This window comes from Schistocerca americana, chromosome X (genome assembly GCF_021461395.2).
Source record: "Schistocerca americana isolate TAMUIC-IGC-003095 chromosome X, iqSchAmer2.1, whole genome shotgun sequence".
NCBI lineage: Eukaryota > Metazoa > Arthropoda > Insecta > Orthoptera > Acrididae > Schistocerca > Schistocerca americana.
Window position 1 is genome coordinate 80,228,106 of NC_060130.1, and position 144,179 is coordinate 80,372,284.

Below are 144,179 nucleotides of genomic sequence, written 5' to 3' on the forward strand. Positions count from 1 at the left end.
ATGCAATTTCTGTGTTTCATCGTCAATAAGAAGTTCCAAGTTATACAGTAAATCTGAAGAGAAGCATCGGAATCTAAAACTGGACTCACTGGAGCGATTCAAATGATGGAAAGTTACAGTGTCAGTCCTCTTGTACTTAAGTCGGCATTGTGCCTTTTGTATTAAATTCCGATGCAATTTCTGTGTTTCATCGTCAATAAGGAGGTCCAAGGGATACAGTAAACCTGAAGTGAAGCAACGGAATCTAAAACTGGACTCACAGGAGAGGTTCATATCACAGAAAGTGAGAGTGTCAGTCCTGTTGCACTTAAGTCGGCATTGTGAGTTTTGTAATAAATTCGGATGCAATTTCTGTGTTTCATCGTCAATAAGAAGTCCAAGGGATACAGTAAACCTGAAGAAAAGCATAGGATTCTAAAACTGGACTCACAGGAGAGGTTCAAATCATAGAATGTTAGAGTGTCAGTCCTCTTGTACTTAAGTTGGCATTCTGCTTTGTATTAAATTCGGATGCAATTTCTGTGTTTCATCGTCAATAAGAAGGTCCAAGGGATACAGTTAACCTGAAGTGAAGCATCGGAATCTAAAACTGGACTCACAGGAGAGGCTCAAATCATAGTAAGTTTAAGTGTCAGTCCTCTTGTACTTTGGTCGGCATTGTGTCTTTTGTATTAAGTTTGGATGCTATTTCTGTGTTTCATCGTCAATAAGAAGGTCCAAGTTATACAGTAAACCTGAAGAGAAGCATCGGAACCTAAAACTGGACTCACAGGAGAGGTTAAAATCACAGAAAGTTACAGTGTCAGTCCTCTTGTACATAAGTCGGCATTGTGCTTCTGTATTAAATTCGGATGCAATTTCTCTGTTTCTTCGTCAATAGGAAGGTCCAAGGGATACAGTAAACCTGAAGTGAGGCATCGGAATCTAAATCTGGACTCACAGGAGAGGTTCACATCATTGACAGTTAGAGTTTCAGTCCTCTTGTACTTAAGTCGGCATTGTGCCTTTTGTATTAAATTCGGATGCAATTTCTAAGTGTCATCGTCAATAACAAGGTCCAAGGGATACAGTAAACCTGAAGTGAAGCATCGGAATCTAAAACTGGACTCACAGGAGAGGTTCAAATCATAGAAAGTTAGAGTGTCAGTCCTCTTGTACTTAAGTCGGCATTGTGCCCTTTGTATTTAATTCGGATGCAATTTCTGTGTTTCATCGCCAATAAGAAGGTCCAATGGATACAGTAAACCTGAAGTGTAGCAACGGAATCTAAAACTGGACTCACAGGAGTGGTTCAAATAATAGAAAGTGAGAGTGTCTGTCCTCTTGTACTTAAGTCGGCATTGTGCCTTTTGTATTAAATTCGGATGCAATTTCTGTGTTTCATCGTCAATAAGAAGGTCCAAGGGATACAGTAAAACAGAAGTGAAGCATCGGAATCTAAAACTCGACTCACAGGAGAGGTTCAAATCATAGAAAGTTAGAGTGTCAGTCCTCTTGTACTTAGGTCGGCATTGAGTCATTTGTATTATATTCGAATGCAATTTCTGTGTTTCATCGTCAATAAGAAGGTCCAAGGGATATAGTAAACATGACGTGAAGCATCGGAATCTAAACTGGACTCACAGGAGAGGTTCACATCATAGAAAGTGAGAGTGTCAGTCCTCTTGCACTTAAGTCGACATTGTGATTTTTGTATTAAATTCGGATGCAATTTCTGTGTTTCATCGTCAATAAGAAGGTCCAAGGAAAACAGTAAACCTGAAGTGAAGCATCGGAATCTAAAACTGGACTCACAGGAGAGGTTCAAACCATAGAAAGTTAGAGTGTCAGTCCTCTAGTACTTAAGATGGCATTGTGCTTTTTGTATTAAATTCGGATGCAATTTCTGTGCTTCATCGTCAATAAGAAGGTCCAAGGGATACAGTAAACCTGAAGTGTAGCATCGGAATCAAAAACTGGACTCACAGGAGAGGTTCAAATCATAGAAAGTTAGAGTGTCAGTCCTCTTGTACTTAGGTCGGCATTGAGCCTTTTGTAATAAATTCGAATGCAATTTCTGTGTTTCATCGTCAATAAGAAGGTCCAAGGGATACAGTAAACCTGAAGTGAGGCATGGGAATCTAAACTGGACTCAGAGGACAGGTTCACATCATAGAAAGTGAGAGTGTTAGTCCTCTTGAACTTAAGTCGACATTGTGCCTTTTGTATTAAATTCGGATGCAATTTCTGTGTTTCATCGTCAATAAGAAGGTCCAAGGGATACAGTAAACCCGAAGTGAAGCATCGGAATCTAAAACTGGGCACACAGGAGAGGTTCAAATCATAGAAAGTGAGAGTGTCAGTCCTCTTGTACGTTAGTCGGCATTGTGCCGTTAGTATTAAATTCGGATGCAATTTCTGTGTTTCATCGTCAATAGGAAGGTCCAAGGGACACAGTAAACCTGAAACGAAGCATCGGAATCTAAAACTGGACTCACAGGAGAGGTTCAAATCATAGAAAGTGAGAGTGTCAGTCCTCTTCTACTTAAGTCGGCTTTGTGCCTTTTGAATTTATTTCCGATGTAATTTCTGTGTTTCATCGTCAATAAGAAGTTCCAAGGTATACAGTAAACCTGAAGTGAAGCATCAGAATCTAACACTGGACTCACAAGGGAGGTTCAAATCATAGAAAGTGAGAGTGTCAGTCCTCTTGTACTTAAGCCGGCATTGTGCATTTTGTATTAAATTCGGATGCAATTTCTGTGTTTCATCGTCAATAAGAAGGTCCAAGGGATACAGTAAACCTAAAGTGAACCATCGGAATCTAAAACTGGACTCACAGGAGAGGTTCAAATCATAGATAGTGAGAGTGTCAGTCCTCTTGTTCTTAAGTCGTCATTGTGCTTTTGTATTAAATTCGGATGCAATTTCTGTGTTTCATCGTCAATAACAAGGTCCAAGGGATACAGTAAACCTGAAGTGAAGCATCGGAATCTAACACTGGACTCACAAGGGAGGTTCAAATCATAGAAAGTGAGAGTGTCAGTCCTCTTGTACTTAAGCCGGCATTGTGCATTTTGTATTAAATTCGGATGCAATTTCTGTGTTTCATCGTCAATAAGAAGGTCCAAGGGATACAGTAAACCTGAAGTGAAGCATCGGAATCTATACCTGGACTCACAGGAGAGGTTCAAATCATCGAAAGTGAGAGTGTCAGTCCTCTTTTACTTAAGTCGGCATTGTGCATTTTATATTATATTTGAATGCAAATTCTGTGTTACATCGTCAATAAGAAGGTCCAAGGGATACAGTAAACCTGAAGTGAAGCATCGGAATCTAACACTGGACTCACAAGGGAGGTTCAAATCATAGAAAGTGAGGGTGTCAGTCCTCTTGTACTTAAGTCGGCATTGTGCCTTTCGTATTAAATTCGTATGAAATTTCTGTGTTTCATCGTCAATAAAAAGGTCCAAGAGATACAGTAAACCTGAAGTGAAGCATCGGAATCTAAAACTGGACTCACAGGAGAGGTTCAAATCATAGAAAGTTAGAGTGTCAATCCTCTTGTACTTAAGTCGGCTTTGTGCCTTTTGTATAAATTTCGGATAAAAATTTCTGTGTTTCATTGTCAATAAAAGGTCCAAGGGTTACAGTGAACCTGAAACGAAGCATCGTAATCTAAAACTGGACTCCGAGGAGAGGTTCAAATCATAGAAAGTGAGAGTGTCAGTCCTCTTGTACTTAGGTCGGCATTGTGCCTTTTGTATTAAATTCGGATGCAATTTCTGTGTTTCATCGTCAATTAGAAATTCCAAGGGATTCAGTAAACCTGAAGTGAAGCATCGGAATCTAAAACTGGACTCACAGGATAGGTTCAAATCATAGAAAGTGAGAGTGTCAGTCCTCTTGTACTTAGGTCGGCATTGTGCCTTTTGTATTAAATTCGGATGCAATTTCTGTGTATCATCGTCAATAAGAATGTCCAAGGGATACAGTAAACCTGAAGTGAAGCATCGGAATCTAAAACTAGACTCACAGGAGAGGTTCAAATCATAGAAAGTTAGAGTGTCAGTCGTCTTGTACTTAATTCGGCATTGTGCTTTTTGTATTAAATTCGGGTGCAATTTCTGTGTTTCATCGTCAATAAGAAGGTCCAAGGGATACAGTAAACCTGAAGTGAAGCATCGGAATCTAAAACTGGGCTCACAGGAGAGGTTCAAATCATAGAAAGTGAGAGTGTCAGTCTTCTTGTACGTAAGTCTGCATTGTGCCTTTTGTATTAAATTCGGATGCAATTTCTGTGTTACATCGTCAATAAGAAGGTCCAAGGGATAAAGTAAACCTGAAACGAAGCATCGGAATCTAAAACTGGACTCACAGGAGAGGTTCAAATCATAGAAAGTGAGAGTGTCAGTCCTCTTGTTCTTAAGTTGGCATTGTGCCTTTTGTATTAAATCCGGATGCAATTTCTGTGTTCCATCGTCAATACGAAGGTCCAAGGGACACAGTAAACCTGAAACGAAGCATCGGAATCTAAAACTGGACTCACAGGAGAGGTTCAAATCATAGAAAGTGAGAGTGTCAGTCCTCTTGTACTTAAGTCGGCATTGTGCCTTTTGTATTAAATCCAAATGCAATTTCTGTGTTTCGTCGTCAATAAGAAGGTCCAAGGGATACAGTAAACCTGAAGTGAAGCATCGGTATCTAAAATTGGACTCACAGGAGCGGTGCAAATCATGGAAAGTGAGGGTGTCAGTCCTCTCGTACTTAAGTCGGCAATGTGCATTTTGTATCAAATTCGGATGCAATTTCTCTGTTTCATCGTCAATAAGAACGTCCAAATATACAGTAACGTGAAGGGAAGCATCGGAATCTAAAACTGGACTCACACTAGAGGTTCAAATCATAGAAAGTGAGAGTGTCAGTCCTCTTGTACTTATGTCGGCATTCTGCCTTTTGTATTAAATTCGGATGCTATTTCTGTGTTTCATCGTCAATAAGAAGGTCCAAGGGATATAGTAAACATGACGTGAAGCATCGGAATCTAAACTGGACTCACAGGAGAGGTTCACATCATAGAAAGTGAGAGTGTCAGTCCTGTTGTACTTAAGTCGGCATTGTGAATTTTGTAATAATTTCGGATGCAATATCTGTGTTTCATCGTCAATAAAAAGGTCCAAGGGATACAGTAAACCTGAAGTGAAGCATTGGAATCTAAAACTGGACTCACAGGAGAGGTTCAAATCATAGAAAGTTAGAGTGTCAGTCGTCTAGTACTTAAGTCGGCATTGTGCCTTTTGTATTAAATTCGGATGCAATTTCTGTGTTTCATCGTCAATAAGAAGGTCCAAGGGATACAGTAAACCTGAAGAGAAGCTTAGGAATATAAAACTGGACTCACAGGAGAGGTTCTTATCATAGAAAGTGAGAGTGTCAGTCCTCTTGTACTTAAGTCGGCATTGTGAATTTTGTAATAAATTCGGATGCAATTTCTGTGTTTCGTCGTCAATAAATAGGTCCAAGGGATACAGTAAACCTGAAGTGAAGCATAGGAATCTAAAACTGTACTATCAGGAGAGGTTCAAATCATAGAAAGTTAGAGTGTCAGTCCTCTTGTACTTAAGTCGGCATTGTGCCTTTCCGATGTAATTTCTGTGTTTCATCGTGAATAAGAAGTTGCAAGGTATCCAGTAAATCTGAAGTGAAGCATCAGAATCTAACACTGGACTCACAGAAGAGGTTCAAATCATAGAAAGATAGAGTGTCAGTCCTCTTGTACTTAAACCGGCATTGTGCCTTTTGTATTAAATTCGGATGCAATTTCTAGGTTTCATCGTCAATAAGAAGGTCCAAGGGATACAGTAAACCTAAAGTGAAGCATCGGAATCTAAAACTGGACTCACAGGAGAGGTTCAAATCATAGATAGTGAGAGTGTCAGTCCTCTTGTTCTTAAGTCGTCATTGTGCTTTTGTATTAAATTCGGATGCAATTTCTGTGTTTCATCGTCAATAAGAAGGTCCAAGGGATACAGTAAGCCTGAAGAGAAGCATAGGAATCTAAAACTGGACTCACAGGAGAGGTTCTTATCATAGAAAGTGAGAGTGTCAGTCCTCTTCTACTTAAGTCGGCATTGTGAATTTTGTAATAAATTCGGATGCAATTTCTGTGTTTCATCGTCAATAAAAAGGTCCAAGGGATACAGTAAACCTGAAGTGAAGCATAGGAATCTAAAACTGGACTCAGAGGAGAGGTTCAAATCATAGAAAGTTAGAGTGTCAGTCCTCTTGTACTTAAGTCGGCATTGTGCCTTTTGAATTTAAATCCGATGTAATTTCTGTGTTACATCGTCAATAAGAAGTTCCAAGGTACACAGTAAACCTGAAGTGAAGCATCAGAATCTAACACTGGTCTCACAGGAGAGGTTCAAATCATAGAAAGTGAAAGTGTCAGGCCTCTTGTACTTAAGTCGGCATTGTGCATTCTGTATTATATTTGAATGCAAAATCTGTGTTTCATCGTCAATAAGAAGGTCCAAGGGATACAGTAAACCTGAAGTGATGCATCCGTATCTGAAACTGGACTCACAGGAGAGGTTCAAATCATAGAAAGTAAGAGTGTCAGTCCTCCTGTACTTAAGTCGGCATTGTGCCTTTTGTATTAAATTCGGATGCAATTTATGTGTTCCATCGTCATTAAGAAGGTCCAAGGTATACAGTAAACCTGAAGTGATGCATCAATATCTGAAACTGGACTCACAGGAGAGGTTCAAATCATAGAAAGTTAGAGTGTCAGTCCTCTTGTACTTAAGTCGGCATTGTGCCTTTTGAATTTAATTCCGATGTAATTTCTGTAATTCATCGTCAATAAGAAGTTGCAAGGTATACAGTAAAGCTGAAGTGAAGCATCAGAATCTAACACTGGACTCACAGAAGAGGTTCAAATCATAGAAAGTTAGAGTGTCAGTCCTCTTGTACTTAAGTCGGCATTGTGCCTTTTGTATTAAATTCGGATGCAATTTCTGTGTTTCATCGTCAATAAGAAGGTCCAAGGGATACAGTGAACCTAAAGTGAAGCATCGGAATCTAAATCTGGACTCACAGGAGATTTTCAAATCATAGAAAGTGAGAGTGTCAGTCCTTTTGTACTGAAGTCGGCATTGTGCCTTCAGTATTAAATCCGGATGCAATTTCTGTGTTTCATCGTCATTTAGAAGGTCCAAGGGATACAGTAAACCTGAAGTGAAGCATCGGAATCTAAAACTGGAATCACAGGATAGGTTCAAATCATAGAAAGTGAGAGTGTCAGTCCTCTTGTACTTAGGTCGGCATTGTGCCTATTGTATTAAAATCGGATGCAATTTCTGTGTTTCATAGTCAATTAGAAGGTCCAAAGGATACAGTAAACCTGAAGTGATGCATCGGAATCTAAAACTGGACTCACAGGAGAGGTTCAAATCATAGACAGTGAGAGTGTGAGTCCTCTTGTACGTAAGTCTGCATTGTGCCTTTTGTATTAAATTCGGATGCAATTTCTGTGTTTCATCGTCAATAAGAAGGTCCAAGGGATACAGTAAACCTGAAGTGAAGCATTGGAATCTAAAACTGGACTCACAGGAGAGGTTCAAATCATAGAAAGTTAGAGTGTCAGTCGTCTAGTACTTAAGTCGGCATTGTGCCTTTTGTATTAAATTCGGATGCAATTTCTGTGTTTCATCGTCAATAAGAAGGTCCAAGGGATACAGTAAACCTGAAGAGAAGCTTAGGAATATAAAACTGGACTCACAGGAGAGGTTCTTATCATAGAAAGTGAGAGTGTCAGTCCTCTTGTACTTAAGTCGGCATTGTGAATTTTGTAATAAATTCGGATGCAATTTCTGTGTTTCGTCGTCAATAAATAGGTCCAAGGGATACAGTAAACCTGAAGTGAAGCATAGGAATCTAAAACTGTACTATCAGGAGAGGTTCAAATCATAGAAAGTTAGAGTGTCAGTCCTCTTGTACTTAAGTCGGCATTGTGCCTTTCCGATGTAATTTCTGTGTTTCATCGTGAATAAGAAGTTGCAAGGTATCCAGTAAATCTGAAGTGAAGCATCAGAATCTAACACTGGACTCACAGAAGAGGTTCAAATCATAGAAAGATAGAGTGTCAGTCCTCTTGTACTTAAACCGGCATTGTGCCTTTTGTATTAAATTCGGATGCAATTTCTAGGTTTCATCGTCAATAAGAAGGTCCAAGGGATACAGTAAACCTAAAGTGAAGCATCGGAATCTAAAACTGGACTCACAGGAGAGGTTCAAATCATAGATAGTGAGAGTGTCAGTCCTCTTGTTCTTAAGTCGTCATTGTGCTTTTGTATTAAATTCGGATGCAATTTCTGTGTTTCATCGTCAATAAGAAGGTCCAAGGGATACAGTAAGCCTGAAGAGAAGCATAGGAATCTAAAACTGGACTCACAGGAGAGGTTCTTATCATAGAAAGTGAGAGTGTCAGTCCTCTTCTACTTAAGTCGGCATTGTGAATTTTGTAATAAATTCGGATGCAATTTCTGTGTTTCATCGTCAATAAAAAGGTCCAAGGGATACAGTAAACCTGAAGTGAAGCATAGGAATCTAAAACTGGACTCAGAGGAGAGGTTCAAATCATAGAAAGTTAGAGTGTCAGTCCTCTTGTACTTAAGTCGGCATTGTGCCTTTTGAATTTAAATCCGATGTAATTTCTGTGTTACATCGTCAATAAGAAGTTCCAAGGTACACAGTAAACCTGAAGTGAAGCATCAGAATCTAACACTGGACTCACAGGAGAGGTTCAAATCATAGAAAGTGAAAGTGTCAGGCCTCTTGTACTTAAGTCGGCATTGTGCATTCTGTATTATATTTGAATGCAAAATCTGTGTTTCATCGTCAATAAGAAGGTCCAAGGGATACAGTAAACCTGAAGTGATGCATCCGTATCTGAAACTGGACTCACAGGAGAGGTTCAAATCATAGAAAGTAAGAGTGTCAGTCCTCCTGTACTTAAGTCGGCATTGTGCCTTTTGTATTAAATTCGGATGCAATTTATGTGTTCCATCGTCATTAAGAAGGTCCAAGGTATACAGTAAACCTGAAGTGATGCATCAATATCTGAAACTGGACTCACAGGAGAGGTTCAAATCATAGAAAGTTAGAGTGTCAGTCCTCTTGTACTTAAGTCGGCATTGTGCCTTTTGAATTTAATTCCGATGTAATTTCTGTGTTTCATCGTCAATAAGAAGTTGCAAGGTATACAGTAAAGCTGAAGTGAAGCATCAGAATCTAACACTGGACTCACAGAAGAGGTTCAAATCATAGAAAGTTAGAGTGTCAGTCCTCTTGTACTTAAGTCGGCATTGTGCCTTTTGTATTAAATTCGGATGCAATTTCTGTGTTTCATCGTCAATAAGAAGGTCCAAGGGATACAGTGAACCTAAAGTGAAGCATCGGAATCTAAATCTGGACTCACAGGAGATTTTCAAATCATAGAAAGTGAGAGTGTCAGTCCTTTTGTACTGAAGTCGGCATTGTGCCTTCAGTATTAAATCCGGATGCAATTTCTGTGTTTCATCGTCATTTAGAAGGTCCAAGGGATACAGTAAACCTGAAGTGAAGCATCGGAATCTAAAACTGGAATCACAGGATAGGTTCAAATCATAGAAAGTGAGAGTGTCAGTCCTCTTGTACTTAGGTCGGCATTGTGCCTATTGTATTAAAATCGGATGCAATTTCTGTGTTTCATAGTCAATTAGAAGGTCCAAAGGATACAGTAAACCTGAAGTGATGCATCGGAATCTAAAACTGGACTCACAGGAGAGGTTCAAATCATAGACAGTGAGAGTGTGAGTCCTCTTGTACGTAAGTCTGCATTGTGCCTTTTGTATTAAATTCGGATGCAATTTCTGTGTTTCATCGTCAATAAGAAGGTCCAAGGGATAAAGTAAACCTGAAACGAAGTATCGGAATCTAAAACTGGACTCACAGGAGAGGTTCAAATTATAGAAAGTGAGAGTGTCAGTCCTCCTGTACTTAAGTCGGTATTGTGCCTTTTGTATTAAATCCGGATGCAATTTCTGTGTTTCATCGTCAATAACAAGGTCCAAGGGATACAGTAAACCTGAAGTGAAGCATCGGAATCTAAAACTGGGCTCACAGGAGAGGTTCAAATCATAGAAAGTGAGAGTGTCAGTCCTCTTGTACGTAAGTCGGCATTGTGCCTTTAGTATTAAATTCGAATGCAATTTCTGTGTTTCTTCGTCAATAAGAAGGTCCAAGGGACACATTAAACCTGAAACGAAGCATCGGAATCTAAAACTGGACTCACAGGAGAGGTTCAAATCATAGAAAGTGAGAGTGTCAGTCATCTTGTACTTAAGTCGGCATTGGGCCTTTTGTATTAAATCCAGATGCAATTTCTGTGTTTCATCGTCAATAAGAAGGTCCAAGGTATACAGTAAACCTGAAGTGAAGCATCGGAATCTAAAATTGGACTCACAGGAGCGGTACAAATCATAGAAAGTGAGGGTGTCAGTCCTCTCGTACTTAAGTCGGCATTGTGCATTTTGTATTAAATTCGGATGCAATTTCTGTGTTTCATCGTCAATAAGAACGTCCAAGGTATACAGTAACGTGAAGTGAAGCATCGGAATCTAAAACTGGACTCACAGTAGAGGTTCAAATCACAGAAAGTTAGAGTGTCAGTCCTCTTGTACTTAGGTCGGCATTGTGCCTTCTGTATTAAATTCGGATGCAATTTCTGTGTTTCATCTTCAATAAGAAGGTCCAAGGTATACAGTAAACCTGAAGTGAGGCATCGGATTCTGAAACTGGACTCACAGGAGAGGTTCAAATCATAGAAAGTGCGAGTGTCAGTCCTCTTGTACTTAAGTCGGCATTCTGCCTTTTGTATTAAATTCGGATGCAATTTCTGTGTTTCATCAACAATAAGAAGGTCCAAGGGATACAGTAAACCTGAAGTGAAGCATCGGAATCTAAACCTGGACTCACAGGAGAGGTTCAAATCATAGAAAGTGAGAGTGTAGGTCCTCTTGTACTTATGTCAGCATTCTGCCTTTTGTATTAAATTCCGATGCAATTTCTGTGTTTCATCGTCAATAAGAAGGTCCAAGGGATACAGAACTGGACTCACAGGAGAATTTCATATCATAGAAAGTTAGAGTGTCAGTTCCTCTTGTACTTAAGTCGGCATTGTGCCTTTTGTATTAAATTCGGATGCAATTTCGGTGTTTCATCGTTAATAAGAAGGAACGAGGGATAAAGTAAACCTGACGTGAAGCATCGGAATCTAAAACTGGGCTCACAGGAGAGGTTCAAATCATAGAAAGTGAGAGTGTCAGTCCTCTTGTACGTAAGTCGGCAATGTGATTTTTGTATTATATCCGGATGCTATTTCTGTGTTTCATCGTCAATAAGAAGGTCCAAGGGATACAGTAGACCTGAAGTGAAGCATCGGAATCTAAAACTGGACTCGCAGGAGAGGTTCAAATCATAGAAAGTCAGAGTGTCAGTAATCTTGTACTTAAGTCGGCATTGTGCCCTTTGTATTAAATTCGGATGCAATTTCTGTGTTTCATCGTCAATAAGAAGGTCCAAGGGATACAGTGAACCTAAAGTGAAGCTTCGGAATTTAAAACTGGACTCACAGAAGAGGTTCAAATCATAGAAAGTGAGAGTGTCAGTCCTCTTGTACTTAGGTCGGCATTGTGCCTTTTGTATTAAATTCGGATGCAATTTCAGTGTTTCATCGTCAATAAGAAGGTCCAAGGGATACAGTAAACCTGAAGTGAAGCATCGGAATCTAAAACAGGACTCACAGGAGAGGTTCAAATAATAGGAAGTCAGAGTGTCAGTCGTCTTGTACTTAATTCGGCATTGTGCCTTTTGTATTAAATTCGGGTGCAATTTCTGTGTTTCATCGTCAATAAGAAGGTCCAGGGGATACAGTAAACCTGAAGTGAAGCATCGGAATCTAAAACTGGGGTCACAGGAGAGGTTCAAATCATAGGAAGTGAGAGTGTCAGTCCTCTTGTACGTAAGTCTGCATTGTGCCTTTTGTATTAAATTCGGAAGCAATTTCTGTGTTTCATCGCCAATAAGAAGGTCCAAGGGATAAAGTAAACCTGACACGAAGCATCGGAATCTAAAACTGGACTCACAGGAGAGCTTCAAATCATAGAAAGTGAGAGTGTCAGTCCTCTTGTACTTAAGTCGGCATTGTGCCTTTTGTATTAAATCCGGATGCAATTTCTGTGTTTCATCGTCACTAAGAAGGTCCAAGGGATACAATAAACCTGAAGTGAAGCATCGGAATCTAAAACTGGGCTCACAGGAGAGGTTCAAATCATAGAAAGTGAGAGTGTCAGTCCTCTTGTACGTAAGTCGGCATTGTGCCCTTAGTATTAAATTCGGATGCAATTTCTGTGTTTCATCGTCAATAAGAAGGTCCAAGGGACACAGTAAACCTGAAACAAAGCATCGGAATCTAAAACTGGACTCACAGGAGCGGTACAAATCATAGAAAGTGAGGGTGTCAGCTCTCTCGTACTTAAGTCGGCATTGTTATTTTGTATTAAATTCGGATGCAATTTCTGTGTTTCATTGTCAATAAGAACGTCCAAGGTATACAGTAACGTGAAGTGAAGCATCGGAATCTAAAACTGGACTCACAGTAGAGGTTCAAATCACAGAAAGTTAGAGTGTCAGTCCTCTTGTACTTAGGTCGGCATTGTGCCTTCTGTAATAAATTCGGATGCAATTTCTGTGTTTCATCTTCAATAAGAAGGTCCAAGGTATACAGTAAACCTGAAGTGAGGCATCGTATTCTGAAACTGTACTCACAGGAGAGGTTCAAATCATAGAAAGTTAGAGTGTAAGTCCTCTTGTACTTAAGTCGGCATTGTGCCTTTTGTATTAAGTTCGGATGCAATTTCTGTGTTTCATCGTCAATAAGAAGGTCCAAGGGATACAGTAAACCTGAAGTGAAGCATCATAATGTAAAACTGGACTCACAGAAGAATTTCAAATCACAGAAAGATAGAGTGTCAGTCCTCTTGTACGTAAGTCGGCAATGTGATTTTTGTATTAAATCCCGATGCAATTTCTGTGTTTCATCGTCAATAAGAAGGTCCAAGGGATACAGTAAACCTGAAGTGAAGCATCGTAATGTAAAACTGGACTCACAGGAGAATTTCAAATCACAGAAAGATAGAGTGTCAGTCCTTTTGTACTTAAGTCGGCATTGTGGCTTTTGTATTATAGTCGGATGCAATTACTGTGTTTCATCGTCAATAAGATGGTCCAAGGGATACAGTAAACCTGAAGTGAAGCATCGGAATCTAAAATTGGACTCACAGGAGAGGTTCAAATCATAGAAAGTGAGAGTGTCAGTGCTCTTGTACTTAAGTCGGCATTGTGCCTTTTGTATTAATTTCGGATGCAATATCTGTGTTTCATCGTCAATAAGAAGGTCCAAGGGATACAGTAAACCTGAAGTGAATCATCGGAATCTAAAACTGGACTCACAGGAGAGGTTCAAATCATAGAAAGTTAGAGTGTCAGTCGTCTATTACTTAAGTCGGCATTGTGCCTTTTGTATTAAATTCGGATACAATTTCTGTGTTTCATCGTCAATAAGAAGGTTCAAGGGATACAGTAAACCTGAAGAGAAGCATAGGAATCTAAAACTGGACTCACAGGAGAGGTTCTTATCATAGAAAGTGAGAGTGTCAGTCCTCTTGTACTTAAGTCGGCATTGTGAATTTTGTAATAAATTCGGATGCAATTTCTGTGTTTCATCGTCAATAAAAAGGTCCAAGGGATACAGTAAACCTGAAGTGAAGCATAGGAATCTAAAACTGGACTCACAGGAGAGGTTGAAATCGTAGAAAGTTAGAGTGTCAGTCCTCTTGTACGTAAGTCGGCATTGTCCCTTTTGAATTTAAATCCGATGTAATTTCTGTGTTACATCGTCAATAAGAAGTTCCAAGGTATACAGTAAACCTGAAGTGAAGCATCAGAATCTAACACTGGACTCATAGGAGAGGTTCAAATCGTAGAAAGTTACAGTGTCAGTCCTCTTGTACTTAAGTCGGCATTTTGAATTTTGTAACAAATTCGGATGCAATTTCTGTGTTTCATCGTCAATAAAAAGGTCCAAGGGATACAGTAAACATGAAGTGAAGCATCGGAATCTAAAACTGGGCTCACAGGAGAGGTTCAAATCATAGAAATTGAGAGTGTCAGTCCTCTTGTACTTAGGTCGGCATTGTGCCTTCTGTATTAAATTCGGATGCAATTTCTGTGTTTCATCGTCAATAAGAAGGTCCAGGGTATACAGTAAACCTGAAGTGAGGCATCGGATTCTAAAACTGGACTCACAGGAGAGGTTCAAATCATAGAAAGTTAGAGCGTCAGTCCTCTTGTACTTAAGTCGGCATTGCGCCATTTGTATTAAATTCGGTTGCAATTTCTGTGTTTCATCGTCAATAAGAAAGTCCAAGGGAAACAGAAAACCTGAAGTGAAGCATCGGAATCTAAAACTGGACTCACAGGAGAGGTTCAAATCATAGAAAGTTAGAGTGTCAGTCGTCTTGTACTTAATTCGGCATTGTGCCTTTTGTATTAAATTCGTTGCAATTTCTGTGTTTCATCGTCAGTAAGAAGGTCAGTCGTCTTGTACTTAATTCGGCATTGTGCCTTTTGTATTAAATTCGGTGCAATTTCTGCGTTTCATCGTCAGTAAGAAGGTCCAAGGGATACAGTAAACCTGAAGTGAAGCATCGGAAACAAAAACGGGACTCACAGGACAGGTTCACATGATAGAAAGTGAGAGTGTCAGTGCTCTTGTACTTAAGTCGGCATTCTGCCTTTTGTATTAAATTCGGATGCAATTTCTGTGTTTCATCGTCAATAAGAAGGTCCAAGGGATACAGAACTGGACTCACAGGAGAAATTCATATCATAGAAAGTTAGAGTGTCAGTTCCTCTTGTACTTAAGTCGGCATTGTGCCTTTTGTATTAAATTCGGATGCAATTTCGGTGTTTCATCTTTAATAAGAAGGTACAAGGGATACAGTAAACCTGAAGTGAAGCATCGTAATGTAAAACTGGGCTCACAGGAGAATTTCAAATCACAGAAAGATAGAGTGTCAGTCCTCTTGTACTTAAGTCGGCATTGTGGCTTTTGTATTAAAGTCGGATACAATTACTGTGTTTCATCGTCAATAAGACGGTCCAAGGGATACAGTAAACCTGAAGTTAAGCATCGGAATCAAAAACTGGACTCACAGGAGAGGTTCAAATCATAGAAAGTGAGAGTGTCAGTGCTCTTGTACGTAAGTCGGCATTGTGTCTTTTGTATTAATTTCGGATGCAATTTCTGTGTTTCATCGTCAATAAGAAGGTCAAAGGGATACGGTAAACCTAAAGTGAAGCATCGGAATCTAAAACTGGACTCACAGGAGAGGTTCAAATCATAGAAAGTGAGAGTGTCAGTCCTCTTGTACTTATGTCGGCATTCTGCCTTTTGTATTAAATTCGGATGCAATTTCTGTGTTTCATCGTCAATAAGAAGGTCCAAGGGATACAGAACTGGACTCACAGGAGAATTTCATATCATAGAAAGTTAGAGTGTCAGTTCCTCTTGTTCTTAAGTCGGCATTGTGCCTTTTGTATTAAATTCGGATGCAATTTCGGTGTTTCATCATCAATAAGAAGGTCCAAGGGATACAGTAAACCTGAAGTGAAGCATCGGAATCTAAAACTGGACTCACAGGAGAGGTTCAAATCATAGAAAGTGAAAGTGTCAGTCCTCTTGTACGTAAGTCGGCATTGTGCCTTTTGTATTAAATCCGGATGGAATTTCTGTGTTTCATCGTCAATAAGAAGGTCCAAGGGATACAGTAAACCTGAAGTGAAGCATTGGAATCTAAAACTGGGCTCACAGGAGAGGTTCATATCATAGAAAGTGAGAGTTTCAGTCCTCTTGTACTTAAGTCGGCATTGTGAATTTTTTAATAAATTCGGATGCAATTTCTGTGTTTCATCGTCAATAAAAAGGTCCAAGGGATACAGTAAACATGAAGTGAAGCATCGGAATCTAAAACTGGGCTCACAGGAGAGGTTCAAATCATAGAAATTGAGAGTGTCAGTCCTCTTGTACGTAAGTCGACATTGTGCCTTTTGTATTAAAATCGGATGCAATTTCTGTGTTTCATCGTCAATAAGAAGGTCCAAGGGATACAGTAAACCTGAAGTGAAGCATCGGAATCTAAAACTGGACTCACAGGAGAGGTTCAAATCATAGAAAGTCAGAGTGTCAGTCGTCTTGTACTTAATTCGGCATTGTGCCTTTTGTATTAAATTCGGGTGCAATTTCTGTGTTTCATCGTCAATAAGAAGGTCCAGGGGATACAGTAAACCTAAAGTGAAGCATCGGAATCTAAAACTGGGGTCACAGGAGAGGTTCAAATCATAGGAAGTGAGAGTGTCAGTCCTCTTGTACGTAAGTCTGCATTGTGCCTTTTGTATTAAATTCGGAAGCAATTTCTGTGTTTCATCGCCAATAAGAAGGTCCAAGGGATAAAGTAAACCTGACACGAAGCATCGGAATCTAAAACTGGACTCACAGGAGAGCTTCAAATCATAGAAAGTGAGAGTGTCAGTCCTCTTGTACTTAAGTCGGCATTGTGCGTTTTGTATTAAATCCGGATGCAATTTCTGTGTTTCATCGTCACTAAGAAGGTCCAAGGGATACAGTAAACCTGAAGTGAAGCATCGGAATCTAAAACTGGGCTCACAGGAGAGGTTCAAATCATAGAAAGTGAGAGTGTCAGTCCTCTTGTACGTAAGTCGGCATTGTGCCCTTAGTATTAAATTCGGATGCAATTTCTGTATTTCATCGTCAATAAGAAGGTCCAAGGGACACAGTAAACCTGAAACAAAGCATCGGAATCTAAAACTGGACTCACAGGAGCGGTACAAATCATAGAAAGTGAGGGTGTCAGCTCTCTCGTACTTAAGTCGGCATTGTTATTTTGTATTAAATTCGGATGCAATTTCTGTGTTTCATTGTCAATAAGAACGTCCAAGGTATACAGTAACGTGAAGTGAAGCATCGGAATCTAAAACTGGACTCACAGTAGAGGTTCAAATAACAGAAAGTTAGAGTGTCAGTCCTCTTGTACTTAGGTCGGCATTGTGCCTTCTGTAATAAATTCGGATGCAATTTCTGTGTTTCATCTTCAATAAGAAGGTCCAAGGTATACAGTAAACCTGAAGTGAGGCATCGTATTCTGAAACTGTACTCACAGGAGAGGTTCAAATCATAGAAAGTTAGAGTGTAAGTCCTCTTGTACTTAAGTCGGCATTGTGCCTTTTGTATTAAGTTCGGATGCAATTTCTGTGTTTCATCGTCAATAAGAAGGTCCAAGGGATACAGTAAACCTGAAGTGAAGCATCATAATGTAAAACTGGACTCACAGAAGAATTTCAAATCACAGAAAGATAGAGTGTCAGTCCTCTTGTACGTAAGTCGGCAATGTGATTTTTGTATTAAATCCCGATGCAATTTCTGTGTTTCATCGTCAATAAGAAGGTCCAAGGGATACAGTAAACCTGAAGTGAAGCATCGTAATGTAAAACTGGACTCACAGGAGAATTTCAAATCACAGAAAGATAGAGTGTCAGTCCTTTTGTACTTAAGTCGGCATTGTGGCTTTTGTATTATAGTCGGATGCAATTACTGTGTTTCATCGTCAATAAGATGGTCCAAGGGATACAGTAAACCTGAAGTGAAGCATCGGAATCTAAAATTGGACTCACAGGAGAGGTTCAAATCATAGAAAGTGAGAGTGTCAGTGCTCTTGTACTTAAGTCGGCATTGTGCCTTTTGTATTAATTTCGGATGCAATATCTGTGTTTCATCGTCAATAAGAAGGTCCAAGGGATACAGTAAACCTGAAGTGAATCATCGGAATCTAAAACTGGACTCACAGGAGAGGTTCAAATCATAGAAAGTTAGAGTGTCAGTCGTCTATTACTTAAGTCGGCATTGTGCCTTTTGTATTAAATTCGGATACAATTTCTGTGTTTCATCGTCAATAAGAAGGTCCAAGGGATACAGTAAACCTGAAGAGAAGCATAGGAATCTAAAACTGGACTCACAGGAGAGGTTCTTATCATAGAAAGTGAGAGTGTCAGTCCTCTTGTACTTAAGTCGGCATTGTGAATTTTGTAATAAATTCGGATGCAATTTCTGTGTTTCATCGTCAATAAAAAGGTCCAAGGGATACAGTAAACCTGAAGTGAAGCATAGGAATCTAAAACTGGACTCACAGGAGAGGTTGAAATCGTAGAAAGTTAGAGTGTCAGTCCTCTTGTACGTAAGTCGGCATTGTCCCTTTTGAATTTAAATCCGATGTAATTTCTGTGTTACATCGTCAATAAGAAGTTCCAAGGTATACAGTAAACCTGAAGTGAAGCAACAGAATCTAACACTGGACTCATAGGAGAGGTTCAAATCGTAGAAAGTTACAGTGTCAGTCCTCTTGTACTTAAGTCGGCATTTTGAATTTTGTAATAAATTCGGATGCAATTTCTGTGTTTCATCGTCAATAAAAAGGTCCAAGGGATACAGTAAACATGAAATGAAGCATCGGAATCTAAAACTGGGCTCACAGGAGAGGTTCAAATCATAGAAATTGAGAGTGTCAGTCCTCTTGTACGTAAGTCGGCATTGTGCCTTTTGTATTAAAATCGGATGCAATTTCTGTGTTTCATCGTCAATAAGAAGGTCCGAGGTATACAGTAAACATGAAGTGAAGCACCGGATTCTAAAACTGGACTCACAGTAGAGGTTCAAATCACAGAAAGTTAGAGTGTCAGTCCTCTTGTACTTAGGTCGGCATTGTGCCTTCTGTATTAAATTCGGATGCAATTTCTGTGTTTCATCGTCAATAAGAAGGTCCAGGGTATACAGTAAACCTGAAGTGAGGCATCGGATTCTAAAACTGGACTCACAGGAGAGGTTCAAATAATAGAAAGTTAGAGCGTCAGTCCTCTTGTACTTAAGTCGGCATTGCGCCATTTGTATTAAATTCGTTTGCAATTTCTGTGTTTCATCGTCAATAAGAAAGTCCAAGGGAAACAGAAAACCTGAAGTGAAGCATCGGAATCTAAAACTGGACTCACAGGAGAGGTTCAAATCATAGAAAGTTAGAGTGTCAGTCGTCTTGTACTTAATTCGGCATTGTGCCTTTTGTATTAAATTCGTTGCAATTTCTGTGTTTCATCGTCAGTAAGAAGGTCAGTCGTCTTGTCCTTAATTCGGCATTGTGCCTTTTGTATTAAATTCGGTGCAATTTCTGTGTTTCATCGTCAGTAAGAAGGTCCAAGGGATACAGTAAACCTGAAGTGAAGCATCGGAAACAAAAACGGGACTCACAGGAACGGTTCACATGATAGAAAGTGAGAGTGTCAGTGCTCTTGTACTTAAGTCGGCATTCTGCCTTTTGTATTAAATTCGGATGCAATTTCTGTGTTTCATCGTCAATAAGAAGGTCCAAGGGATACAGAACTGGACTCACAGGAGAAATTCATATCATAGAAAGTTAGAGTGTCAGTTCCTCTTGTACTTAAGTCGGCATTGCGCCATTTGTATTAAATTCGTTTGCAATTTCTGTGTTTCATCGTCAATAAGAAAGTCCAAGGGAAACAGAAAACCTGAAGGGAAGCATCGGAATCTAAAACTGGGCTCACAGGAGAGGTTCAAATCATAGAAAGTGAGAGTATCAGTCCTCTTGTACGTAAGTCGGCATTGTGATTTTTGTATTAAATCCGGATGCAATTTTTGTGTTTCATCGTCAATAAGAAGGTCCAAGGGATACAGTAAACCTGAAGTGAAGCATCGGAATCTAAAACTTGACTCGCAGGAGACGTTCAAATCATAGAAAGTCAGAGTGTAAGTCCTCGTGTGCTTGTCGGCATTGTGCTTTTTGAATTTAATTCCGATGCAATTTCTGTGTTTCATTGTCAATAAGAAGGTCCAAGGGATACAGTAAACCTGAAGTGAAGCATCGTAATGTAAAACTGGGCTCACAGGAGAATTTCAAATCACAGAAAGATAGAGTGTCAGTCCTCTTGTACTTAAGTCGGCATTGTGGCTTTTGTATTAAAGTCGGATACAATTACTGTGTTTCATCGTCAATAAGACGGTCCAAGGGATACAGTAAACCTGAAGTTAAGCATCGGAATCAAAAACTGGACTCACAGGAGAGGTTCAAATCATAGAAAGTGAGAGTGTCAGTGCTCTTGTACGTAAGTCGGCATTGTGTCTTTTGTATTAATTTCGGATGCAATTTCTGTGTTTCATCGTCAATAAGAAGGTCAAAGGGATACGGTAAACCTAAAGTGAAGCATCGGAATCTAAAACTGGACTCACAGGAGAGGTTCAAATCATAGAAAGTGAGAGTGTCAGTCCTCTTGTACTTATGTCGGCATTCTGCCTTTTGTATTAAATTCGGATGCAATTTCTGTGTTTCATCGTCAATAAGAAGGTCCAAGGGATACAGAACTGGACTCACAGGAGAATTTCATATCATAGAAAGTTAGAGTGTCAGTTCCTCTTGTTCTTAAGTCGGCATTGTGCCTTTTGTATTAAATTCGGATGCAATTTCGGTGTTTCATCATCAATAAGAAGGTCCAAGGGATACAGTAAACCTGAAGTGAAGCATCGGAATCTAAAACTGGACTCACAGGAGAGGTTCAAATCATAGAAAGTGAAAGTGTCAGTCCTCTTGTACGTAAGTCGGCATTGTGCCTTTTGTATTAAATCCGGATGGAATTTCTGTGTTTCATCGTCAATAAGAAGGTCCAAGGGATACAGTAAACCTGAAGTGAAGCATCGGAATCTAAAACTGGGCTCACAGGAGAGGTTCATATCATAGAAAGTGAGAGTTTCAGTCCTCTTGTACTTAAGTCGGCATTGTGAATTTTTTAATAAATTCGGATGCAATTTCTGTGTTTCATCATCAATAAGAAGGTCCAAGGCATACAGTAAACCTGAAGTGAAGCATTGGAATCTAGAACTGGCCTCACAGGAAAGGTTCAAATCATAGAAAGTTAGAGTGTCAGTCCTCTTGTACTTAGGTCGGCATTGTGCCTTTTGTATTAAATTCGGATGCAATTTCTGTGTTTCATCGTCAATAAGAAGGTCCAAGGGATACGGTAAATCTGAAGTGAATCATCGGAAACTGAAACTGGACACACAGGAGAGGTTCAAATCATAGAAAGTTAGAGTGTCAGTCGTCTATTACTTAAGTCGGCATTGTGCCTTTTGTATTAAATTCGGATGCAATTTCTGTGTTTCATCGTCAATAAGAAGGAAAAAGGGATACAGTAAACCTGAAGAGGAGTATAGGAATCCAAAACTGGACTCACAGGAGAGGTTCTTATCATAGAAAGTGAGAGTGTCAGTCCTCTTGTACTTATGTCGGCATTGTGAATTTTGTAATAAATTCGGATGCAATTTCTGTGTTTCATCAAGCATCGGAATCTAAAACTGGACTCACTGGAGAGGTTCAAATCATAGAAAGTTAGAGTGTCAGTCCTCTTGTACTTAAGTCGGCATTGCGCCATTTGTATTAAATTCGGTTGCAATTTCTGTGTTTTATCGTCAATAAGAAAGTCCAAGGGAAACAGAAATCCTGAAGTGAGGCATCGGAATCTAAAACTGGACTCACAGGAGAGGTTCAAATCATAGAAAGTTAGAGTGTCAGTCGTCTTGTACTTAATTCGGCATTGTGCCTTTTGTATTAAGTTCGGTGCAATTTCTGTGTTTCATCGTCAATAAGAAGGTCCAAGGGATACAGTAAACCTGAAGTGAAGCATCGGAATCTAAAACTGGGCTCACAGGAGAGGTTCAAATCATAGAAAGTGAGAGTGTCAGTCCTCTTGTACGTAAGTCTGCATTGTGCCTTTTGTATTAAATTCGAATGCAATTTCTGTGTTTCATCAAGCATCGGAATCTAAAACTGGACTCACTGGAGAGGTTCAAATCATAGAAAGTGAGAGTGTCAATCCTCTTGTACTTAAGTCGGCATTGTGCCTTTTGTATTTAATCCGGATGCAATTTCTGTGTTTCATCGTCAATAAGAAGGTCCAAGGGACACAGTAAACCTGAATCGAAGCATCGGAATCTAAAACTGGTCTCACAGGAGAGGTTCAAATCATAGAAAGATAGAGTGTCAGTCGTCTTGTACTTAATTCGGCATTGTGCCTTTTGTATTAAATTCGGGTGCAATTTCTGTGTTTCATCGTCAATAAGAAGGTCCAGGGGATACAGTAAACCTGAAGTGAAGCATCGGAATCTAAAACTGGGCTCACAGGGGAGGTTCAAATCATAGAAAGTGAGAGTGTCAGTCCTCTTGTACGTAAGTCTGCATTGTGCCTTTTGTATTAAATTCGGAAGCGATTTCTGTGTTTCATCGTCAATAAGAAGGTCCAAGGGATAAAGTAAACCCGACACGAAGCATCGGAATCTAAAACTGGACTCACAGGAGCGGTACAAATCATAGAAAGTGAGGGTGTCAGCCCTCTCGTACTTAAGTCGGCATTGTTATTTTGTATTAAATTCGGATGCAATTTCTGTGTTTCATTGTCAATAAGAACGTCCAAGGTATACAGTAACGTGAAGTGAAGCATCGGAATCTAAAACTGGACTCACAGTAGAGGTTCAAATAACAGAAAGTTAGAGTGTCTGTCCTCTTGTACTTAGGTCGGCATTGTGCCTTCTGTATTAAATTCGGATGCAATTTCTGTGTTTCATCTTCAATAAGAAGGTCCAAGGTATACAGTAAACCTGAAGTGAGGCATCGTATTCTGAAACTGTACTCACAGGAGAGGTTAAAATCATAGAAAGTGAGAGTGTCAGTCCTCTTGTACTTAAGTCGGCATTGTGCCTTTTGTATTAAGTTCGGATGCAATTTCTGTGTTTCATCGTCAATAAGAAGGTCCAAGGGATACAGTAAACCTGAAGTGAAGCATCGTAATGTAAAACTGGACTCACAGAAGAATTTCAAATCACAGAAAGATAGAGTGTCAGCTCTCTTGTACGTAAGTCGGCAATGTGATTTTTGTATTAAATCCGGATGCAATTTCTGTGTTTCATCGTCAATAAGAAGGTTCAAGGGATACAGTAAACCTGAAGTGAAGCATCGTAATGTAAAACTGGACTCACAGGAGAATTTCAAATCACAGAAAGATACAGTGTCAGTCCCCTTGTACTTAAGTCGGCATTGTGGCTTTTGTATTAAAGTCGGATGCAATTACTGTGTTTCATCGTCAATAAGAAGGTCAAAGGGATACAGTAAACCTGAAGTGAAGCATCGGGATCTAAAATTGGACTCACAGGAGAGGTTCAAATCATAGAAAGTGAGTGTGTCAGTGCTCTTGTACTTAAGTCGGCATTGTGCCTTTTGTATTAATTTCGGATGCAATATCTGTGTTTCATCGTCAATAAGAAGGTCCAAGGGATACAGTAAACCTGAAGTGAAGCATCGGAATCTAAAACTGGCCTCACAGGAGAGGTTCAAATCATAGAAAGTTAGAGTGTCAGTCCTCTTGTACTTAGGTCGGCATTGTGCCTTTTGTATTAAATTCGGATGCAATTTCTGTGTTTCATCGTCAATAAGAAAGTCCAAGGGATACGGTAAATCTGAAGTGAATCATCGGAATCTAAAACTGGACTCACAGGAGAGGTTCAAATCATAGAAAGTTAGAGTGTCAGTCGTCTATTACTTAAGTCGGCATTGTACCTTTTGTATTAAATTCGGATGCGATTTCTGTGTTTCATCGTCAATAAGAAGGTCCAAGGGATACAGTAAACCTGAAGAGAAGCATAGGAATCTAAAACTGGACTCACAGGAGAGGTTCTTATCATAGAAAGTGAGAGTGTCAGTCCTCTTGTACTTAAGTCGGCACTGTGAATTTTGTAATAAATTCGGATGCAATTTCTGTGTTTCATCGTCAATAAAAAGGTCCAAGGGATACTGTAAACCTGAAGTGAAGCATAGGAATCTAAAACGGGACTCACAGGAGAGGTTCAAATCATAGAAAGTTAGAGTGTCAGTCCTCTTGTACTTAAGTCGGCATTGTCCATTTTGAACTTAAATCCGATGTAATTTCTGTGTTACATCGTCAATAAGAAGTTCCAAGGTATACAGTAAACCTGAAGTGAAGCATCAGAATCTAACACTGGACTCATAGGAGAGGTTCAAATCATAGAAAGTTACAGTGTCAGTCCTCTTGTACTTAAGTCGGCATTGTGCATTTTGTATTATATTTGAATGCAAATTCTGTGTTTCATCGTCAATAAGTAAGTCCAAGGGATACAGTAAACCTGAAGTGATGCATCTGTATCTGAAACTGGACTCACAGGAAAGGTTCGAATCATAGAAAGTTAGAGTGTCAGTCCTCCTGTACTTAAGTCGGCATTGTGCCTTTTGTATTAAATTCGGATGCAATTTATGTGTTTCATCGTCAATAAGAAGGTCCAAGGTATAAAGTAAACCTGAAACGAAGCATCGGAATCTAAAACTGGACTCTCGGGTGAGGTTCAAATCATAGAAAGTGAAAGTGTCAGTCCTCTTGTACGTAAGTCGGCATTGTGCCTTTTGTATTAAATCCGGATGGAATTTCTGTGTTTCATCGTCAATAAGAAGGTCCAAGGGATACAGTAAACCTGAAGTGAAGCATCGGAATCTAAAACTGGGCTCACAGGAGAGGTTCATATCATAGATAGTGAGAGTGTCAGTCCTCTTGTACTTAAGTCGGCATTGTGAATTTTGTAATAAATTCGGATGCAATTTCTGTGTTTCTTCATCAATAAGAAGGTCCAAGGCATACAGTAAACCTGAAGTGAAGCATTGGAATCTAGAACTGGCCTCACAGGAGAGGTTCAAATCATAGAAAATTAGAGTTTCAGTCCACTTGTACTTAGGTCGGCATTGTGCCTTTTGTATTAAATTCGGATGCAATTTCTGTGTTTCATCGTCAATAAGAAGGTCCAAGGGATACGGTAAATCTGAAGTCAATGATCGGAATCTAAAACTGGACACACAGGAGAGGTTCAAATCATAGAAAGTTAGAGTGTCAGTCGTCTATTACTTAAGTCGGCATTGTGCCTTTTGTATTAAATTCAGATGCAATTTCTGTGTTTCATCGTCAATAAGAAGGTCCAAGGGATACAGTAAACCTGAAGAGGAGCATAGGAATCTAAAACTGGACTCACAGGAGAGGTTCTTATCATAGAAAGTGAGAGTGTCAGTCCTCTTGTACTTAAGTCGGCATTGTGAATTTTGTAATAAATTCGGATGCAATTTCTGTGTTTCATCGTCAATAAAAAGGTCCAAGGGATACTGTAAACCTGAAGTGAAGCATAGGAATCTAAAACGGGACTCACAGGAGAGGTTCAAATCATAGAAAGTTAGAGTGTCAGTCCTCTTGTACTTAAGTCGGCATTGTCCCTTTTGAACTTAAATCCGATGTAATTTCTGTGTTACATCGTCAATAAGAAGTTCCAAGGTATACAGTAAACCTGAAGTGAAGCATCAGAATCTAACACTGGACTCATAGGAGAGGTTCAAATCATAGAAAGTTACAGTGTCAGTCCTCTTGTACTTAAGTCGGCATTGTGCATTTTGTATTATATTTGAATGCAAATTCTGTGTTTCATCGTCAATAAGTAAGTCCAAGGGATACAGTAAACCTGAAGTGATGCATCTGTATCTGAAACTGGACTCACAGGAAAGGTTCAAATCATAGAAAGTTAGAGTGTCAGTCCTCCTGTACTTAAGTCGGCATTGTGCCTTTTGTATTAAATTCGGATGCAATTTATGTGTTTCATCGTCAATAAGAAGGTCCAAGGTATAAAGTAAACCTGAAACGAAGCATCGGAATCTAAAACTGGACTCTCGGGTGAGGTTCAAATCATAGAAAGTGAAAGTGTCAGTCCTCTTGTACGTAAGTCGGCATTGTGCCTTTTGTATTAAATCCGGATGGAATTTCTGTGTTTCATCGTCAATAAGAAGGTCCAAGGGATACAGTAAACCTGAAGTGAAGCATCGGAATCTAAAACTGGGCTCACAGGAGAGGTTCATATCATAGAAAGTGAGAGTGTCAGTCCTCTTGTACTTAAGTCGGCATTGTGAATTTTGTAATAAATTCGGATGCAATTTCTGTGTTTCTTCATCAATAAGAAGGTCCAAGGCATACAGTAAACCTGAAGTGAAGCATTGGAATCTAGAACTGGCCTCACAGGAGAGGTTCAAATCATAGAAAATTAGAGTGTCAGTCCACTTGTACTTAGGTCGGCATTGTGCCTTTTGTATTAAATTCGGATGCAATTTCTGTGTTTCATCGTCAATAAGAAGGTCCAAGGGATACGGTAAATCTGAAGTGAATGATCGGAATCTAAAACTGGACACACAGGAGAGGTTCAAATCATAGAAAGTTAGAGTGTCAGTCGTCTATTACTTAAGTCGGCATTGTGCCTTTTGTATTAAATTCAGATGCAATTTCTGTGTTTCATCGTCAATAAGAAGGTCCAAGGGATACAGTAAACCTGAAGAGGAGCATAGGAATCTAAAACTGGACTCACAGGAGAGGTTCTTATCATAGAAAGTGAGAGTGTCAGTCCTCTTGTACTTAAGTCGGCATTGTGAATTTTGTAATAAATTCGGATGCAATTTCTGTGTTTCATCGTCAATAAAAAGGTCCAAGGGATACAGTAAACCTGAAGTGAAGCAACGGAATCTAAAACTGGGCTCACAGGAGAGGTTCACATCATAGAAAGTGAGAGTGTCAGTCCTCTTGTACGTAAGTCGGCATTGTGCCTTTTGTATTAAAATCGGATGCAATTTCTGTGTTTCAGCGTCAATAAGAAGGTCCAAGGTATACAGTAAACATGAAGTGAAGCACCGGATTCTAAGACTGGACTCACAGTAGAGGTTCAAATCACAGGAAGTTAGAGTGTCAGTCCTCTTGTACTTAGGTCGGCATTGTGCCTTCTGTATTAAATTCGGATGCAATTTCTGTGTTTCATCGTCAATAAGAAGGTCCAAGGTATACAGTAAACCTGAAGTGAGGCAACGGAATCTAAAACTGGACTCACAGGAGAGGTTCAAATCATAGAAAGTTAGAGTGTCAGTCCTCTTGTACTTAAGTCGGCATTGCGCCATTTGTATTAAAATTCGGTTGCAATATCTGTGTTTCATCGTCAATAAGAAGGACCAAGGGATACAGTAAACCTGAAGAGGAGTATAGGAATCCAAAACTGGACTCACAGGAGAGGTTCTTATCATAGAAAGTGAGAGTGTCAGTCCTCTTGTACTTTTGTCGGCATTGTGAATTTTGTAATAAATTCGGATGCAATTTCTGTGTTTCATCAAGCATCGGAATCTAAAACTGGACTCACTGGAGAGGTTCAAATCATAGAAAGTTAGAGTGTCAGTCCTCTTGTACTTAAGTCGGCATTGCGCCATTTGTATTAAATTCGGTTGCAATTTCTGTGTTTTATCGTCAATAAGAAAGTCCAAGGGAAACAGAAATCCTGAAGTGAGGCATCGGAATCTAAAACTGGACTCACAGGAGAGGTTCAAATCATAGAAAGTTAGAGTGTCAGTCGTCTTGTACTTAATTCGGCATTGTGCCTTTTGTATTAAGTTCGGTGCAATTTCTGTGTTTCATCGTCAATAAGAAGGTCCAAGGGATACAGTAAACCTGAAGTGAAGCATCGGAATCTAAAACTGGGCTCACAGGAGAGGTTCAAATCATAGAAAGTGAGAGTGTCAGTCCTCTTGTACGTGAGTCTGCATTGTGCCTTTTGTATTAAATTCGAATGCAATTTCTGTGTTTCATCAAGCATCGGAATCTAAAACTGGACATACTGGAGAGGTTCAAATCATAGAAAGTGAGAGTGTCAATCCTCTTGTACTTAAGTCGGCATTGTGCCTTTTGTATTTAATCCGGATGCAATTTCTGTGTTTCATCGTCAATAAGAAGGTCCAAGGGACACAGTAAACCTGAAACGAAGCATCGGAATCTAAAACTGGTCTCACAGGAGAGGTTCAAATCATAGAAAGATAGAGTGTCAGTCGTCTTGTACTTAATTCGGCATTGTGCCTTTTGTATTAAATTCGGGTGCAATTTCTGTGTTTCATCGTCAATAAGAAGGTCCAGGGGATACAGTAAACCTGAAGTGAAGCATCGGAATCTAAAACTGGGCTCACAGGGGAGGTTCAAATCATAGAAAGTGAGAGTGTCAGTCCTCTTGTACGTAAGTCTGCATTGTGAATTTTGTATTAAATTCGGAAGCGATTTCTGTGTTTCATCGTCAATAAGAAGGTCCAAGGGATAAAGTAAACCCGACACGAAGCATCGGAATCTAAAACTGGACTCACAGGAGAGGTTCAAATCATAGAAAGTGAGAGCGTCAGTCCTCTTGTACTTAAGTCGGCATTGTGCCTTTTGTATTAAATCCGGATGCAATTTCTGTGTTTCATCGTCACTAAGAAGGACCAAGGGATACAGTAAACCTGAAGTGAAGCATCGGAATCTAAAACTGGGCTCACAGGAGAGGTTCAAATGATAGAAAGTGAGAGTGTCAGTCCTCTTGTACGTAAGTCGGCATTGTGCCTTTAGTATTAAATTCGGATGCAATTTCTGTGTTTCATCGTCAATAAGAAGGTCCAAGGGACACAGTAAACCTGAAACGAAGCATCGGAATCTAAAGCTGGACTCACAGGAGCGGTACAAATCATAGAAAGTGAGGGTGTCAGCCCTCTCGTACTTAAGTCGGCATTGTTATTTTGTATTAAATTCGGATGCAATTTCTGTGTTTCATTGTCAATAAGAACGTCCAAGGTATACAGTAACGTGAAGTGAAGCATCGGAATCTAAAACTGGACTCACAGTAGAGGTTCAAATAACAGAAAGTTAGAGTGTCTGTCCTCTTGTACTTAGGTCGGCATTGTGCCTTCTGTATTAAATTCGGATGCAATTTCTGTGTTTCATCTTCAATAAGTAGGTCCAAGGTATACAGTAAACCTGAAGTGAGGCATCGTATTCTGAAACTGTACTCACAGGAGAGGTTAAAATCATAGAAAGTGAGAGTGTCAGTCCTCTTGTACTTAAGTCGGCATTGTGCCTTTTGTATTAAGTTCGGATGCAATTTCTGTGTTTCATCGTCAATAAGAAGGTCCAAGGGATACAGTAAACCTGAAGTGAAGCATCGTAATGTAAAACTGGACTCACAGAAGAATTTCAAATCACAGAAAGATAGAGTGTCAGCTCTCTTGTACGTAAGTCGGCAATGTGATTTTTGTATTAAATCCGGATGCAATTTCTGTGTTTCATCGTCAATAAGAAGGTTCAAGGGATACAGTAAACCTGAAGTGAAGCATCGTAATGTAAAACTGGACTCACAGGAGAATTTCAAATCACAGAAAGATACAGTGTCAGTCCCCTTGTACTTAAGTCGGCATTGTGGCTTTTGTATTAAAGTCGGATGCAATTACTGTGTTTCATCGTCAATAAGAAGGTCAAAGGGAACAAGTAAACCTGAAGTGAAGCATCGGGATCTAAAATTGGACTCACAGGAGAGGTTCAAATCATAGAAAGTGAGTGTGTCAGTGCTCTTGTACTTAAGTCGGCATTGTGCCTTTTGTATTAATTTCGGATGCAATATCTGTGTTTCATCGTCAATAAGAAGGTCCAAGGGATACAGTAAACCTGAAGTGAAGCATCGGAATCTAAAACTGGCCTCACAGGAGAGGTTCAAATCATAGAAAGTTAGAGTGTCAGTCCTCTTGTACTTAGGTCGGCATTGTGCCTTTTGTATTAAATTCGGATGCAATTTCTGTGTTTCATCGTCAATAAGAAAGTCCAAGGGATACGGTAAATCTGAAGTGAATCATCGGAATCTAAAACTGGACTCACAGGAGAGGTTCAAATCATAGAAAGTTAGAGTGTCAGTCGTCTATTACTTAAGTCGGCATTGTACCTTTTGTATTAAATTCGGATGCCATTTCTGTGTTTCATCGTCAATAAGAAGGTCCAAGGGATACAGTAAACCTGAAGAGAAGCATAGGAATCTAAAACTGGACTCACAGGAGAGGTTCTTATCATAGAAAGTGAGAGTGTCAGTCCTCTTGTACTTAAGTCGGCATTGTGAATTTTGTAATAAATTCGGATGCAATTTCTGTGTTTCATCGTCAATAAAAAGGTCCAAGGGATACTGTAAACCTGAAGTTAAGCATAGGAATCTAAAACGGGACTCACAGGAGAGGTTCAAATCATAGAAAGTTAGAGTGTCAGTCCTCTTGTACTTAAGTCGGCATTGTCCCTTTTGAACTTAAATCCGATGTAATTTCTGTGTTACATCGTCAATAAGAAGTTCCAAGGTATACAGTAAACCTGAAGTGAAGCATCAGAATCTAACACTGGACTCATAGGAGAGGTTCAAATCATAGAAAGTTACAGTGTCAGTCCTCTTGTACTTAAGTCGGCATTGTGCATTTTGTATTATATTTGAATGCAAATTCTGTGTTTCATCGTCAATAAGTAAGTCCAAGGGATACAGTAAACCTGAAGTGATGCATCTGTATCTGAAACTGGACTCACAGGAAAGGTTCAAATCATAGAAAGTTAGAGTGTCAGTCCTCCTGTACTTAAGTCGGCATTGTGCCTTTTGTATTAAATTCGGATGCAATTTATGTGTTTCATCGTCAATAAGAAGGTCCAAGGTATAAAGTAAACCTGAAACGAAGCATCGGAATCTAAAACTGGACTCTCGGGTGAGGTTCAAATCATAGAAAGTGAAAGTGTCAGTCCTCTTGTACGTAAGTCGGCATTGTGCCTTTTGTATTAAATCCGGATGGAATTTCTGTGTTTCATCGTCAATAAGAAGGTCCAAGGGATACAGTAAACCTGAAGTGAAGCATCGGAATCTAAAACTGGGCTCACAGGAGAGGTTCATATCATAGAAAGTGAGAGTGTCAGTCCTCTTGTACTTAAGTCGGCATTGTGAATTTTGTAATAAATTCGGATGCAATTTCTGTGTTTCTTCATCAATAAGAAGGTCCAAGGCATACAGTAAACCTGAAGTGAAGCATTGGAATCTAGAACTGGCCTCACAGGAGAGGTTCAAATCATAGAAAATTAGAGTGTCAGTCCACTTGTACTTAGGTCGGCATTGTGCCTTTTGTATTAAATTCGGATGCAATTTCTGTGTTTCATCGTCAATAAGAAGGTCCAAGGGATACGGTAAATCTGAAGTGAATCATCGGAATCTAAAACTGGACACACAGGAGAGGTTCAAATCATAGAAAGTTAGAGTGTCAGTCGTCTATTACTTAAGTCGGCATTGTGCCTTTTGTATTAAATTAAGATGCAATTTCTGTGTTTCATCGTCAATAAGAAGGTCCAAGGGATACAGTAAACCTGAAGAGGAGCATAGGAATCTAAAACTGGACTCACAGGAGAGGTTCTTATCATAGAAAGTGAGAGTGTCAGTCCTCTTGTACTTAAGTCGGCATTGTGAATTTTGTAATAAATTCGGATGCAATTTCTGTGTTTCATCGTCAATAAAAAGGTCCAAGGGATACAGTAAACCTGAAGTGAAGCATCGGAATCTAAAACTGGGCTCACAGGAGAGGTTCACATCATAGAAAGTGAGAGTGTCAGTCCTCTTGTACGTAAGTCGGCATTGTGCCTTTTGTATTAAAATCGGATGCAATTTCTGTGTTTCAGCGTCAATAAGAAGGTCCAAGGTATACAGTAAACATGAAGTGAAGCACCGGATTCTAAGACTGGACTCACAGTAGAGGTTCAAATCACAGGAAGTTAGAGTGTCAGTCCTCTTGTACTTAGGTCGGCATTGTGCCTTCTGTATTAAATTCGGATGCAATTTCTGTGTTTCATCGTCAATAAGAAGGTCCAAGGTATACAGTAAACCTGAAGTGAGGCATCGGAATCTAAAACTGGACTCACAGGAGAGGTTCAAATCATAGAAAGTTAGAGTGTCAGTCCTCTTGTACTTAAGTCGGCATTGCGCCATTTGTATTAAATTCGGTTGCAATATCTGTGTTTCATCGTCAATAAGAAAGTCCAAGGGAAACAGAAAACCTGAAGTGAAGCATCGGAATCTAAAACTGGACTCACAGGAGAGGTTCAAATCATAGAAAATTAGAGTGTCAGTCGTCTTGTACTTAATTCGGCATTGTGCCTTTTGTATTAAATTCGGGTGCAATTTCTGTGTTTCATCGTCAATAAGAAGGTCCAGGGGATACAGTAAACCTGAAGTGAAGCATCGGAATCTAAAACTGGGCTCACAGGAGAGGTTCAAATCATAGAAAGTGAGAGAGTCAGTCCTCTTGTACGTAAGTGTGCATTGTGCCTTTTGTATTAAATTCGGAAGCGATTTCTGTGTTTCATCGTCAATAAGAAGGTCCAAGGGATAAAGTAAACCCGACACGAAGCATCGGAATCTAAAACTGGACTCACAGGAGAGGTTCAAATCATAGAAAGTGAGAGTGTCAGTCCTCTTGTACTTAAGTCGGCATTGTGCCTTTTGTATTAAATCCGGATGCAATTTCTGTGCTTCATCGTCACTAAGAAGGTCCAAGGGATACAGTAAACCTGAAGTGAAGCATCGGAATCTAAAACTGGGCTCACAGGAGAGGTTCAAATCATAGAAAGTGAGAGTGTCAGTCCTCTTGTACGTAAGTCGGCATTGTGCCTTTAGTATTAAATTCGGATGCAATTTCTGTGTTTCATCGTCAATAAGAAGGTCCAAGGGACACAGTAAACCTGAAACGAAGCATCGGAATCTAAAGCTGGACTCACAGGAGTGGTTCAAATCATAGAAAGTGAGAGTGTCAGTCCTCTTGTACTTAAGTCGGCATTGTGCCTTTTGTATTAAATCCGGATGCAATTTCTGTGCTTCATCGTCACTAAGAAGGTCCAAGGGATACAGTAAACCTGAAGTGAAGCATCGGAATCTAAAACTGGGCTCACAGGAGCGGTACAAATCATAGAAAGTGAGGGTGTCAGCCCTCTCGTACTTAAGTCGGCATTGTTATTTTGTATTAAATTCGGATGCAATTTCTGTGTTTCATTGTCAATAAGAACGTCCAAGGTATACAGTAACGTGAAGTGAAGCATCGGAATCTAAAACTGGACTCACAGTAGAGGTTCAAATAACAGAAAGTTAGAGTGTCAGTCCTCTTGTACTTAGGTCGGCATTGTGCCTTCTGTATTAAATTCGGATGCAATTTCTGTGTTTCATCTTCAATAAGAAGGTCCAAGGTATACAGTAAACCTGAAGTGAGGCATCGTATTCTGAAACTGTACTCACAGGAGAGGTTAAAATCATAGAAAGTGAGAGTGTCAGTCCTCTTGTACTTAAGTCGGCATTGTGCCTTTTGTATTAAGTTCGGATGCAATTTCTGTGTTTCATCGTCAATAAGAAGGCCCAAGGGATACAGTAAACCTGAAGTGAAGCAACGTAATGTAAAACTGGACTCACAGAAGAATTTCAAATCACAGAAAGATAGAGTGTCAGCTCTCTTGTACGTAAGTCGGCAATGTGATTTTTGTATTAAATCCGGATGCAATTTCTGTGTTTCATCGTCAATAAGAAGGTTCAAGGGATACAGTAAACCTGAAGTGAAGCATCGTAATGTAAAACTGGACTCACAGGAGAATTTCAAATCACAGAAAGATACAGTGTCAGTCCTCTTGTACTTAAGTCGGCATTGTGGCTTTTGTATTAAAGTCGGATGCAATTACTGTGTTTCATCGTCAATAAGAAGGTCCAAGGGATACAGTAAACCTGAAGTGAAGCATCGGGATCTGAAATTGGACTCACAGGAGAGGTTCAAATCATAGAAAGTGAGTGTGTCAGTGCTCTTGTACTTAAGTCGGCATTGTGCCTTTTGTATTAATTTCGGATGCAATATCTGTGTTTCATCGTCAATGAGAAGGTCCAAGGGATACAGTAAACCTGAAGTGAAGCATCGGAATCTAAAACTGGCCTCACAGGAGAGGTTCAAATCATAGAAAGTTAGAGTGTCAGTCCTCTTGTACTTAGGTCGGCATTGTGCCTTTTGTATTAAATTCGGATGCAATTTCTGTGTTTCATCGTCAATAAGAAGGTCCAAGGGATACGGTAAATCTGAAGTGAATCATCGGAATCTAAAACTGGACTCACAGGAGAGGTTCAAATCATAGAAAGTTAGAGTGTCAGTCGTCTATTACTTAAGTCGGCATTGTACCTTTTGTATTAAATTCGGATGCGATTTCTGTGTTTCATCGTCAATAAGAAGGTCCAAGGAATACAGTAAACCTGAAGAGAAGCATAGGAATCTAAAACAGGACTCACAGGAGAGGTTCTTATCATAGAAAGTGAGAGTGTCAGTCCTCTTGTACTTAAGTCGGCATTGTGAATTTTGTAATAAATTCGGATGCAATTTCTGTGTTTCATCGTCAATAAAAAGGTCCAAGGGATACAGTAAACCTGAAGTGAAGCATAGGAATCTAAATCGGGACTCACAGGAGAGGTTCAAATCATAGAAAGTTAGAGTGTCAGTCCTCTTGTACTTAAGTCGGCATTGTCCCTTTTGAATTTAAATCCGATGTAATTTCTGTGTTACATCGTCAGTAAGAAGTTCCAAGGTATACAGTAAACCTGAAGTGAAGCATCAGAATCTAACACTGGACTCATAGGAGAGGTTCAAATCATAGAAAGTTACAGTGTCTGTCCTCTTGTACTTAAGTCGGCATTATGCATTTTGTATTATATTTGAATGCAAATTCTGTGTTTCATCGTCAATAAGTAAGTCCAAGGGATACAGTAAACCTGAAGTGATGCATCGGTATCTGAAACTGGACTCACAGGAAAGGTTCAAATCATAGAAAGTTAGAGTGTCAGTCCTCCTGTACTTAAGTCGGCATTGTGCCTTTTGTATTAAATTCGGATGCAATTTATGTGTTTCATCGTCAATAAGAAGGTCCAAGGGATAAAGTAAACCTGAAACGAAGCATCGGAATCTAAAACTGGACTCACGGGAGAGGTTCAAATCATAGAAAGTGAGAGAGTCAGTCCTCTTGTACGTAAGTCGGCATTGTGCCTTTTGTATTAAATCCGGATGGAATTTCTGTGTTTCATCGTCAATAAGAAGGTCCAAGGGATACAGTAAACCTGAAGTGAAGCATCGGAATCTAAAACTGGGCTCACAGGAGAGGTTCATATCATAGAAAGTGAGAGTGTCAGTCCTCTTGTACTTAAGTCGGCATTGTGAATTTTGTAATAAATTCGGATGCAATTTCTGTGTTTCATCATCAATAAGAACGTCCAAGGCATACAGTAAACCTGAAGTGAAGCATTGGAATCTAGAACTGGCGTCACAGGAGAGGTTCAAATCATAGAAAGTTAGAGTGTCAGTCCACTTGTACTTAGGTCGGCATTGTGCCTTTTGTATTAAATTCGGATGCAATTTCTGTGTTTCATCGTCAAGAAGAAGGTCCAAGGGATACGGTAAATCTGAAGTGAATCATCGGAATCTAAAACTGGACACACAGGAGAGGTTCAAATCATAGAAAGTTAGAGTGTCAGTCGTCTATTACTTAAGTCGGCATTGTGCCTTTTGTATTAAATTCGGATGCAATTTCTGTGTTTCATCGTCAATAAGAAGGTCCAAGGGATACAGTAAACCTGAAGAGGAGCATAGGAATCTAAAACTGGACTCACAGGAGAGGTTCTTATCATAGAAAGTGAGAGTGTCAGTCCTCTTGTACTTAAGTCGGCATTGTGAATTTTGTAATAAATTCGGATGCAATTTCTGTGTTTCATCGTCAATAAAAAGGTCCAAGGGATACAGTAAACCTGAAGTGAAGCATCGGAATCTAAAACTGGGCTCACAGGAGAGGTTCACATCACAGAAAGTGAGAGAGTCAGTCCTCTTGTACGTAAGTCGGCATTGTGCCTTTTGTATTAAAATCGGATGCAATTTCTGTGTTTCATCGTCAATAAGAAGGTCCAAGGTATACAGTAAACATGAAGTGAAGCACCGGATTCTAAAACTGGACTCACAGTAGAGGTTCAAATCACAGAATGTTAGAGTGTCAGTCCTCTTGTACTTAGGTCGGCATTGTGCCTTCTGTATTAAATTCGGATGCAATTTCTGTGTTTCATCGTCAATAAGAATGTCCAAGGTATACAGTAAACCTGAAGTGAGGCATCGGAATCTAAAACTGGACTCACAGGAGAGGTTCAAATCATAGAAAGTTACAGTGTCAGTCCTCTTGTACTTAAGTCGGCATTGCGCCATTTGTATTAAATTCGGTTGCAATATCTGTGTTTCATCGTCAATAAGAAAGTCCAAGGGAAACAGAAAACCTGAAGTGAAGCATCGGAATCTAAAACTGGACTCACAGGAGAGGTTCAAATCATAGAAAATTAGAGTGTCAGTCGTCTTGTACTTAATTCGGCATTGTGCCTTTTGTATTAAATTCGGGTGCAATTTCTGTGTTTCATCGTCAATAAGAAGGTCCAGGGGATACAGTAAACCTGAAGTGAAGCATCGGAATCTAAAACTGGGCTCACAGGAGAGGTTCAAATCATAGAAAGTGAGAGAGTCAGTCCTCTTGTACGTAAGTGTGCATTGTGCCTTTTGTATTAAATTCGGAAGCGATTTCTGTGTTTCATCGTCAATAAGAAGGTCCAAGGGATAAAGTAAACCCGACACGAAGCATCGGAATCTAAAACTGGACTCACAGGAGAGGTTCAAATCATAGAAAGTGAGAGTGTCAGTCCTCTTGTACTTAAGTCGGCATTGTGCCTTTTGTATTAAATCCGGATGCAATTTCTGTGTTTCATCGTCACTAAGAAGGTCCAAGGGATACAGTAAACCTGAAGTGAAGCATCGGAATCTAAAACTGGGCTCACAGGAGAGGTTCAAATCATAGAAAGTGAGAGTGTCAGTCCCCTTGTACGTAAGTCGGCATTGTGCCTTTAGTATTAAATTCGGATGCAATTTCTGTGTTTCATCGTCAATAAGAAGGTCCAAGGGACACAGTAAACCTGAAACGAAGCATCGGAATCTAAAGCTGGACTCACAGGAGCGGTACAAATCATAGAAAGTGAGGGTGTCAGCCCTCTCGTACTTAAGTCGGCATTGTTATTTTGTATTAAATTCGGATGCAATTTCTGTGTTTCATTGTCAATAAGAACGTCCAAGGTATACAGTAACGTGAAGTGAAGCATCGGAATCTAAAACTGGACTCACAGTAGAGGTTCAAATAACAGAAAGTTAGAGTGTCAGTCCTCTTGTACTTAGGTCGGCATTGTGCCTTCTGTATTAAATTCGGATGCAATTTCTGTGTTTCATCTTCAATAAGAAGGTCCAAGGTATACAGTAAACCTGAAGTGAGGCATCGTATTCTGAAACTGTACTCACAGGAGAGGTTAAAATCATAGAAAGTGAGAGTGTCAGTCCTCTTGTACTTAAGTCGGCATTGTGCCTTTTGTATTAAGTTCGGATGCAATTTCTGTGTTTCATCGTCAATAAGAAGGCCCAAGGGATACAGTAAACCTGAAGTGAAGCAATGTAATGTAAAACTGGACTCACAGAAGAATTTCAAATCACAGAAAGATAGAGTGTCAGCTCTCTTGTACGTAAGTCGGCAATGTGATTTTTGTATTAAATCCGGATGCAATTTCTGTGTTTCATCGTCAATAAGAAGGTTCAAGGGATACAGTAAACCTGAAGTGAAGCATCGTAATGTAAAACTGGACTCACAGGAGAATTTCAAATCACAGAAAGATACAGTGTCAGTCCTCTTGTACTTAAGTCGGCATTGTGGCTTTTGTATTAAAGTCGGATGCAATTACTGTGTTTCATCGTCAATAAGAAGGTCCAAGGGATACAGTAAACCTGAAGTGAAGCATCGGGATCTAAAATTGGACTCACAGGAGAGGTTCAAATCATAGAAAGTGAGTGTGTCAGTGCTCTTGTACTTAAGTCGGCATTGTGCCTTTTGTATTAATTTCGGATGCAATATCTGTGTTTCATCGTCAATGAGAAGGTCCAAGGGATACAGTAAACCTGAAGTGAAGCATCGGAATCTAAAACTGGCCTCACAGGAGAGGTTCAAATCATAGAAAGTTAGAGTGTCAGTCCTCTTGTACTTAGGTCGGCATTGTGCCTTTTGTATTAAATTCGGATGCAATTTCTGTGTTTCATCGTCAATAAGAAGGTCCAAGGGATACGGTAAATCTGAAGTTAAGCATCGGAATCTAAAACTGGACTCACAGGAGGGGTTCAAATCATAGAAAGTTAGAGTGTCAGTCGTCTATTACTTAAGTCGGCATTGTACCTTTTGTATTAAAATCGGATGCGATTTCTGTGTTTCATCGTCAATAAGAAGGTCCAAGGAATACAGTAAACCTGAAGAGAAGCATAGGAATCTAAAACAGGACTCACAGGAGAGGTTCTTATCATAGAAAGTGAGAGTGTCAGTCCTCTTGTACTTAAGTCGGCATTGTGAATTTTGTAATAAATTCGGATGCAATTTCTGTGTTTCATCGTCAATAAAAAGGTCCAAGGGATACAGTAAACCTGAAGTGAAGCATAGGAATCTAAATCGGGACGCACAGGAGAGGTTCAAATCATAGAAAGTTAGAGTGTCAGTCCTCTTGTACTTAAGTCGGCATTGTCCCTTTTGAATTTAAATCCGATGTAATTTCTGTGTTACATCGTCAGTAAGAAGTTCCAAGGTATACAGTAAACCAGAAGTGAAGCATCAGAATCTAACACTGGACTCATAGGAGAGGTTCAAATCATAGAAAGTTACAGTGTCTGTCCTCTTGTACTTAAGTCGGCATTATGCATTTTGTATTATATTTGAATGCAAATTCTGTGTTTCATCGTCAATAAGTAAGTCCAAGGGATACAGTAAACCTGAAGTGATGCATCGGTATCTGAAACTGGACTCACAGGAAAGGTTCAAATCATAGAAAGTTAGAGTGTCAGTCCTCCTGTACTTAAGTCGGCATTGTGCCTTTTGTATTAAATTCGGATGCAATTTATGTGTTTCATCGTCAATAAGAAGGTCCAAGGGATAAAGTAAACCTGAAACGAAGCATCGGAATCTAAAACTGGACTCACGGGAGAGGTTCAAATCATAGAAAGTGAAAGTGTCAGTCCTCTTGTACGTAAGTCGGCATTGTGCCTTTTGTATTAAATCCGGATGGAATTTCTGTGTTTCATCGTCAATAAGAAGGTCCAAGTTATACAGTAAACCTGAAGTGAAGCATCGGAATCTAAAACTGGGCTCACAGGAGAGGTTCATATCATAGAAAGTGAGAGTGTCAGTCCTCTTGTACTTAAGTCGGCATTGTGAATTTTGTAATAAATTCGGATGCAATTTCTGTGTTTCATCATCAATAAGAACGTCCAAGGCATACAGTAAACCTGAAGTGAAGCATTGGAATCTAGAACTGGCGTCACAGGAGAGGTTCAAATCATAGAAAGTTAGAGTGTCAGTCCACTTGTACTTAGGTCGGCATTGTGCCTTTTGTATTAAATTCGGATGCAATTTCTGTGTTTCATCGTCAAGAAGAAGGTCCAAGGGATACGGTAAATCTGAAGTGAATCATCGGAATCTAAAACTGGACACACAGGAGAGGTTCAAATCATAGAAAGTTAGAGTGTCAGTCGTCTATTACTTAAGTCGGCATTGTGCCTTTTGTATTAAATTCGGATGCAATTTCTGTGTTTTATCGTCAATAAGAAGGTCCAAGGGATACAGTAAACCTGAAGAGGAGCATAGGAATCTAAAACTGGACTCACAGGAGAGGTTCTTATCATAGAAAGTGAGAGTGTCAGTCCTCTTGTACTTAAGTCGGCATTGTGAATTTTGTAATAAATTCGGATGCAATTTCTGTGTTTCATCGTCAATAAAAAGGTCCAAGGGATACAGTAAACCTGAAGTGAAGCATCGGAATCTAAAACTGGGCTCACAGGAGAGGTTCACATCATAGAAAGTGAGAGAGTCAGTCCTCTTGTACGTAAGTCGTCATTGTGCCTTTTGTATTAAAATCGGATGCAATTTCTGTGTTTCATCGTCAATAAGAAGGTCCAAGGTATACAGTAAACATGAAGTGAAGCACCGGATTCTAAAACTGGACTCACAGTAGAGGTTCAAATCACAGAAAGTTAGAGTGTCAGTCCTCTTGTACTTAGGTCGGCATTGTGCCTTCTGTATTAAATTCGGATGCAATTTCTGTGTTTCATCGTCAATAAGAATGTCCAAGGTATACAGTAAACCTGAAGTGAGGCATCGGAATCTAAAACTGGACTCACAGGAGAGGTTCAAATCATAGAAAGTTACAGTGTCAGTCCTCTTGTACTTAAGTCGGCATTGCGCCATTTGTATTAAATTCGGTTGCAATATCTGTGTTTCATCGTCAATAAGAAAGTCCAAGGGAAACAGAAAACCTGAAGTGAAGCATCGGAATCTAAAACTGGACTCACAGGAGAGGTTCAAATCATACAAAGTTAGAGTGTCAGTCGTCTTGTACTTAATGCGGCATTGTGCCTTTTGTGTTAAATTCGGTGCAATTTCTGTGTTTCATCGTCAGTAAGAAGGTCCAAGGGATACAGTAAACCTGAAGTGAAGCATCGGAATCTAAAACTGGGTTCACAGGAGAGGTTCAAATCATAGAAAGTGAGAGTGTCAGTCCTCTTGTACGTAAGTCTGCATTGTGCCTTTTGTATTAAATTCGAATGCAATTTCTGTGTTTCATCGTCAATAAGAAGGTCCAAGGGATAAAGTAAACCTGAAACGAAGCATCGGAATCTAAAACTGGACTCACTGGAGCGGTTCAAATCATAGAAAGTGAGAGTGTCAGTCCTCTTGTACTTAAGGCGGCATTGTGCCTTTTGTATTAAATCCGGATGCAATTTCTGTGTTTCATCGTCAATAAGAAGGTCCAAGGGATACAGTAAACCTGAAGTGAAGCATCGCTATGTAAAACTGGACTCACAGGAGAATTTCAAATCACAGAAAGATAGAGTGTCAGTCCTCTTGTACTTAAGTCGGCATTGTGGCTTTTGTATTAAAGTCGTATGCAATTACTGTGTTTCATCGTCAATAAGAAGGTCCAAGGGATGCAGTAAACCTGAAGTGAAGGATCGGAATCAAAAACGGGACTCACAGGACAGGTTCAAATGATAGAAAGTGAGAGTGTCAGTGCTCTTGTACTTAAGTCGGCATTGGGCCTTTTGTATTAAAGTCGGATGCAATTTCTGTGTTTCATCTTCAATAAGAAGGTCCAAGGGATACAGTAAACCTGAAGTGAAGCAGCGGAATCTAAAACTTTACTCACAGGAGAGGTTCAAATCATAGTAAGTGTGAGTGTCAGACCTCTTGTACTTATGTCGGCATTGTGATTTTTGTATTAAATCCGGATGCAATTTCTGTGTTTCATCGTCAATAAGAAGGTCCAAGGGATACAGTAAACCTTAAGTGAAGCACCGGAATCTAAAACTGGACTCGCAGGAGAGGTTCAAATCATAGAAAGTCAGAGTGTCAGTCCTCTTGTACTTAAGTCGGCATTGTGAATTTTGTAATAAATTCGGATGCAATTTCTGTGTTTCATCGTCAATGAAAAGGTCCAAGGGATACAGTAAACCTGAAGTGAAGCATCGGAATCTAAAACTGGGCTCACAGGAGAGGTTCAAATCATAGAAAGTGAGAGTGTCAGTCCTCTTGTAGGTAAGTCGGCATTGTGCCTTTTGTATTAAAATCGGATGCAATTTCTGTGTTTCATCGTCAATAAGAAGGTCCAAGGTATACAGTAAACATGAAGTGAAGCACCGGATTCTAAACCTGGACTCACAGTAGAGGTTCAAATCACAGAAAGTTAGAGTGTCAGTCCTCTTGTACTTAGGTCGGCATTGTGCCTTCTGTATTAAATTCGGATGCAATTTCTGTGTTTCATCGTCAATAAGAAGGTCCAAGGTATACAGTAAACCTGAAGTGAGGCATCGGATTCTAAAACTGGACTCACAGGAGAGGTTCAAATCATAGAAAGTTAGAGTGTGAGTCCTCTTGTACTTAAGTCGGCATTGCGCCATTTGTATTAAATTCGGATGCAATTTCGGTGTTTCATCCTTAATAAGAAGGTACAAGGGATTCAGTAAACCTGAAGTGAAGCATCGGAATCTAAAACTGGGATCACAGGAGAGGTTCAAATCATAGAAAGTGAGAGAATCAGTCCTCTTGTACGTAAGTCGGCATTGTGATTTTTGTATTAAATCCGGATGCAATTTCTGTGTTTCATCGTCAAGTCGTATGCAATTACTGTGTTTCATCGTCAATAGGAAGGTCCAAGGGATACAGTAAACCTGAAGTGAAGGATCGGAATCAAAAACGGGACTCACAGGACAGGTTCAAATGATAGAAAGTGAGAGTGTCAGTGCTCTTGTACTTAAGTCGGCATTGTGCCTTTTGTATTAAAGTCGGATGCAATTTCTGTGTTTCATCTTCAATACGAAGGTCCAAGGGATACTTTAAACCTTAAGTGAAGCTTCGGAATCTAAAACTGGACTCACAGGAGAGGTTCAAATCATAGTAAGTGTGAGTGTCAGACCTCTTGTACTTATGTCGGCATTGTGATTTTTGTATTAAATCCGGATGCAATTTCTGTGTTTCATCGTCAATAAGAAGGTCCAAGGGATACAGTAAACCTTAAGTGAAGCATCGGAATCTAAAACTGGACTCGCAGGAGAGGTTCAAATCATAGAAAGTCAGAGTGTCAGTCCTCTTGTACTTAAGTCGGCATTGTGCATTCTGTATTAAATTCGGATGCAATTTCTGTGTTTCATCGTCAATAAGAAGGTCCAAGGTATACAGTAAACCTGAAGTGAGGCATCGGATTCTAAAACTGGACTCACAGGGAAGGTTCAAATCATAGAAAGTTAGAGTGTCAGTCCTCTTGTACTTAAGTCGGCATTGAGCCATTTGTATTAAATTCGGATGCAATTTCGGTGTTTCATCTTTAATAAGATGGTACAAGGGATACAGTAAACCTGAAGTGAAGCATCGGAATCTAAAACTGGGCTCACAGGAGAGGTTCAAATCGTAGAAAGTGAGAGTATCAGTCCTCTTGTACGTAAGTCGGCATTGTGATTTTTGTATTAAATCCGGATGCAATTTCTGTGTTTCATCGTCAATAAGAATGTCCAAGGGATACAGTAAACCTGAAGTGAAGCATCGGAATCTAAAACTGGACTCGCAGGAGAGGTTCAAATCATAGAAAGTCAGAGTGTAAGTCCTCGTGTGCTTGTCGGCATTGTGCTTTTTGAATTTAATTCCGATGCAATTTCTGTGTTTCATCGTCAATAAGAAGGTCCAAGGGATACAGTAAACCTGAAGTGAAGCATCGTAATGTAAAACTGGGCTCACAGGAGAATTTCAAATCACAGAAAGATAAAGTGTCAGTCCTCTTGTACTTAAGTCGGCATTGTGGCTTTTGTATTAAAGTCGGATACAATTACTGTGTTTCATCGTCAATACGAAGGTCCAAGGGATACAGTAAACCTGAAGTTAAGCATCGGAATCAAAAACTGGAGTCACAGGAGAGGTTCAAATCATAGAAAGTGAGAGTGTCAGTTCTCTTGTACTTAAGGCGGCATTGTGCCTTTTGTATTAATTTCGGATGCAAATTCTGTGTTTCATCGTCAATAAGAAGGTCCAAGGGATACAGTAAACCTGAAGTGAAGCATCGGAATCTAAAACTGGACTCACAGGAGAGGTTCAAATCATAGAATGTGAGAGTGTCAGTCCTCTTGTACTTATGTCGGCATTCTGCCTTTTGTATTAAAGTCGGATGCAATTTCTGTGTTCCATCGTCAATAAGAAGGTCCAAGGGATACAGAACTGGACTCACAGGAGAATTTCATATCATAGAAAGTTAGAGTGTCAGTTCCTCTTGTTCTTAAGTCGGCATTGTGCCTTTTGTATTAAATTCGGATGCAATTTCCGTGTTTCATCATCAATAAGAAGGTCCAAGGGATACAGTAAACCTGAAGTGAAGCATCGGAATCTAAAACCGGACTCACAGGAGAGGTTCAAATCATAGAAAGTGAAAGTGTCAGTCCTCTTATACTTAAGTCGGCATTGTGAATTTTGTAATAAATTCGAATGCAATTTCTGTGTTTCATCGTCAATAAGAAAGTCCAAGGGAAACAGAAAACCTGAAGTGAAGCATCGGAATCTAAAACTGGACTCACAGGAGAGGTTCAAATCATAGTAAGTTAGAGTGTCAGTCGTCTTGTACTTAATTCGGCATTGTGCCTTTTGTATTAAATTCGGTGCAATTTCTGTGTTTCATCGTCAATAAGAAGGTCCAAGGGATACAGTAAACCTGAAGTGAAGCATCGGAATCTAAAACTGGGCTCACAGGAGAGGTTCAAATCATAGAAAGTGAGAGTGTCAGTCCTCTTGTACGTAAGTCTGCATTGTGCTTTTTGTATTAAATTCGAATGCAATTTCTGTGTTTCATCGTCGAAAGAAGGTCCAAGGGATAAAGTAAACCAGAAACGAAGCATCGGAATCTAAAACTGGACTCACTGGAGAGGTTCAAACCATAGAAAGTGAGAGTATCAATCCTCTTGTTCTTAAGTCGGCATTGTGCCTTTTGTATTAAAATCGGATGCAATTTCTGTGTTTCATCGTCAATAAGAAGGTCAAAGGTATACAGTAAACATGAAGTGAAGCACCGGATTCTAAAACTGGACTCACAGTAGAGGTTCAAATCACAGAAAGTTAGAGTGTGAGTCCTCTTGTACTTAGGACGGCATTGTGCCTTCTGTATTAAATTCGGATGCAATTTCTGTGTTTCATCGTCAATAAGAAGGTCCAAGGTATACAGTAAACCTGAAGTGAGGCATCGGATTCTAAAACTGGACTCACAGGAGAGGTTCAAATCATAGAAAGTTAGAGTGTCAGTCCTCTTGTACTTAAGTCGGCATTGCGCCATTTGTATTAAATTCGGTTGCAATTTCTGTGTTTCATCGTCAATAAGAAGGTCCAAGGGATACAGTAAACCTGAAGTGAAGGATCGGAATCAAAAACGGGACTCTCAGGACAGGTTCAAATGATAGAAAGTGAGAGTGTCAGTGCTCTTGTACTTAAGTCGGCATTGTGCCTTTTGTATTAAAGTCGGATGCAATTTCTGTGTTTCATCTTCAATAAGAAGGTCCAAGGGATACAGTAAACCTGAAGTGAAGCATCGAAATCTAAAACTGTACTCACAGGACAGGTTCAAATCATAGTAAGTGAGAGTGTCAGACCTCTTGTACTTATGTCGGCATTCTGCCTTTTGTATTAAATTCGGATGCAATTTCTGTGTTTCATCGTCAATTAGAAGGTCCAAGGAATACAGAACTGGACTCACAGGAGAAATTCATATCATAGAAAGTTAGAGTGTCAGTTCCTCTTGTACTTAAGTCGGCATTGTGCCTTTTGTATTAAATTCGGATGCAATTTCGGTGTTTCATCTTTAATAAGAAGGTACAAGGGATACAGTAAACCTGAAGTGAAGCATCGGAATCTAAAACTGGGCTCACAGGAGAGGTTCAAATCATAGAAAGTGAGAGTATCAGTCCTCTTGTACGTAAGTCGGCATTGTGATTTTTGTATTAAATCCGGATGCAATTTCTGTGTTTCATCGTCGATAAGAAGGTCCAAGGGATACAGTAAACCTGAAGGTAAGCATCGGAATCAAAAACTGGACTCACAGGAGAGGTTCAAATCATAGAAGGTGAGAGTGTCAGTGCTCTTGTACTTAAGTCGGCATTGTGCCTTTTGTATTAATTTCGGATGCAATTTCTGTGTTTCATCGTCAATAAGAAGGTCCAAGGGATACAGTAAACCTGAAGTGAAGCATCGGAATCTAAAACTGGACTCACAGGAGAGGTTCAAATCATAGAATGTGAGAGTGGCAGTCCTCTTGTACTTATGTCGGCATTCTGCCTTTTGTATTAAATTCGGATGCAATTTCTGTGTTTCATCGTCAATTAGAAGGTCCAAGGAATACAGAACTGGACTCACAGGAGAAATTCATATCATAGAAAGTTAGAGTGTCAGTTCCTCTTGTACTTAAGTCGGCATTGTGCCTTTTGTATTAAATTCGGATGCAATTTCGGTGTTTCATCATCAATAGGAAGGTCCAAGGGATACAGTAAACCTGAAGTGAAGCATCGGAATCTAAAACTGGACTCACAGGAGAGGTTCAAATCATAGAAAGTGAAAGTGTCAGTCCTCTTGTACGTAAGTCGGCATTGTGCCTTTTGTATTAAATCCGGATGGAATTTCTGTGTTTCATCGTCAATAAGATGGTCCAAGGGATACAGTAAACCTGAAGTGAAGCATCGGAATCTAAAACTGGGCTCACAGGAGAGGTTCATATCATAGAAAGTGAGAGTGTCAGTCCTCTTGTACTTAAGTCGGCATTGTGAATTTTTTAATAAATTGGGATGCAATTTCTGTTTTTCATCATCAATAAGAAGGTCCAAGGCATACAGTAAACCTGAAGTGAAGCATTGGAATCTAGAACTGGCCTCACAGGAGAGGTTCAAATCATAGAAAGTTAGAGTGTCAGTCCTCTTGTACTTAGGTCGGCATTGTGCCTTTTGTATTAAATTCGGATGCAATTTCTGTGTTTCATCGTCAATAAGAAGGTCCAAGGGATACGGTAAATCTGAAGCGAATCATCGGAATCTAAAACTGGACACACAGGAGAGGTTCAAATCATAGAAAGTTAGAGTGTCAGTCGTCTATTACTTAAGTCGGCATTGTGCCTTTTGTATTAAATTCGGATGCAATTTCTGTGTTTCATCGTCAATAAGAAGGTCCAAGGGATACAGTAAACCTGAAGAGGAGCATAGGAATCCAAAACTGGACTCACAGGAGAGGTTCTTATCATAGAAAGTGAGAGTGTCAGTCCTCTTGTACTTAAGTCGGCATTGTGAATTTTGTAATAAATTCTAATGCAATTTCTGTGTTTCATAGTCAATAAAAAGGTCCAAGGGATACAGTAAACCTGAAGTAAAGCATCGGAATCTAAAACTGGGCTCACAGGAGAGGTTCAAATCATAGAAAGTGAGAGTGTCAGTCCTCTTGTACGTAAGTCGGCATTGTGCCTTTTGTATTAAAATCGGATGCAATTTCTGTGTTTCATCGTCAATAAGAAGGTCCAAGTTATACAGTGAACATGAAGTGAAGCACCGGATTCTAAAACTGGACTCACAGTAGAGGTTCAAATCACAGAAAGTTAGAGTGTCAGTCCTCTTGTACTTAGGTCGGCATTGTGCCTTCTGTATTAAATTCGGATGCAATTTCTGTGTTTCATCGTCAATAAGAAGGTCCAAGGTATACAGTAAACCCGAAGTGAGGCATCGGATTCTAAAACTGGACTCACAGGAGAGGTTCAAATCATAGAAAGTTAGAGTGTCAGTCCTCTTGTACTTAAGTCGGCATTGCGCCATTTGTATTAAATTCGGTTGCAATTTCTGTGTTTCATCGTCAATAAGAAAGTCCAAGGGAAACAGAAAACCTGAAGTGAAGCATCGGAATCTAAAACTGGACTCACAGGAGAGGTTCAAATCATAGAAAGTTAGAGTGTCAGTCGTCTTGTACTTAATTCGGCATTGTGCCTTTTGTATTAAATTCGGTGCAATTTCTGTGTTTCATCGTCAATAAGAAGGTCCAAGGGATACAGTAAACCTGAAGTGAAGAATCGGAATCTAAAACTGGGCTCACAGGAGAGGTTCAAATCATAGAAAGTGAGAGTGTCAGTCCTCTTGTACGTAAGTCTGCATTGTGCCTTTTGTATTAAATTCGAATGCAATTTCTGTGTTTCATCGTCAATAAGAAGGTCCAAGGGATAAAGTAAACCTGAAACGAAGCATCGAAATCTAAAACTGGACTCACTGGAGAGGTTCAAATCATAGAAAGTGAGAGTGTCAATCCTCTTGTACTTAAGTCGGCATTGTGCCTTTTGTATTTAATCCGGATGCAATTTCTGTGTTTCATCGTCAATAAGAAGGTCCAAGGGGCACAGTAAACCTGAAACGAAGCATCGGAATCTAAAACTGGACTCACAGGAGAGGTTCAAATCATAGAAAGTGAGAGTGTCAGTCCTCTTGTACTTAAGTCGGCATTGTGGCTTTTGTATTAATTCCAGATGCAATTTCAGTGTTTCATCGTCAATAAGAAGGTCCGAGGGATACAGTAAACCTGAAGTGAAGCATCGGAATCTAAAATTGGACTCACAGGAGCGGTACAAATCATAGAAAGTCAGGGTGTCAGTCCTTTCGTACTTAAGTCGGCATTGTGCATTTTGTATTAAATTCGGATGCAATTTCTGTGTTTCATCGTCAATAAGAACGTCCAAGGTATACAGTAACGTGAAGTGAAGCATCGGAATCTAAAACTGGACTCACAGTAGAGGTTCAAATCACAGAAAGTTAGACTGTCAGTCCTCTCGTACTTAGGTCGGCATTGTACCCTCTGTATTAAATTCGGATGCAACTTCTGTGTTTCATCTTCAATAAGAAAGTCCAAGGTATACAGTAAACCTCAAGTGGGGCATCGGATTCTGAAACTGGACTCACAGGACAGGTTCAAATCATAGTAAGTGAGAGTGTCAGACCTCTTGTACTTATGTCGGCATTCTGCCTTTTGTATTAAATTCGGATGCAATTTCTGTGTTTCATCGTCAATTAGAAGGTCCAAGGAATACAGAACTGGACTCACAGGAGAAATTCATATCATAGAAAGTTAGAGTGTCAGTTCCTCTTGTACTTAAGTCGGCATTGTGCCTTTTGTATTAAATTCGGATGCAATTTCGGTGTTTCATCTTTAATAAGAAGGTACAAGGGATACAGTAAACCTGAAGTGAAGCATCGGAATCTAAAACTGGGCTCACAGGAGAGGTTCAAATCATAGAAAGTGAGAGTATCAGTCCTCTTGTACGTAAGTCGGCATTGTGATCTTTGTATTAAATCCGGATGCAATTTCTGTGTTTCATCGTCAATAAGAAGGTCCAAGGGATACAGTAAACCTGAAGGTAAGCATCGGAATCAAAAACTGGACTCACAGGAGAGGTTCAAATCATAGAAAGTGAGAGTGTCAGTGCTCTTGTACTTAAGTCGGCATTGTGCCTTTTGTATTAATTTCGGATGCAATTTCTGTGTTTCATCGTCAATAAGAAGGTCCAAGGGATACAGTAAACCTGAAGTGAAGCATCGGAATCTAAAACTGGACTCACAGAAGAGGTTCAAATCATAGAATGTGAGAGTGGCAGTCCTCTTGTACTTATGTCGGCATTCTGCATTTTGTATTAAATTCGGATGCAATTTCTGTGTTCCATCGTCAATAAGAATGTCCAAGGGAGTGAGAACTGGACTCACAGGAGAATTTCATATCATAGAAAGTTAGAGTGTCAGTTCCTCTTGTTCTTAAGTCGGCATTGTGCCTTTTGTATTAAATTCGGATGCAATTTCGGTGTTTCATCATCAATAAGAAGGTCCAAGGGATGCAGTAAACCTGAAGTGAAGCATCGGAATCTAAAACTGGACTCACAGGAGAGGTTCAAATCATAGAAAGTGAAAGTGTCAGTCCTCTTGTACGTAAGTCGGCATTGTGCCTTTTGTATTAAATCCGGATGGAATTTCTGTGTTTCATCGTCAATAAGATGGTCCAAGGGATACAGTAAACCTGAAGTGAAGCATCGGAATCTAAAACTGGGCTCACAGGAGAGGTTCATATCATAGAAAGTGAGAGTGTCAGTCCTCTTGTACTTAAGTCGGCATTGTGAATTTTTTAATAAATTGGGATGCAATTTCTGTTTTTCATCATCAATAAGAAGGTCCAAGGCATACAGTAAACCTGAAGTGAAGCATTGGAATCTAGAACTGGCCTCACAGGAGAGGTTCAAATCATAGAAAGTTAGAGTGTCAGTCCTCTTGTACTTAGGTCGGCATTGTGCCTTTTGTATTAAATTCGGATGCAATTTCTGTGTTTCATCGTCAATAAGAAGGTCCAAGGGATACGGTAAATCTGAAGTGAATCATCGGAATCTAAAACTGGACACACAGGAGAGGTTCAAATCATAGAAAGTTAGAGTGTCAGTCGTCTATTACTTAAGTCGGCATTGTGCCTTTTGTATTAAATTCGGATGCAATTTCTGTGTTTCATCGTCAATAAAAAAGTCCATGGGATACTGTAAACCTGAAGAGGAGCATAGGAATCCAAAACTGGACTCACAGGAGAGGTTCTTATCATAGAAAGTTAGAGTGTCAGTCCTCTTGTACTTAAGTCGGCATTGTGCCTTTTGTATTAAATTCGGATGCAATTTCGGTGTTTCATCATCAATAAGAAGGTCCAAGGCATACAGTAAACCTGAAGTGAGGCATCGGATTCTAAAACTGGACTCACAGGAGAGGTTCAAATCATAGAAAGTTAGAGTGTCAGTCCTCTTGTACTTAAGTCGGCATTGCGCCATTTGTATTAAATTCGGTTGCAATTTCTGTGTTTCATCGTCAATAAGAAAGTCCAAGGGAAACAGAAAACCTGAAGTGAAGCATCGGAACCTAAAACTGGACTCACAGGAGAGGTTCAAATCATAGAAAGTTAGAGTGTCAGTCGTCTTGTACTTAATTCGGCATTGTGCCTTTTGTATTAAATTCGGTGCAATTTCTGTGTTTCATCGTCAATAAGAAGGTCCAAGGGATACAGTAAACCTGAAGTGAAGCATCGGAATCTAAAACTGGGCTCACAGGAGAGGTTCAAATCATAGAAAGTGAGAGTGTCAGTCCTCTTGTACGTAAGTCTGCATTGTGCCTTTTGTATCAAATTCGAATGCAATTTCTGTGTTTCATCGTCAATAAGAAGGTCCAAGGGATAAAGTAAACCTGAAACGAAGCATCGAAATCTAAAACTGGACTCACTGGAGAGGTTCAAATCATAGAAAGTGAGAGTGTCAATCCTCTTGTACTTAAGTCGGCATTGTGCCTTTTGTATTTAATCCGGATGCAATTTCTGTGTTTCATCGTCAATAAGAAGGTCCAAGGGGCACAATAAACCTGAAGTGAAGCATCGGAATCTAAAATTGGACTCACAGGAGCGGTACAAATCATAGAAAGTCAGGGTGTCAGTCCTTTCGTACTTAAGTCGGCATTGTGCATTTTGTATTAAATTCGGATGCAATTTCTGTGTTTCATCGTCAATTAGAACGTCCAAGGTATACAGTAACGTGAAGTGAAGCATCGGAATCTAAAACTGGACTCACAGTAGAGGTTCAAATCACAGAAAGTTAGACTGTCAGTCCTCTCGTACTTAGGTCGGCATTGTACCCTCTGTATTAAATTCGGATGCAATTTCTGTGTTTCATCTTCAATAAGAAAGTCCAAGGTATACAGTAAACCTCACGTGGGGCATCGGATTCTGAAACTGGACTCACAGGAGAGGTTCAAATCATAGAAAGTGAGAGTGTCAGTCCTCTTGTACTTAGGTCAGCATTGTGCCTTTTGTATTAAATTCGGATGCAATTTCTGTGTTTCATCGTCAATAAGAAGGTCCAAGGGATACAGTAAACCTGAAGTGAAGCATCGCTATGTAAAACTGGACTCACAGGAGAATTTCAAATCACAGAAAGATAGAGTGTCAGTCCTCTTGTACTTAAGTCGGCATTGTGGCTTTTGTATTAAAGTCGGATGCAATTACTGTGTTTCATCGTCAATAATAAGGTCCAAGCGATACAGTAAACCTGAAGTGAAGCATCGGAATCAAAAACGGGACTCACAGGAGAGGTTCAAATGATAGAAAGTGAGAGTGTCAGTGCTCTTGTACTTAAGTCGGCATTGTGGCTTTTGTATTAAAGTCGGCTGCAATTTCTTTGTTTCATCTTCAATAAGAAGGTCCAAGGGATACAGTAAACCTGACGTGAAGCATCGGAATCTAAATCTGGACTCACAGGAGAGGTTCAAATCATAGAAAGTGAGAGTGTCAGACCTCTTGTACTTATGTCGGCATTCTGCCTTTGGTATTAAATTCGGATGCAATTTCTGTGTTGCATCGTCAATAAGGAGGTCCAAGGGATACAGAACTGGACTCATAGGAGAATTTCATATCATAGAAAGTTAGAGTGTCAGATCCTCTTGTACTTAAGTCGGCATTGTGCCTTTTGTATTAAATTCGGATGCAATTTCGGTGTTTCATCTTTAATAAGAACGTCCAAGGTATACAGTAACGTGAAGTGAAGCATCGGAATCTAAAACTGGACTCACAGTAGAGGTTCAAATCACAGAAATTTAGACTGTCAGTCCTCTTGTACTTAGGTCGGCATTGTACCCTCTGTATTAAATTCGGATGCAATTTCTGTGTTTCATCTTCAATACGAAGGTCCAAGGTATACAGTAAACCTCAAGTGAGGCATCGGATTCTGAAACTGGACTCACAGGAGAGGTTCAAATCATAGAAAGTGAGAGTGTCACTCCTCTTGTACTTAAGTCGGCATTTTGCCTTTTGTATTAAATTCGGATGCAATTTCTGTGTTTCATCGTCAATAAGAAGGTCCAAGGGATACAGTAAACCTGAAGTGAAGCATCGGAATCAAAAACGGGACTCACAGGAGAGGTTCAAATGATAGAAAGTGAGAGTGTCAGTGCTCTTGTACTTAAGTCGGCATTGTGGCTTTTGTATTAAAGTCGGATGCAATTTCTGTGTTTCATCTTCAATTAGAAGGTCCAAGGGATACAGTAAACCTGAAGTGAAGCATCGGAATCTAAAACTGGACTCACAGGAGAGGTTCAAATCATAGAAAGTGAGAGTGTCAGACCTCTTGTACTTATGTCGGCATTCTGCCTTTTGTATTAAATTCGGATGCAATTTCTGTGTTTCATCGTCAATAAGAAGGTCCAAGGGATACAGAACTGGACTCACAGGAGAATTTCATATCATAGAAAGTTAGAGTGTCAGTTCCTCTTGTTCTTAAGTCGGCATTGTGCCTTTTGTATTAAATACGGATGCAATTTCGGTGTTTCATCATCAATAAGAAGGTCCAAGAGATACAGTAAAACTGAAGTGAAGCATTGGAATCTAGAACTGGCCTCACAGGAGAGGTTCAAATCATAGAAAGTTAGAGTGTCAGTCGTCTATTACCTAAGTCGGCATTGTGCCTTTTGTAATTAATTCGGATGCAATTTCTGTGTTTCATCGTCAATAAGAAGGTCCAAGGGTTACAGTAAACCTGAAGAGGAGCATAGGAATCTAAAACTGGACTCACAGGTGAGGTTCTTATCATAGAAAGTGAGAGTGTCAGTCCTCTTGTACTTAAGTCGGCATTGTGAATTTTGTAATACATTCGGATGCAATTTCTGTGTTTCATCGTCAATAAAAAGGTCCAAGGGATACAGTAAACCTGAAGTGAAGCATCGGAATCTAAAACTGGGCTCACAGGAGAGGTTCAAATCATAGAAAGTGAGAGTGTCAGTCCTCTTGTACGTAAGTCGGCATTGTGCCTTTTGTATTAAAATCGGATGCAATTTCTGTGTTTCATCGTCAATATGAAGGTCCAAGGTATACAGTAAACATGAAGTGAAGCACCGGATTCTAAAACTGGACTCACAGTAGAGGTTCATATCACAGAAAGTTAGAGTGTCAGTCCTCTTGTACTTAAGTCGGCATTGCGCCATTTGTATTAAATTCGGTTGCAATTTCTGTGTTTCATCGTCAATAAGAAAGTCCAAGGGAAACAGAAAACCTGAAGTGAAGCATCGGAATCTAAAACTGGACTCAAAGGAGAGGTTCAAATCATAGAAAGTTAGAGTGTCAGTCGTCTTGTACTTAATTCGGCATTGTGCCTTTTGTATTACATTCGGTGCAATTTCTGTGTTTCATCGTCAATAAGAAGGTCCAAGGGATACAGTAAACCTGAAGTGAATCATCGGAATCTAAAACTGGGCTCACAGGAGAGGTTCAAACCATAGAAAGTGAGAGTGTCAGTCCTCTTGTACGTAAGTCTGCATTGTGCCTTTTGTATTAAATTCGAATGCAATTTCTGTGTTTCATCGTCAATAAGAAGGTCCAAGGGATAAGGTAAACCTGAAACGAAGCATCGGAACCTAAAACTGGACTCACTGGAGAGGTTCAAATCATAGAAAGTGAGAGTGTCAGTCCTCTTGTACTTAAGTCGGCATTGTGCCTTTTGTATTAAATCCAGATGCAATTTCTATGTTTCATCGTCAATAAGAAGGTCCAAGGGACACATTAAACCTGAAACGAAGCATCGGAATCTAAAACTGGACTCACAGGAGAGGTTCAAATCATAGATAGTAAGAGTGTCAGTCCCCTTGTACTTATGTCGGCATTGTGCCTTTTGTATTAATTCCAGATGCAATATCAGTGTTTCATCGTCAATAATAAGGTCCGAGGGATACAGTAAACCTGAAGTGAAGCATCGGAATCTAAAATTGGACTCACAGGAGCGGTACAAATCATAGAAAGTGAGGGTGTCAGTCCTTTCGTACTTAAGTCGGCATTGTGCATTTTTTATTAAATTCGGATGCAATTTCTGTGTTTCATCGTCAATAAGAACGTCCAAGGTATACAGTAACGTGAAGTGAAGCATCGGAATCTAAAACTGGACTCACAGTAGAGGTTCAAATCACAGAAAGTTAGACTGTCAGTCCTGTTGTACTTAGGTCGGCATTGTACCCTCTGTATTAAATTCGGATGCAATTTCTGTGTTTCATCTTCAATAAGAAGGTCCAAGGTATACAGTAAATCTCAAGTGAGGCATCGGATTCTGAAACTGGACTCACAGGAGCGGTTCAAATCATAGAAAGTGAGAGTGTCAGTCCTCTTGTACTTAAGTCGGCATTGTGCCTTTTGTATTAAATTCGGATGCAATTTCTGTGTTTCATCGTCAATAAGAAGGTCCAAGGGATACAGTAAACCTGAAGTGAAGCATCGCTATGTACAACTGGACTCACAAGAGAATTTCAAATCACAGAAAGATAGAGTGTCAGTCCTCTTGTACTTAAGTCGGCATTGTGGCTTTTGTATTAAAGTCGGATGCAATTACTCTGTTTCATCGTCAATAAGAAGGTCCAAGGGATACAGTAAACCTGAAGTGAAGCATCGGAATCAAAAACGGGACTCACAGGAGAGGGTCAAATGATAGAAAGTGAGAGTGTCAGTGCTCTTGTACTTAAGGCGGCATTGTGGCTTTTGTATTAAAGTCGGATGCTATTTCTGTGTTTCATCTTCAATAAGAAGGTCCAAGGGATACAGTAAACCTGAAGTAAAGCATCGGAATCTAAAACTGGACTCACAGGAGAGGTTCAAATCATAGAAAGTGAGAGTGTCAGACCTCTTGTACTTATGTCGGCATTCTGCCTTTTGTATTAAATTCGGATGCAATTTCTGTGTTTCGTCGTCAATAAGAAGGTCCAAGGGATACAGAACTGGACTCACAGGAGAATTTCATATCATAGAAAGTTAGAGTGTCAGTTCCTCTTGTACTTAAGTCGGCAATGTTCCTTTTGTATTAAATTCGGATGCAATTTCGGTGTTTCATCTTTAATAAGAAGGTACAAGGGATACAGTAAACCTGAAGTGAAGCATCGGAATCTAAAACTGGGCTCACAGGAGAGGTTCAAATCATAGAAAGTGAGAGTATCAGTCCTCTTGTACGTAAGTCGGCATTGTGATATTTGTATTAAATCCGGATGCAATTTCTGTGTTTCATCGTCAATAAGAAGGTCCAAGGGATACAGTAAACCTGAAGTGAAGCATCGGAATCTAAAACTGGACTCGCAGGAGAGGTTCAAATCATAGAAAGTCAGAGTGTAAGTCCTCGTGTGCTTGTCGGCATTGTGCTTTTTGAATTTAATTCCGATGCAATTTCTGTGTTTCATCGTCAATAAGAAGGTCCAAGGGATACAGTAAACCTGAAGTGAAGCATCGTAATGTAAAACTGGGCTCATAGGAGAATTTCAAATCACAGAAAGATAAGGTGTCAGTCCTCTTGTACTTAAGTCGGCACTGTGGCTTTTGTATTAAAGTCGGATACAATTACTGTGTTTCATCGTCAATAAGAAGGTCCAAGGGATACAGTAAACCTGAAGTTAAGCATCGGAATCAAAAACTGGACTCACAGGAGAGGTTCAAATCATAGAAAGTGAGAGTGTCAGTTCTCTTGTACTTAAGTCGGCATTGTGCCTTTTGTATTAATTTCGGATGCAATTTCTGTGTTTCATCGTCAATAAGAAGGTCCAAGGGATACAGTAAACCTGAAGTGAAGCATCGGAATCTAAAACTGGGCTCACAGGAGAGGTTCAAACCGTAGAAAGTGAGAGTGTCAGTCCTCTTGTACGTAAGTCTGCTTTGTGCCTTTTGTATTAAATTCGAATGCAATTTCTGTGTTTCATCGTCAATAAGAAGGTCCAAGGGGTAAGGTAAACCTGAAACGAAGCATCGGAATCTAAAACTGGACTCACTGGAGAGGTTCAAATCATAGATAGTGAGAGTGTCAGTCCTCTTGTACTTAAGTCGGCATTGTGCCTTTTGTATTAAATCCAGATGCAATTTCTATGTTTCATCGTCAATAAGAAGGTCCAAGGGACACATTAAACCTGAAACGAAGCATCGGAATCTAAAACTGGACTCACAGGAGAGGTTCAAATCATAGATAGTAAGAGTGTCAGTCCTCTTGTACTTATGTCGGCATTGTGCCTTTTGTATTAATTCCAGATGCAATATCAGTGTTTCATCGTCAATAATAAGGTCCGAGGGATACAGTAAACCTGAAGTGAAGCATCGGAATCTAAAATTGGACTCACAGGAGCGGTACAAATCATAGAAAGTGAGGGTGTCAGTCCTTTCGTACTTAAGTCGGCATTGTGCATTTTGTATTAAATTCGGATGCAATTTCTGTGTTTCATCGTCAATAAGAACGTCCAAGGTATACAGTAACGTGAAGTGAAGCATCGGAATCTAAAACTGGACTCACAGTAGAGGTTCAAATCACAGAAAGTTAGACTGTCAGTCCTGTTGTACTTAGGTCGGCATTGTACCCTCTGTATTAAATTCGGATGCAATTTCTGTGTTTCATCTTCAATAAGAAGGTCCAAGGTGTACAGTAAATCTCAAGTGAGGCATCGGATTCTGAAACTGGACTCACAGGAGAGGTTCAAATCATAGAAAGTGAGAGTGTCAGTCCTCTTGTACTTAAGTCGGCATTGTGCCTTTTGTATTAAATTCGGATGCAATTTCTGTGTTTCATCGTCAATAAGAAGGTCCAAGGGATACAGTAAACCTGAAGTGAAGCATCGGAATCTAAAACTGGACTCACAGGAGAGGTTCAAATCATAGAAAGTGAGAGTGTCAGTCCACTTGTCCTTATGTCGACATTCTGCCTTTTGTATTAAATTCGGATGCAATTTCTGTGTTTCATCGTCAATAAGAAGGTCCAAGGGATACAGAACTGGACTCACAGGAGAATTTCATATCATAGAAAGTTAGAGTGTCAGGTCCTCTTGTTCTTAAGTCGGCATTGTGCCTTTTGTATTAAATTCGGATGCAATTTCGGTGTTTCATCGTTAATAAGAAGGTACAAGGGATACAGTAAACCTGAAGTGAAGCATCGGAATCTAAAACTGGGCTCACAGGAGAGGTTCAAATCATAGAAAGTGAGAGTGTCAATCCTCTTGTACGTAAGTCGGCATTGTGATTTTTGTATTAAATCCGGATGCAATTTCTGTGCTTCATCGTCAATAAGTAGGTCCAAGGGATACAGTAAACCTGAAGTGAAGCATCGGAATCTAAAATTGGACTCACAGGAGCGGTACAAATCATAGAAAGTGAGGGTGTCAGTCCTCTCGTACTTAAGTCGGCATTGTGCATTTTGTATTAAATTCGGATGCAATTTCTGTGTTTCATCGTCAATAAGAACGCCCAAGGTATACAGTAACGTGAAGTGAAGCATCGGAATCTAAAACTGGACTCACAGGAGAGGTTCAAATCATAGAAAGTGAGAGTGTCAGTCCTCTTGTACTTAAGTCGGCATTGTGCCTTTTGTATTAAATTCGGATGCAATTTCTGTGTTTCATCGTCAATAGGAAGGTCCAAGGGATACAGTAAACCAGAAGTGAAGCATCGTAATGTAAAACTGGACTCACAGGAGAATTTCAAATCACAGAAAGATAGAGTGTCAGTCCTCTTGTACTCAAGTCGGCATTGTGGCTTTTCTATTAAAGTCGGATGCAATTACTGTGTTTCATCGTCAATAAGAAGGTCCAAGGGATACAGTAAACGTGAAGTCAAGCATCGGAATCAAAAACTGGACTCACAGGAGAGGTTCAAATCATAGAAAGTGAGAGTGTCAGTGCTCTTGTATTTAAGTCGGCATTGTGCCTTTTGTATTAATTTCGGATGCAATTTCTGTGTTTCATCGTCAATAAGAAGGTCCAAGGGATACAGTAAACCTGAAGTGAAGCATCGGAATCTAAAACTGGACTCACAGGAGAGGTTCAAATCATAGTAAGTGAGAGTGTCAGTCCTCTTGTACTTATGTCGGCATTCTGCCTTTTCTATTAAAGTCGGATGCAATTACTGTGTTTCATCGTCAATAAGAAGGTCCAAGGGATACAGTAAACGTGAAGTCAAGCATCGGAATCAAAAACTGGACTCACAGGAGAGGTTCAAATCATAGAAAGTGAGAGTGTCAGTGCTCTTGTACTTAAGTCGGCATTGTGCCTTTTGTATTAATTTCGGATGCAATTTCTGTGTTTCATCGTCAATAAGAAGGTCCAAGGGATACAGTAAACCTGAAGTGAAGCATCGGAATCTAAAACTGGACTCACAGGAGAGGTTCAAATCATAGAAAGTGAGAAAGTCAGTCCTCTTGTACGTAAGTCGGCATTGTGATTTTTGTATTAAATCCGGATGCAACTTCTGTGTTTCATCGTCAATAAGAAGGTCCAAGGGGTACAGTAAACCTGATGTGAAGCATGGGAATCTAAAACTGGACTCGCAGGAGAGGTTCAAATCATAGAAAGTCAGAGTGTAAGTCCTCTTGTGCTTGTCGGCATTGTGCTTTTTGAATTTAATTCCTATGCAATTTCTGTGTTTCATCGTCAATAAGAAGGTCCAAGGTATACAGTAAACCTGAAGTGAGGCATCGGACTCAAAAACTGGTCTCACAGGAGAGGTTCAAATCATAGAAAGTTAGAGTGTCAGTCCTCTTGTACTTAAGTCGGCATTGCGCCATTTGTATTAAATTCGGTTGCAATTTCTGTGTTTCATCGTCAATAAGAAAGTCCAAGGGAAACAGTAAACCTTAAGTGAAGCATCGGAATCTAAAACTGGACTCACAGGAGAGGTTCAAATCATAGAAAGTTAGAGTGTCAGTCTTCTTGTACTTAATTCTGCATGTGGCTTTTGTATTAAAGTCGGATACAATTACTGTGTTTCATCGTCAATAAGAAGGTCCAAGGGATACAGTAAACCTGAAGTTAAGCATCGGAATCAAAAACTGGACTCACAGGAGAGGTTCAAATCATAGAAAGTGAGAGTGTCAGTGCTCTTGTACTTAAGTCGGCATTGTGCCTTTTGAATTAATTTCGGATGCAATTTCTGTGTTTCATCGTCAATATGAAGGTCCAAGGGATACAGTAAACCTGAAGTGAAGCATCGGAATTGAAAACTGGACTCACAGGAGAGGTTCAAATCATAGAAAGTGAGAGTGTCAGTCCTCTTGTACTTATGTCGGCATTCTGCCTTTTGTATTAAATTCGGATGCAATTTCTGTGTTTCATCGTCAATAAGAAGGTCCAAGGGATACAGAACTGGACTCACAGGAGAATTTCATATCATAGAAAGTTAGAGTGTCAGTTCCTCTTGTTCTTAAGTCGGCATTGTGCCTTTTGTATTAAATTCGGATGCAATTTCGGTCTTTCATCGTTAATAAGAAGGTACAAGGGATACAGTAAACCTGAAGTGAAGCATCGGAATCTAAAACTGGGCTCACAGGAGAGGTTCAAATCATAGAAAGTGAGAGTGTCAGTCCACTTGTACGTAAGTCGGCATTGTGATTTTTGTATTAAATCCGGATGCAATTTCTGTGCTTCATCGTCAATAAGAAGGGCCAAGGGATACAGTTAACCTGAAGTGAAGCATTGGAATCTAAAATTGGACTCACAGGAGCGGTACAAATCATAGAAAGTGAGGGTGTCAGTCCTCTCTTACTTAAGTCGGCATTGTGCTTTTTGTATTAAATTCGGATGCAATTTCTGTGTTTCATCGTCAATAAGAACGTCCAAGGTATACAGTAACGTGAAGTGAAGCATCGGAATCTAAAACTGGACTCACAGGAGAGGTTCAAATCATAGAAAGTGAGAGTGTCAGTCCTCTTGTACTTAAGTCGGCATTGTGGCTTTTGTATTAAAGTCGGATGCAATTACTGTGTTTCATCGTCAATAAGAAGGTCCAAGGGATACAGTAAACCTGAAGTGAAGCATCGGAATCAAAAACTGGGCTCACAGGAGAGGTTCAAATCATAGAAAGTGAGAGTGTCAGTCCTCTATTACGTAAGTCGGCATTGTGATTTTTGTATTAAATCCGGATGCAATTTCTGTGTTTCATCGTCAATAAGAAGGTCCAAGGGGCACAGTAAACCTGAAACGAAGCATCGGAATCTAAAACTGGACTCGAAAGGAGAGGTTCAAATCATAGAAAGTCAGAGTGTAAGTCCTCTTGTGCTTGTCGGCATTGTGCATTTTGAATTTAATTCCGATGCAATTTCTGTGTTTCATCGTCAATAAGAAGGTCCAAGGTATACAGTAAACCTGAAGTGAGGCATCGGATTCTAAAACTGGACTCACAGGAGAGGTTCAAATCATAGAAAGTTAGAGTGTCAGTCCTCTTGTACTTAAGTCGGCATTGCGCCATTTGTATTAAATTCGGTTGCAATTTCTGTGTTTCATCGTCAATAAGAAAGTCCAAGGGAAACAGTAAACCTTAAGTGAAGCATCGGAATCTAGAACTGGGCTCGCAGGAGAGGTTCAAATCATAGAAAGTGAGAGTATCAGTCCTCTTGTACGTAAGTCGGCATTGTGATTTTTGTATTAAATCCGGATGCAATTTCTGTGTTTCATCGTCAATAAGAAGATCCAAGGGATACAGTAAACCTGAAGTGAAGCATCGGAATATAAAACTGGACTCGCAGGAGAGGTTCAAATCATAGAAAGTCAGAGTGTAAGTCCTCGTGTGCTTGTCGGCATTGTGCTTTTTGAATTTAATTCCGATGCAATTTCTGTGTTTCATCGTCAATAAGAAGGTCCAAGGGATACAGTAAACCTGAAGTGAAGCATCGTAATGTAAAACTGGGCTCACAGGAGAATTTCAAATCACAGAAAGATAGAGAATCAGTCCTCTTGTACTTAAGTCGGCATTGTGGCTTTTGTATTAAAGTCGGATACAATTACTGTGTTTCATCGTCAATAAGAATGTCCAAGGGATACAGTAAACCTGAAGTTAAGCATCGGAATCTAAAACTGGACTCACAGGAGAGGTTCAAATCATAGAAAGTGAGAGTGTCAGTGCTCTTGTACTTAAGTCGGCATTGTGCCTTTTGTATTAATTTCGGATGCAATTTCTGTGTTTCATCGTCAATAAGAAGGTCCAAAGGATACAGTAAACCTGAAGTGAAGCATCGGAATCTAAAACTGGACTCACAGGAGAGGTTCAAATCATAGAAAGTGAGAGTGTCAGTCCTCTTGTACTTATGTCGGCATTCTGCCTTTTGTATTAAATTCGGATGCATTTTCTGTGTTTCATCGTCAATAAGAAGGTCCAAGGGATACAGAACTGGACTCACAGGAGAATTTCATATCATAGAAAGTTAGAGTGTCAGTTGCTCTTGTTCTTAAGTCGGCATTGTGCCTTTTGTATTAAATTCGGATGCAATTTCGGTGTTTCATCGTTAATAAGAAGGTACAAGGGATACAGTAAACCTGAAGTGAAGCATCGGAATCTAAAACTGGGATCACAGGAGAGGTTCAAATCATAGAAAGTGAGAGTGTCAGTCCTCTTGTACGTAAGTCGGCATTGTGATTTTTGTATTAAATCCGGATGCAATTTCTGTGCTTCATCGTCAATAAGAAGGTCCAAGGGATACAGTAAACCTGACGTGAAGCATTGGAATCTAAAATTGGACTCACAGGAGCGGTACAAATCATAGAAAGTGAGGGTGTCAGTCCTCTCGTACTTAAGTCGGCATTGTGCATTTTGTATTAAATTCGGATGCAATTTCTGTGTTTCATCGTCAATAAGAACGTCCAAGGTATACAGTAACGTGAAGTGAAGCATCGGAATCTAAAACTGGACTCACAGGAGAGGTTCAAATCATAGAAAGTGAGAGTGTCAGTCCTCTTGTACTTAAGTCGGCATTGTGCCTTTTGTATTAAATTCGGATGCAATTTCTGTGTTTCATCGTCAATAAGAAGGTCCAAGGGATACAGTAAACCAGAAGTGAAGCATCGTAATGTAAAACTGGACTCACAGGAGAATTTCAAATCACAGAAAGATAGAGTGTCAGTCCTCTTGTACTTAAGTCGGCATTGTGGCTTTTGTATTAAAGTTGGATGCAATTACTGTGTTTCATCGTCAATAAGAAGGTCCAAGGGATACAGTAAACCTGAAGTGAAGCATCGGAATCAAAAACTGGGCTCACAGGAGAGGTTCAAATCATAGAAAGTGAGAGTGTCAGTCCTCTATTACGTAAGTCGGCATTGTGATTTTTGTATTAAATCCGGATGCAATTTCTGTGTTTCATCGTCAATAAGAAGGTCCAAGGGGTACAGTAAACCTGATGTGAAGCATCGGAATCTAAAACTGGACTCGCAGGAGAGGTTCAAATCATAGAAAGTCAGAGTGTAAGTCCTCTTGTGCTTGTCGGCATTGTGCTTTTTGAATTTAATTCCAATGCAATTTCTGTGTTTCATCGTCAATAAGAAGGTCCAAGGTATACAGTAAACCTGAAGTGAGGCATCGGATTCTAAAACTGGACTCACAGGAGAGGTTCAAATCATAGAAAGTTAGAGTGTCAGTCCTCTTGAACTTAAGTCGGCATTGCGCCATTTGTATTAAATTCGGTTGCAATTTCTGTGTTTCATCGTCAATAAGAAAGTCCAAGGGAAACAGTAAACCAGAAGTGAAGCATCGGAATATAAAACTGGTCTCGCAGGAGAGGTTCAAATCATAGAAAGTCAGAGTGTAAGTCCTCGTGTGCTTGTCGGCATTGTGCATTTTGAATTTAATTCCGATGCAATTTCTGTGATTCATCGTCAATAAGAAGGTCCAAGGGATACAGTAAACCTGAAGTGAAGCATCGTAATGTAAAACTGGGCTCACAGGAGAATTTCAAATCACAGAAAGATAGAGAATCAGTCCTCTTGTACTTAAGTTGGCATTGTGGCTTTTGTATTAAAGTCGGATACAATTACTGTGTTTCATCGTCAATAAGAAGGTCCAAGGGATACAGTAAACCTGAAGTTAAGCATCGGAATCAAAAACTTGACTCACAGGAGAGGTTCAAATCATAGAAAGTGAGAGTGTCAGTGCTCTTGTACTTAAGTCGGCATTGTGCCTTTTGTATTAATTTCGGATGCAATTTCTGTGTTTCATCGTCAATAAGAAGGTCCAAGGGATACAGTAAACCTGAAGTGAAGCATCGGAATCTAAAACTGGACTCACAGGAGAGGTTCAAATCATAGAAAGTGAGAGTGTCAGTCCTCTTGTACTTATGTCGGCATTCTGCCTTTTGTATTAAATTCGGATGCAATTTCTGTGTTTCATCGTCAATAAGAAGGTCCAAGGGATACAGAACTGGACTCACAAGAGAATTTCATATCATAGAAAGTTAGAGTGTCAGTTCCTCTTGTTCTTAAATCGGCATTGTGCCTTTTGTATTAAATTCGGATGCAATTTCGGTGTTTCATCGTTAATAAGAAGGTACAAGGGATACAGTGAACCTGAAGTGAAGCATCGGAATCTAAAACTGGGCTCACAGGAGAGGTTCAAATCATAGAAAGTGAGAGTGTCAGTCCTCTTGTACTTAAGTCGGCATTGTGCCTTTTGTATTAAATTCGGATGCAATTTCTGTGTTTCATCGTCAATAAGAAGGTCCAAGGGATACAGTAAACCAGAAGTGAAGCATCGTAATGTAAAACTGGACTCACAGGAGAATTTCAAATCACAGAAAGATAGAGTGTCAGTCCTCTTGTACTTAAGTCGGCATTGTGGCTTTTGTATTAAAGTCGGATGCAATTACTGTGTTTCATCGTCAATAAGAAAGTCCAAGGGATACAGTAAACCTGAAGTGAAGCATCGGAATATAAAACTGGACTCGCAGGAGAGGTTCAAATCATAGAAAGTCAGAGTGTAAGTCCTCGTGTGCTTGTCGGCATTGTGCATTTTGAATTTAATTCCGATGCAATTTCTGTGTTTCATCGTCAATAAGAAGGTCCAAGTTATACAGTAAACCTGAAGTGAAGCATCGTAATGTAAAACTGGGCTCACAGGAGAATTTCAAAACACAGAAAGATAGAGAATCAGTCCTCTTGTACTTAAGTCGGCATTGTGGCTTTTGTATTAAAGCCGGAAACAATTACTGTGTTTCATCGTCAATAAGAAGGTCCAAGGGATACAGTAAACCTGAAGTTAAGCATCGGAATCAAAAACTTGACTCACAGGAGAGGTTCAAATCATAGAAAGTGAGAGTGTCAGTGCTCTTGTACTTAAGTCGGCATTGTGCCTTTTGTATTAATTTCGGATGCAATTTCTGTGTTTCATCGTCAATAAGAAGGTCCAAGGGATACAGAACTGGACTCACAAGAGAATTTCATATCATAGAAAGTTAGAGTGTCAGTTCCTCTTGTCCTTAAGTCGGCATTGTGCCTTTTGTATTAAATTCGGATGCAATTTCGGTGTTTCATTGTTAATAAGAAGGTACAAGGGATACAGTAAACGTGAAGTGAAGCATCGGAATCTAAAACTGGGCTCACAGGAGAGGTTCAAATCATAGAAAGTGAGAGTGTCAGTCCTCTTGTACGTAAGTCGGCATTGTCATTTTTGTATTAAATCCGGATGCAATTTCTGTGCTTCATCGTCAATAAGAAGGTCCAAGGGATACAGTAAACCTTAAGTGAAGCATTGGAATCTAAAATTGGACTCACAGGAGCGGTACAAACCATAGAAAGTGAGGGTGTCAGTCCTCTCGTACTTAAGTCGTCATTGTGCATTTTGTATAAAATTCGGATGCAATTTCTGTGTTTCATCGTCAATAAGAACGTCCAAGGTAAACAGTAACGTGAAGTGAAGCATCGGAATCTAAAACTGGACTCACAGGAGAGGTTCAAATCATAGAAAGTGAGTGTGTCAGTCCTCTTGTACTTAAGTCGGCATTGTGCCTTTTGTATTAAATTCGGATGCAATTTCTGTGTTTCATCGTCAATAAGAAGGGCCAAGGAATACAGTAAACCAGAAGTGAAGCATCGTAATGTAAAACTGGACTCACAGGAGAATTTCAAATCACAGAAAGATAGAGTGTCAGTCCTCTTGTACTTAAGTCAGCATTGTGGCTTTTGTATTAAAGTCGGATGCAATTACTGTGTTTCATCGTCAATAAGAAGGTCCAAGGGATACAGTTAACCTGAAGTGAAGCATCGGAATCAGAAACTGGGCTCACAGGAGAAGTTCAAATCATAGAAAGTGAGAGTGTCAGTCCTCTATTACGTAAGTCGGCATTGTGACTTTTGTATTAAATCCGGATGCAATTTGTGTGTTTCATCGTCAATAAGAAGGTCCAAGGGGTACAGTAAACCTGATGTGAAGCATCGGAATCTAAAACTGGACTCGCAGGAGAGGTTCAAATCATAGAAAGTCAGAGTGTAAGTCCTCTTGTGCTTGTCGGCATTGTGCTTTTTGAATTTAATTCCGATGCAATTTCTGTGTTTCATCGTCAATAAGAAGGTCCAAGGTATACAGTAAACCTGAAGTGAGGCATCGGATTCTAAAACTGGACTCACAGGAGAGGTTCAAATCATAGAAAGTTAGTGTGTCAGTCCTCTTGAACTTAAGTCGGCATTGCGCCATTTGTATTAAATTCGGTTGCAATTTCTGTGTTTTATCGTCAATAAGAAAGTCCAAGGGAAACAGTAAACCTTAAATGAAGCATCGGAATCCAAAACTGGACTCACAGGAGAGGTACAAATCATAGAAAGTTAGAGTGTCAGTCGCCTTGTACTTAATTCGGCATTGTGCCTTTTGTATTAAATTCGGTGCAGTTTCTGTGTTTCATCGTCAATAAGAAGGTCCAAGGGATACAGTAAACCTGAAGTGAAGCATCGGAATCTAAAACTGGGCTCACAGGAGAGGTTCAAACCATAGAAAGTGAGAGTGTCAGTCCTCTTGTACGTAAGTCTGCATTGTGCCTTTTGTATTAAATTCGAATGCAATTTCTGTTTTTCATCGTCAATAAGAAGGTCCAAGGGATAAAGTAAACCTGAAACGAAGCATCGGAATCTAAAACTGGACTCACTGGAGAGGTTCAAATCATAGAAAGTGAGAGTGTCAGTCCTCTTGTACTTAAGTCGGCATTGTGCCTTTTGTATTAATTCCAGATGCAATTTCAGTGATTCATCGTCAATAAGAAGGTCCGAGGGATACAGTAAACCTGATGTATAGCATCGGAATCTAAAATTGGACTCACAGGAGCGGTACACATCATAGAAAGTGAGGGTGTCAGTCCTTTCGTACTTAAGTCGGCATTGTGCATTTTCTATTAAATTTGGATGCAATTTCTGTGTTTCATCGTCAATAAGAACGTTCAAAGTATACAGTAACGTGAAGTGAAGCATCGGAATCTAAAACTGGACTCACAGTAGAGGTTCAAATCACAGAAAGTTAGACTGTCAGTCCTCTTGTACTTAGGTCGGCATTGTACCCTCTGTATTAAATTCGGATGCAATTTCTGTGTTTCATCTTCAATAAGAAGGTCCAAGGTATACAGTAAACCTCAAGTGAGGCATCGGATTCTGAAACTGGACTCACAGGAGAGGTTCAAATCATAGAAAGTGAGAGTGTCACTCCTCTTGTACTTAAGTCGGCATTGTGCCTTTTGTATTAAATTCGGATGCAATTTCTGTGTTTCATCGTCAATAAGAAGGTCCAAGGGATACAGTAAACCTGATGTGAAGCATCGCTATGTAAAACTGGACTGACAAGAGAATTTCAAATCACAGAAAGTTAGAGTGTCAGTCCTCTTGTACTTAAGTCGGCATTGTGGCTTTTGTATTAAAGTCGGATGCAATTACTGTGTTTCATCGTCAATAAGATGGTCCAAGGGATACAGTAAACCTGAAGTGAAGCATCGGAATCAAAAACGGGACTCACAGGAGAGGTTCAAATGATTGAAAGTGAGAGTGTCAGTGCTCTTGTACTTAAGTCGGCATTGTGGCTTTTGTATTAAAGTCGGATGCAATTTCTGTGTTTCATCGTCAATAAGAAGGTCCAAGGGATACAGTAAACCTGAAGTGAAGCATTGGAATCTAAAATTGGATCTCACAGGAGCGGTACAAATCATAGAAAGTGAGGGTGTCAGTCCTCTCTAACTTAAGTCGGCATTGTGCTTTTTGTATTAAATTCGGATGCAATTTCTGTGTTTCATCGTCAATAAGAACGTCCAAGGTATACAGTAACGTGAAGTGAAGCATCGGAATCAAAAACGGGACTCACAGGAGAGGTTCAAATGATAGAAAGTGAGAGTGTCAGTGCTCTTGTACTTAAGTCGGCATTGTGATATTTGTATTAAATCCGGATGCAATTTCTGTGCTTCATCGTCAATAAGAAGGTCCAAGGGATACAGTAAACCTGAAGTGAAGCATTGGAATCTAAAATTGGACTCACAGGAGCGGTACAAATCATAGAAAGTGAGGGTGTCAGTCCTCTCTTACTTAAGTCGGCATTGTGCTTTTTGTATTAAATTCGGATGCAATTTCTGTGTTTCATCGTCAATAAGAACGTCCAAGGTATACAGTAACGTAAAGTGAAGCATCGGAATCTAAAACTGGACTCACAGGAGAGGTTCAAATCATAGAAAGTGAGAGTGTCAGTCCTCTTGTACTTAAGTCGGCATTGTGCCTTTTGTATTAAATTCGGATGCAATTTTGTGTTTCATCGTCAATAAGAAGGTCCAAGGGATACAGTAAACCAGAAGTGAAGCATCGTAATGTAAAACTGGACTCACAGGAGAATTTCAAATCACAGAAAGATAGAGTGTCAGTCCTCTTGTACTTAAGTCGGCATTGTGGCTTTTGTATTAAAGTCGGATGCAATTACTGTGTTTCATCGTCAATAAGAAGGTCCAAGGGATACAGTAAACCTGAAGTGAAGCATCGGAATATAAAACTGGACTCGCAGGAGAGGTTCAAATCATAGAAAGTTAGAGTGTCAGTCCTCTTGTACTTAAGTCGGCATTGCGCCATTTGTATTAAATTCGGTTGCAATTTCTGTGTTTCATCGTCAATAAGAAAGTCCAAGGGAAACAGTAAACCTTAAGTGAAGCATCGGAATCTAAAACTGGGCTCACAGGAAAGGTTCAAATCATAGAAAGTGAGAGTATCAGTCCTCTTGTACGTAAGTCGGCATTGTGATTTTTGTATTAAATCCGGATGCAATTTCTGTGTTTCATCGTCAATAAGAAGGTCCAAGGGATACAGTAAACCTGAAGTGAAGCATCGGAATATAAAACTGGACTCGCAGGAGAGGTTCAAATCATAGAAAGTCAGAGTGTAAGTCCTCGTGTGCTTGTCGGCATTGTGCATTTTGAATTTAATTCCGATGCAATTTCTGTGTTTCATCGTCAATAAGAAGGTCCAAGGGATACAGTAAACCTGAAGTGAAGCATCGTAATGTAAAACTGGGCTCACAGGAGAATTTCAAATCACAGAAAGATAGAGAATCAGTCCTCTTGTACTTAAGTCGGCATTGTGGCTTTTGTATTAAAGTCGGATACAATTACTGTGTTTCATCGTCAATAAGAAGGTCCAAGGGATACAGTAAACCTGAAGTTAAGCATCGGAATCAAAAACTTGACTCACAGGAGAGGTTCAAATCACAGAAAGTGAGAGTGTCAGTGCTCTTGTACTTAAGTCGGCATTGTGCCTTTTGTATTAATTTCGGATGCAATTTCTGAGTTTCATCGTCAATAAGAAGGTCCAAGGGATACAGTAAACCTGAAGTGAAGCATCGGAATCTAAAACTGGACTCACAGGAGAGGTTCAAATCATAGAAAGTGAGAGTGTCAGTCCTCTTGTACTTATGTCGGCATTCTGCCTTTTGTATTAAATTCGGATGCAATTTCTGTGTTTCATCGTCAATAAGAAGGTCCAAGGGATACAGAACTGGACTCACAAGAGAATTTCATATCATAGAAAGTTAGAGTGTCAGTTCCTCTTGTTCTTAAGTCGGCATTGTGCCTTTTGTATTAAATTCGGATGCAATTTCGGTGTTTCATCGTTAATAAGAAGGTACAAGGGATACAGTAAACCTGAAGTGAAGCATCGGAATCTAAAACTGGGCTCACAGGAGAGGTTCAAATCATAGAAAGTGAGAGTGTCAGTCCACTTGTACGTAAGTCGGCAATGTGATTTTTGTATTAAATCCGGATGCAATTTCTGTGCTTCATCGTCAATAAGAAGGTCCAAGGAATACAGTAAACCAGAAGTGAAGCATCGTAATGTAAAACTGGACTCACAGGAGAATTTCAAATCACAGAAAGATAGAGTGTCAGTCCTCTTGTACTTAAGTCAGCATTGTGGCTTTTGTATTAAAGTCGGATGCAATTACTGTGTTTCATCGTCAATAAGAAGGTCCAAGGGATACAGTTAACCTGAAGTGAAGCATCGGAATCAAAAACTGGGCTCACAGGAGAGGTTCAAATCATAGAAAGTGAGAGTGTCAGTCCTCTATTACGTAAGTCGGCATTGTGATTTATGTATTAAATCCGGATGCAATTTGTGTGTTTCATCGTCAATAAGAAGGTCCAAGGGGTACATGAAACCTGATGTGAAGCATCGGAATCTAAAACTGGACTCGCAGGAGAGGTTCAAATCATAGAAAGTCAGAGTGTAAGTCCTCTTGTGCTTGTCGGCATTGTGCTTTTTGGATTTAATTCCGATGCAATTTCTGTGTTTCATCGTCAATAAGAAGGTCCAAGGTATACAGTAAACCTGAAGTGAGGCATCGGATTCTAAAACTGGACTCACAGGAGAGGATCAAATCATAGAAAGTTAGTGTGTCAGTCCTCTTGTACTTAAGTCGGCATTGCGCCATTTGTATTAAATTCGGTTGCAATTTCTGTGTTTCATCGTCAATAAGAAAGTCCAAGGGAAACAGTAAACCTTAAATGAAGCATCGGAATCTAAAACTGGACTCACAGGAGAGGTTCAAATCATAGAAAGTTAGAGTGTCAGTCCTCTTGTACTTAAGTCGGCATTGTGCCTTTTGTATTAATTCCAGATGCAATTTCAGTGATTCATCGTCAATAAGAAGGTCCGAGGAATACAGTAAACCTGATGTATAGCATCGGAATCTAAAATTGGACTCACAGGAGCGGTACAAATCATAGAAAGTGAGGGTGTCAGTCCTCTTGTACTTAAGTCGGCATTGTGCCTTTTGTATTAATTCCAGATGCAATTTCAGTGATTCATCGTCAATAAGAAGGTCCGAGGAATACAGTAAACCTGATGTATAGCATCGGAATCTAAAATTGGACTCACAGGAGCGGTACAAATCATAGAAAGTGAGGGTGTCAGTCCTTTCGTACTTAAGTCGGCATTGTGCATTTTCTATTAAATTCGGATGCAATTTCTGTGTTTCATCGTCAATAAGAACGTTCAAAGTATACAGTAACGTGAAGTGAAGCATCGGAATCGAAAACTGGACTCACAGTAGAGGTTCAAATCACAGAAAGTTAGCCTGTCAGTCCTCTTGTACTTAGGTCGGCATTGTACCCTCTGTATTAAATTCGGATGCAATTTCTGTGTTTCATCTTCAATAAGAAGGTCCAAGGTATACAGTAAACCTCAAGTGAGGCATCGGATTCTGAAACTGGACTCACAGGAGAGGTTCAAATCATAGAAAGTGAGAGTGTCACTCCTCTTGTACTTAAGTCGGCATTGTGCCTTTTGTATTAAATTCGGATGCAATTTCTGTGTTTCATCGTCAATAAGAAGGTCCAAGGGATACAGTAAACCTGATGTGAAGCATCGCTATGTAAAACTGGACTGACAAGAGAATTTCAAATCACAGAAAGATAGAGTGTCAGTCCTCTTGTACTTAAGTCGGCATTGTGGCTTTTGTATTAAAGTCGGATGCAATTGCTGTGTTTCATCGTCAATAAGATGGTTTAAGGGATACAGTAAACCTGAAGTGAAGCATCGGAATCAAAAACGGGACTCACAGGAGATGTTCAAATGATTGAAAGTGAGAGTGTCAGTGCTCTTGTACTTAAGTCGGCATTGTGGCTTTTGTATTAAAGTCGGATGCAATTTCTGTGTTTCATCGTCAATAAGAAGGTCCAAGGGATACAGTAAACCTGAAGTGAAGCATTGGAATCTAAAATTGGATCTCACAGGAGCGGTACAAATTATAGAAAGTGAGGGTGTCAGTCCACTCTTACTTAAGTCGGCATTGTGCTTTTTGTATTAAATTCGGATGCAATTTCTGTGTTTCATCGTCAATAAGAACGTCCAAGGTATACAGTAACGTGAAGTGAAGCATCGGAATCAAAAACGGGACTCACAGGAGAGGTTCAAATGATAGAAAGTGAGAGTGTCAGTGCTCTTGTACTTAAGTCGGCATTGTGATATTTGTATTAAATCCGGATGCAATTTCTGTGCTTCATCGTCAATAAGAAGGTCCAAGGGATACAGTAAACCTGAAGTGAAGCATTGGAATCTAAAATTGGACTCACAGGAGCGGTACAAATCATAGAAAAAGAGGGTGTCAGTCCTCTCTTACTTAAGTCGGCATTGTGCTTTTCGTATTAAATTCGGATGCAATTTCTGTGTTTCATCGTCAATAAGAACGTCCAAGGTATACAGTAACGTGAAGTGAAGCATCGGAATCTAAAACTGGACTCACAGGAGGGGTTCAAATCATAGAAAGTGAGAGTGTCAGTCCTCTTGTACTTAAGTCGGCATTGTGCCTTTTGTATTAAATTCGGATGCAATTTCTGTGTTTCATCGTCAATAAGAAGGTCCAAGGGATACAGTAAACCAGAAGTGAAGCATCGTAATGTAAAACTGGACTCACAGCAGAATTTCAAATCACAGAAAGACAGAGTGTCAGTCCTCTTGTACTTAAGTCGGCATTGTGGCTTTTGTATTAAAGTCGGATGCAATTACTGTGTTTCATCGTCAATAAGAAGGTCCAAGGGATACAGTAAACCTGAAGTGAAGCATCGGAATCAAAAACTGGGCTCACAGGAGAGGTTCAAATCATAGAGAGTGAGAGTGTCTGTCCTCTATTACGTAAGTCGGCATTGTAATTTTTGTATTAAATCCGGATGCAATTTCTGTGTTTCATCGTCAATAAGAAGGTCCAAGGGGTACAGTAAACCTGATGTGAAGCATCGGAATCTAAAACTGGACTCGAAAGGAGAGGTTCAAATCATAGAAAGTCAGAGTGTAAGTCCTCTTGTGCTTGTCGGCATTGTGCTTTTTGAATTTAATTCCGATGCAATTTCTGTGTTTCATCGTCAATAAGAAGGTCCAAGGTATACAGTAAACCTGAAGTGAGGCATCGGATTCTAAAACTGGACTCACAGGAGAGGTTCAAATCATAGAAAGTTAGAGTGTCAGTCCTCTTGTACTTAAGTCGGCATTGCGCCATTTGTATTAAATTCGGTTGCAATTTCTGTGTTTCATCGTCAATAAGAAAGTCCAAGGGAAACAGTAAACCTTAAGTGAAGCATCGGAATCTAGAACTGGGCTCACAGGAGTGGTTCAAATCATAGAAAGTGAGAGTATCAGTCCTCTTGTACGTAAGTCGGCATTGTGATTTTTGTATTAAATCCGGATGCAATTTCTGTGTTTCATCGTCAATAAGAAGGTCCAAGGGATACAGTAAACCTGAAGTTAAGCATCGGAATCTAAAACTGGACTCACAGGAGAGGTTCAAATCATAGAAAGTGAGAGTGTCAGTGCTCTTGTACTTAAGTCGGCATTGTGCCTTTTGTATTAATTTCGGATGCAATTTCTGTGTCTCATCGTCTATAAGAAGGTCCAAGGGATACAGTAAACCTGAAGTGAAGCATCGGAATCTAAAACTGGACTCACAGGAGAGGTTCAAATCATAGAAAGTGAGAGTGTCAGTCCTCTTGTACTTATGTCGGCATTCTGCCTTTTGTATTAAATTCGGATGCATTTTCTGTGTTTCATCGTCAATAAGAAGGTCCAAGGGATACAGAACTGGACTCACAGGAGAATTTCATATCATAGAAAGTTAGAGTGTCAGTTGCTCTTGTTCTTAAGTCGGCATTGTGCCTTTTGTATTAAATTCGGATGCAATTTCGGTGTTTCATCGTTAATAAGAAGGTACAAGGGATACAGTAAACCTGAAGTGAAGCATCGGAATCTAAAACTGGGATCACAGGAGAGGTTCAAATCATAGAAAGTGAGAGTGTCAGTCCTCTTGTACGTAAGTCGGCATTGTGATTTTTGTATTAAATCCGGATGCAATTTCTGTGCTTCATCGTCAATAAGAAGGTCCAAGGGATACAGTAAACCTGAAGTGAAGCATCGGAATCTAAAACTGGGATCACAGGAGAGGTTCAAATCATAGAAAGTGAGGGTGTCAGTCCTCTTGTACTTAAGTCGGCATTGTGCCTTTCGTATTAAATTCGTATGAAATTTCTGTGTTTCATCGTCAATAAGAGGGTCCAAGGGGTACATGAAACCTGATGTGAAGCATCGGAATCTAAAACTGGACTCGCAGGAGAGGTTCAAATCATAGAAAGTCAGAGTGTAAGTCCTCTTGTGCTTGTCGGCATTGTGCTTTTTGGATTTAATTCCGATGCAATTTCTGTGTTTCATCGTCAATAAGAAGGTCCAAGGTATACAGTAAACCTGAAGTGAGGCATCGGATTCTAAAACTGGACTCACAGGAGAGGATCAAATCATAGAAAGTTAGTGTGTCAGTCGTCTTGTACTTAATTCGGCATTGTGCCTTTTGTATTAAATTCGGTGCAGTTTCTGTGTTTCATCGTCAATAAGAAGGTCCAAGGGATACAGTAAACCTGAAGTGAAGCATCGGAATCTAAAACTGGGCTCACAGGAGAGGTTCAAACCATAGAAAGTGAGAGTGTCAGTCCTCTTGTACGTAAGTCTGCATTGTGCCTTTTGTATTAAATTCGAATGCAATTTCTGTTTTTCATCGTCAATAAGAAGGTCCAAGGGATAAAGTAAACCTGAAACGAAGCATCGGAATCTAAAACTGGACTCACTGGAGAGGTTCAAATCATAGAAAGTGAGAGTGTCAGTCCTCTTGTACTTAAGTCGGCATTGTGCCTTTTGTATTAATTCCAGATGCAATTTCAGTGATTCATCGTCAATAAGAAGGTCCGAGGAATACAGTAAACCTGATGTATAGCATCGGAATCTAAAATTGGACTCACAGGAGCGGTACAAATCATAGAAAGTGAGGGTGTCAGTCCTTTCGTACTTAAGTCGGCATTGTGCATTTTCTATTAAATTCGGATGCAATTTCTGTGTTTCATCGTCAATAAGAACGTTCAAAGTATACAGTAACGTGAAGTGAAGCATCGGAATCGAAAACTGGACTCACAGTAGAGGTTCAAATCACAGAAAGTTAGCCTGTCAGTCCTCTTGTACTTAGGTCGGCATTGTACCCTCTGTATTAAATTCGGATGCAATTTCTGTGTTTCATCTTCAATAAGAAGGTCCAAGGTATACAGTAAACCTCAAGTGAGGCATCGGATTCTGAAACTGGACTCACAGGAGAGGTTCAAATCATAGAAAGTGAGAGTGTCACTCCTCTTGTACTTAAGTCGGCATTGTGCCTTTTGTATTAAATTCGGATGCAATTTCTGTGTTTCATCGTCAATAAGAAGGTCCAAGGGATACAGTAAACCTGATGTGAAGCATCGCTATGTAAAACTGGACTGACAAGAGAATTTCAAATCACAGAAAGATAGAGTGTCAGTCCTCTTGTACTTAAGTCGGCATTGTGGCTTTTGTATTAAAGTCGGATGCAATTGCTGTGTTTCATCGTCAATAAGAACGTCCAAGGTATACAGTAACGTGAAGTGAAGCATCGGAATCAAAAACGGGACTCACAGGAGAGGTTCAAATGATAGAAAGTGAGAGTGTCAGTGCTCTTGTACTTAAGTCGGCATTGTGATATTTGTATTAAATCCGGATGCAATTTCTGTGCTTCATCGTCAATAAGAAGGTCCAAGGGATACAGTAAACCAGAAGTGAAGCATCGTAATGTAAAACTGGACTCACAGCAGAATTTCAAATCACAGAAAGATAGAGTGTCAGTCCTCTTGTACTTAAGTCGGCATTGTGGCTTTTGTATTAAAGTCGGATGCAATTACTGTGTTTCATCGTCAATAAGAAGGTCCAAGGGATACAGTAAACCTGAAGTGAAGCATCGGAATCAAAAACTGGGCTCACAGGAGAGGTTCAAATCATAGAGAGTGAGAGTGTCTGTCCTCTATTACGTAAGTCGGCATTGTAATTTTTGTATTAAATCCGGATGCAATTTCTGTGTTTCATCGTCAATAAGAAGGTCCAAGGGGTACAGTAAACCTGATGTGAAGCATCGGAATCTAAAACTGGACTCGAAAGGAGAGGTTCAAATCATAGAAAGTCAGAGTGTAAGTCCTCTTGTGCTTGTCGGCATTGTGCTTTTTGAATTTAATTCCGATGCAATTTCTGTGTTTCATCGTCAATAAGAAGGTCCAAGGTATACAGTAAACCTGAAGTGAGGCATCGGATTCTAAAACTGGACTCACAGGAGAGGTTCAAATCATAGAAAGTTAGAGTGTCAGTCCTCTTGTACTTAAGTCGGCATTGCGCCATTTGTATTAAATTCGGTTGCAATTTCTGTGTTTCATCGTCAATAAGAAAGTCCAAGGGAAACAGTAAACCTTAAGTGAAGCATCGGAATCTAGAACTGGGCTCACAGGAGAGGTTCAAATCATAGAAAGTGAGAGTATCAGTCCTCTTGTACGTAAGTCGGCATTGTGATTTTTGTATTAAATCCGGATGCAATTTCTGTGTTTCATCGTCAATAAGAAGGTCCAAGGGATACAGTAAACCTGAAGTTAAGCATCGGAATCTAAAACTGGACTCACAGGAGAGGTTCAAATCATAGAAAGTGAGAGTGTCAGTGCTCTTGTACTTAAGTCGGCATTGTGCCTTTTGTATTAATTTCGGATGCAATTTCTGTGTTTCATCGTCAATAAGAAGGTCCAAGGGATACAGTAAACCTGAAGTGAAGCATCGGAATCTAAAACTGGACTCACAGGAGAGGTTCAAATCATAGAAAGTGAGAGTGTCAGTCCTCTTGTACTTATGTCGGCATTCTGCCTTTTGTATTAAATTCGGATGCATTTTCTGTGTTTCATCGTCAATAAGAAGGTCCAAGGGATACAGAACTGGACTCACAGGAGAATTTCATATCATAGAAAGTTAGAGTGTCAGTTGCTCTTGTTCTTAAGTCGGCATTGTGCCTTTTGTATTAAATTCGGATGCAATTTCGGTGTTTCATCGTTAATAAGAAGGTACAAGGGATACAGTAAACCTGAAGTGAAGCATCGGAATCTAAAACTGGGATCACAGGAGAGGTTCAAATCATAGAAAGTGAGAGTGTCAGTCCTCTTGTACGTAAGTCGGCATTGTGATTTTTGTATTAAATCCGGATGCAATTTCTGTGCTTCATCGTCAATAAGAAGGTCCAAGGGATACAGTAAACCTGAAGTGAAGCATTAGAATCTAAAATTGGACTCTCAGGAGCGGTACAAATCATAGAAAGTGAGGGTGTCAGTCCTCTCGTACTTAAGTCGGCATTGTGCATTTTGTATTAAATTCGGATGCAATTTCTGTGTTTCATCGTCAATAAGAACGTCCAAGGTATACAGTAACGTGAAGTGAAGCATCGGAATCTAAAACTGGACTCACAGGAGAGGTTCAAATCATAGAAAGTGAGAGTGTCAGTCCTCTTGTACTTAAGTCGGCATTGTGCCTTTTGTATTAAATTCGGATGCAATTTCTGTGTTTCATCGTCAATAAGAAGGTCCAAGGGATACAGTAAACCAGAAGTGAAGCATCGTAATGTAAAACTGGACTCACAGGAGAATTTCAAATCACAGAAAGATAGAGTGTCAGTCCTCTTGTACTTAAGTCGGCATTGTGGCTTTTGTATTAAAGTCGGATGCAATTACTGTGTTTCATCGTCAATAAGAAGGTCCAAGGGATACAGTAAACCTGAAGTGAAGCATCGGAATCAAAAACTGGGCTCACAGGAGAGGTTCAAATCATAGAAAGTGAGAGTGTCAGTCCTCTATTACGTAAGTCGGCTTTGTGATTTTTGTATTAAATCCGGATGCAATTTCTGTGTTTCATCGTCAATAAGAAGGTCCAAGGGGTACAGTAAACCTGATGTGAAGCATCGGAATCTAAAACTGGACTCGCAGGAGAGGTTCAAATCATAGAAAGTCAGAGTGTAAGTCCTCTTGTGCTTCTCGGCATTGTGCTTTTTGAATTTATTTCCGATGCAATATCTGTGTTTCATCGTCAATAAGAAGGTCCAAGGTATACAGTAAACCTGAAGTGAGGCATCGGATTCTAAAACTGGACTCACAGGAGAGGTTCAAATCATAGAAAGTTAGAGTGTCAGTCCTCTTGTACTTAAGTCGGCATTGCGCCATTTGTATTAAATTCGGTTGCAATTTCTGTGTTTCATCGTCAATAAGAAAGTCCAAGGGGAACAGTAAACCTTAAGTGAAGCATCGGAATCTAAAACCGGGCTCACAGGAGAGGTTCAAATCATAGAAAGTGAGAGTATCAGTCCTCTTGTACTTATGTCGGCATTCTGCCTTTTGTATTAAATTCGGATGCAATTTCTGTGTTTCATCGTCAATAAGAAGGTCCAAGGGATACAGAACTGGACTCACAGGAGAATTTCATATCATAGAAAGTTAGAGTGTCAGTTCCTCTTGTTCTTAAGTCGGCATTGTGCCTTTTGTATTAAATTCGGATGCAATTTCGGTGTTTCATCGTTAATAAGAAGGTACAAGGGATACAGTAAACCTGAAGTGAAGCATCGGAATCTAAAACTGGGCTCACAGGAGAGGTTCAAATCATAGAAAGTGAGAGTGTCAGTCCTCTTGTACGTAAGTCGGCATTGTGATTTTTGTATTAACTCCGGATGCAATTTCTGTGCTTCATCGTCAATAAGAAGGTCCAAGAGATACAGTAAACCTGAAGTGAAGCATTGGAATCTAAAATTGGACTCACAGGAGCGGTACAAATCATAGAAAGTGAGGGTGTCAGTCCTCTCGTACTTAAGTCGGCATTGTGCATTTTGTATTAAATTCGGATGCAATTTCTGTGTTTCATCGTCAATAAGAACGTCCAAGGTAAACAGTAACGTGAAGTGAAGCATCGGAATCTAAAACTGGACTCACAGGAGAGGTTCAAATCATAGAAAGTGAGTGTGTCAGTCCTCTTGTACTTAAGTCGGCATTGTGCCTTTTGTATTAAATTCGGATGCAATTTCTGTGTTTCATCGTCAATAAGAAGGTCCAAGGGATTCAGTAAACCAGAAGTGAAGCATCGTAATGTAAAACTTCACTCACAGGAGAATTTCAAATCACAGAAAGATAGAGTGTCAGTCCTCTTGTACTTAAGTCAGCATTGTGGCTTTTGTATTAAAGTCGGATGCAATTACTGTGTTTCATCGTCAATAAGAAGGTCCAAGGGATACAGTTAACCTGAAGTGAAGCATCGGAATCAAAAACTGGGCTCACAGGAGAGGTTCAAATCATAGAAAGTGAGAGTGTCAGTCCTCTATTACGTAAGTCGGCATTGTGATTTTTGTATTAAATCCGGATGCAATTTGTGTGTTTCATCGTCAATAAGAAGTTCCAAGGGGTACAGTAAACCTGATGTGAAGCATCGGAATCTAAAACTGGGTTCACAGGAGAGGTTCAAACCATAGAAAGTGAGAGTGTCAGTCCTCTTGTACGTAAGTCTGCATTGTGCCTTTTGTATTAAATTCGAATGCAATTTCTGTGTTTCATCGTCAATAAGAAGGTCCAAGGGATAAAGTAAACCTGAAACGAAGCATCGGAATCTAAAAGTGGACTCACTGGAGAGGTTCAAATCATAGAAAGTGAGAGTGTCAGTCCTCTTGTACTTAAGTCGGCATTGTGCCTTTTGTATTAAATCCGGATGCAATTTCTGTGTTTCATCGTCAATAAGAAGGTCCAAGGGACACAGTAAACCTGAAACGAAGCATTGGAATCTAAAACTGGACTCACAGGAGAGGTTCAAATCATAGAAAATGAGAGTGTCAGTCCTCTTGTACTTAAGTCGGCATTGTGCCTTTTGTATTAATTCCAGATGCAATTTCAGTGTTTCATCGTCAATAAGAAGGTCCGAGGGATACAGTAAACCTGATGTATAGCATCGGAATCTAAAATTGGACTCACAGGAGCGGTACAAATCATAGAAAGTGAGGGTGTCAGTCCTTTCGTACTTAAGTCTGCATTGTGCATTTTCTATTAAATTCGGATGCAATTTCTGTGTTTCATCGTCAATAAGAACGTTCAAAGTATACAGTAACGTGAAGTGAAGCATCGGAATCTAAAACTGGACTCACAGTAGAGGTTCAAATCACAGAAAGTTAGACTGTCAGTCCTCTTGTACTTAGGTCGGCATTGTACCCTCTGTATTAAATTCGGATGCAATTTCTGTGTTTCATTTTCAATAAGAAGGTCCAAGGTATACAGTAAACCTCAAGTGAGGCATCGGATTCTGAAACTGGACTCACAGGAGAGGTTCAAATCATAGAAAGTGAGAGTGTCAGTCCTCTTGTACTTAAGTCGGCATTGTGCCTTTTGTATTAAATTCGGATGCAATTTCTGTGTTTCATCGTCAATAAGAAGGTCCAAGGGATACAGTAAACCTGATGTGAAGCATCGCTATGTAAAACTGGACTGACAAGAGAATTTCAAATCACAGAAAGATAGAGTGTCAGTCCTCTTGTACTTAAGTCGGCATTGTGGCTTTTGTATTAAAGTCGGATGCAATTACTGTGTTTCATCGTCAATAAGATGGTCCAAGGGATACAGTAAACCTGAAGTGAAGCATCGGAATCAAAAACGGGACTCACAGGAGAGGTTCAAATGATAGAAAGCGAGAGTGTCAGTGCTCTTGTACTTAAGTCGGCATTGTGGCTTTTGTATTAAAGTCGGATGCAATTTCTGTGTTTCATCTTCAATAAGAAGGTCCAAGGGATACAGTAAACCTGAAGTGAAGCATCGGAATCTAAAACTGCACTCACAGGAGTGGTTCAAATCATAGAAAATGAGAGTGTCAGACCTCTTGTACTTATGTCGGCATTCTGCCTTTTGTATTAAATTCGGATGCAATTTCTGTGTTTCATCGTCAATAAGAAGGTCCAAGGGATACAGAACTGGACTCACAGGAGAGTTTCATATCATAGAAAGTTAGAGTGTCAGTTCCTCTTGTACTTAAGTCGGCATTGTGCCTTTTGTATTAAATTCGGATGCAATTTCGGTGTTTCATCTTTAATAAGAAGGTCCAAGGGATACAGTAAACCTGAAGTGAAGCATCGGAATCTAAAACTGGACTCGCAGGAGAGGTTCAAATCAGAGAAAGTCAGAGTGTAAGTCCTCGTGTGCTTGTCGGCATTGTGCTTTTTGAATTTAATTCCGATGCAATTTCTGTGTTTCATCGTCAATAAGAAGGTCCAAGGGATACAGTAAACCTGAAGTGAAGCATCGTAATGTAAAACTGGGCTCAAGGGAGAATTTCAAATCACAGAAAGATAGAGTGTCAGTCCTCTTGTACTTAAGGCGGCATTGTGGCTTTTGTATTAAAGTCGGATACAATTACTGTGTTTCATCGTCAATAAGAAGGTCCAAGGGATACAGTAAACCTGAAGTTAAGCATCGGAATCAAAAACTGGACTCACAGGAGAGGTTCAAATCATAGAAAGTGAGAGTGTCAGTGCTCTTGTACTTAAGTCGGCATTGTGCCTTTTGTATTAATTTCGGATGCAATTTCTGTGTTTCATCGTCAATAAGAAGGTCCAAGGGATACAGTAAACCTGAAGTGAAGCATCGGAATATAAAACTGGACTCGCAGGAGAGGTTCAAATCATAGAAAGTCAGAGTGTAAGTCCTCGTGTGCTTGTCGGCATTGTGCATTTTGAATTTAATTCCGATGCAATTTCTGTGTTTCATCGTCAATAAGTAGGTCCAGGGGATACAGTAAACCTGAAGTGAAGCATCGTAATGTAAAACTGGGCTCACACGAGAATTTCAAATCACAGAAAGATAGAGAATCAGTCCTCTTGTACTTAAGTCGGCATTGTGGCTTTTGTATTAAAGTCGGATACAGTTACTGTGTTTCATCGTCAATAAGAAGGTCCAAGGGATACAGTAAACCTGAAGTTAAGCATCGGAATCAAAAACTTGACTCACAGGAGAGGTTCAAATCATAGAAAGTGAGAGTGTCAGTGCTCTTGTACTTAAGTCGGCATTGTGCCTTTTGTATTAAATCCGGATGCAATTTCTGTGTTTCATCGTCAATAAGAAGGTCCAAGGGACACAGTACACCTGAAACGAAGCATTGGAATCTAAAACTGGACTCACAGGAGAGGTTCAAATCATAGAAAGTGAGAGTGTCAGTCCTCTTGTACTTAAGTCGGCATTGTGCCTTTTGTATTAATTCCAGATGCAATTTCAGTGTTTCATCGTCAATAAGAAGGTCCGAGGGATACAGTAAACCTGATGTATAGCATCGGAATCTAAAATTGGACTCACAGGAGCGGTACAAATCATAGAAAGTGAGGGTGTCAGTCCTTTCGTACTAAAGTCGGCATTGTGCATTTTCTATTAAATTCGGATGCAATTTCTGTGTTTCATCGTCAATAAGAACGTTCAAAGTATACAGTAACGTGAAGTGAAGCATCGGAATCTAAAACTGGACTCACAGTAGAGGTTCAAATCACAGAAAGTTAGACTGTCAGTCCTCTTGTACTTAGGTCGGCATTGTACCCTCTGTATTACATTCGGATGCAATTTCTGTGTTTCATCTTCAATAAGAAGGTCCAAGGTATACAGTAAACCTCAAGTGAGGCATCGGATTCTGAAACTGGACTCACAGGAGAGGTTCAAATCATAGAAAGTGAGAGTGTCAGTCCTCTTGTACTTAAGTCGGCATTGTGCCTTTTGTATTAAATTCGGATGCAATTTCTGTGTTTCATCGTCAATAAGAAGGTCCAAGGGATACAGTAAACCTAAAGTGAAGCATCGGAATCAAAAACGGGACTCACAGGAGAGGTTCAAATGATAGAAAGTGAGAGTGTCAGTGCTCTTGTACTTAAGTCGGCATTGTGGCTTTTGTATTAAAGTCGGATGCAATTTCTGTGTTTCATCTTCAATAAGAAGGTCCAAGGGATACAGTAAACCTGAAGTGAAGCATCGGAATCTAAAACTGCACTCACAGGAGTGGTTCAAATCATAGAAAATGAGAGTGTCAGACCTCTTGTACTTATGTCGGCATTCTGCCTTTTGTATTAAATTCGGATGCAATTTCTGTGTTTCATCGTCAATAAGAAGGTCCAAGGGATACAGAACTGGACTCACAGGAGAGTTTCATATCATAGAAAGTTAGAGTGTCAGTTCCTCTTGTACTTAAGTCGGCATTGTGCCTTTTGTATTAAATTCGGATGCAATTTCGGTGTTTCATCTTTAATAAGAAGGTCCAAGGGATACAGTAAACCTGAAGTGAAGCATCGGAATCTAAAACTGGACTCGCAGGAGAGGTTCAAATCAGAGAAAGTCAGAGTGTAAGTCCTCGTGTGCTTGTCGGCATTGTGCTTTTTGAATTTAATTCCGATGCAATTTCTGTGTTTCATCGTCAATAAGAAGGTCCAAGGGATACAGTAAACCTGAAGTGAAGCATCGTAATGTAAAACTGGGCTCAAGGGAGAATTTCAAATCACAGAAAGATAGAGTGTCAGTCCTCTTGTACTTAAGGCGGCATTGTGGCTTTTGTATTAAAGTCGGATACAATTACTGTGTTTCATCGTCAATAAGAAGGTCCAAGGGATACAGTAAACCTGAAGTTAAGCATCGGAATCAAAAACTGGACTCACAGGAGAGGTTCAAATCATAGAAAGTGAGAGTGTCAGTGCTCTTGTACTTAAGTCGGCATTGTGCCTTTTGTATTAATTTCGGATGCAATTTCTGTGTTTCATCGTCAATAAGAAGGTCCAAGGGATACAGTAAACCTGAAGTGAAGCATCGGAATCTAAAACTGCACTCACAGGAGAGGTTCAAATCATAGAGAGTGAGAGTGTCAGTCCTCTTGTACTTATGTCGGGATTCAGACTTTTGTATTAAATTCGGATGCAATTTCTGTGTTTCATCGTCAATAAGAAGGTCCGAGGGATACAGAACTGGACTCACAGGAGAATTTCATATCATAGAAAGTTAGAGTGTCCGTTCCTCTTGTTCTTAAGTCGGCATTGTGCCTTTTGTATTAAATTCGGATGCAATTTCGGTGTTTCATCGTTAATAAGAAGGTACAAGGGATACAGTAAACCTGAAGTGAAGCATCGGGATCTAAAACTGGGCTCACAGGAGAGGTTCAAATCATAGAAAGCAAGAGTGTCAGTTCCTCTTGTTCTTAAGTCGGCATTGTGCCTTTTGTATTAAATTCGGATGCAATTTCTGTGTTTCATCGTCAATAAGAAGGTCCAAGGGATACAGTAAACCAGAAGTGAAGCATCGTAATGTAAAACTTCACTCACAGGAGAATTTCAAATCACAGAAAGATAGAGTGTCAGTCCTCTTGTACTTAAGTCAGCATTGTGGCTTTTGTATTAAAGTCGGATGCAATTACTGTGTTTCATCGTCAATAAGAAGGTCCAAGGGATACAGTTAACCTGAAGTGAAGCATCGGAATCAAAAACTGGGCTCACAGGAGAGGTTCAAATCATAGAAAGTGAGAGTGTCAGTCCTCTATTACGTAAGTCGGCATTGTGATTTTTGTATTAAATCCGGATGCAATTTGTGTGTTTCATCGTCAATAAGAAGGTCCAAGGTATACAGTAAACCTGAAGTGAGGCATCGGATTCTAAAACTGGACTCACAGGAGAGGTTCAAATCATAGAAAGTTAGAGTGTCAGTCCTCTTGTACTTAAGTCTGCATTGCGCCATTTGTATTAAATTCGGTTGCAATTTCTGTGTTTCATCGTCAATAAGAAAGTCCAAGGGAAACAGTAAACCTTAAATGAAGCATCGGAATCTAAAACTGGACTCACAGGAGAGGTTCAAATCATAGAAAGTTAGTGTGTCAGTCGTCTTGTACTTAATTCGGCATTGTGCCTTTTGTATTAAATTCGGTGCAGTTTCTGTGTTTCATCGTCAATAAGAAGGTCCAAGGGATACAGTAAACCTGAAGTGAAGCATCGGAATCTAAAACTGGGCTCACAGGAGAGGTTCAAACCATAGAAAGTGAGAGTGTCAGTCCTCTTGTACGTAAGTCTGCATTGTGCCTTTTGTATTAAATTCGAATGCAATTTCTGTGTTTCATCGTCAATATGAAGGTCCAAGGGATAAAGTAAACCTGAAACGAAGCATCGGATTCTAAAACTGGACTCACTGGAGAGGTTCAAATCATAGAAAGTGAGAGTGTCAGTCCTCTTGTACTTAAGTCGGCATTGTGCCTTTTGTATTAATTCCAGATGCAATTTCAGTGTTTCATCGTCAATAAGAAGGTCCGAGGGATACAGTAAACCTGATGTATAGCATCGGAATCTAAAATTGGACTCACAGGAGCGGTACAAATCATAGAAAGTGAGGGTGTCAGTCCTTTCGTACTTAAGTCGGCATTGTGCAGTTTCTATTAAATTCGGATGCAATTTCTGTGTTTCATCGTCAATAAGAACGTTCAAAGTATACAGTAACGTGAAGTGAAGCATCGGAATCTAAAGCTGGACTCACAGTAGAGGTTCAAATCGCAGAAAGTTAGACTGTCAGTCCTCTTGTACTTAGGTCGGCATTGTACCCTCTGTATTAAATTCGGATGCAATTTCTGTGTTTCATCTTCAATAAGAAGGTCCAAGGTATACAGTAAACCTCAAGTGAGGCATCGGATTCTGAAACTGGACTCACAGGAGAGTTTCAAATCATAGAAAGTGAGAGTGTCAGTCCTCTTGTACTTAAGTCGGCATTGTGCCTTTTGTATTAAATTCGGATGCAATTTCTGTGTTTCATCGTCAATAAGAAGGTCCAAGGGATACAGTAAACCTGAAGTGAAGCATCGGAATCTAAAACTGGGCTCACAGGAGAGGTTCAAACCATAGAAAGTGAGAGTGTCAGTCCTCTTGTACGTAAGTCTGCATTGTGCCTTTTGTATTAAATTCGAATGCAATTTCTGTGTTTCATCGTCAATATGAAGGTCCAAGGGATAAAGTAAACCTGAAACGAAGCATCGGATTCTAAAACTGGACTCACTGGAGAGGTTCAAATCATAGAAAGTGAGAGTGTCAGTCCTCTTGTACTTAAGTCGGCATTGTGCCTTTTGTATTAATTCCAGATGCAATTTCAGTGTTTCATCGTCAATAAGAAGGTCCGAGGGATACAGTAAACCTGATGTATAGCATCGGAATCTAAAATTGGACTCACAGGAGCGGTACAAATCATAGAAAGTGAGGGTGTCAGTCCTTTCGTACTTAAGTCGGCATTGTGCAGTTTCTATTAAATTCGGATGCAATTTCTGTGTTTCATCGTCAATAAGAACGTTCAAAGTATACAGTAACGTGAAGTGAAGCATCGGAATCTAAAGCTGGACTCACAGTAGAGGTTCAAATCGCAGAAAGTTAGACTGTCAGTCCTCTTGTACTTAGGTCGGCATTGTACCCTCTGTATTAAATTCGGATGCAATTTCTGTGTTTCATCTTCAATAAGAAGGTCCAAGGTATACAGTAAACCTCAAGTGAGGCATCGGATTCTGAAACTGGACTCACAGGAGAGTTTCAAATCATAGAAAGTGAGAGTGTCAGTCCTCTTGTACTTAAGTCGGCATTGTGCCTTTTGTATTAAATTCGGATGCAATTTCTGTGTTTCATCGTCAATAAGAAGGTCCAAGGGATACAGTAAACCTGATGTGAAGCATCGCTATGTAAAACTGGACTGACAAGAGAATTTCAAATCACAGAAAGATAGAGTGTCAGTCCTCTTGTACTTAAGTCGGCATTGTGGCTTTTGTATTAAAGTCGGATCCAATTACTGTGTTTCATCGTCAATAAGATGGTCCAAGGGATACAGTAAACCTGAAGTGAAGCATCGGAATCAAAAACGGGACTCACAGGAGAGGTTCAAATGATAGAAAGTGAGAGTGTCAGTGCCCTTGTACTTAAGTCGGCATTGTGGCTTTTGTATTAAAGTCGGATGCAATTTCTGTGTTTCATCGTCAATAAGAAGGTCCAAGGGATAAAGTAAACCTGAAGTGAAGCATTGGAATCTAAAATTGGACTCACAGGAGCGGTACAAATCATAGAAAGTGAGGGTGTCAGTCCTCTCTTACTTAAGTCGGCATTGTGCTTTTTGTATTAAATTCGGATGCAATTTCTGTGTTTCATCGTCAATAAGAACGTCCAAGGTATACAGTAACGTGAAGTGAAGCATCGGAATCAAAAACGGGACTCACAGGAGAGGTTCAAATGATAGAAAGTGTGAGTGTCAGTGCTCTTGTACTTAAGTCGGCATTGTGATTTTTGTATTAAATCCGGATGCAATTTCTGTGCTTCATCGTCAATAAGAAGGTCCAAGGGATACAGTACACCTGAAGTGAAGCATTGGAATCTAAAATTGGACTCACAGGAGCGGTACAAATCATAGAAAGTGAGGGTGTCAGTCCTCTCTTACTTAAGTCGGCATTGTGCTTTTTGTATGAAATTCGGATGCAATTTCTGTGTTTCATCGTCAATAAGAACGTCCAAGGTATACAGTAACGTGAAGTGAAGCATCGGAAACTAAAACTGGACTCACAGGAGAGGTTCAAATCATAGAAAGTGAGAGTGTCAGTCCTCTTGTACTTAAGTCGGCATTGTGCCTTTTGTATTAAATTCGGATGCAATTTCTGTGTTTCATCGTCAATAAGAAGGTCCAAGGGATACAGTAAACCAGAAGTGAAGCATCGTAATGCAAAACTGGACTCACAGGAGAATTTCAAATCACAGAAAGATAGAGTGTCAGTCCTCTTGTACTTAAGTCGGCATTGTGGCTTTTGTATTAAAGTCGGATGCAATTACTGTGTTTCATCGTCAATAAGAAGGTCCAAGGGATACAGTAAACCTGAAGTGAAGCATCGGAATCAAAAACTGGGCTCACAGGAGAGGTTCAAGTCATAGAAAGTGAGAGTGTCAGTCCTCTATTACGTAAGTCGGCATTGTGATTTTTGTATTAAATCCGGATGCAATTTCTGTGTTTCATCGTCAATAAGAAGGTCCAAGGGGTACAGTAAACCTGATGTGAAGCATCGGAATCTAAAACTGGACTCGAAAGGACAGGTTCAAATCATAGAAAGTCAGAGTGTAAGTCCTCTTGTGCTTGTCGGCATTGTGCTTTTTGAATTTAATTCCGATGCAATTTCTGTGTTTCATCGTCAATAAGAAGGTCCAAGGTATACAGTAAACCTGAAGTGAGGCATCGGATTCTAAAACTGGACTCACAGGAGAGGTTCAAATCATAGAAAGTTAGAGTGTCAGTCCTCTTGTACTTAAGTCGGCATTGCGCCATTTGTATTAAATTCGGTTGCAATTTCTGTGTTTCATCGTCAATAAGAAAGTCCAAGGGAAACAGTAAACCTTAAGTGAAGCATCGGAATCTAGAACTGGGCTCACAGGAGAGGTTCAAATCATAGAAAGTGAGAGTATCAGTTCTCTTGTACGTAAGTCGGCATTGTGATTTTTGTATTAAATCCGGATGCAATTTCTGTGTTTCATCGTCAATAAGAAGGTCCAAGGGATACAGTAAACCTGAAGTGAAGCATCGGAATATAAAGCTGGACTCGCAGGAGAGGTTCAAATCATAGAAAGTCAGAGTGTAAGTCCTCGTGTGCTTGTCGGCATTGTGCTTTTTGAATTTAATTCCGATGCAATTTCTGTGTTTCATCGTCAATAAGAAGGTCCAAGGGATACAGTAAACCTGAAGTGAAGCATCGTAATGTAAAACTGGGCTCACAGGAGAATTTCAAATCACAGAAAGATAGAGAATCAGTCCTCTTGTACTTAAGTCGGCATTGTGGCTTTTGTATTAAAGTCGGATACAATTACTGTGTTTCATCGTCAATAAGAAGGTCCAAGGGATACAGTAAACCTGAAGTTAAGCATCGGAATCTAAAACTGGACTCACAGGAGAGGTTCAAATCATAGAAAGTGAGAGTGTCAGTGCTCTTGTACTTAAGTCGGCATTGTGCCTTTTGTATTAATTTCGGATGCAATTTCTGTGTTTCATCATCAATATGAAGGACCAAGGGATACAGTAAACCTGAAGTGAAGCATCGGAATCTAAAACTGGACTCACAGGAGTGGTTCAAATCATAGAAAGTGAGAGTGTCAGTCCTCTTGTACTTATGTCGGCATTCTGCCTTTTGTATTAAATTCGGATGCATTTTCTGTGTTTCATCGTCAATAAGAAGGTCCAAGGGATACAGAACTGGACTCACAGGAGAATTTCATATCATAGAAAGTTAGAGTGTCAGTTGCTCTTGTTCTTAAGTCGGCATTGTGCCTTTTGTATTAAATTCGGATGCAATTTCGGTGTTTCATCGTTAATAAGAAGGTACAAGGGATACAGTAAACCTGAAGTGAAGCATCGGAATCTAAAACTGGGATCACAGGAGAGGTTCAAATCATAGAAAGTGAGAGTGTCAGTCCTCTTGTACGTAAGTCGTCATTGTGATTTTTGTATTAAATCCGGATGCAATTTCTGTGCTTCATCGTCAATAAGGAGGTCCAAGGGATACAGTAAACCTGAAGTGAAGCATTGGAATCTAAAATTGGACTCACAGGAGCGGTACAAATCATAGAAAGTGAGGGTGTCAGTCCTCTCGTACTTAAGTCGGCATTGTGCATTTTGTATTAAATTCGGATGCAATTTCTGTGTTTCATCGTCAATAAGAACGTCCAAGGTATACAGTAACGTGAAGTGAAGCATCGGAATCTAAAACTGGACTCACAGGAGAGGTTCAAATCATAGAAAGTGAGAGTGTCAGTCCTCTTGTACTTAAGTCGGCATTGTGCCTTTTGTATTAATTTCGGATGCAATTTCTGTGTTTCATCGTCAATAAGAAGGTCCAAGGGATACAGTAAACCAGAAGTGAAGCATCTTAATGTAAAACTGGACTCACAGGAGAATTTCAAATCACAGAAAGATAGAGTGTCAGTCCTCTTGTACTTAAGTCGGCATTGTGGCTTTTGTATTAAAGTCGGATGCAATTACTGTGTTTCATTGTCAATAAGAGGGTCCAAGGGATACAGTAAACCTGAAGTGAAGCATCGGAATCAATAACTGGGCTCACAGGAGAGGTTCAAATCATTGAAAGTGAGAGTGTCAGTCCTCTATTACGTAAGTCGGCATTGTGATTTTTGTATTAAATCCGGATGCAATTTCTGTGTTTCATCGTCAATAAGAAGGTCCAAGGGGTACAGTAAACCTGATGTGAAGCATCGGAATCAAAAACTGGACTCGCAGGAGAGGTTCAAATCATAGAAAGTCAGAGTGTAAGTCCTCTTGTGCTTGTCGGCATTGTGCTTTTTGAATTTATTTCCGATGCAATTTCTGTGTTTCATCGTCAATAAGAAGGTCCAAGGTATACAGTAAACCTGAAGTGAGGCATCGGATTCTAAAACTGGACTCACAGGAGAGGTTCAAATCATAGAAAGTTAGAGTGTCAGTCCTCTTGTACTTAAGTCGTCATTGCGCCATTTGTATTAAATTCGGTTGCAATTTCTGTGTTTCATCGTCAATAAGAAAGTCCAAGGGAAACAGTAAACCTTAAGTGAAGCATCGGAATCTAAAACTGGGCTCACAGGAGAGGTTCAAATCATAGAAAGTGAGAGTATCAGTCCTCTTGTACGTAAGTCGGCATTGTGATTTTTGTATTAAATCCGGATGCAATTTCTGTGTTTCATCGTCAATAAGAAGGTCCAAGGGATACAGTAAACCTGAAGTGAAGCATCGGAATATAAAACTGGACTCGCAGGAGAGGTTCAAATCATAGAAAGTCAGAGTGTAAGTCCTCGTGTGCTTGTCGGCATTGTGCATTTTGAATTTAATTCCGATGCAATTTCTGTGTTTCATCGTCAATAAGAAGGTCCAAGGGATACAGTAAACCTGAAGTGAAGCATCGTAATGTAAAACTGGGCTCACAGGAGAATTTCAAATCACAGAAAGATAGAGAATCAGTCCTCTTGTACTTAAGTCGGCATTGTGGCTTTTGTATTAAAGTCGGATACAATTTCTGTGTTTCATCGTCAATAAGAAGGTCCAAGCGATACAGTAAACCTGAAGTTAAGCATCGGAATCAAAAACTGGACTCACAGGAGAGGTTCAAATCATAGAAAGTGAGAGTGTCAGTGCTCTTGTACTTAAGTCGGCATTGTGCCTTTTGTATTAATTTCGGATGCAATTTCTGTGTTTCATCGTCAATAAGAAGGTCCAAGGGATACAGTAAACCTGAAGTGAAGCATCGGAATCTAAAACTGGACTCACAGGAGAGGTTCAAATCATAGAAAGTGAGAGTGTCAGTCCTCTTGTACTTATGTCGGCATTCTGCCTTTTGTATTAAATTCGGATGCAATTTCTGTGTTTCATCGTCAATAAGAAGGTCCAAGGGATACAGAACTGGACTCACAGGAGAATTTCATATCATAGGAAGTTAGAGTGTCAGTTCCTCTTGTTCTTAAGTCGGCATTGTGCCTTTTGTATTAAATTCGGATGCAATTTCGGTGTTTCATCGTTAATAAGAAGGTACAAGGGATACAGTAAACCTGAAGCGAAGCATCGGAATCTAAAACTGGGCTCACAGGAGAGGTTCAAATCATAGAAAGTGAGAGTGTCAGTCCTCTTGTACGTAAGTCGGCATTGTGATTTTTGTATTATATCCGGATGCAATTTCTGTGCTTCATCGTCAATAAGAAGGTCCAAGGGATACAGTAAACCTGAAGTGAAGCATTGGAATCTAAAATTGGACTCACAGGAGCGGTACAAATCATAGAAAGTGAGGGTGTCAGTCCTCTCGTACTTAAGTCGGCATTGTGCATTTTGTATTAAATTCGGATGCAATTTCTGTGTTTCATCGTCAATAAGAAGGTCCAAGGGATACAGTAAACCAGAAGTGAAGCATCGTAATGTAAAACTGGACTCACAGGAGAATTTCAAATCACAGAAAGATAGAGTGTCAGTCCTCTTGTACTTAAGTCAGCATTGTGGCTTTTGTATTAAAGTCGGATGCAATTACTGTGTTTCATCGTCAATAAGAAGGTCCAAGGGATACAGTTAACCTGAAGTGAAGCATCGGAATCAAAAACTGGGCTCACAGGAGAGGTTCAAATCATAGAAAGTGAGAGTGTCAGTCCTCTATTACGTAAGTCGGCATTGTGATTTTTGTATTAAATCCGGATGCAATTTGTGTGTTTCATCGTCAATAAGAAGGTCCAAGGGGTACAGTAAACCTGATGTGAAGCATCGGAATCTAAAACTGGACTCGCAGGAGAGGTTCAAATCATAGAAAGTCAGAGTGTAAGTCCTCTTGTGCTTGTCGGCATTGTGCTTTTTGAATTTAATTCCGATGCAATTTCTGTGTTTCATCGTCAATAAGAAGGTCCAAGGTATACAGTAAACCTGAAGTGAGGCATCGGATTCTAAAACTGGACTCACAGGAGAGGTTCAAATCATAGAAAGTTAGAGTGTCAGTCCTCTTGTACTTAAGTCGGCATTGCGCCATTTGTATTAAATTCGGTTGCAATTTCTGTGTTTCATCGTCAATCAGAAAGTCCAAGGGAAACAGTAAACCTTAAATGAAGCATCGGAATCTAAAACTGGACTCACAGGAGAGGTTCAAATCATAGAAAGTTAGAGTGTCAGTCGTCTTGTACTTAATTCGGCATTGTGCCTTTTGTATTAAATTCGGTGCAGTTTCTGTGTTTCATCGTCAATAAGAAGGTCCAAGGGATACAGTAAACCTGAAGTGAAGCATCGGAATCTAAAACTGGGCTCACAGGAGAGGTTCAAACCATAGAAAGTGAGAGTGTCAGTCCTCTTGTACGTAAGTCTGCATTGTGCCTTTTGTATTAAATTCGAATGCAATTTCTGTGTTTCATCGTCAATAAGAAGGACCAAGGGATAAAGTAAACCTGAAACGAAGCATCGGAATCTAAAACTGGACACACTGGAGAGGTTCAAATCATAGAAAGTGAGAGTGTCAGTCCTCTTGTACTTAAGTCGGCATTGTGCCTTTTGTATTAAATCCGGATGCAATTTCTGTGTTTCATCGTCAATAAGAAGGTCCAAGGGACACAGTACACCTGAAACGAAGCATTGGTATCTAAAACTGGACTCACAGGAGAGGTTCAAATCATAGAGAGTGAGAGTGTCAGTCCTCTTGTACTTAAGTCGGCATTGTGCCTTTTGTATTAATTCCAGATGCAATTTCAGTGTTTCATCGTCAATAAGAAGGTCCGAGGGATACAGTAAACCTGATGTATAGCATCGGAATCTAAAATTGGACTCACAGGAGCGGTACAAATCATAGAAAGTGAGGGTGTCAGTCCTTTCGTACTTAAGTCGGCATTGTGCATTTTCTATTAAATTCGGATGCAATTTCTGTGTTTCATCGTCAATAAGAACGTTCAAAGTATACAGTAACGTGAAGTGAAGCATCGGAATCTAAAACTGGACTCACAGTAGAGGTTCAAATCACAGAAAGTTAGACTGTCAGTCCTCTTGTACTTAGGTCGGCATTGTACCCTCTGTATTAAATTCGGATGCAATTTCTGTGTTTCATCTTCAATAAGAAGGTCCAAGGTATACAGTAAACCTCAAGTGTGGCATCGGATTCTGAAACTGGACTCGCAGGAGAGGTTCAAATCATAGAAAGTGAGAGTGTCAGTCCTCTTGTACTTAAGTCGGCATTGTGCCTTTTGTATTAAATTCGGATGCAATTTCTGTGTTTCATCGTCAATAAGAAGGTCCAAGGGATACAGTAAACCTGATGTGAAGCATCGCTATGTAAAACTGGACTGACAAGAGAATTTCAAATCACAGAAAGATAGTGTGTCAGTCCTCTTGTACTTAAGTCGGCATTGTGGCTTTTGTATTAAAGTCGGATGCCATTACTGTGTTTCATCGTCAATAAGATGGTCCAAGGGATACTGTAAACCTGAAGTGAAGCATCGGAATCAAAAACGGGACTCACAGGAGAGGTTCAAATGATAGAAAGTGAGAGTGTCAGTGCTCTTGTACTTAAGTCGGCATTGTGGCTTTTGTATTAAAGTCGGATGCAATTTCTGTGTTTCATCTTCAATAAGAAGGTCCAAGGGATACAGTAAACCTGAAGTGAAGCATCGGAATCTAAAACTGGACTCACAGGAGTGGTTCAAATCATAGAAAGTGAGAGTGTCAGACCTCTTGTACTTATGTCGGCATTCTGTCTTTTGTATTAAATTCGGATGCAATTTCTGTGTTTCATCGTCAATAAGAAGGTCCAAGGGATACAGAACTGGACTCACAGGAGAGTTTCATATCACAGAAAGTTAGAGTGTCAGTTCCTCTTGTACTTAAGTCGGCATTGTGCCTTTTGTATTAAATTCGGATGCAATTTCGGTGTTTCATCTTTAATAAGAAGGTCCAAGGGATACAGTAAACCTGAAGTGAAGCATCGGAATCTAAAACTGGACTCGCAGGAGAGGTTCAAATCGGAGAAAGTCAGAGTGTAAGTCCTCGTGTGCTTGTCGGCATTGTGCTTTTTGAATTTAATTCCGATGCAATTTCTGTGTTTCATCGTCAATAAGAAGGTCCAAGGGATACAGTAAACCTGAAGTGAAGCATCGGAATCTAAAACTGGGCTCACAGGAGAGGTTCAAATCATAGAAAGCAAGAGTGTCAGTTCCTCTTGTTCTTAAGTCGGCATTGTGCCTTTTGTATTAAATTCGGATGCAATTTCGGTGTTTCATCGTTAATAAGAAGGTACAAGGGATACAGTAAACCTTATGTGAAGCATCGGAATCTAAAACTGGGCTCCCAGGAGAGGTTCAAATCATAGAGAGTGAGAGTGTCAGTCCTCTTGTATGTAAGTCGGCATTGTTATTTTTGTATTCAATCCGGATGCAATTTCTGTGTTTCATCGTCAATAAGAAGGTCCAAGGGGTACAGTAAACCTGATGTGAAGCATCGGAATCTAAAACTGGACTCACAGGAGAGGTTCAAATCATAGAAGTCAGAGTGTAAGTATTCTTGTGCTTGTCGGCATTGTGCTTTTTGAATTTAATTCCGATGCAATTTCTGTGTTTCATCGTCAATAAGAAGTTCCAAGGTATACAGTAAACCTGAAGTGAAGCATCGGAATCTAAAACTGGACTCACAGGAGAGGTTCAAATCATAGAAAGTTAGAGTGTCAGTCCTCTTGTACTTAGGTCGGCATTGTGCCCTTTGTATTAAATTCGGATGTAATTTCTGTGTTTCATCGTCAATAAGAAGGTCCAAGGGATACAGTAAACCTGAAGTGAAGCAACGGAATCAAAAACTGCACTCACAGGAGAGGTTCATATCATAGAAAGAGAGAGTGTCAGTCCTCTTGTACTTAAGTCGGCATTGTGAAATTTGTAATACATTCGGATGCAATTTCTGTGTTTCATCGTCAATAAAAAGGTCCAAGGGATACAATAAACCTGAAGAGAAGCATAGGAATCTTAAACTGGACTCACAGGAGAGGTTCAAATCATAGAAAGTTAGAGTGTCAGTCCTCTTGTACCTAAGACGGCATTGTGCCTTTTGTATTAAATTCGGATGCAATTTCTGTGTTTCATCGTCAATAAGAAGGTCCAAGGGATACAGTAAACCTGCAGAGTAGCAACGGAATCTAAAACTGGACTCACAGGAGTGGTTCAAATCATAGAAAATGAGAGTGTCAGTCCTCTTGTACTTAAGTCGGAATTGTGCCTTTTGTATTAAATTCGGATGCAATTTCTGTGTTTCATCATCAATAAGAAGGTCCAAGGGATACAGTAAACCTGAAGTGAAGCATCGGAGTCTAGAACTGTCCTCACAGGAGAGGTTCAAATCATAGAAAGTTAGAGTGTCAGTCCTCTTGTACTTAGGTCGGCATTGTGCCTTTTGTATTAAATTCGGATGCAATTTCTGTGTTTCATCGTCAATAAGACGGTCCAAGGGGTATAGTAAACCTGAAGTGAAGTATCGGAATCTAAACTGGACTCACAGGAGAGGTTCAAAGCATAGAAAAAGTGAGTGTCAGTCCTCTTGTACTTAAGTCGACATTGTGCCTTTTGTATTAAATTCGGATGCAATTTCTGTGTTTCATCGTCAATAAGAAGGTCCAAGGGATACAGTAAACCTGAAGAGAAGCATAGGAATCTAAAATTTGACTCACAGGAGAGGTTCTTATCATAGAAAGTGAGAGTGTCTGTCCTCTTGTACTTAAGTCGGCATTGTGAATTTTGTAATAAATTCGGATGCAATTTCTGTGTTTCATCGTCAATAAAAAGGTCCAAGGGTTACAGTAAACCTTAAGTGAAGCATAGGAATCTAAAACTGGACTCACAAGAGAGGTTCAAATCATAGAAAGTTAGAGTGTCAGTCCTCTTGTAAATAAGTCGGCATTGTGCCTTTTGAATTTAAATCCGAGGTAATTTCTGTGTTACATCGTCAATAAGAAGTTCCAAGGTATACAGTAAACCTGAAGTGAAGCATCATAATCTAACACTGGACTCACAGGAGAGGTTCGAATCATAGAAAGTTAGAGAGTCAGTCCTCTTGTACTTAAGCCGGCATTGTGCCTTTTGTATTAAATTCGGATTCAATTTCTGTGTTTCATATTCAATAAGAAGGTCCAAGGGATACAGTGAACCTAAAGTGAAGTATCGGAATCTATAACTGGACTCACAGGAGAGGTTCAAATCATAGATAGTGAGAGTGTCAGTACTCTTGTTCTTAAGTGGTCATTGTGCTTTTGTATTAATTTCGGAAGCAATTTCTGTGTTTCATCGTCAATAAGAAGGTCCAAGGGATACAGTAAACCTGAAGTGAAGCATCGGAATCTAAATCTGGACTCACAGGAGAGGTTCAAATCATAGAAAGTTACAGTGTCAGTCCTCTTGTACTTAAGTCGGCATTTTGCATTTTGTATTATATTTGAATGTAAATTCTGTGTTTCATCGTCAATAAGAAGGTCCAAGGGATACAGTAAACCTGAAGTGATGCATCGGTATCTGAAACTGGAATCACAGGAGAGGTTCAGATCATAGAAAGTTAGAGTGTCAGTTATCCTGTACTTAAGTCGGCATTGGGCCTTTTGTATTAAATTCGGATGCAATTTATGTGTTTCATCGTCAATAAGAAGGTCCAAGGGATAAAGTAAACCTGAAACGAAGCATCGGAATCTAAAACTGGACTCACAGGAGAGGTTCAAATCATAGAAAGTGAAAGTGTCAGTCCTCTTGTACGTAAGTCGGCATTGTGCCTTTTATATTAAATCCGGATGCAATTTCTGTGTTTCATCGTCAATACGAAGGTCCAAGGGATGCAGTAAACCTGAAGTGAAGCATCGGAATCTAAAACTGGGCTCACAGGAGAGGTTCAAATCATAGAAAGTGAGAGTGTCAGTCCTCTTGTAAATAAGTCGGCTTTGTGCCTTTTGTATTAAATTTGGATGCAATTTCTGTGTTTCATCGTCAATAAGAAGGTCCAAGGGATACAGTAAACCTGAAACGAAGCATCGGAATCTAAAACTGGACTCACAGGAGAGGTTCAAATCATAGAAAGTGAGAGTGTCAGTCCTCTTGTACTTACGTCGGCATTGTGCCTTTTGTATTAAATCCGGATGCAATTTCTGTGTTTCATCGTTAATAAGAAAGTCCAAGGGATACAGTAAACCTGAAACGAAGCATCGGAATCTAAAACTGGACTCACAGGAGAGGTTCAAATCATAGAGAGTGAAAGTGTCAGTCCTCTTGTACTTAAGTCGGCATTGTGCCTTTTATATTAAATCCGGATGCAATTTCTGTGTTTCATCGTCAATAAGAAGGTCCAAGTTATACAGTAAACCTGAAGTGAACCATCGGAATCTAAAACTGGACTCACAGAAGAGGTTCAAATCATAGAAAGTTAGAGTGTCAGTCCTCTTGTACTTAGGTCGGCATTGTGCCTTTTGTATTACGTTCGGATGCGATTTCTGTGTTTCATCGTCAATAAGAAAGTCCAAGGGATATAGTAAACCTGAAGTGAAGTATCGGAATCTAAACTGGACTCACAGGAGAGGTTCAAAACATAGAAAGTGTGAGTGTCAGTCCTCTTGTACTTAAGTCGACATTGTGCATTTTGTATTACATTCGGATGCAATTTGTGTGTTTCATCGTCAATAAGAAGGTCCAAGGGATACGGTAAATCTGAAGTGAATCATCGGAATCTAAAACTGGACTCACAGGAGAGGTTCAAATCATAGAAAGTTAGAGTGTCAGTCGTCTAGTACTTAAGTCGGCATTGTGCGTTTTGTATTAAATTCGGATGCAATTTCTGTGTTTCATCGTCAATAAGAAAGTCCAAGGGATACAGTAAACCTGAAGAGAAGCATAGGAATCTAAAATTTGACTCACAGGAGAGGTTCTTATCATAGAAAGTGAGAGTGTAAGTCCTCTTGTACTTAAGTCGGCATTGTGAATTTTGTAATAAATTCGGATGCAATTTCTGTGTTTCATCGTCAATAAAAAGGTCCAAGGGATACAGTAAACCTGAAGTGAAGCATAGGAATCTAAAACTGGACTCACAGGAGAGGTTCAAATCATAGAAAGTTAGAGTGTCAGTCCTCTTGTACTTAAGTCGGCATTGTGCCTTTTGAATTTAAATCCGATGTAATTTCTGTGTTACATCATCAATAAGAAGTTCCAAGGTATACAGTAAACCTGAAGTGAAGCATCAGAATCTAACACTGGACTCGCAGGAGAGGTTCAAATCATAGAAAGTTAGAGAGTCAGTCCTCTTGTACTTAAGTCGGCATTGTGCCTTTTGTATTAAATTCGGATGCAATTTCTGTGTTTCATCGTCAATAAGAAGGTCCAAGGGATACAGTAAACCTGAAGTGATGCATCGGTATCTGAAACTGGACTCACAGGAGAGGTTCAGATCATAGAAAGTGAAAGTGTCAGTCCTCTTGTACGTAAGTCGGCATTGTGCCTTTTATATTAAATCCAGATGCAATTTCTGTGTTTCATCGTCAATAAGAAGGTCCAAGGGATACAGTAAACCTGAAGTGAAGCATCGGAATCTAAAACTGGACTCACAGGAGAGGTTCAAATCATAGAAAGTGAGAGTGTCAGTCCTCTTATACTTATGTTGGCATTGTGCCTTTTGTATTAAATTCGAATGCAATTTCAGTGTTTCATCGTCAATAAGAAGGTCCAAGGGACACAGAAAACCTGAAGTGAAGCATCGGAATCTAAAACTGGACTCACAGGAGAGGTTCAAATCATAGAAAGTGAGAGTGTCAGTCCTCTTGTACTTATGTCGGCATTGTGCCTTTTGTATTAAATTCGGATGCCATTTCTGTGTTTCATCGTCAATATGAAGGTCCAAGGGATACAGAACTGGACTCACAGGAGAATTTCATATCATAGAAAGTTAGAGTGTCAGTCCCTCTTGTACTTAAGTCGGCATTGTGCCTTTTGTATTAAATTCGGATGCAATTTCGGTGTTTCAACGTCAATAAGAAGGTCCAAGAGATACAGTAAACCTGAAGTGAAGCCACGGAATCTAAAACTGCACTCACAGGAGAGGTTCATATCATAGAAAGTGGGAGTGTCAGTCCTCTTGTACTTAAGTCGGCATTGTAAATTTTGTAATAAATTCGGATGCAATTTCTGTGTTTCATCGTCAATAAGAACGTCCAAGGGATACAGTTAACCTGAAGAGAAGCACAGGAATCTAAAACTGGACTCACAGGAGAGGTTCAAATCATAGAAAGTTAGAGTGTCAGTCCACTTGTACCTAAGACGGCATTGTGCCTTTTGTATTAAATTCGGATGCAATTTCTGTGTTTCATCGTCAATAAGAAGGTCCAAGGGATACAAAACTGGACTCACAGGAGAGTTTCATATCATAGAAAGTTAGAGTGTCAGTTCCTCTTGTACTTAAGTCGGCATTGTGCCTTTTGTATTAAATTCGGATGCAATTTCGGTGTTTCATCGTTAATAAGAAGGTACAAGGGATACAGTAAACCTGAAGTGAAGCATCGGAATCTAAAACTGGGCTCACAGGAGAGGTTCAAATCATAGAAAGTGAGAGTGTCAGTCCTCTTGTACGTAAGTCGGCATTGTGAATTTTGTATTAAATTCGGATGCAATTTCTGTGTTTCATCATCAATAAGAAGGTCCAAAGGATACAGTAAACCTGAAGTGAAGCATCGGAATCTAGAACTGGCCTCACAGGAGAGGTTCAAATCATAGAAAGTTAGAGTGTCAGTCCTCTTGTACTTACGTCGGCATTGTGCCTTTTGTATAAAATTCGGATGCGATTTCTGTGTTTCATCGTCAATAAGAAGGTCCAAGGGATATAGTAAACCTGAAGTGAAGCATCGGAATCTAAACTGGACTCACAGGAGAGGTTCAAAACATAGATAGTGTGAGTGTCAGTCCTCTTGTACTTAAGTCGACATTGTGCATTTTGTATTAAATTCGGATGCAATTTCTGTGTTTCATCGTCAATAAGAAGGTCCAAGGCATACGGTAAATCTGAAGTGAATCATCGGAATCTAAAACTGGACTCACAGGAGAGGTTCAAATCATAGAAAGTTAGAGTGCCAGTCGTCTAGTACTTAAGTCGACATTGTGCCTTTTGTATTAAATTCGGATGCAATTTCTGTGTTTCATCGTCAATAAGAAGGTCCAAGGGATACAGTAAACCTGAAGAGAAGCATAGGAATCTAAAACTGGACTCACAGGAGAGTTTCTTATCATAGAAAGTGAGAGTGTCAGTCCTCTTGTACTTAAGTCGGCATTGTGAATTTTGCAATAAATTCGGATGCAATTTCTGTGTTTCATCGTCAATAAAAAGGTCCAAGGGATACAGTAAACCTGAAGTGAAGCATAGGAATCTAAAACTGGACTCACAGGAGAGGTTCAAATCATAGAAAGTTAGAGTGTCAGTCCTCTTGTACTTAAGTCGGCATTGTGCCGTTTGAATTTAAATCCTATGTAATTTCTGTGTTACATCGTCAATAAGCAGTTCCAAGGTATACAGTAAACCTGAAGTGAAGCATCAGAATCTAACACTGGACTCACAGGAGAGGTTCAAATCATAGAAAGTTAGAGAGTCAGTCCTCTTGTACTTAAGTCGGCATTGTGCCTTTTGTATTAAATTCGGATGGAATTTCTGTGTTTCATCTTCAATAAGAAGGTCCAAGGGATACAGTGAACCTAAAGTGAAGCATCGGAATCTAAAACTGGACTCACAGGAGAGGTTCAAATCATAGACAGTGAGAGTGTCAGTCCTCTTGTTCTTAAGTCGTCATTGTGCTTTTGTATTAATTTCGGATGCAATTTCTGTGTTTCATCGTCAATAAGAAGGTCCAAGGGATACAGTAAACCTGAAGTGAAGCATCGGAATCTAAATCTGGACTCACAGGAGAGGTACAAATCATAGAAAGTTACAGTGTCAGTCCTCTTGTACTTAAGTCGGCATTGTGCATTTTGTATTATATTTGAATGAAAATTCTGTGTTTCTTCGCCAATAAGAAGGTCCAAGGGATACAGTAAACCTGAAGTGATGCATCGGTATCTGAAACTGGACTCACAGGAGAGGTTCAAATCATAGAAAGTTAGAGTGTCAGTCCTCCTGTACTTAAGTCGGCATTGTGATTTTTGTATTAAATTCGGATGCAATTTATGTGTTTCATCGTCAATAAGAAGGTCCAAGGGATAAAGTAAACCTGAAACGTAGCATCGGAATCTAAAACTGGACTCACAGGAGAGGTTCAAATCATAGAAAGTGAAAGTGTCAGTCCTCTTGTACGTAAGTCGGCATTGTGCCTTTTGTATTAAATCCGGATGCAATTTCTGTGTTTCATCGTCAATAAGAAGGTCCAAGGGATACAGTAAACCTGAAACGAAGCATCGGAATCTAAAACTGGACTCACAGGAGAGGTTCAAATCATAGAAAGTGAGAGTGTCAGTCCTCTTGTACTTAAGTCGGCATTGTGCCTTTGGTATTAAATCCGGATGCAATTTCTGTGTTTCATCGTTAATAAGAAAGTCCAAGGGATACAGTAAACCTGAAACGAAGCATCGGAATCTAAAACTGGACTCACAGGAGAGGTTCAAATCATAGAAAGTGAAAGTGTCAGTCCTCTTGTACTTAAGTCGGCATTGTGCCTTTTATATTAAATCCGGATGCAATTTCTGTGTTTCATCGTCAATAAGAAGGTCCAAGTTATACAGTAAACCTGAAGTGAAGCATCGGAATCTAAAACTGGCCTCACTGGAGAGGTTCAAATCATAGAAAGTGAGGGTGTCAGTCCTCTCGTACTTAAGTCGGCATTGTGCCATTTGTATTAAAATCGGATGCAATTTCTGTGTTTCATCGTCAATAAGAAGGTCCAAGGTATACAGTAAACGTGAAGTGAAGCACCGGATTCTAAAACTGGACTCACAGTAGAGGTTCAAATCACAGAAAGTTAGAGTGTCAGTCCTCTTGTACTTAGGTCGGCATTGTGCCTTCTGTATTAAATTCGGATGCAATTTCTGTGTTTCATCGTCTATAAGAAAGTCCAAGGTATACAGTAAACCTGAAGTGAGGCATCTGATTCTAATACTGGACTCTCAGGAGAGGTTCAAATCATATAAAGAGAGAGTGTCTGTCCTCTTGTACTTAAGTCGGCATTGTGCCTTTTGTATTAAATTCGGATGCAATTTCTGTGTTTCATCGTCAATAAGAAGGTCCAAGGTATACAGTAAACCAGAAGTGAAGCATCGGAATGTAAAACTGGACTCACACGAGAATTTCAAATCATAGAAAGATAGAGTAACAGTCCTCTTGTACTTATGTCGGCATTGTGCCTTTTGTATTAAAGTCGGATGCAATTTCTGTGTTTCATCGTCAATAAGAAGGTCCAAGGGATACAGTAAACCTGAAGTGAAGCATCGGAATCTAAAACTGGACTCACAGGAGAGGTTCAAATCATAGAAAGTTAGAGTGTCAGTGCTCTTGTACTTAAGTCGGCATTGTGCTTTTGTATTAATTTCGGATGCAATTTCTGTGTTTCATCGTCAATAAGAAGGTCCAAGGGATACAGTAAACCTGAAGTGAAGCATCGGAATCTAAAACTGGACTCACATGAGAGGTTCAATTCATAGAAAGTTGCAGTGTCAGTCCTCTTGTACTTAAGTCGGCATTGTGCATTTTGTATTATATTTGAATGCAAATTCTGTGTTTCATCGTCAATAAGAAGGTCCAAGGGATACAGCAAACCTGAAGTGATGCATCGGTATCTGAAACTGGACTCACAGGAGAGGTTCAAATCATAGAAAGTTAGAGTGTCAGTCCTCCTGTACTTAAGTCGGCATTGTGCCTTTTGTATTAAATTCGGATGTAATTTATGTGTTTCATCGTCAATAAGAAGGTCCAAGGGATAACGTAAACCTGAAACGAAGCATCGGAATCTAAAACTGGACTCACAGGAGAGGTTCAAATCATAGAAAGTGAAAGTGTCAGTCCTCTTGTACGTAAGTCGGCATTGTGCCCTTTGTATAAAATCCGGATGCAATTTCTGTGTTTCATCGTCAATAAGAAGGTCCAAGGGATACAGTAAACCTGAGGTGAAGCATCGGAATCTAAAACTGGGCTCACAGGAGAGGTTCAAATCATAGAAAGTGAGAGTGTCAGTACTCTTGTACGTAAGTCGGCATTGTGCCTTTTGTATTAAATCCGGATGCAATTTCTGTGTTTCATCGTTAATAAGAAAGTCCAAGGGATACAGTAAACCTGAAACGAAGCATCGGAATCTAAAACTGGACTCACAGGAGAGGTTCAAATCATGGTAAGTGAAAGTGTCAGTCCTCTTGTACTTAAGTCGGCATTGTGCCTTTTATATTAAATCCGGATGCAATTTCTGTGTTTCATCGTCAATAACAAGGTCCAAGTTATACAGTAAACCTGAAGTGAAGCATCGGAATCTAAAACTGGCCTCACAGGAGAGGTTCAAATCATAGAAATTGAGGGTGTCAGTCCTCTCGTACTTAAGTCGGCATTGTGCCATTTGTATTAAAATCGGATGCAATTTCTGTTTTTCATCGTCAATAAGAAGGTCCAAGGTATACAGTAAACGTGAAGTGAAGCACCGGATTCTAAAACTGGACTCACAGTAGAGGTTCAAATCACAGAAAGTTAGAGTGTCAGTCCTCTTGTACTTAGGTCGGCATTGTGCCTTCTGTATTTAATTCGGATGCAATTTCTGTGTTTCATCGTCAATAAGAAAGTCCAAGGTATACAGTAAACCTGAAGTGAGGCATCTGATTCTAATACTGGACTCACAGGAGAGGTTCAAATCATATAAAGAGAGAGTGTCTGTCCTCTTGTACTTAAGTCGGCATTGTGCCTTTTGTATTAAATTCGGATGCAATTTCTGTGTTTCATCGTCAATAAGAAGGTCCAAGGTATACAGTAAACCAGAAGTGAAGCATCGGAATGTAAAACTGGACTCACAGGAGAATTTCAAATCATAGAAAGATAGAGTAACAGTCCTCTTGTACTTATGTCGGCATTGTGCCTTTTGTATTAAATTCGGTTGCAATTTCTGCCTTTCATCGTCTATAAGAAGGTCCAAGGGATACAGTAAACCTGAAGTGAAGCATCGGAATCTAAAACTGGACTCACAGGAGAGGTTCAAATCACAGAAAGAGAGAGTGTCAGTCCTCTTGTATTTAAGTCGGCATTGTGAATTTTGTAATTAATTCGGATGCAATATCTGTGTTTCATCGTCAATAAAAAGGTCCAAGGGATACAGTAAACCTGAAGTGAAGCATAGGAATCTAAAACTGGACTCACAGGAGAGGCTCAAATCATAGAAAGATACAGTGTCAGTCCTCTTGTACTTAAGTCGGCATTGTGCCTTTTGAATTTAAATCCGATGTAATTTCTGTGTTACATCGTCAATAAGAAGTTCCAAGGTATACAGTAAACCTGAAGTGTAGCATCAGAATCTAACACTGGACTCACAGGAGAGGTTCAAATCATAGAAAGTTAGAGTGTCAGTGCTCTTGTACTTAAGTCGGCATTGTGCTTTTGTATTAATTTCGGATGCAATTTCTGTGTTTCATCGTCAATAAGAAGGTCCAAGGGATACAGTAAACCTGAAGTGAAGCATCGGAATCTAAAACTGGACTCACAGGAGAGGTTCAAATCATAGAAAGTTACAGTGTCAGTCCTCTTGTAGTTAAGTCGGCATTGTGCATTTTGTATTATATTTGAATGCAAATTCTGTGTTTCATCGTCAATAAGAAGGTCCAAGGGATACAGCAAACCTGAAGTGATGCATCGGTATCTGAAACTGGACTCACAGGAGAGGTTCAAATCATAGAAAGTTAGAGTGTCAGTCCTCCTGTACTTAAGTCGGCATTGTGCCTTTTGTATTAAATTCGGATACAATTTATGTGTTTCATCGTCAATAAGAAGGTCCAAGGGATAACGTAAACCTGAAACGAAGCATCGGAATCTAAAACTGGACTCACAGGAGAGGTTCAAATCATAGAAAGTGAAAGTGTCAGTCCTCTTGTACGTAAGTCGGCATTGTGCCTTTAGTATTAAATCCGGATGCAATTTCTGTGTTTCATCGTCAATAAGAAGGTCCAAGGGATACAGTAAACCTGAGGTGAAGCATCGGAATCTAAAACTGGGCTCACAGGAGAGGTTCAAATCATAGAAAGTGAGAGTGTCAGTACTCTTGTACGTAAGTCGGCATTGTGCCTTTTGTATTAAATTCGGATGCAATTTCTGTTTTTCATCGTCAATAAGAAGGTCCAAGGGATACAGTAAACCTGAAACGAAGCATCGGAATCTAAAACTGGACTCACAGGAGAGGTTCAAATCATAGAAAGTAAGAGTGTCAGTCCTCCTTTACTTAAGTCGGCATTGTGTCTTTTGTATTAAATCCGGATGCAATTTCTGTGTTTCGTCGTTAATAAGAAAGTCCAAGGGATACAGTAACCCTGAAACGAAGCATCGGAATCTAAAACTGGACTCACAGGAGAGGTTCAAATCATAGAAAGTGAGAGTGTCAGTCCTATTGTACTTAAGTCGGCATTGTGCCTTTTATATTAAATCCGGATGCAATTTCTGTGTTTCGTCGTCAATAAGAAGGTCCAAGCGATACAGTAAACCAGATGTGAAGCATCGGAACCTAAAACTGGACTCACAGGGGAGGTTTAAATCACAGAAAGTTAGAGTATCAGTCCTCTTGTACTTAGGTCGGCATTGTGCCTTTTGAATTTAAATCCGATGTAATTTCTGTGGTACATCGTCAATAAGAAGTTCCAAGGTATACAGTAAACCTGAAGTGTAGCATCAGAATCTAACACTGGACTCACAGGAGAGGTTCAAATCACAGAAAGTTAGAGTGTCAGTGCACTTGCACTTAAGTCGGCATTGTGCTTTTGTATTAATTTCGGATGCAATTTCTGTGTTTCATCGTCAATAAGAAGGTCCAAGGGATAACGTAAACCTGAAACGAAGCATCGGAATCTAAAACTGGACTCACAGGAGAGGTTCAAATCATAGAAAGTGAAAGTGTCAGTCCTCTTGTACGTAAGTCGGCATTGTGCCTTTAGTATTAAATCCGGATGCAATTTCTGTGATTCATCGTCAATAAGAAGGTCCAAGGGATACAGTAAACCTGAGGTGAAGCATCGGAATCTAAAACTGGGCTCACAGGAGAGGTTCAAATCATAGAAAGTGAGAGTGTCAGTACTCTTGTACGTAAGTCGGCATTGTGCCTTTTGTATTAAATTCGGATGCAATTTCTGTTTTTCATCGTCAATAAGAAGGTCCAAGGGATACAGTAAACCTGAAACGAAGCATCGGAATCTAAAACTGGACTCACAGGAGAGGTTCAAATCATAGAAAGTGAGAGTGTCAGTCCTCTTTTACTTAAGTCGGCATTGTGCCTTTTGTATTAAATCCGGATGCAATTTCTGTGTTTCATCGTTAATAAGAAAGTCCCAAACCTGAAACGAAGCATCGGAATCCAAAACTGGACTCACAGGAGAGGTTCAATTCATAGAAAGTGAGAGTGTCAGTCCTATTGTACTTAAGTCGGCATTGTGCCTTTTATATTAAATCCGCATGCAATTTCTGTGTTTCATCGTCAATAAGAAGGACCAAGGGATACAGTAAACCTGAAGTGAAGCATCGGAATCTAAAACTGGACTCACAGGAGAGGTTCAAATCATAGAAAGAGAGAGTGTCTGTCCACTTGTACTTAAGTCGGCATTGTGCCTTTTGTATTAAATTCGGATGCAATTTCTGTGTTTCATCGTCAATAAGAAGGTCCAAGGGATACTGTAAACCAGAAGTGAAGCATCGGAATGTAAAACTGGACTCACAGGAGAATTTCAAATCATAGAAAGATAGAGTGTCAGTCCTCTTGTACTTAAGTCGGTATTGTGCTTTTTGTATTAAAGTCGGATGCAATTTCTGTGTTTCATCGTCAATATGAAGGTCCAAGGGATACAGTAAACCTGAAGTGAAGCATCGGAATCTAAAACTGGACTCACAGGAGAGGTTCAAATCATAGAAAGTGAAAGTGTCAGTCCTCTTGTACGTAAGTCGGCATTGTGCCTTTAGTATTAAATCCGGATGCAATTTCTGTGTTTCATCGTCAATAAGAAGGTCCAAGGGATACAGTAAACCTGAGGTGAAGCATCGGAATCTAAAACTGGGCTCACAGGAGAGGTTCAAATCATAGAAAGTGAGAGTGTCAGTACTCTTGTACGTAAGTCGGCATTGTGCCTTTTGTATTAAATTCGGATGCAATTTCTGTTTTTCATCGTCAATAAGAAGGTCCAAGGGATACAGTAAACCTGAAACGAAGCATCGGAATCTAAAACTGGACTCACAGGAGAGGTTCAAATCATAGAAAGTAAGAGTGTCAGTCCTCCTTTACTTAAGTCGGCATTGTGCCTTTTGTATTAAATCCGGATGCAATTTCTGTGTTTCGTCGTTAATAAGAAAGTCCAAGGGATACAGTAAACCTGAAACGAAGCATCGGAATCTAAAACTGGACTCACAGGAGAGGTTCAAATCATAGAAAGTGAGAGTGTCAGTCCTATTGTACTTAAGTCGGCATTGTGCCTTTTATATTAAATCCGGATGCAATTTCTGTGTTTCGTCGTCAATAAGAAGGTCCAAGCGATACAGTAAACCAGATGTGAAGCATCGGAACCTAAAACTGGACTCACAGGGGAGGTTTAAATCACAGAAAGTTAGAGTATCAGTCCTCTTGTACTTAGGTCGGCATTGTGCCTTTTGAATTTAAATCCGATGTAATTTCTGTGGTACATCGTCAATAAGAAGTTCCAAGGTATACAGTAAACCTGAAGTGTAGCATCAGAATCTAACACTGGACTCACAGGAGAGGTTCAAATCATAGAAAGTTAGAGTGTCAGTGCACTTGCACTTAAGTCGGCATTGTGCTTTTGTATTAATTTCGGATGCAATTTCTGTGTTTCATCGTCAATAAGAAGGTCCAAGGGATACAGTAAACCTGAAGTGAAGCATCGGAATCTAAAACTGGACTCACAGGAGAGGTTCAAATCATAGAAAGTTACAGTGTCAGTCCTCTTGTACTTAAGTCGGCATTGTGCATTTTGTATTATATTTGAATGCAAATTCTGTGTTTCATCGTCAATAATAAGGTCCAAGGGATACAGCAAACCTGAAGTGATGCATCGGTATCTGAAACTGGACTCACAGGAGGGGTTCAAATCATAGAAAGTTAGAGTGTCAGTCCTCCTGTACTTAAGTCGGCATTGTGCCTTTTGTATTAAATTCGGATGCAATTTATGTGTTTCATCGTCAATAAGAAGGTCCAAGGGATAACGTAAACCTGAAACGAAGCATCGGAATCTAAAACTGGACTCACAGGAGAGGTTCAAATCATAGAAAGTGAAAGTGTCAGTCCTCTTGTACGTAAGTCGGCATTGTGCCTTTAGTATTAAATCCGGATGCAATTTCTGTGTTTCATCGTCAATAAGAAGGTCCAAGGGATACAGTAAACCTGAGGTGAAGCATCGGAATCTAAAACTGGGCTCACGGGAGAGGTTCAAATCATAGAAAGTGAGAGTGTCAGTACTCTTGTACGTAAGTCGGCATTGTGCCTTTTGTATTAAATTCGGATGCAATTTCTGTTTTTCATCGTCAATAAGAAGGTCCAAGGGATACAGTAAACCTGAAACGAAGCATCGGAATCTAAAACTGGACTCACAGGAGAGGTTCAAATCATAGAAAGTGAGAGTGTCAGTCCTCTTTTACTTAAGTCGGCATTGTGCCTTTTGTATTAAATCCGGATGCAATTTCTGTGTTTCATCGTTAATAAGAAAGTCCCAAACCTGAAACGAAGCATCGGAATCCAAAACTGGACTCACAGGAGAGGTTCAATTCATAGAAAGTGAGAGTGTCAGTCCTATTGTACTTAAGTCGGCATTGTGCCTTTTATATTAAATCCGCATGCAATTTCTGTGTTTCATCGTCAATAAGAAGGACCAAGGGATACAGTAAACCTGAAGTGAAGCATCGGAATCTAAAACTGGACTCACAGGAGAGGTTCAAATTATAGAAAGAGAGAGTGTCTGTTTACTTGTAGTTAAGTCGGCATTGTGCCTTTTGTATTAAATTCGGATGCAATTTCTGTGTTTCATCGTCAATAAGAAGGTCCAAGGGATACTGTAAACCAGAAGTGAAGCATCGGAATGTAAAACTGGACTCACAGGAGAATTTCAAATCATAGAAAGATAGAGTGTCAGTCCTCTTGTACTTAAGTCGGTATTGTGCTTTTTGTATTAAAGTCGGATGCAATTTCTGTGTTTCATCGTCAATATGAAGGTCCAAGGGATACAGTAAACCTGAAGTGAAGCATCGGAATCTAAAACTGGACTCACAGGAGAGGTTCAAATCATAGAATGTTAGAGTGTCAGTCCTCTTGCACATAAGTCGGCTTTGTGACTTTTGTATTAAATTCGGATGCAATATCTGTGTTTCATCGTCAATAAAAAGGTCCAAGGGATACAGTAAACCTGAAGTGAAGCATCGGAATCTAAAACTGGACTCAAAGGAGAGGTTCAAATCATTGAAAGTGAGAGTGTCAGTCCTCTTGTACTTCAGTCGGCATTGTGCCTTTTGTATTAAATTCGGATGCAATTTCTGCCTTTCATCGTCTATAAGAAGGTCCAAGGGATACAGTAAACCTGAAGTGAAGCATCGGAATCTAAAACTGGACTCACAGGAGAGGTTCAAATCACAGAAAGAGAGATTGTCAGTCCTCTTGTACTTAAGTCGGCATTGTGAATTTTGTAATTAATTCGGATGCAATATCCGTGTTTCATCGTCAATAAAAAGGTCCAAGGGATACAGTAAACCTGAAGTGAAGCATAGTAATCCAAAACTGGACTCACAGGAGAGGTTCAAATCATAGAAAGTTAGAGTGACAGTCCTCTTGTACTTAAGTCGGCATTGTGCCTTTTGAATTTAAATCCGATGTAATTTCTGTGTTACATCGTCAATAAGAAGTTCCAAGGTATACTGTAAACCTGAAGTGTACCATCAGATTCTAACACTGGACTCACAGGAGAGGTTCAAATCATAGAAAGTTAGAGTGTCAGTGCTCTTGTACTTAAGTCGGCATTGTGCTTTTGTATTAATTTCGGATGCAATATCTGTGTTTCATCGTCAATAAGAAGGTCCAAGCGATACAGTAAACCTGAAGTGAGGCATTGGAATCTAAAACTGGACTCACAGGAGAGGTTCATGTCATAGAAAGTTACAGTGTCAGTCCTCTTGTACTTAAGTCGGCATTGTGCATTTTGTATTATATTTGAATGCAAATTCTGTGTTTCATCGTCAATAAGAAGGTCCAAGGGATACAGCAAACCTGAAGTGATGCATCGGTATCTGAAACTGGACTCACAGGAGAGGTTCAAATCATAGAAAGTTAGAGTGTCAGTCCTCCTGTACTTAAGTCGGCATTGTGCCTTTTGTATTAAATTCGGATGCAATTTATGTGTTTCATCGTCAATAAGAAGGTCCAAGGGATAAAGTAAACCTGAAACGAAGCATCGGAATCTAAAACTGGACTCACAGGAGAGGTTCAAATCATAGAAAGTGAAAGTGTCAGTCCTCTTGTACGTAAGTCGGCATTGTGCCTTTAGTATTAAATCCGGATGCAATTTCTGTGTTTCATCGTCAATAAGAAGGTCCAAGGGATACAGTAAACCTGAAGTGTAGCATCGGAATCTAAAACTGGGCTCACAGGAGAGGTTCAAATCATAGAAAGTGAGAGTGTCAGTACTCTTTTACGTAAGTCGGCATTGTGCCTTTTGTATTAAATTCGGATGCAATTTCTGTTTTTCATCGTCAATAAGAAGGTCCAAGGGATACAGTAAACATGAAACGAAGCATCGGAATCTAAAACTGGACTCACAGGAGAGGTTCAAATCATAGAAAGTGAGAGTGTCAGTCCTCTTTTACTTAAGTCGGCATTGTGCCGTTTGTATTAAATCCGGATGCAATTTCTGTGTTTCATCGTTAACAAGAAAGTCCAAGGGATACAGTAAACCTGAAACGAAGCATCGGAATCTAAAACTGGACTCACAGGAGAGGTTCAATTCATAGAAAGTGAGTGTGTCAGTCCTATTGTACTTAAGTCGGCATTGTGCCTTTTATATTTAATCTGGATTCAATTTCTGTGTTTCATCGTCTATAAGAAGGTCCAAGGGATACAGTAAACCTGAAGTGAAGCATCGGAATCTAAAACTGGACTCACAGGAGAGGTTCAAATCATAGAAAGTGAGGGTGTCAGTCCTCTCGTACTTAAGTCGGCATTGTGCCTTTTGTATTAAAATCGGATGCAATTTCTGTGTTTCATCGTCAATAAGAAGGTCCAAGGTATACAGTAAACGTGAAGTGAAGCACCGGATTCTAAAACTGGACTCACAGTAGAGATTCAAATCACAGAAAGTTAGGGTGTCAGTCCTCTTGTACTTAGGTCGGCATTGTGCCTTCTGTATTAAATTCGGATGCAATTTCTGTTTTTCATCGTCAATAAGAAGGCCCAAGTGATACAGAAAACCTGAAGTGAAGCATCGGAAACTAAAACTGGACTCACAGGAGAGGTTCAAATCATAGAAAGTGAGAGTGTCAGTCCTCTTGTACGTAAGTCGGCATTGTGCCTTTTGTATTAAATTCGGATGCAATTTCTGTTTTTCATCGTCAATAAGAAGGTCCAAGGGATACAGTAAACCTGAAACGAAGCATCGGAATCTAAAACTGGACTCACAGGAGAGGTTCAAATCATAGAAAGTAAGAGTGTCAGTCCTCTTTTACTTAAGTCGGCATTGTGCCTTTTGTATTAAATCCGGATGCAACATCTGTGTTTCGTCGTTAATAAGAAAGTCCAAGGGATACAGTAAACCTGAAACGAAGCATCGGAATCTAAAACTGGACTCACAGGAGAGGTTCAAATCATAGAAAGTGAGAGTGTCAGTCCTATTGTACTTAAGTCGGCATTGTGCCTTTTATATTAAATCCGGATGCAATTTCTGTGTTTCGTCGTCAATAAGAAGGTCCAAGCGATACAGTAAACCAGAAGTGAAGCATCGGAACCTAAAACTGGACTCACAGGGGAGGTTTAAATCACAGAAAGTTAGAGTATCAGTCCTCTTGTACTTAGGTCGGCATTGTGCCTTCTGTTTTAAATTCGGATGCAATTTCTGTCTTTCATCGTCAATAAGAAGGTCCAAGGGAAATAGTAAACCTGAAGTGAAGCATCGGAATCTGAAACTGGACTCACAGGAGAGGTTCAAATCATAGAAAGTTAGAGTGTCAGTGCTCTTGTACTTAAGTCGGCATTGTGCTTTTGTATTAATTTCGGATGCAATTTCTGTGTTTCATCGTCAATAAGAAGGTCCAAGGGATACAGTAAACCTGAAGTGAAGCATCGGAATCTGAAACTGGACTCACAGGAGAGGTTCAAATCTTAGAAAGTGAGAGTGTCAGTCCTCTTGTACTTATGTCGGCATTGTGCCTTTTGTATTAAATTCGGATGCAATTTCTGTGTTTCATCGTCAATAAGAAGATCCAAGGGATACAGAACTGGACTCACAGGAGAATTTCATATCATAGAAAGTTAGAGTGTCAGTTCCTCTTGTACTTAAGTCGGCATTGTGCCTTTTGTATTAAATTCGGATGCAATTTCGGTGTTTCATCGTCAATAAGAAGGTACAAGGGATACAGTAAACCTGAAGTGAAGCATCGGAATCTAAAACTGGGCTCACAGGAGAGGTTCAAATCATAGAAAGTGAGAGTGTCAGTCCTCTTGTACGTAAGTCGGCATTGTGATTTTTGTATTAAATCCGGATGCAATATCTGTGTTTGATCGTCAATAAGAGGGTCCAAGGGATACAGTAAACCTGATGTGAAGCATCGGAATCTAAAACTGGACTCGCAGCAGAGGTTCAAATCATAGAAAGTCAGAGTGTCAGTCCTCTTGTGCTTGTCGGCATTGTGCTTTTTGAATTTAATTCCGAAGCAATTTCTGTGTTTTATCGTCAATAAAAGTTCCAAGGTATACAGTGAACCTGAAGTGAAGCATCGGAATCTAAAACTGGACTCACTGGAGAGGTTCAAATCATAGAAAGTTAGAGTGTCGGTCCTCTTGTACTTAAGTCGGCATTGTACCTTTTGTATTAAATTCGGATGCAATTTCTGTGTTTCATCGTTAATAAGAAGGTCCAAGAGATACAATAAACCTGAAGTGAAGCAACGGAATCTAAAACTGCACTCACAGGAGAGGATCATATCATAGAAAGTGAGAGTGTCAGTCCTTTTGTACTTAAGTCGGCATTGTGAATTTTGTAAAAAATTCGGATGCACTTTCTGTGTTTCATCGTCAATAAAAAGGTCCAAGGGATACAGTAAACCTAAAGAGAAGCATAGGAATCTATAACTGGACTCACAGGAGAGGTTCAAATCATAGAAAGTTCGAGTGTCATTCCTCTTGTACCTAAGACGGCATTGTGCCTCTTGTATTAAATTCGGATGCAATTTCTGTGTTTCATCGTCAATAAAAGTGTCCAAGGGATACAGTAAACCTGAAGTGTAGCAACGGAATCTAAAACTGGACTCACAGGAGTGGTTCAGATCATAGAAAATGAGAGTGTCAGTCCTCTTGTACTTAAGTCATCATTGTGCCTTTTGTATTAAATTCGGATGCAATTTCTGTGTTTGATCATCAATAAGAAGGTCCAAGGGATACAGTAAACCTGAAGTGAAGCATCGGAATCTAGATCTGGACTCACAGGAGAGGTTCAAATCATAGAAAGTTAGGGTGTCAGTCCTCTTGTACCTAGGTCGGCATTGTGCCTTTTGTATTAAATTCGGATGCAATTTCTGTGTTTCATCGTCAATAAGAAGGTCCAAGGGATATAGTAAACCTGAAGTGAAGCATCGGAATCTGAACTTGACTCACAGGAGAGGTTCAAATCATAGAAAGTGTGAGTGTCAGTCCTCTAGTACTTAAGTCGGCATTGTGCCTTTTGTATTAAATTCGGATGCAATTTCTGTGTTTCATCGTCAATAAGAAGGTCCAAGGGATACAGTCCCACATCCTGCGACACCTCACTTTAGTGAATACTAACCCTTATGCAGAGATGGCAGTAGACATTTTTGTGTTGGCCATCATGCCGGTGTGGGCTTGGAGGGGCTCCACCTCTTGCTTGCAGTAAACCTGAAGAGAAGCATAGGAATCTAAAACTGGACTCACAGGAGTGGTTCATATCCTAGAAAGTGAGAGTGTCAGTTCTCTTGTACTTAAGTCGGCATTGTGAATTTTGTAATAAATTCGGATGCAATTTCTGTGTTTCATCGTCAATAAAAAGGACCAAGGGATACAGTAAACCTGAAGTGAAGCATAGGAATCTAAAACTGGACTGACAGGAGAGGTTCAAATAATAGAAAGTTAGAGTGTCAGTCCCCTTGTACTTAAGTCGGCATTGTGCCTTTTGAATTTAAATCCGATGTAATTTCTGTGTTACATCGTCAATAAGAAGTTCCAAGGTACACAGTAAACCTGTAGTGAAGCATCAGAATCTAACACTGGACTCACAGGAGAGGTTCAAATCATAGAAAGTTAGAGTGTCAGTCCTCTTGTACTTAAGTCGGCATTGTGCCTTATGTATTAAATTCGGATGCAATTTCTGTGTTTCATCGTCAATAAGAAGGTCCAAGGGATACAGTGAACGTAAAGTGAAGCATCAGAATCTAAAACTGGACTCACAGGAGAGGTTCAAATCATAGATAGTGAGAGTGTCAGTCCTCTTGTTCTTAAGTCGTCATTGTGCTTTTGTATTAAATTCGGATGCAATTTCTGTGTTTCATCGTCAATTAGATGGTCCAAGGGACACAGAAAGCATGAAGTGAAGCATCGGAAACTAAATCTGGACTCACAGGAGAGGTTTAAAATCATAGAAAGTTACAGTGTCAGTCCTCTTGTACTTAAGTCGGCATTGTGCATTTTGTATTATATTTGAATGCAAATTCTGTGTTTCATCGTCAATAAGAAGGTCCAAGGGATAAAGTAAACCTGAAGCGAAGCATCGGAATCTAAAACTGGACTCACAGGAGAGGTTCACATCATACAAAGTGAAAGTGTCAGTCCTCTTGTACGTAAGTCGGCATTGTGCCTTTAGTATTAAATCCGGATGCAATTTCTGTGTTTCATCGTCAATAAGAAGGTCCAAGGGATACAGTAAACCTGAAGTGAAGCATCGGAATCTAAAACTGGGCTCACAGGAGAGGTTCAAATCATAGAAAGTGAGAGTGTCAGTCCTCTTGTACGTAAGTCGGCATTGTGCCTTTTGTATTAAATTCGGATGCAATTTCTGGTTTTCATCGTCAATAAAAAGGTCCAAGGGATACAGTAAACCTGAAACGATGCATCGGAAACTAAAACTGGACTCACAGGAGAGGTTCAAATCATAGAAAGTGAGAGTGTCAGTCCTCTTTTACTTAAGTCGGCATTGTGCCTTTTGTATTAAATCCGAATGCAATTTCTGTGTTTCATCGTTAATAAGAAAGTCCAAGGGATACAGTAGACCTGAAACGAAGCATCGGAATCTAAAACTGGACTCACAGGAGAAGTTCAAATCATAGAAAGTGAGAGTATCAGTCCTATTGTACTTAAGTCGGCATTGTGCCTATTATATTAAATCCGGATGCAATTTCTGTGTTTCATCGTCAATAAGAAGGTCCAAGGGAAACAGGAAACCTGAAGTGAAGCATCGGAATAAAAAACTGGACTCACAGGAGAGGTTCAAATCATAGAAAGATAGAGTGTCAGTACTCTTGTACTTAAGTCGGCATTGTGCCTTTTGTATTAAAGTCGGATGCAATTTCTGTGTTTCATCGTCAATAAGAAGGTCCAAGGGATACAGTAAACCTGAAGTGAAGCATCGGAATCTAAAACTGGACTCACAGGAGATGTTCAAATCATAGAATGTTAGAGTGTCAGTCCTCTTGCACTTAAGTCGGCTTAGTGACTTTTGTATTAAATTCGGATGCAATTTCTGTGTTTCATCATCAATTATAAGGTACAAGGGATACAGTAAACCTGAAGTGAAGCATCGGAATCTAAAACTGGACTCACAGGAGAGGTTCAAATCATAGAAAGTGTGAGTGTCAGTCCTCTTGTACTTAAGTCAACACTGTGCATTTTGTATTAAATTCGGATGCAATTTCTGTGTTTCATCGTCAATAAGAAGGTCCAAGGGATACGGTAAACCTGAAGTGAAGCATCGGAATCTAAAACTGGACTCACAGGAGAGGTTCAAATCATAGAAAGTTAGAGTGTCAGTCCTCTAGTACTTAAGTCGGCATTGTGCCTTTTGTATTAAATTCGGATGCAATTTCTGTGTTTCATCGTCAATAAGAAGGTCCAAGGGATACAGTCCCACATCCTGCGACACCTCACTTTAGTGAATACCAACCCTGATGCAGACATGGCAGTAGACCTTTTTGTGTATGCCATCATGCCGGTGTTGGCGTGGAGGGGCTCCACCTCTTGTTTGCAGTAAACCTGAAGAGAAGCATAGGAATCTAAAACTGGACTCACAGGGGTGGTTCATATCATAGAAAGTGAGAGTGTCAGTCCTCTTGTACTTAAGTCGGCATTGTGAATTTTGTAATAAATTCGGATGCAATTTCTGTGTTTCATCGTCAATAAAAAGGACCAAGGGATACAGTAAACCTGAAGTGAAGCATCGGAATCTAAAACTGGGCTCACAGGAGAGGTTCAAATCATAGAAAGTGAGAGTGTCAGTCCTCTTGTACGTAAGTCGGCATTGTGCCTTTTGTATTAAATTTGGATGCAATTTCTGTTTTTCATCGTCAATAAGAAGGTCCAAGGGATACAGTAAACCTGAAACGATGCATCGGAATCTAAAACTGGACTCACAGGAGAGGTTCAAATCATAGAAAGTGAGAGTGTCAGTCCTCTTTTACTTAAGTCGGCATTGTGCCTTTTGTATTAAATCCGGATGCAATTTCTGTGTTACATCGTTAATAAGAAAGTCCAAGGGATACAGTAAACCTGAAACGAAGCATCGGAATCTAAAACTGGACTCACCGGAGAAGTTCAAATCATAGAAAGTCAGAGTGTCAGTCCTATTGTACTTAAGTCGGCATTGTGCCTATTATATTAAATCCGGATGCAATTTCTGTGTTTCATCGTCAATAAGAAGGTCCAAGGGAAACAGGAAACCTGAAGTGAAGCATCGGAATATAAAACTGGACTCACAGGAGAGGTTCAAATCATAGAAAGAGAGAGTGTCTGTCCTTTTGTACTTAAGTCGGCATTGAGCCTTTTGTATTAAATTCGGACGCAATTTCAGTGTTTCATCGTCAATAAGAAGGTCCAAGTGATACTGTAAACCAGAAGTGAAGCATCGGAATGTAAAACTGGACTCACAGGAGAATTTCAAATCATAGAAAGATAGAGTGTCAGTACTCTTGTACTTAAGTCGACATTGTGCCTTTTGTATTAAAGTCGGATGCAATATCTGTGTTTCATCGCCAATAAGAAGGTCCAAGGGAGACAGTAAACCTGAAGTGAAGCATCGGAATCTAAAACTGGACTCACAGGAGAGGTTCAAATCATAGAATGTTAGAGTGTCAGTCCTCTTGCACTTAAGTCGGCTTTGTGACTTTTGTATTAAATTCGGATGCAATTTCTGTGTTTCATCGTCAATAAGAAGGTACAAGGGATACAGTAAACCTGAAGTGAAGCATCGGAATCTAAAACTGGACTCACAGAAGAGGTTCAAATCATAGAAAGTGTGAGTGTCAGTCCTCTTGTACTTAAGTCGACATTGTGCATTTTGTATTAAATTCGGATGCAATTTCTGTGTTTCATCGTCAATAAGAAGGTCCAAGGGATACGGTAAACCTGAAGTGATGCATCGGAATCTAAAACTGGACTCACAGGAGAGGTTCAAATCATAGAAAGTTAGAGTGTCAGTCCTCTAGTACTTAAGTCGGCATTGTGCTTTTGTATTAAATTCGGATGCAATTTCTGTGTTTCATCGTCAATAAGATGGTCCGAGGGACACAGAAAAAATTAAGTGAAGCATCGGAATCTAAATCTGGACTCACAGGAGAGGTTCAAATCATAGAAAGTTACAGTGTCAGTCCTCTTGTACTTAAGTCGGCATTGTGCATTTTGTATTATATTTGAATGCAAATTCTGTGTTTCATCGTCAATAAGAGGGTCCAAGGGATACAGTAAACCTGAAGTGATGCATCGGTATCTGAAACTGGACTCACAGGAGAAGTTCATATCATAGAAAGTTAGAGTGTCAGTCCTCCTGTACTTAAGTCGGCATTGTGCCTTTTCTATTAAATTCGGATGCAATTTATGTGTTTCATCGTCAATAAGAAGGTCCAAGGGATAAAGTAAACCTGAAACGAAGCATCGGAATCTAAAACTGGACTCACAGGAGAGGTTCAAATCATAGAAAGTGAAAGTGTCAGTCCTCTTGTACGTAAGTCGGCATTGTGCCTTTGGTATTAAATCCGGATGCAATTTCTGTGATTCATCGTCAATTAGAAGGTCCAAGGGATAAAGTAAACCTGTAACGAAGCATCGGAATCTAAAACTGGACTCACAGGAGAGGTTCAAATCATAGAAAGTGAAAGTGTCAGTCCTCTCGTACTTAAGTCGGCATTGTACCTTTTGTATTAAAATTGGAAGCAATTTCTGTGTTTCATCGTCAATAAGAAGGTCCAAGGTATACAGTAAACGTGAAGTGAAGCACCGGATTCTAAAACTGAACTCACAGTAGAGGTTCAAATCACAGAAAGTTAGAGTGTCAGTCCTCTTGTACTTAGGTCGGCATTGTGCCTTCTGTATTAAATTCGTATGCAATTTCTGTGTTTCATCGTCAATAAGAAGGTCCAAGGTATACAGTAAACCTGAAGTGAGGTATCGGATTCTAAAACTGGACTCACAGGAGAGGTTCAAATCATAGAAAGTTAGAGTGTCAGTCCTCTTGTACTTAAGTCGGCATTGCGCCATTTGTATTAAATTCGGTTGCAACTTCTGTGTTTCATCGTCAATAAGAAGGTCCAAGGGAAACAGGAACCCTGAAGTGCAGCATCGGAATCTAAAACTGGACTCGCAGGAGAGGCTCAAATCATAGAAAGAGAGAGTGTCTGTCCTTTTGTACTTAAGTCGGCATTGTGCCTTTTTTATTAAATTGGGATGCAATTTCTGTGTTTCATCGTCAATAAGAAGGTCCAAGGGATACTGTAAACCAGAAGCGAAGCATCGGAATGTAAAATTGGACTCACAGGAGAATTTCAAATCATAGAAAGATAGAGTGTCAGTCCTCTTGTACTTAAGTCGGCATTGTGCCTTTTGTATTAAAGTCGGATGCAATTTCTGTGTTTCATCGTCAATAAGAGGGTCCAAGGGATACAGTAAACCTGAAGTGAAGCATCGGAATCTAAAACTGGACTCACAGGAGGGGTTCAAATCATAGAATGTTGGAGTGTCAGTCCTCTTGCACTTAAGTCGGCTTTGTGACTTTTGTATTAAATTCGGATGCAATTTCTGTGTTTCATCGTCAATAAGAAGGTACAAGGGATACAGTAAACCTGAAGTGAAGCATCGGATTCTAAAACTGGACTCTCAGGAGAGGTTCAAATCATAGAAAGTTAGAGTGTCAGTCCTCTTGTACTTAAGTCGGCATTGCGCCATTTGTATTAAATTCGGTTGCAATTTCAGTGTCTCATCGTCAATAAGAAGGTCCAAGGGATACAGGAAACCTGAAGTGAAGCATCGGAATCCAAAACTGGACTCACAGGAGAGGTTCAAATCATAGAAAGAGAGAGTGTCTGTCCTTTTGTATTTAAGTCGGCATTGGTCCTTTTGTATTAAATTCGGATGCAATTTCTGTGTTTCATCGTCAATAAGAAGGTCCAAATGATACAGTAAACCTGAAGTGAAGCATCGGAATCTAAAACTGGTCTCACAGGAGAGGTTCAAATCATAGAAAGTCAGAGTGTCAGTCCACTTGTGCTTAAGTCGGCATTGTGCTTTTTGAATTTAATTCCGATGCAATTTCTGTGTTTCATCGACAATAAGAAGGTCCAAGGGATACAGTAAACCTAAAGTGAAGCATCGGCATTTAAAACTGGACTCACAGGAGAGGTTCAAACCATAGAAAGTGAGAGTGTCATTCCTCTTGTACTTAAGTCGGCATTGTGCCTTTTATATTAAATCCGGATGCAATTTCTGTGTTTCATCGTCAATAAGAAGGTCCAAGGGATACAGTAAACCTGTAGTGAAGCATCGTAATCTAAAACTGGACTCACAGGAGAGGTTCAAATCATAGAAAGTGAGAGTGTCAGTCCTATTGTACTTAAGTCGGCATTGTGCCTTTTATATTAAATCCGGATGCAATTTCTGTGTTTCATCGTCAATAAGAAGGTCCAAGGGATACTGTAAACCAGAAGTGAAGCATCGGAATGTAAAACTGGACTCACTGGAGAATTTCAAATCATAGAAAGATAGAGTGTCAGTCCTCTTGTACTTAAGTCGGCATTGTGCCTTTTGTATTAAAGTTGGATGTAATTTCTGTGTTTCATCGTCAATAAGAAGGTCCAAGGGATACAGTAAACCTGAAGTGAAGCATCGGAATCTAAAACTGGACTCACAGGAGAGGTTCAAATCATAGAATGTTAGAGTGTCAGTCCACTTGTACATATCTCGGCATTGCGCCTTTTGTTTTACTTTCGGATGCAATTTCTGTGTTTCATCGTCAATAAGAAGGTCCAAGGGATACAGTAAACCTGAAGTGAAGCATCGGAATCTAAAACTGGACTCGCAGGAGAGGTTCAGATCATAGAAAATCAGAGCGGAAGTCCTCTTGTGCTTAAGTCGGCATTGTGCTTTTTGAATTTAATTCCGATGCAATTTCTGTGTTTCATCGTGAATAAGAAGTTCCAAGGTTTACAGTAAACCTGAAGTGAAGCATCGGAATCTAGAACTGGACTCACAGGAGAGGTTCAAATCATAGAAAGTGAGAGAGTCAGTCCTCTTGTACTTAAGTCGGCATTTTGCCTTTTGTATTAAATTCGGATGCAATTTCTGTCTTTCATCGTCAATAAGAAGGTCCAAGGGATACAGTAAACCTGAAGTGAAGCATCGGAATCTAAAACTGGACTCACAGGAGAGGTTCAAATCACAGAAAGAGAGAGTGTCTGTCCTCTTGTACTTAAGTTGGCATTGTGCCATTTGTATTAAATTCGGATGCAATTTCTGTGTTTCATCGTCAATAAGAAAGTCCAAGGGTTACAGTAAACCTGAAGTGAAGCATCGGAATGTAAAACTGGATTCACAGGAGAATTTCAAATCATAGAAAGATAGAGTGTCAGTCCTCTTGTAGTTAAGTCGGCATTGTGCCTCTCATATTAAATTCGGATGCAATTACTGTGTTTCATCGGCAATAAGAAGGTCCAAGGGATACAGTAAACCTGTAGTGAAGCATCGTAATCTAAAACTGGACTCACAGGAGAGGTTCAAATCATAGAATGTTAGAGTGTCAGTCCTCTTGTACTTAAGTCGGCATTGTAACTTTTGTATTATATTCCGATGCAATTTCGGTGTTTCATCGTCAATAAGAAGGTACAAGGGATACAGTAAACCTGAAGTGAAGCATCGGAATCTAACACTGGACTCACAGGAGAGGTTCAAATCATAGAAAGTCAGAGTGTCAGTCCACTTGTGCTTAAGTCGGCATTGTGCTTTTTGAATTTAATTCCGATGCAATTTCTGTGTTTCATCGTCAATAAGAAGGTCCAAGGGATACAGTAAACCTGAAGTGAAGCATCGGAATCTAAAACTGGACTCACAGGAGAGGTTCAAATCATAGAATGTTAGAGTGTCAGTCCTCTTGTACTTAAGTCGGCATTGTGCCAAGGTGCTAGGGAGACAGTAAACCTGAAGTGAAGCATCGGAATCTAAAACTGGACTCACAGGAGAGGTTCAAATCATAGAAAGTGAGAGTGTCAGTCCTCTTCTACTTATGTCGGCATTGTGCCTTTTGTATTTAATTCGGATGCAATTTCTGTGTTTCAATTAATAAGAAAGTCCAAGGGATACAGTAAACCTGAAGTGAAGCATCGGAATCAAAACTTGACTCACAGGAGAGGTTTAAATCATAGAAAGTGAGAGTGGCAATCCTCTTGTACTTAAGTCGGCATTGTGCATTTTGTATTAAATTCCGATGCAATTTCTATGTTTCATCGTCAATAAGGAGGTCCAAGTTATACAGTAAACCTGAAGAGAAGCATCGGAATCTAAAACTGGACTCACAGGAAAGGTTCAAATCATACAAAGTTAGAGTGTCAGTCCTCTTGTACTTAAGTCGGCATTGTGCCTTTTGTATTAAATTCGGATGCAAGTCTGTGTTTCATCGTCAATAAGAAGGTCCAAGGGATACAGTAAACCTGAAGTGAAGCATCCGAATCCAAAACTGGACTCACAGGAGAATTTCATATCATAGAAAGTTAGAGTGTCAGTCCTCTTGTACTTAAGTCGGCATTGTGCCTTTTGTATTAAATTCGGAGGCAATTTCTGTGTTACATCGTCAATAAGAAGGTCCAAGGGATACAGTAAACCTGAAGTGAAGCATCGGAATCTAAAACTGGACTCGCAGGAGAGGTTCAGATCATAGAAAATCAGAGCGGAAGTCCTCTTGTGCTTAAGTCGGCATTGTGCTTTTTGAATTTAATTCCGATGCAATTTCTGTGTTTCATCGTCAATAAGAAGTTCCAAGGTTTACAGTAAACCTGAAGTGAAGCATCGGAATCTAGAACTGGACTCACAGGAGAATTTCATATCATAGAAAGATAGAGTGTCAGTCCTCTTGTAGTTAAGTCGGCATTGTGCCTCTCATATTAAATTCGGATGCAATTACTGTGTTTCATCGTCAATAAGAAGGTCCAAGGGATACAGTAAACCTGTAGTGAAGCATCGTAATCTAAAACTGGACTCACAGGAGAGGTTCAAATCATAGAATGTTAGAGTGTCAGTCCTCTTGTACTTAAGTCGGCATTGTAACTTTTGTATTATATTCCGATGCAATTTCGGTGTTTCATCGTCAATAAGAAGGTACAAGGGATACAGTAAACCTGAAGTGAAGCATCGGAATCTAACACTGGACTCACAGGAGAGGTTCAAATCATAGAAAGTCAGAGTGTCAGTCCACTTGTGCATAAGTCGGCATTGTGCTTTTTGAATTTAATTCCGATGCAATTTCTGTGTTTCATCGTCAATAAGAAGGTCCAAGGGATACAGTAAACCTGAAGTGAAGCATCGGAATCTAAAACTGGACTCACAGGAGAGGTTCAAATCATAGAAAGTGAGAGTGTCAGTCCTCTTGTACTTAAGTCGGCATTGTGCCTTTCGTATTAAATTCGCATGCAAGTCTGTCTTTCATCGTCAATAAGAAGGTCCAAGGGATACAGTTAGCCTGAAGTGAAGCATCGGAATCTAGAACTGGACCCACAGGAAAGGTTCAAATCATAGAAAGTGAGAGTGTCAGTCCTCTTGCACTTAAGTTGGCACTGTGCCTTTTGTATTAAATTCGGATGCAATTTCTGTGTTTCATCGTCAATAAGAAGGTCCAAGGGATACAGTAAACCTGAAGTGAAGCATCGGAATCTAAAACTGGACTCACAGGAGAATTTCATATCATAGAAAGGTACAGTGTCAGTCCTCTTGTACTTAAGTCGGCATTGTGCCTTTTGTATTAAATTCGGATGCAATTTCTGTGTTTCATCGTCAATAAGAAGGTCCAAGGGATACAGTAAACCTGAAGTGAAGCATCGGAATCAAAACTGGACTCACAGGAGAGGTTCAAATCATAGAAAGTGAGAGTGTCAATCCTCTTGTATTTAAGTCCGCATTGTGCATTTTGTATTAAATTCCAATGCAATTTCTGTGTTTTGTCGTCAATAAGAAGGTCCAAGGGATACAGTAAACCTGAAGTGAAGCATCGGAATCTAAAACTGGAGTCACAGGTGAGGCTCAAATCATAGAAAGTTAGAGTGTCAGTCCTCTTGTACTTAGGTCGGGATTGTGCTTTTTGTATTAAGTTTGGATGCAATTTAGGTGTTTCATCGTCAATATGAAGGTCCAAGGGATACAGTAAACCTGAAGTGAAGCATCGGAATCTAAAATTGGACTCACAGGAGAGTTTCAAATCATAGAAAGTGAGGGTGTCAGTCCTCTTGTACTTAGGTCACCATTGTGCCTTTTGTATTAAGTTTGGATGCAATTTAGGTGTTTCATCGTCAATTAGAAGGTCCAAGGGATACAGTAAACCTGAAGTGAAGCATCGGAATCTAAACTGGACTCACAGGTGAGGTTCAAATCATAGAATGTGAGAGTGTCAACCCTCTTGTACTTATGTCGGCATTGTGCATTTTGTATTAAATTCGGATGCAATTTCTGTGTTTCATTGTCAACAAGAAGGTCCAAGGGATACAGTAAACCTGAAGTGAAGCATCGGAATCTAAAATTGGTCTCACAGGAGAGGCTCAAATCATAGGAAGTTAGAGTGTCAGTCCTCTTGTACTTATGCCGGCATTGTGCCTTTTGTATTAAGTTTGGATGCAATTTAGGTGTTTAATCGTCAATAAGAAGGTCCAAGTTATACAGTATACCTGAAGAGAAGCATCGGAATCTAAAACTGGACTCACAGGAGTGGTTCAAATCATAGAATGTTAGAGTGTCAGTCCTCTTGTACTTAAGTCGGCATTGTGCCATGGAGCTAGGGATACAGTAAACCTGAAGTGAAGCATCGGAATCTAAAACTGGACTCACAGGAGAGGTTCAAATCATAGAAAGTGGGAGTGTGAGTCCTCTTGTACTTAAGTCGGCATTGTGCCAAGGTGCTCGGGATACAGTAAACCTGAAGTGAAGCATCGGAATCAAAAACTGGACTCACAGGAGAGGTTCCAAATCATAGAAAGTAAGAGTCTCATTCCTCTTGTGCTTAGGTCGGCATTGTGCTATTTGAATTTATTTCCGATGCAATTTCTGTGTTTCATCGTCAATAAGAAGTTCCAAGGTATGCAGTAAACCTGAAGTGAAGAATCGGAATCTAAAACTATACTCACATGAGAAGTTCAAATCATAGAAGGTGAGAGTGTCAGTATTCTTGTACTTAAGTCGGCATTGTGCCTTTTGTATTAAATTCGGATGCAATTTCTGTGTTTCATCGACAATAAGAAGGTCCAAGGGTTACAGTAAACCTGACGTGAAGCATCGGAATCTAAAACTGGACTCACAGGAGAGTTTCAAATCATAGAAAGTGAGGGTGTCAGTCCTCTTGTACTTAGGTCGCCATTGTGCCTTTTGTTTTAAGTTTGGATGCAATTTAGGCGTTTCATCGTCAATTAGAAGGTCCAAGGGATACAGTAAACCTGAAGTGAAGCATCGGAATCTAAACTGGACTCACAGGTGAGGTTCAAATCATAGAATGTGAGAGTGTCAATCCTCTTGTACTTAAGTCGGCATTGTGCATTTTGTATTAAATTCGGATGCAATTTCTGTGTTTCATTGTCAATAAGAAGGTCCAAGGGATACAGTAAACCTGAAGTGAAGCATCGGAATCTAAAATTGGACTCACAGGAGAGGCTCAAATCATAGGAAGTTAGAGTGTCAGTCCTCTTGTACTTATGCCGGCATTGTGCCTTTCGTATTAAGTTTGGATGCAATTTAGGTGTTTCATCGTCAATAAGAAGGTCCAAGTTATACAGTATACCTGAAGAGAAGCATCGGAATCTAAAACTGGACTCACAGGAGAGGTTCAAATCATAGAAAGTGAGAGTGTGAGTCCTCTTGTACTTAAGTCGGCATTGAACTATTTGTATTAAATTCGGATGCAATTTCTGTGTTTCATCGTCAATAAGAAGGTCCAAGGGTTACAGTAAACCTGAAGTGAAATATCGGAATCTAAAACTGGACTCACAGGAGAATTTCATGTCATAGAAAGTTAGAGTGTCAGTCCTCTTGTACTTAAGTCGGCATTGTGCCTTTTGTATTAAATTCGGATGCAATTTCTGTGTATCATCGTCAATAAGAAGGTCCAAGGGATACAGTAAACCTGAAGTGAAGCATCGGAATCTAAACTGGACTCACAGGAGAGTTTCAAATCATAGAATGTGAGAGTGTCAATCCGCTTGTACTTAAGTCGGCATTGTGCATTTTGTATTAAATTCGGATGCAATTTCTGTGTTTCATTGTCAATAAGAAGGTCCAGGGGATACAGTAAACCTGAAGTTAAGAATCGGAATCTAAAACTGGACTCACATGAGAAGTTCAAATCATAGAAGGTGAGAGTGTCAGTCCTCTTGTACTTAAGTCGGCATTGTGCCTTTTGTATTAAATTCGGATGCAATATCTGTGTTTCATCGTCAATAAGAAGGTCCAAGGGATACAGTAAACCTGAAGTGAAGCATCGGCATCAAAACTGGACTCACAGGAGAGGTTTAAATCATTGAAAGTGAGAGTGTCAGTCCTCTTGTACTTAAGTCGGCATTGTGCCTTTTGTATTAAATTCGGATGCAAGTCTGTGTTTCATCGTCAATAAGAAGGTCCAAGGGATACAGTTAACCTGAAGTGAAGCATCGGAATCTAGAACTGGACCCACAGGAAAGGTTCAAATCATAGAAAGTTAGAGTGTCAGTCCTCTTGTACTTAAGTTGGCACTGTTCCTTTTGTATTAAATTCGGATGCAATTTCTGTGTTTCATCGTCAATAAGAAGGTCCAAGGGATACAGTAAACCTGAAGTGAAGCATCGGAATCTAAAACTGGACTCACAGGATAGGTTTAAATCATAGAAAGATAGAGTGTCAGTCCTCCTGCACTTAAGTCGGCATTGTGACTTTTGTATTAAATTCGGATGCAATTTCGGTGTTTCATCGACAATAAGAAGGTACAAGGTATACAGTAAACCTGAAGTGAAGCATCGGAATCTAAAACTGGACCCACAGGAGAGGTTCAAATCATAGAAAGTCAGAGTGTCAGTCCACTTGTGCTTAAGTCGGCATAGTGCTTTTTTGAATTTAATTCCGATGGAATTTCTGTGTTTCATCGTCAATAAGAAGTTCCAAGGTATACAGTAAACCTGAAGTGAAGCATCGGAATCTAAAACTGGACTCACAGGAGAGGTTCAAATCATAGAAAGTGAGAGTGTCAGTCCTCTTGTACTTAAATCGGCATTGTGCCTTTTGTATTTAATTCGGATGCAATTTCTGTGATTCATCGTCATTAAGAAGGTCCAAGGGATACAGTAAACTTGAAGTGAAGCATCGGAATCTAAAACTGGACTCACAGCAGAGGTTCAAATCATAGAAAGGGAGAGTGTCAGTCCTCTTGTACTTATGTCTGCATTGTGCCTTTTGTGTTAAATTCGGATGCAATTTCTGTGTTTCATCGTCAATAAGAAGGTCCAAGGGATACAGTTAACCTGAAGTGAAGCATCGGAATCTAAAACTGGACTCACAGGAGAATTTCATTTCATAGAAAGTTAGAATGTCAGGCCTCTTGTACTTAAGTCGGCATTGTGCCTTTTGTATTAAATTCGGATGCAATTTCTGTGTTTCATCGTCAATAAGAAGGTCCAAGGGATACAGTAAACCTGAAGTGAAGCATCAGAATCAAAACTGGACTCACAGGAGGGGTTCAAATCATAGAAAGTGAGAGTGTCAATCCTCTTGTACTTAAGTCGGCGTTGTGCCTTTTGTATTAAATTCGGATGCAATTTCTGTGTTTCATCGTCAATATGAAGATCCAAGGGATACAGTAATCCTGAAGTGAAGCATCGGAATCTAAAACTGGACTCACAGGTGAGGCTCAAATCATAGAAAGTTATAGTGTCAGTAATCTTGTACTTAGGGCAGCATTGTGCCTTTTGTATTAAGTTTGGATGCACTTTAGGTGTTTCATCGTCAATAAGAAGGTCCAAGTTATACATTAAACCTGAAGAGAAGCATCGGAATCTAAAACTGGACTCACAGGAGAGGTTCAAATCATAGAAAGTTAGAATGTCAGACCTCTTGTACTTAAGTCGGCATTGTGCCTTTTGTGTTAAATTCGGATGCAATGTCTGTGGTTCATCGTCAATAAGAAGGTCCAAGGGATACAGTTAACCTGAAGTGAAGCATCGGAATCTAGAACTGGACTCACAGGAGAGGTTCAAATCGTAGAAAGTGAGAGTGTCAGTCCTCTTGTACTTAAGTTGGCACTGTGCCTTTTGTATTAAATTCGGAAGCAATTTCTGTGTTTCATCGTCAATAAGAAATTCCAAGGGATACAGTAAACCTGAAGTGAAGCATCGGAATCTAAAATTGGACTCACAGGAGAGTTTCAAAACATAGAAAGTAAGGGTGTCAGTCCTCTTGTACTTAGGTCGGCATTGTGCCTTTTGTATTAAGTTTGGATGCAATGTAGGTGTTTCATCGTCAATAAGAAGGTCCAAGGCATACAGTAAACCTGAAGTGAAGCATCGGAATCTAAACTGGACTCACAGGTGAGGTTCAAATCATAGAATGTGAGAGTGTCAATCCTCTTGTACTTAAGTCGGCATTGTGCATTTTGTATTAAATTCGGATGCAATTTCTGTGTTTCATTGTCAATAAGAAGGTCCAAGGGATACAGTAAACCTGAAGTGAAGCATCGGAATCTAAAATTGGACTCACAAGAGAGGCTCAAATCATAGAAAGTTAGAGTGGCAGTCCTCTTGTACATATGCCGGCATTGTGCCTTTTGTATTAAGTTTGGATGCAATTTAGGTGTTTCATCGTCAATAAGAAGGTCCAAGTTATACAGTATACCTGAAGAGAAGCATCGGAATCTAAAACTGGACTCACAGGAGAGGTTAAAATCATAGAATGTTAGAGTGTCAGTCCTCTTGTACGTAAGTCGCCATTGTGCCAAGGTGCTAGGGATACAGTAAATCTGAAGTGAAGCATCGGAATCTAAAACTGGACTCACAGGAGAGGTTCAAATCATAGAAAGTGAGAGTATCAGTCCTCTTCTACTTATGTCGGCATTGTGCCGTTTGTATTAAATTCGGATGCTATTTCTGTGTTTCATCGTCAAAAAGAAAGTAAAAGGGATACAGTAAACCTGAAGTGAAGCATCGGAATCTAAAACTGGACTCTCAGGAGAATTTCATATCATAGAAAGTTAGAGTGTCAGTCCTCTTGTACTTATGTCGGCATTGTGCCTTTTGTATTAAATTCGGATGCAATTTCTGTGTTTCATCGTCAATACGAAGGTCCAAGGGATACAGTAAACCAGAAGTGAAGCATCGGAATCAAAACTGGACTCACAGGAGAGGTTTAAATCATAGAAAGTGAGAGTGTCAATCCTCCTGTACTTCAGTCGGCATTGTGCATTTTGTATTAAATTCCGATGCAATTTCTGTGTTTCATCGTCAATAAGGAGGTCCAAGGGATACAGTAAACCTGAAGTGAAGCATCGGAATCTAAAACTGGACTCACAGGAGAGGCTCAAAACATAGAAAGTTAGAGTGTCAGTCCTCTTGTACATAGGTCGGCATTGTGCCTTTTGTATTAAGTTTGTATGCAAAGTAGGTGTTTCATCGTCAATACGAAGGTCCAAGTTATACAGTAAACCAGAAGAGAAGCATCGGAATCCAAAATTGGACTCACAGGAGAGGCTCAAATCATTGAAAGTTAGAGTGTCAGTCCTCTTGTACTTAGGTCGGCATTGTGCTTTTTGTATTAAGTTTGGATGCAATTTAGGTGTTTCATCGTCAATATGAAGGTCCAAGGGATACAGTAAACCTGAAGTGAAGCATCGGAATCTAAAATTGGACTCAAAGGAGAGTTTCAAATCATAGAAAGTGAGGGTGTCAGTCCTCTTGTACTTAGGTCGCCATTGTGCCTTTTGTATTAAATTTGGATGCAATTTAGGTGTTTCATCGTCAATTAGAAGGTCCAAGGGATACAGTAAACCTGAAGTGAAGCATCGGAATCTAAACTGGACTCACAGGTGAGGTTCAAATCACAGAATGTGAGAGTGTCAATCCTCTTGTACTTAAGTCGGCATTGTGCATTTTGTATTAAATTCGGATGCAATTTCTGTGTTTCATTGTCAATAAGAAGGTCCAAGGGATACAGTAAACCTGAAGTGAAGCATCGGAATCTAAAATTGGACTCACAGGAGAGGCTCAAATCATAGGAAGTTAGAGTGTCAGTCCTCTTGTACTTATGCCGGCATTGTGCCTTTTGTATTAAGTTTGGATGCAATTTAGGTGTTTCATCGTCAATAAGAAGGTCCAAGTTATACAGTATACCTGAAGAGAAGCATCGGAATCTAAAACTGGACTCACAGGAGAGGTTCAAATCATAGAAAGTGAGAGTGTGAGTCCTCTTGTACTGAAGTCGGCATTGTGTCTTTTGTATTAAATTCGGAGGCAATTTCTGTGTTTCATCGTCAATAAGAAGGTCCAAGGGTTACAGTAAACCTGAAGTGAAGCATCGGAATCTAAAACTGGACTCACAGGAGAATTTCATGTCATAGAAAGTTAGAGTGTCAGTCCTCTTGTACTTAAGTCGGCATTGTGCCTTTTGTATTAAATTCGGATGCAATTTCTGTGTATCATCGTCAATAAGAAGGTCCAAGGGATACAGTAAACCTGAAGTGAAGCATCGGAATCTAAACTGGACTCACAGGAGAGTTTCAAATCATAGAATGTGAGAGTGTCAATCCGCTTGTACTTAAGTCGGCATTGTGCCTTTTGTGTTAAATTCGGATGCAATGTCTGTGGTTCATCGTCAATAAGAAGGTCCAAGGGATACAGTTAACCTGAAGTGAAGCATCGGAATCTAGAACTGGACTCACAGGAGAGGTTCAAATCGTAGAAAGTGAGAGTGTCAGTCCTCTTGTACTTAAGTTGGCACTGTGCCTTTTGTATTAAATTCGGATGCAATTTCTGTGTTTCATCGTCAATAAGAAATTCCAAGGGATACAGTAAACCTGAAGTGAAGCATTGGAATCTAAAATTGGACTCACAGGAGAGTTTCAAATCAGAGAAACTGAGGGTGTCAGTCCTCTTGTACTTAGGTCGGCATTGTGCCTTTTGTATTAAGTGTGGATGCAATTTAGGTGTTTCATCGGCAATAAGAAGGTCCAAGTTATACAGTATACCTGTAGAGAAGCATCGGAATCTAAAACTGGACTCACAGGAGAGGTTCAAATCATAGAATGTTAGAGTGTCAGTCCTCTTGTACTTAAGTCGGCATTGTGCCAAGGTGCTAGGGATACAGTAAATCTGAAGTGAAGCATCGGAATCTAAAACTGGACTCACAGGAGAGGTTCAAATCATAGAAAGTGAGAGTATCAGTCCTCTTCTACTTATGTCGGCATTGTGCCTTTTGTATTAAATTCTGATGCTATGTCTGTGTTTCATCGTCAAAAAGAAAGTAAAAGGGATACAGTAAACCTGCAGTGAAGCATCGGAATCTAAAACTGGACTCACAGGAGAATTCCATATCATAGAAAGTTAGAGTGTCAGTCCTCTTGTACTTATGTCGGCATTGTGCCTTTTGTATTAAATTCGGATGCAATTTCTGTGTTTCATCGTCAATACGAAGGTCCAAGGGATACAGTAAACCAGAAGTGAAGCATCGGAATCAAAACTGGACTCACAGGAGAGGTTTAAATCATAGAAAGTGAGAGTGTCAATCCTCCTGTACTTAAGTCGGCATTGTGCATTTTGTATTAAATTCCGATGCAATTTCTGTGTTTCATCGTCAATAAGGAGGCCCAAAGGATACAGTAAACCTGAAGTGAAGCATCGGAATCTAAAACTGGACTCATAGGAGAGGCTCAAATCATAGAAAGTTAGAGTGTCAGTCCTCTTGTACATAGGTCGGCATTGTGCCTTTTGTATTAAGTTTGTATGCAAAGTAGGTGTTTCATCGTCAATACGAAGGTCCAAGTTATACAGTAAACCAGAAGAGAAGCATCGGAATCTAAAATTGGACTCACAGGAGGGGCTCAAATCATAGAAAGTTAGAGTGTCAGTCCTCTTGTACTTAGGTCGGCATTGTGCTTTTTGTATTACGTTTGGATGCAATTTAGGCGTTTTATCGTCAATATGAAGGTCCAAGGGATACAGTAAACCTGAAGTGAAGCATCGGAATCTAAAATTGGACTCAAAGGAGAGTTTCAAATCATAGTAAGTGAGGGTGTCAGTCCTCTTGTACTTAGGTCGCCATTGTGCCTTTTGTATTAAGTTTGGATGCAATTTAGGTGTTTCATCGTCAATTAGAAGGTCCAAGGGATACAGTAAACCTGAAGTGAAGCATCGGAATCTAAACTGGACTCACAGGTGAGGTTCAAATCATAGAATGTGAGAGTGTCAATCCTCTTGTACTTAAGTCGGCATTGTGCATTTTGTATTAAATTCGGATGCAATTTCTGTGTTTCATTGTCAATAAGAAGGTCCAAGGGATACAGTAAACCTGAAGTGAAGCATCGGAATCTAAAACTGGACTCACAAGAGAATTTCAGATCATAGAAAGTTGGAGTGTCAGTCTTCTTGTACTTAAGTCGGCATTGTGCCTTTTGTATTAAATTCGGATGCACTTTCTGTGTTTCGCAGTCAATAAGAAGGTCCAAGGGATACAATAAACCTGAAGTGAAGCATCGGAATGTAAAACTGGACTCATTGGAGAGGTTTAAATCATAGAAAGATAGAGTGTCAGTCCTCCTGCACTTAAGTCGGCATTGTGACTTTTGTATTAAATTCGGATGCAATTTCGGTGTTTCATCGACAATAAGAAGGTACAAGGTATACAGTAAACCTGAAGTGAAGCATCGGAATCTAAAAGTTTACCCACAGGAGAGGTTCAAATCATAGAAAGTCAGAGTGTCAGTCCACTTGTGCTTAAGTCGGCATAGTGCTTTTTTGAATTTAATTCCGATGGAATTTCTGTGTTTCATCGTCAATAAGAAGTTCCAAGGTATACAGTAAACCTGAAGTGAAGCATCGGAATCTAAAACTGGACTCACAGGAGAGGTTCAAATCATAGAAAGTGAGAGTGTCAGTCCTCTTGTACTTAAATCGGCATTGTGCCTTTTGTATTTAATTCGGATGCAATTTCTGTGATTCATCGTCATTAAGAAGGTCCAAGGGATACAGTAAACTTGAAGTGAAGCATCGGAATCTAAAACTGGACTCACAGGAGGGGTTCAAATCATAGAAAGTGAGAGTGTCAGTCCTCTTGTACTTATGTCCGCATTGTGCCTTTTGTGTTAAATACGGATGCAATTTCTGTGTTTCATCGTCAATAAGAAGGTCCAAGGGATACAGTAAACCTGAAGTGAAGCATCGGAATCTAAAACTGGACTCACAGGAGAATTTCATATCATAGAAAGTTAGAATGTCAGGCCTCTTGTACTTAAGTCGGCATTGTGCCTTTTGTATTAAATTCGGATGCAATTTCTGTGTTTCATCGTCAATAAGAAGGTCCAAGGGATACAGTAAACCTGAAGTGAAGCATCGGAATCAAAACTGGACTCACAGGAGAGGTTCAAATCATAGAAAGTGAGAGTGTCAATCCTCTTGTACTTAAGTCGGCATTGTGCATTTTGTATTAAATTCCGATGCAATTTCTGTGTTTCATCGTCAATATGAAGGTCCAAGGGATACAGTAAACCTGAAGTGAAGCATCGGAATCTAAAACTGCACTCACAGGTGAGGCTCAAATCATAGAAAGTTAGAGTGTCAGTAATCTTGTACTTAGGGCGGCATTGTGCCTTTTGTATTAAGTTTGGATGCACTTTAGGTGTTTCATCGTCAATAAGAAGGTCCAAGTTATACATTAAACCTGAAGAGAAGCATCGGAATCTAAAGCTGGACTCACAGGAGAGGTTCAAATCATAGAAAGTTAGTGTGTCAGTCCTCTTGTACTTAAGTCGGCATTGTGCCTTTTGTGTTAAATTCGGATGCAATGTCTGTGGTTCATCGTCAAAAAGAAGGTAAAAGGGATACAGTAAACCTGAAGTGAACCATCGGAATCAAAAACTGGACTCACAGGAGAATTTCATATCATAGAAAGTTAGTGTGTCAGTCCTCTTGTACTTATGTCGGCATTGTGCTTTTTGTATTAAATTCGGATGCAATTTCTGTGTTTCATCGTCAATACGAAGGTCCAAGGGATGCAGTAAACCAGAAGTGAAGCATCGGAATCAAAACTGGACTCACAGGAGAGGTTTAAATCATAGAAAGTGTGAGTGTCAATCCTCCTGTACTTAAGTCGGCATTGTGCATTTTGTATTAAATTCCGATGCAATTTCTGTGTTTCATCGTCAATAAGGAGGTCCAAGGGATACAGCAAACCTGAAGTAAAGCATCGGAATCTAAAACTGGACTCACAGGAGAGGCTCAAATCATAGAAAGTTAGAGTGTCAGTCCTCTTGTACATAGGTCGGCATTGTGCCTTTTGTATTAAGTTTGTTTGCAAAGTAGGTGTTTCATCATCAATACGAAGGTCCAAGTTATACAGTAAACCAGAAGAGAAGCATCGGAATCTAAAACTGGACTCACAGGAGAGGTTCAAATCATAGAAAGTTAGAGTGTCAGTCCTCTTGTACTTAAGTCGGCATTGTGCCTTTTGTATTAAATTCGGCTGCAATGTCTGTGTTTCATCGTCAATAAGAAGGTCCAAGGGATACTGTTAACCTGAAATCAAGCATCGGAATCTAGAACTGGACCCACAGGAGAGGTTCAAATCATAGAAAGTGAGAGTGTCAGTCCTCTTGTACTTCAGTTGGCACTATGCCTTTTGTATTAAATTCGGATGCAATTTCTGTGTTTCATCGTCAATAAGAAGGTCCAAGGGATACAGTAAACCTGAAGTGAAACATCGGAATCTAAAACTGGACTCACAGGAGAGGTTTAAATCATAGGAAGATCGAGTGTCAGTCCCCCTGCACTTAAGTCGGCATTGTGACTTTTGTATTAAATTCGGATGCAATTTCGGTGTTTCATCGACAATAAGAAGGTACAAGGGATTCAGTAAACCTGAAGTGAAGCATCGGAATCTAAAACTGGACCCACAGGAGAGGTTTAATTCATAGAATGTCAGAGTGTTAGTCCACTTGAGCTTAAGTCGGCATTGTGCTTTTTGAGTTTAATTCCGATGGAATTTCTGTGATTCACCGTCAATAAGAAGGTCCAAGGGATACAGTAAACTTGAAGTGAAGCATCGGAATCTAAAACTGGTCTCACAGGAGAGGTTCAAATCTCGGAAAGTGAGAGTGTCAGTCCTCTTGTACTTATGTCGGCATTGTGCCTTTTGTATTAAATTCGGATGCAATTTATGTGTTTCATCGTCAATACGAAGGTCCAAGGGATACAGTAAACCTGAAGTCAAGCATCGGAATCTAAAACTGGCCTCACAGGAGAATTTCATATCATAGAAAGTTAGAATGTCAGTCCTCTTGTAATTAAGTCGGCATTGTGCCTTTTGTATTAAATTCGGATGCAATATCTGTGTTTCATCGTCAATAAGAAGGTCCAAGGGATACAGTAAACCTGAAGTGAAGCATCGGAATCAAAAGTGGACTCACAGGAGAGGTTCAAATCATAGAAAGTGAGAGTGTCAGTCCTCTTGCACTTAAGTTGGCACTGTGCCTTTTGTATTAAATTCGGATGCAATTTCTGTGTTTCATCGTCAATAAGAAGGTCCAAGGGATACAGTAAACCAGAAGTGAAGCATCGGAATCAAAACTGGACTCACAGGAGAGGTTTAAATCATAGAAAGTGAGAATGTCAATCCTCCTGTACTTAAGTCGGCATTGTGCATTTTGTATTAAAATCCGATGCAATTTCTGTGTTTCATCGTCAATAAGGAGGTCCAAGGGATACAGTAAACCTGAAGTGAAGCATCGGAATCTAAAACTGGACTCACAGGAGAGGCTCAAATCATAGAAAGTTAGAGTGTCAGTCCTCTTGTACATAGGTCGGCTTTGTGCCTTTTGTATTAAATTCGGATGCAATGTCTGTGTATCATCGTCAATAAGAAGGTCCAAGGGATACAGTTAACCTGAAGTGAAGCATCGGAATCTAGAACTGGACTCACAGGAGAGGTTCAAATCATAGAAAATGAGAGTATCAGTCCTCTTGTACTTAAGTTGGCACTGTGCCTTTTGTATTAAATTCAGATGCAATTTCTGTGTTTCATCGTCAATAAGAATTTCCAAGGGATACAGTAAACCTGAAGTGACGCATCGGAATCTAAAATTGGACTAACAGGAGAGGTTCAAAACATAGAAAGTGAGGGTGTCAGTCCTTTCGTACTTAATTCGGCATTGTGCCTTTTGTATTAAATTCGGATGCAATTTCTGTGCTTCATCGTCAATAAGAAGGTCCAAGGTATACAGTAACGTGAAGTGAAGCAACGGAATCTAAAACTGGACTCACAGTAGAGGTTCAAATCACAGAAAATTAGAGTGTCAGTCCTCTTGTACTTAAGTCGGCATTTCGCCTTTTGTATTAAATTCGGTTGCAATTTCTGTCTTTCATCGTCAATAAGAGGGTCCAAGGGATACAGTAAACCTGAAGTGAAGCATCGAATCTAAAACTGGACCCACAGGAGAGATTCAAATCAAAGAAAGAGAGAGTGTCAGTCCTCTTGTACTTAAGTCGGCATTGTGCCTTTTGTATTAAATTCGGATGCAATTTCTGTGTTTCATCGTCAATAAGAAGGTCCAAGGGATACAGTAAACCTGAAGTGAAGCATCGGAATGTAAAACTGGACTCGTAGGAGAATTTCAAATAACAGAAAGATAGAGTCTCAGTCCTCTTGTACGTAAGTCGGCATTGTGCCTTTTGTATTAAAGCCGGATGCAATTACTGTGTTTCATCGTCAATAAGAAGGTACAAGGGATACAGTAAACCTGAAGTGAAGCATCGGAATCTAAAAGTGGACCCACAGGAGAGGTTCAAATCATAGGAAGACAGAGTGTCAGTCCACTTGTGCTTAAGTCGGCATTGTGCCTTTTGTATTAAATTCGGATGCAATTTCTGTGGTTCATCGTCAATAAGAAGGTCCAAGGGATACAGTAAACCAGAAGTGAAGCATCGGAATCAAAACTGGACTCACAGGAGAGGTTTAAATCATAGAAAGTGAGAGTGTCAATCCTCCTGTACTTAAGTCGGCATTGTGCATTTTGTATTAAATTCCGATGCAATTTCTGTGTTTCATCGTCAATAAGGAGGTCCAAGGGATACAGTTAACCTGAAGTCAAGCATCGGAATCTAGAACTGGACCCACAGGAGAGGTTCAAATCATAGAAAGTGAGAGTGTCAGTCCTCTTGTACTTAAGTTGGCACTGTGCCTTTTGTATTAAATTCGGATGCAATTTCTGTGTTTCATCGTCAATAAGAAGGTCCAAGGGATACAGTAAACCAGAAGTGAAGCATCGGAATCAAAACTGGACTCACAGGAGAGGTTTAAATCATAGAAAGTGAGAGTGTTAATCCTCCTGTACTTAAGTCGGCATTGTGCCTTTTGTATTAAATTCGGATGCAATGTCTGTGTTTCATCGTCAATAAGAAGGTCCTAGGGATACAGTTAACCTGAAGTCAAGCATCGGAATCTAGAACTGGACCCACAGGAGAGGTTCATATCATAGAAAGTGAGAGTGTCAGTCCTCTTGTACATAGGTCGGCATTGTGCCTTTTGTATTAAGTTTGTATGCAAAGTAGGTGTTTCATCGTCAATACGAAGGTCCAAGTTATACAGTAAACCAGAAGAGAAGCATCGGAATCTAAAACTGGTCTCACAGGAGAGGTTCAAATCATAGAAAGTTAGAGTGTCAGTCCTCTTGTACTTAAGTCGGCATTGTGCCTTTTGTATTAAATTCGGATGCAATGTCTGTGTTTCATCGTCAATAAGAAGGTCCAAGGGATACAGTTAACCTGAAGTCAAGCATCGGAATCTAGAACTGGACCCACAGGAGAGGTTCAAATCATAGAAAGTGAGAGTGTCAGTCCTCTTGTATTTAAGTTGGCACTGTGCCTTTTGTATTAAATTCGGATGCAATTTCTGTGTTTCATCGTCAATAAGATGGTCCAAGGGATACAGTAAACCAGAAGTGAAGCATCGGAATCAAAACTGGACTCACAGGAGAGGTTTAAATCATAGAAAGTGAGAGTGTCAATCCTCCTGTACTTAAGTCGGCATTGTGCATTTTGTATTAAATTCGGATGCAATTTCTGTGCTTCATCGTCAATAAGAAGGTCCAAGGTATACAGTAACGTGAAGTGAAGCAACGGAATCTAAAACTGGACTCACAGTAGAGGTTCAAATCACAGAAAATTAGAGTGTCAGTCCTCTTGTACCTAAGACGGCATTGTGCCTTTTGTATTAAATTCGGATGCAATTCCTGCGTTTCATCGTCAATAAGAAGGTCCAAGGGATACAGTAAACCTGAAGTGAAGCATCGGAATCTAAAACTGGACTCACAGGAGAGGTTCAAACCATAGAAAGGGAGAGTGTCAGTCCTCTTGTACTTAAGTCGGCATTGTGCCTTTTGTATTAAATTCGGATGCAATTTCTGTGTTTCATAGTCAATAAGAATTTCCAAGGGATATAGTAAACCTGAAGTGAAGCATCGGAATCTAAACTGGACTCACAGGAGAGGTTCAAATCATAGAAAGTGAGAGTGTCAGTCCTCTTGTACTTAAGTCGACATTGTGCCTTTTGTATTAAATTCGGATGCAATTTCTGTGTTTCATCGTCAATAAGAAGGTCCAAGGGATACGGTAAACCTGAAGTGAAGCATCGGAATGTAAAACTGGACTCACACGAGAGGTTCAAATCATAGAAAGTTAGAGTGTCAGTCCTCTAGTACTTAAGTCGGCATTGTGCCTTTTGTATTAAATTCGGATTCAATTTCTGTGTTTCATCGTCAATAAGAAGGTCCAAGGGATACAGTAAATCTGAAGTGAAGCATCGGAATCAAAACTGGACTCACAGGAGAGGTTCAAATCATAGAAAGTGAGAGTGTCAATCCTCTTGTACTTAAGTCGGCATTGTGAATTTTGTATTAAATTCCGATGCAATTTCTGTATTTCATCGTCAATAAGAAGGTCCAAGGGATACAGTAAACTTGAAGTGAAGCATCGGAATCTAAAACTGGACTCACAGGTGAGGCTCAAATCATAGAAAGTTGGAGTGTCAGTCCTCTTGTACTTAGGTCGGCAATGTGCCTTTTGTATTAAGTTTGGATGCAATTTAGGTGTTTCATCGTCAATAAGAATGTCCAAGTTTTACAGCAAACCTGAAGAGAAGCATCGGAATCTAAAACTGGACTCACAGGAGAGGTTCAAATCATAGAAAGTTAGAGTGTCAGTCCTCTTGTACTTAAGTCGGCATTGTGCCTTTTGTATTAAATTCGGATGCAATGTCTGTGTTTCATCGTCAATAAGAAGGTCCAAGGGATACAGTTAACCTGAAGTGAAGCATCGGAATCTAGAACTGGACTCACAGGAGAGGTTCAAATCATAGAAAATGAGAGTATCAGTCCTCTTCTACTTAAGTTGGCACTGTGCTTTTTGTATTAAATTCGGATGCAATTTCTGTGTTTCATCGTCAGTAAGAATTTCCAAGGGATACAGTAAACCTGAAGTGAAGCATCGGAATCTAAAATTTGACTCACAGGAGAGCTTCAAATCATAGAAAGTGAGGGTGTCAGTCCTTTCGTACTTAAGTCGGCATTGTGCCTTTTGTATTATATTTGGTTGCAATTTCTGTGTTTCATTGTCAATAAGAAGGTCCAAGGTATACAGTAACGTGAAGTGAAGCATCGGAATCTAAAACTGGACTCACAGTAGAGGTTCAAATCACAGAAAATTAGAGTGTCAGTCGTCTTGTACTTAGGTCGTCATTGTGCCTTCTGTATTAAATTCGGATGCAGTTTCTGTGTTTCATCTTCAATAAGAAGGTCCAAGGTATACAGTAAACCAGAAGTGAGGCATCGGATTCTGAAACTGGACTCACAGGAGAGGTTCAAATCATAGAATGTGAGAGTGTCAGTCCACTTGTACTTAAGGCAGCATTGTGTCTTTTGTTCTAAATTCGGATGTAATTTCTGTGTTTCATCGTCAATAAGAAGGTCCATGGTATACAGTAAACCAGAAGTGAAGCATCGGAATCTAAAACTGGGCTCACAGGAGAGGTTCAAATCATAGAAAGTGAGAGTGTCAGTCCTCTTGTACGTAAGTCAGCATTGTGCCTTTTGTATTAAATTCGGATGCAATTTCTGTGTTTCATCGTCAATAAGAAGGTACAGGGGATACAGTAAACCTGAAGTGAAGCATCGGAATCTAAAACTGGACTCACAAGTGAGGCTCAAATCATAGAAAGTTGGAGTGTCAGTCCTCTTGTACTTAGGTCGGCAATGTGCCTTTTGTATTAAATTCGGATGCAATTTCTGTGTTTCATCGTCAATAAAAAGGTCCTAGGGATACAGTAAAACCTGAAGAGAAGCATTGGAATCTAAAACTGGCCTCACAGGAGAGGTTCAAATCATAGAAATTTGGTGTGTCAGTCCCCTTGTACTTAGGTCGGCAATGTGCCTTTTGTATTAAGTTTGGATGCTATTTAGGTGTTTCATCGTCAATAAGAAGGTCCAAGTTTTACAGCAAACCTGAAGAGAAGCATCGGAATCTAAAACTGGACTCACAGGAGAGGTTCAAATCATAGAAAGTTAGAGTGTCAGTCCTCTTGTACTTAAGTCGGCATTGTGCCTTTTGTATTAAATTCGGATGCAATGTCTGTGTTTCATCGTCAATAAGAAGGTCCAAGGGATACAGTTAACCTGAAGTGAAGCATCGGAATCTAGAACTGGACTCACAGGAGAGGTTCAAATTATAGAAAATGAGAGTATCAGTCCTCTTCTACTTAAGTTGGCACTGTGCTTTTTGTATTAAATTCGGATGCAATTTCTGTGTTTCATCGTCAGTAAGAATTTCCAAGGGATACAGTAAACCTGAAGTGAAGCATCGGAATCTAAAATTTGACTCACAGGAGAGGTTCAAATCATAGAAAGTGAGGGTGCCAGTCCTTTCGTACTTAAGTCGGCATTGTGCCTTTTGTATTACATTTGGTTGCAATTTCTGTGTTTCATTGTCAACAAGAAGGTCCAAGGTATACAGTAACGTGAAGTGAAGCATCGGAATCTAAAACTGGACTCACAGTAGAGGTTCAAATCACAGAAAATTAGAGTGTCAGTCCTCTTGTACTTAGGTCGTCATTGTGCCTTCAGTATTAAATTCGGATGCAGTTTCTGTGTTTCATCTTCAATAAGAAGGTCCAAGGTATACAGTAAACCAGAAGTGAGGCATCGGATTCTGAAACTGGACTCACAGGAGAGGTTCAAATCATAGAATGTGAGAGTGTCAGTCCTCTTGTACTTAAGGCGGCATTGTGTCTTTTGTTCTAAATTCGGATGTAATTTCTGTGTTTCATCGTCAATAAGAAGGTCCATGGTATACAGTAAACCAGAAGTGAAGCATCGGAATCTAAAACTGGGCTCACAGGAGAGGTTCAAATCATAGAAAGTGAGAGTGTCAGTCCTCTTGTACGTAAGTCAGCATTGTGCCTTTTGTATTAAATTCGGATGCAATTTCTGTGTTTCATCGTCAATAAGAAGGTACAGGGGATACAGTAAACCTGAAGTGAAGCATCGGAATCTAAAACTGGACTCACAGGAGAGGTTCAAATCATAGAAAGTGAGAGTGTCAGTCCTCTTGTACTTATGTCAGCATTGTGCCTTTTGTATTAAATTTGGATGCAATTTCTGTGTTTCATCGTCAATAAGAAGGTCCAAGGGATACAAAACTGGACTCACAGGAGAATTTCATATCAGAGAAAGTTAGTGTGTCAGTCCTCTTGTACTTAAGTCGGCATTGTGCCTTTTGTATTAAATTCGGATGCAATTTCGGTGTTTCATCGTCAATAAGAAGGTACAAGGGATACAGTAAACCTGAAGTGAAGCATCGGAATCTAAAACTGGACTCACAAGAGAGGTTCAAATCATAGAAAGTGAGAATGTCAGTCCTCTTGACTTAAGTCGGCATTGTGCTTTTGTATTACATTCGGATGCAATTTCTGTGTTTCATCGTCAATAAGAATGTCCAAGGGATACAGTAAACCTGAAGTGAAGCATCGTAATATAAAACTGGGCTCACTGGAGAGGTTCAAATCATAGAAAGTGAGAGTGTCAGTCCTCTTGTACGTAAGTCGGCATTGTGATTTTTGTATTAAATCCGGATGCAATATCTGTGTTTCGTCGTCAATAAGAAGGTCCAAGGTATACAGTAAACCTGAAGTGAAGCATCGGAATCTAAAACTGGACTCACAGGAGAGGTTCAAATCATAGAAAGTTAGAGTGTCAGTCCTCTTGTACTTAAGTCGGCATTGTGCCTTTTGTATTAAATTCGGATGCAATTTCTGTGTTTCATCGTCAATAAAAAGGTCCTAGGGATACAGTAAAACCTGAAGAGAAGCATTGGAATCTAAAACTGGCCTCACAGGAGAGGTTCAAATCATAGAAAGTTGGAGTGTCAGTCCTCTTGTACTTAGGTCGGCAATGTGCCTTTTGTATTAAGTTTGGATGCAATTTAGGTGTTTCATCGTCAATAAGAAGGTCCAAGTTTTACAGCAAACCTGAAGAGAAGCATCGGAATCTAAAACTGGACTCACAGGAGAGGTTCAAATCATAGAAAGTTAGAGTGTCAGTCCTCTTGTACTTAAGTCGGCATTGTGCCTTTTGTATTAAATTCGGATGCAATGTCTGTGTTTCATCGTCAATACGAAGGTCCAAGGGATACAGTTAACCTGAAGTGAAGCATCGGAATCTAGAACTGGACTCACAGGAGAGGTTCAAATCATAGAAAATGAGAGTGTCAGTCCTCTTCTACTTAAGTTGGCACTGTGCTTTTTGTATTAAATTCGGATGCAATTTCTGTGTTTCATCGTCAGTAAGAATTTCCAAGGGATACAGTAAACCTGAAGTGAAGCATCGGAATCTAAAATTTGACTCACAGGAGAGGTTCAAATCATAGAAAGTGAGGGTGTCAGTCCTTTCGTACTTAAGTCGGCATTGTGCCTTTTGTATTATATTTGGTTGCAATTTCTGTGTTTCATTGTCAATAAGAAGGTCCAAGGTATACAGTAACGTGAAGTGAAGCATCGGAATCTAAAACTGGACCCACAGTAGAGGTTCAAATCACAGAAAATTAGAGTGTCAGTCCTCTTGTACTTAGGTCGTCATTGTGCCTTCTGTATTAAATTCGGATGCAGTTTCTGTGTTTCATCTTCAATAAGAAGGTCCAAGGTATACAGTAAACCAGAAGTGAGGCATCGGATTCTGAAACTGGACTCACAGGAGAGGTTCAAATCATAGAATGTGAGAGTGTCAGTCCTCTTGTACTTAAGGCGGCATTGTGCCTTTTGTATTAAATTCGGATGCAATTTCTGTGTTTCATCGTCAATAAGAAGGTACAGGGGATACAGTAA